The following is a 131,886-nucleotide window of genomic DNA, read 5'->3' on the forward strand; positions in this document are numbered from 1 at the left end:
ACTTTTTTATTATCTGCTTAATATACTCTGGGATTTATCCAGGCATTACATTAAGATATACAGGATTAAAGGCCCTCATTCTCTTTCTGGGCTCCCTGTGTTTAGATTATTTAAATGATCAGTTCCAGACAGTTGAATTAGGTTATGTGCTACAGAAAATTTAGGTTATGGACAAAATAAGTCTCTTTTCTCTTTGGTCTCAAAGAGTAGATGAGGTTCTGAAATATAGACAATGTCTTCCTTACCCCTGTATTCTTAATTTCCTTAATCAGCTTAGTTCTTATCTCTACATACTAAGTACATAACAGTTACCTCTCTGGACTAAATGTGACTGCTAAAAAATAGCTACTTTAAAAAAAAGAGATGTTTTATTCCTTGTATTCCCATCTTACAACAGGCTGAGAAAGCATCATGTATCTTATCATTAATTTTTTTAATATAATTTTATTATGGATTTATAGAGACCAAGAGAGATACTGAAGAAATATTGAAAATCCCCCACCCAAAGCCACTCTTTGAACACCACTATTTCAGGGCACATTCATATGGTTTCCAAACCAGAAACAATGGCTCAACATCAATGAACTTTTCCAGGCTTCAAACTTGAATATCACAGCTACCTAACAGGAGGAATTAGGGAAAAAATGTGCCCATGGATACCTAAGTAACTAGCTATAGGTAATTTAGTGGGTATTCACTGGTTTAGAGAATTCTGCAGGATGCTGGAGATGTGGAGTTAGAATTTAAGGGTGGCATTGTGACTTGAGATTTCAGCTTTATCAAAAGAAAGGTGGTTGTTGGTGCAATGGGGTGTTATAAGTTCTCCCTGCTTTATCTGTAAAATCTTCTTTATGTGGGTCTGGAGCAGGTGAGTTTTATGGCTTAATATGTAGACTTTTACTTATTTTATTTTTTGTTCTAGCTGCTCATTCTACCCTTTGGAAGTATCTTGATAATCATCTATAAAGTCATTTGTGGCTTTCTTAGGGCTTCTTGATGACTGAGAAATCAGTCTAGGCCTGTCTGCATCATTACATTTAGTCTAGTAATCCTGTTCTTTCTCTCCTTTCCTTTTTTGTATGCTGTACGGCAGGGGTCATATTTCATTCTTTTTCCATGTGAGAATACCGTTACCATAGCACCATTTGTTGAAATTTTTGTTTGTTTTGTTTCTTTAGGGGGAAGTTCATTGGCTGGGGATTGAACCCAGGTCTCCCGCAGGGCAGGCAAGAATTCTACCACTGAACTACCCTCGCAGCCCCATCCTGCTATTGCTCGTACATGAAAGCATCAGAAGTAAAGCTCTTGATCCAGTGACAAGGTATCAGGGAGTTAAGAGTTACTATTCAATTGATATTTATATGCCGAGCTACTTGAATTTCATTCCTGAAATACATAAGAAGAAATATCTATAAAATAAACTTAGCAATGACAACTGCTCAAACACTTGTCAGTATAAACTATCAACAGCAAGCATTTCTAACTGATGAAATGGTTTTATAAGAAAGACAAATTTATTTAGAAATCTTCCTTGGTGACACTGCATAAAGCACTGGCAATTAAAATTTGTCTACTGTCTCTTGGCTTCTGAGACTAATGTTTGAAATGGTGCCGTGCCCCATGCCCCTGGCTCAATGACCATTAAAAGAACAGGTTAGAACTGTGATGGATCTTTATATCCATCTGATCTCATCTCATTTTACAGATAAGGAAACAGATTCAGAGTGAAAAAATAATTAGACTCTCCTCCCACAATTAAATCTAATATAGTTTTCTCAATACAGATTTTTTTTTTTACAGTTGGATATTTCTGCAGTAATTGCATCAAGTCTTTGGTGATTTTAGCATCAGCCTTCCATTGTATGGTATGATATTAGCAAAGAGATACCTTTTCTCACATACTTGCTAATACCTGGAATTCATTTGGCAGCAGACAGTTTTGCATTCCAGAATAGGATAAAGCTCAAAGAGCAAATTTCTGAGCTGTTGTCAGTAGCTTCCCTCTCTGTTATACCTCCGTAAAAAGCTTTCAACAGCACTCTATTTCTGACAGGTAGACAAAGCCTGGCTTTTCTAATCCAACCTGCAAACCCCACCTGGAGCAAACAGGTAAAGCACACACCTGGCCAGCAGGTGTTTTGGGTGTGCGGCACAAACACTCTGACCCTCAGCCCTGCCACATGTAATTCACTGTGGCATCTCACACTGACTTCTTCCCTGAAGCCCTTTGTATTCTTCCCGCCCCCCAGAGGCTGTGTTAGCTGGGATCCTCTGTTGAGTAGATGTTAGGACAGGGTTAGATGTGCAAGAGATTCATTGGAAATAATGCCTATGAAGGATGAAGGGCAGGAAGTAGGAGAGGCAAGGGAGCTTTCAGGCTCAGGTATAAGTCTGACAGCTTTGAAAGGGAATCAGCAGGAAGGAAGGGAAGGGGTCTGGGTGGAGTTCTAAGGACATTTCCCCCAGCCCTGAAGGGAGTTCTATAGCAAGGGGCTTATGTTAGAGGAGTCCCAAGACTTGGCCTGTGCACCCACTTGCCTGGAACAGCCTGGGAGAGGGCAGCAGCTAGGGGCTGTCAGTCAACCTTGGTTGTTTCCTTGACTGCCATGCCTCTGAACCTTTTGTCAGTTGTACTTTCTCCTCTTGCCTTGCTGAATTGTTATCTAAGTCTGTATTGTTATTCATGATAATTGTTAATATATATGGAGTAGAAACGTATGCCAGCTACTGTAATGGGTGCTTTATTTGTGTTAACAGATACAAATTGCACAGATCTCAAATGTGAGCATATCACAATAGCTTTATGTTATATTTTATACCTGAATTAATATTCTTGGACCCACATTTCATCAATAACAGACAAGAATTTAATCTTATCCAATTCAGGTTTTCTCCAGTTAATTCAGGAGTTTTTTGCCCCTCTCTTCCCTTCTTAGTTGCATCTAAGTTCAAGGCACGGGGTGAGGCTCTCTGCTCTCTGGTTGTGGTATGTTCACACTTGTACATTGTGTTGAATGCTCATTCCCACTGGCCTCTGAACTTCACCGTCTATCCCCGTCAACAACTGGGAGATATCCAAAGTTCATTCAGTTTCCTACTGAAAGATTCATCCACAGCCCTACTTCCTTATAGTCCACACCTGAGGCTCACTGGCCTCTGACTGCATCTCTACCTGTGTTGATGCTTACCTTTGCCTCTCTGCATCTGCAGGACCTCAGGGGAGCTGACTAAGGTGCCCTTTTTTCATGACTACAGGCTGCCATTTCTGCTCGGCTGCTGCCCCATCTCATCGGTTTTGGGAAAAGGGCATCTCTGGATCATGCTGCTTTCCCTGAAGGCCACCAAGGAAATAAGGCACAGGCTACTTCCTTTTCAGATCCTCAGGCTCCTCCAGGGCTGCCATCCAGTTCTTCATTTTTAGCCAGGTCTCTGGGTCACCTAACAGCATTTTAATGTTTGCTTCCCTTCTGCTTCTTTCTGCCAAGCCAAGGGAATCACCTCTTCTGGGGTAGGAGTGTGGGTCAGCAGTGTTTTCCTAAAATCTTTTATGTCAGGGCTTTGGTTTTTGCTAAGTGCTTTGCATGTATTGTCTCAACTCTTACACCAAGAACTCTATAATATACAAATGGATGCTCAAAGAGATTAACCAACTTGTGCAATGCCATACAACCTGCACGTATGGAGCTGGAATTCCAATGTACTTGGTTAGACTTCGCAGCCTGTGCTCTCACCCTCTATTCAAATTGCCCTGGAATCGACATTCACTTTCTTATTTAGGAGAGGTTTTGTTTCATAAAGTAACTTTTAAAGGTTTTAGGAACAGGAGATCCAGTGGATATTACTCTGTGAAATGAGTTTAAATAGAAGCAGGAGAGATATTATGCAGACATAAAAAAAATCTTTGTACTTGCCTTAGAAGACGGGAAGCACACATTGTTTTTTTCACCTGTCTGAAGCCTTTGATTTGGAAGATCACCAAGTCTTTGATCTGGAAGATCTTCAAGTGGAGGAAATCTGGCTTAGAGCCCTTGTCCTTCACACACCAGGAAGCAGAGGTTGAGGCAGGTGGTCTCTGGACTCCCGAACTTAATGAGTCTATGGATGTTGTATGGCCAAGAGATAACAACCAAATGCCCCCTTTGAAAATTTAATAGGTGCATGCATAAAGAGGCTATTTTGTCTTTGTGTATATATTTATATACCTGTGCATGACTATATAAAGCATAGAATACAAAATGTGGTTTTTGTAATATGTGTTATAATAATTGGGGGCTAAGGGTGAGTTGTGAGAGAGGGAAGTAGAAAAGTTGAAACAAAGCAAAGGAAAAGGGAAAAAAACTGCACTGAAAATTACCTCAATGATTCATGAGATTATGAAATTAGTGCATTTGAAGTTATACAATTTAAATGTAACAGAAAAATATTAAGGAAACTTAAACTTTGAAACAAATAGCAGTAAAAAGAAATATCTGCATCATCATTGGGTATATTCCTTGTAGTTTGGAAGACATTAGAGAAACAGCTATCAAGTAAAAGAGATCTGAGGAAGGAAAAACAAGAACTTACTTCAAATTAGTGGTATTTGATTATAAGGTATCTATTGTGCAGTTATGCATGCTCATATCTCTGTGAATGGACCTACAGTATTGTATCATGGTTTAGATTATGCGGCTAACAGTTCTAGAAGCATGCTAGCATGAATGAGTGAATGAATAAATGAATAATGAATAAATAAATGACAGCCTTCCCCTCCAGATGAAGAGCTCATTGAGGCTGGTGTGCCCATTCTTACTCTTTTTTTTTTCTTCCCCAAAGCCCACTAATTTCGTGTTCTCATTTAACTCTAGGGTTTTTTGGGGGGGGGAGGGGGGTGGTGGGTGGGGAATTGGGCATGGTTGCATGGAAACCACCAGGAAAATAAAGTCTAGAAACTCACCATAGTAAAGTAACAAATTTCTTCTTTCTTGGGGGGATGTTGTCAAAGTTGTTCAGAAGTGGGGCTGATTTGCTCTATGTACCTGGGTAGATCAAGCCTGTCATACTGTGAAGGCTTTTGACTTTGAATCAGATGACTAAGGTTTAAACTCTGCATCTACCATTTATCAGTATTCATTTTTGTGTTGGGTGGGTGCTAACTCAGGAGGGAAGGGCAAGGCAGAGCAAGTTGAAGTGCTGACTTTCTAGGTTGGGAAGATTGTGTGATCCTCAGCCTCCATGCTCAGTGATTATCTCCAGGGCAGACCAGGGAAGACAATTCTGGCTCGAATTGATTGACCCAATGTTGGGAGCCATTTTTCCCTCCACGCCCGAAGGCGTATGCCTGCAGGTCCCAGCCAGGACACTCACTTATCCCCAGAGGCTGGAAGCACACTGTGGCTCATGGTGCAACTTGCAGCATACATGCAGCACACACGACATGCAAAGGCCCTCTGGGTTTGTGTGAAGCATTAAGGGCAAAGCATTGTGCCGAAACTGGGACTGTAGGTGGCAGCAGAACCCCAATTCTGAGAAAAGAAGCCAGTTCACAAAGCCGCCTGTACAACAGCACATGGCATTGTGAGTCTGCAACTTTAGCTTTTAGTGACTTACAGAAAAGACCCAGAAGCTTTAAGCAGGCATAATTTTAGTGGATTCAATATACCATTTGAAGCCAGCCTATGTGTCTTTCAGAGTGAATGAAAATGTCTGAGATCATCATTAGGACAAAATTCAGAGAGTCATATATTCATGTTTCCATATGTAAAATTAAAAAAATCAAAATCAGAATGTCCTTCTTAGACATTGGGTATTATTAAGCTAATTTTGGCATTAACAAGAGCTATTGACAGCCATCACTGAGGTTGTGTTAGAACACATTGCTCCTTTTTGACTGGGTTGCTAAGGAAACAATGTATATCCTCCTAAGGGGAGAAGGAGATTCAACAGTATATGAGAAGGGATTTTCTCATTATCTCTAAGCCTAAAACTCTCCTACAGCTGATTATTAAAGTTACCATTTGGAGAACCAGGCTAGCAATTGTTCATCCAAGCTCGAGAATCTTAGTTTGAAAATTATGTTATATAGATATGAATTCCAAATGTTTTCATTCAAAGGCAATTCATTCAACAATGACTGAGTTTCTACTGAGTGTAAATATGGTGTCCAGCTCTTGGGCAGGTTGGGGTGCAAAAGAAGACGGCATGGCAGCTGTCCTCAAGGACACATAAAAAGAAACACTTGGTGCTCAGGAAAGGTTAGTAAAGGAGGTAAAACTGTCAGAATGAGAGAATTTTAGAAATAGAGCTACCGTCGTATTCAAGTAGTATAGTCCAATTTTCTATCCAGTGTAGAAACCCCTGCTATTCATTTACTCAACAATTGTGTGTTAAATGCCTATCGATGCCATTTGTAAGCATTGGACTGATGAACAAAACACGGCGTCTTTTGATTCTGTCTGAATAAGGATATCTAAGTGGAGTCAGCCTAAAGGAGCTGAAATTTGATTGAGAGTTAAGAACTAAAGTCAATCTTTTCCAAATAAAGAGAGAGAATTTTAAGAAGGCATAGTTAGGGCTGTCAAATCTTAAAGAGGAGTGTAGAAAATTAAGTTTAAGACGATAAAGTGGGATTTGGAAATTAGGAAATCTGGTGATTTCAGGGCTTTGAGTTTAAATTGAGTTATCTAGGCTTATTAATAAGAATGAGAAGGCATGACACTCATGACTATGGATTGCTTTGAAAATAGCAGGTACTTGTTTGTATCTTAAAATGGCAGGAAATATTTGTTTTTGTCAATTTCTTTGGTTTTGAGAGATGAAGCCTACAAAACGTAATATAATGGCCTTGGAGAAATAAAATGAAGAAATATATTGTGTTCATTCCTAAATTGATGCGTAAAATTTATTCCTGTTTGGAAGAATTGTGTGTGAAAATCCAGTACAGCTTTACTGAGGCTTACTCATTTGCAAATGAGCAGAAATTCTTTAGTAAAGTAAGTCAAGGTCAGTGTTTTTGATTTAGACAACAAATCCCTTACTGAAATACTTAAAGGCACTGTAACTTTAAATGATCCATTCTAGAGTATTCCATGCTCAACATGAAGTGTTATACATTGTAAAGAGGTTCCAAGGCAATTGGGTAGATCAAACCATTTGAATGTTTTTTCCTTATAAGAATTTAAAGTTAAAAATTTTTTTTGATGGGTACTTGATAAATGCTTTAATACGATGGTTTTTACTTTAGTACCATTTTTCATTTGACTATGAACCCACCGTTGATAGCCATAAAGTTTAAATTCTTTAATTATGAAGCATAACACACATAGAATAGCGCAAAAACATAAATGTACGAATCATAAATTATCACAAAATATTTGTTGTACATTTAAGAAAATCTTGGCTGGGCAGTCTCGCTGGGTGTCTCAGGGTCTCTTATGTGTTTACAGGCACATGTCCTGTGGGGCTGTAGCCACCAGAAGGCTGGACTGGGTTGACCATCTCGGATGGCACATTCTCCTGGCTGGAGCCCTGCACATGGCTCGGGGAGATCAAATTTCTTACACGGCAGCTCACAGCTACAGCCGTAAACAAGATGAAAGCTGCATTGCCTTTTATGACATAGCAACACTTCCACTGTATTTTATTGCTTAAAACAGTGATAACTGGGCAGTGCCACCGTGGCTCAGTGGCAGAATTCTCACCTGCCATGCTAGAGACCCGGGTTCATTTCCTGGTGCCTGTCCATGTGAAAGAAAAAAACAAAACACAAAACAGTGATAACTCTGTCCCAATTCAAGGAGAGGAGATAGTTCTAACTCCTCAATGAGAAGAAGACTGCCAAGGAATTTTGTGGACTTTGCCCGAAAAATAGCCAGTAATGAACTGGTAGTTCAGTATAGGTGGTAATTATTTTCTTACAACAATTTAAAGATCCCATTTCATTTTCCTCTGACTTATATTGCTTGTATAGAGAAGTCAGCTGCAAAGTATTGTTGCTCCTTGGAAGTTGAATTTAATTTTTCTTTGACTTCTCCTCTCCTTTGTTATCAGGAGCTATATATTATGATGTAACTGTGAGGGTATTGTTTGCTGTTGTTATTTTCTTTTGTGTTGGTTTGAATTTATCGTGGGTGACATTCATAGCATATTTTGAATCTGTGGCTTAATGTCTTCTGTCGTTTTTGAAAATTCTCATTTTTTCTTCTTTAAAGATTGCTCTGCCCCACTCACTCACCTTTTGGGACTTCAATTGTACCTATATCACATCTTTTAAATTGTATTCATAATATCTCTTATGCTCCTTTCTGTAAGTTTCATTCTTGGTCTTTTAGTTTCTTCTGACTTATTTGCTATTAAACCCAATGAGTCCTTAATTAGAGGGATTGTTTTCCAGTTCTAATATTTCTATTTCGATAATTTCTGGTTTTCTGCTAAAATTATCAATTTGTCTTTTATCTCCTTGAACATATTTACTAGTTATTTTAAAGGGTTTAACAACTCCATTGTCTGGACCATCTGTAGGTGTGTTTCTACTTTATATTGCTTCTCTTGGGTTTACTCCATTGTCTGGCTCTTTATATGCCCAGTTATTTTTAATTGAGTGTTGCACATGCAATATAATGGTTATTCGAAGCCCAGGATGAAGTTATCTACCTCTTTCTCTCTCTCACTCTCTTTTAAATAATGGCTTCCAGTAGTTGTCTAGAGACCCTGGGAATCCTGGATCATCATAATCCAGAAAGGCATTCACATGTTTTGAGACTGAGCTTCAGTCTCTACAAAAGCTTGTCTATTTCCAGTTCACTCTTACTCTTATGGAGTAGTCCTTTGGAGTCCCAACTGAAAAACTGGGCAGTTCATCAAAATCCTCATCTTTAGCAGGTCTAGACAACCAATTTTTGTCTCCCTGGCCCTGTGATCTCTCCAGCTGCTCAGCCTCTCAGCCACTGCTTTCAGAATAAGCAGATGCCTTAAAAGGGAACTTAAATGTGATTTCACTTTTCTCAGATGAGTGCCTCATAATTTTTTATAACATGGTTGTTTCTCTGCTACCCTTAAACTGACAATTCTTGCTTGTTCAGATTTTCTTGCTGATATTAACAAGCAGTTTGGTCCGAATTATGCAGTTCACCATTACCTGAAACTTTCTATAATATTTTAAAACTTTCTTAACTATATATAGAACTCTTTTCTCACTTTTGATGCATATTTTAATTTTATTCCTTTTATATTAATTGATTTGTGAGGAGAGAAATCCATTTTAGTAGTAGTTTCAAATTTATCTATAAACTTTATCCTTATTATCTATTTCACTATTAAATTGACATCATTTCCTTTTTTAAAACCTTTTTTTAAAATTGTGAAATACAACATAAATACAAAAAAGCAGTAAATCTCCAAGTACGTTTTAACAAGTGGTTACAGAACAGATTTTAAAGTTTGGTATGGGTTACAGTTCTGTGATTTTTCGTTTTTTCTTCTAGCTACTCCAAGACACTGGAGACCAACAGAAATATCAATATAATGATTCAGCAGTCATACTCGTTTGTTAAATCCTATCTGCTCTGTTACACTTCTCCTTCTCCTTAAATAACATATATACATAAAAGCAATAAATTTCAAAGTGTATTGCAACAATTAGTTGTAGAACAGATTTCAGAGTTTGGTATGGGTTACAATTCCACAAGTTTAGGTTTTTATTTCTAGTTGCTCTAAGGTACTGGAGGCGAAAAGAAATATCAGTATAATGATTCAGCACTCATACTTATTCGTTAAACCCGACCTTCCCTGTAGAACTCCACCATCACCTTTGGTCTTTCTTCCGCTTATTAGGGGTGTTGGGGCTATGCCCATTGTAACTTTTTCATGTTGGATGGGGCTGTCAGTAACATGAGATAGAGGAATGGAACTAGTTGATGTTCTGGAAGGGTTGACCCCTTTGCATTTCAGGACTTATCTGGTCCAGGGACCTACCTGGAGATTGTAGGTTTTGGCAAATTACCCTAGTACATGGAACCTTAGTGGAATCTTGTATAATGCCCTAGGTGTTCTTTAGCATTGGCAGGAATGGTGTTGGTTGTGGTTGGCAAGTTGAATTAACATCATTTCCTTTTAATTTTGTTATAGCATTAGTTTCTTAGGTTCAATTTGTTACTAATTTCCAATTAAAACAAAAGTAGTAAAAACATTTCAATGGGAAATTGCCTTCTGAATTTAACTTTATCCATACCACATTAGTTTTATATAAAGTATTTTCTTTTAATTAATTTTTTACTTGTAAACTCAGTTTTGTTAAAAGGCTGTTTATCAATTTCTAGTTAGCTACTAATTTTTAAATTATAATTATTTTTGTACTCGTTAGTTTTGCATTATGGGCTGTAAAATCTCTTGGCTGTAATACAATTCTTTTAAAATTATATTAAATTTCTCTCTGAGGCCAAATTTTTATAAATGTTCCATAGACATTAAAAACAACGTGTGTAGAGTCTCTAGAAGTTTCTGCTTCAACAATGCTTGAATAGAATCAGTCTTGGCCCCCTCCTCCTGACAGCCCACCCACCTGCGTGCCCCAAGGTTAACCTCCTTCCTCACCCCACTTGTCCAGCAGGGTACAGCCCCTGCCCCTGCCTCTCCTCAGCCCCCTGCCTGATGACCAAGCCCCCTGTCAGGCGCGGTCAGAAATAAAACCAGTACCGTGAAGGGTCCATCAGTCGTGAGATCAAACTGGAGCTCTACACCTCTTACTTCTGTTCATTTTTTTCTACTTTGACCCTGATGATGTGACTTTGAAGAACTCTGCCAAATATTTTCTTCACCAGTCTCATGAGGAGAAGAACCTGCTGTGATCCTTATGAAGATGCAGAATTAAGGAGGGGGCAGAATTCTCCTTCAGGATTTTATGAAACCAGACAGTGATGACTCAGAGAGGAGGCTGAATGCAACCCAGTGTGCCCTGCCCTTGAAAGTGTGAATCATCCACTACTGGAACTACACAAACCGGTCGCTGACAAAGATGACTTCGTGTGACTGCATTAAGACTCATTAAATGACTGAGCAGATGAATTCCATCAAAGAACTGGATGATCGCATAACCAACTTGAGCAAGATCCACCAGCCCTCCCCGAAATCTGGCTTTGCAGATTGTCTCCTTGACAAGCACTTAGGTGGACTTTCCCACAGCCATGGAGGTGGCTTCTGTGGTCACCAAGCCAGTACATGCATGTTGAATTTACCTCTACCTTTCTTGCAAGTGTCAAAACATACTCTAAGTTCTTTGATTTGTACCATGTTTTCCCTAATAACATTAGAAATTGTCTAATAACATGTGGAAATTAGATTGTGAATTTTATCTGTGGAAAATTTTTATCCCCTATAATACTTTTGAATCTCATTTAACCTCTTGTTATTTGGTTTGCATATGCCTGATTTATCTTTGCTTATTCCTTAATTTTCACATCTTCTCTGGGAAAATGTTCAAGTGTTTCTTGGAGAGAGCATATAACTTGACAGATATAACTTGACATTATTTCTTAACCCAATCTTGGGGTCTTTGTCATCTGATACTGGAATTCAGTCCATTTACATTTCTGTAGTATCTGATAAATTGAATGCATACCTTCTTTCTTGTTTTTCCCCTTTTCAGATTTCTTCCAGATTATTTAGGACTTTGATTTCTGGTATTCTTTGTCCTGTTCTCTTTCCCCTAAAGCATTGCAAATTTTACTGTATATATCTCTTCTTTTAACTCATATTTAAAGTTAGAATTCTCCATCAATATACCAAAATTGAATAGTCACTCTGACTCCACTAAAAAAATTTTGATGGTAAAATTCACATAACATAAATTAACCAGTTTCAAGTGTACAATTAAGTGGCATTTACTGTATTCACCACCACCTCTATCTACTTCCAGAACATTTTCATCATACCCAAAGAAAACCTTACATTCCTTAAGCAGTTGCCCATTTCCCTTTTTTCCTAGTGCCTGGCAACCACCAATCTGCTTTCTGTCTGTACGGATTTGCCCATTCTGGATATTTTATTTAAGTGGTATCATACAATGCCAACCTTTTGGATCTAGCTTCTTTTTTTAATGTAATATTTTCAAGGTTTATCCACATGTGGCATATATTGGTACTTCATCATTTTTGTATGGTTTATTCCATCATATGTACATATCACAAAGTGTTTATCCATTCATCTGTTGATTGATATTGGGGTTGTTTTCACCTTTTGGCTATTATGAATAGTGCTGCTATAGAAGTTCATGTATAAGTATTTGTTTGAGTTCAAGTATTTGCTTTCAAAGTTCTTTTGGGTATCCACCTAGGAAGGAACTGCTGGGTCACATGGTATTTCTATGTTTTACTTTAAATGGAACCGTCACACTGTATTCTACAATGACTACAACATTGTATATTCCCATCAGCAATGTATGAAGATTCCGATTTCTTCACATCCTCACCAACATTTATTTTCTGTTTTTTTAAAAAGTGTCATCCTTGTCGGTGTGAAGTGGTATCTCACTGTGGTTTGATTTGTATTTCCCAAATGACTAATAAAGTTGAGCACCTTTTCATTTCCTTATAGGCCATTTGTATATCTTCTGTAGTGAAATGCCTATTTAAAATTTCCCTCTATTTTTAAATTGGGCTGTCTGTCTTTTATTTTTGGATCATACATTCTGCAAACAAGTCCCTTAACAGATATATAATTTGCAACTATTTTCTCCTATTCTGTAGGTTGCCTTCTAACTTTTTTGATAATGCCTTTTGATGCACAAAAGTTTTAACTCTGGGTGAAGTCAAATTTATCTGTTTCTTTGTTGTTGTTTCTCATGCTTTTGGTGTCATATCTAAGAATCCACTGCCAAATCCAAGGTCAAGAGATTTACCCTTAATTTTTCTTCTAAAAGTTTTATAGTTTTAGCTAATAATTTAGGTTATTTATCCATTTTGAATAACTGTTTATAGTATGAGATGGGGTAAACTTCATTCATTCTTTTGCTTGTGGATATACAGTTTTCCCAGCACCGTTTATGGAAAAGGCTGTTCTTTCCCCATTGAATGAACTTGGCACCCTTATAAATAATCAGTTAGCCACAGAAATATGAGTTCATTTCTGGGCCCTCAATTTTATTCCATTCATCTATATGCCTATTGTTTTAGTTTGCTAGCTACCAGGATACAATATATCAGGAACAAAATGGCTTTTAAAAAGGGAATTTAATAAGTTGCTAGTTTACAGCTCTAAGGCCAAGAAAATGTCCCAATTAAAACAAGTCTATAGAAATGCCCAGTCTAAGGTATCCAGGGAACGATACCTTGGTTCAAGAAGGCCGATGAAGTTCAGGGTTTCTCTCTCAAGTGAGAAGGCACATGGCAAACACGGTCAGGGTTTCTCTCACATCTGGCAAGTCTTGTGGCAAACACAGCATCATCTGCTAACTTTCTCTCCTGGCTTCCTGATTCATGAAGCTCCCTGAGAGGCATTTTTCTTCTTCATCTCCAAAGGTCACCGGCTAGTGGACTCTCTGCTTCTCATGGCTATGTCGTTCTCATCTGTTCTCTCTGAAATCTCCTCATTCTCCAAAATGTTTCCTCTTTTATAGGATTCCAGAAAACTAATCAAGACCTACCCTAATGGGTGGAGACATATCTCCACCTAATCCAGCTTGACAACCACTCTTGACTGAATTACATCTCCAGGGAGATGACCTAATTATAGTTTCAAACATACAGTACTGAATAGGGATTAGAAGAAACAGCTGCCTTTACAAAATGGGATTAAGATTAAAACATGGCTTTTCTAGGGTACATACATCCTTTCAAACCAGCACACCTATCCTTATGCCAGTACCACATTGTTTTGATTATAGTTCTTTTATAGTTAGTTTTGAAATTGGGTGTATTGGTCCTGTAACTTCATTTTGCTTTTTTCAAAATTGTTTTGGCTATTTGGGGCCCCTAGTAATTTCATATGATTTTGAAGATCAGCTTTTCCATTTCTGTCAAAAAAGCCATTGGGATTTTTTTTTCCTTTATTTTTTTATTTTTTTATTAACGGAAAGAAAAAAAAAAAAGAAATTAACACAACATTTAGAAATCATACCGTTCTACATATGCACTCAGTAATTCTTAACATCATCACATAGATGCATGATCATCGTTTCTTAGTACATTTGCATCGGTTTAGAGGAACTAGCAACACAACAGAAAAAGATATAAAATGTTAATATAAAGAAAAGAAATAAAAGTAGTAATAATAGTAAAAAACAACAACAACAAACAAACAAACAAACAAGCAAACAAAAACAAAAAAACCCCTATAGCTCAGATGCAGCTTCATTCAGTGTTTTAACATGATTACTTTACAATTAGGTATTATTGTGCTGTCCATTTTTGAGTTTTTGTATCTAGTCCTGTTGCACAGTCTGTATCCCTTCAGCTTCAATTACCCATTGTCTTACCCTGTTTCTAACTCCTGCTGAACTCTGTTACCAATGACATATTTCAAGTTTATTCTCGAATGTCCGTTCACATCAGTGGGACCATACAGTATTTGTCCTTTAGTTTTTGGCAGCCATTGGGATTTTGATAGACATCGCTTTGAATCTGTATAACACTTTGGGTAGTATTGCCATCTTTATAATATTGAGTGTTTCAATCCATTATCATAGGAATCCTTCCAGTTATTTAGGTTTCTTTAATTTCCCTCAGCAATATTTTATCATTTTCAGTGGTATTTTTTGATGCTATTATTTATAAATTTATTGCTAGGTATTTTTTGATGCTATTATAAATGTGATGGACTTGTTAATATCCTTTTCAGATTCTCCATTGCTGGTGTATTGGGGTATTGATCTTATATCCCCAACTTTGCTAATTTCATTTTTTTTAGTTCTAGCATGTCCTTGTGGGTACTATTCTTTGGAATTTTCTATATCTAGAATCACATCATCTGTGGATAGATATAGTTTTGTTTCTTCCTCTCCAGTTTGGGTCCCTTTTATTTCTCTTCCTTGTCTAATTGTCCTGGCTAGAACTTCCAGTACACTGTTGGATAGCAGTGATGAAGACTGGCATCTTTGTCTTGTTACTGATCTTAGGAGGAAAGCTTTCATTCCTTCACCATTGAATATATTAACTGAAGGTTTTTTATAAATGTCCTTTATGGTTTGGAGGAAGTTCCCTTCTATTACCTGTTTGTTAAGTATTTTTGTCATGAAAAGGTGTTGAATTTTGTTTAGTCCTTTTTCTGCAACAATTTTGATTATTATGTTTTTCTTTTTATTCTATTAATATGGTGTATTACAATGGTTGTTTTTGTATGTTGAACAACCCTTGCATTCTTGGGATGAATCTTACATGGTCATTGTGCGGCTTTGAACCTGTTGTGTACCCCAGAAAAGCCAAGTTCTTTTATCCCCACTAATATTTCTGGGTGGGAGCTTTTTGATTGTGTCCATGGAGATGCAACCAACCCAATTGTGCGTGGTAACTTTTGTTTAGAAGTTTTCCATAGAGATATATCTTCCCCATTCAAAGTGGGGTTGCTTACTGGAGCCCTTTAAGAGGGAACCATTTTGGAAAAAGCTTTAGAGTCCACAGAGCCGGGGACCTCTGGAGATGTAAAAGGAAAATGCCCCTGGGGGAGCTTCATGAAACAAAAAGCTGGGAGAAGAAGCTAACAGACTTCACCATGTGTCCTTCCAGCTGAGACAAAGAAACTCTGAATGTCATCAACGTTCTTGAGCCAAGATCTATTTCCCTGGGTGCCTTAGATTGGACATTTCTATAACCTTACTTTAATATTGGACATTTTCACATCCTTAAAACTGTAAATGTGCAACTTAATAAATTCCCATTTTAAAAGCCATTCCATTTCTGGTCTATGATTTTCAGCAGCTTGCAAACTAGAGCATTCATTATATAATCCTTCAGTATGCCGTTGGATTCAGTTTGGTGGTATTTTGGTGAGTGTCTTTTGCATCTATAGTCCTAAGGGATAATGGTCTTTAGTTTTCTTTTTATGTTGTATCTTTTTCAGGCTTTGATATCAAGGTAATTCTGGCCTCCAAGAATGACTTAGGAGGTGTTCCCTCTTATTGAATTCTTCGGAAGAGTTTGCAAAGATTGGTGTTAATTCTTCCTTAAATGTTTAGTTGAATTTACCAGCGAAGCCATCTGGTCCTGGGTCTTTCTTTTTGGGGAGATTCTGATTAATAATTTCATCTCCTTACTCATTAAAAGTTTGTTCAGATTTTCTATTTCTTCTTGAGTCAGTTTAGGTAAGTTGTGTGTTTCTGGCAATTTCCCCATTTCATCTAGAATATCTACTTTGTTGGTATACTGTTTATCAATATTCTTCTATAATCGTTTATATATCTCTAAGATTGGTAGTAATGTCCCCACTTTCATTTCTGAACATGTCCTTTTGGTTTTATCAGTCTAGTTAAAGTTTGATCAGTTTTATTGGTTTCTTCAAAGAAACAAAAATTGACTGTTAATTATATATTTTTTTATTCTCTATTTTATCTTTACTCTTATCTTTATTATCTCTTTCTTCTGCTATCTTTGGTTTGATTTTCTCTTATTTTCTAATTCTTTAAGGTATGCAGTTATATTATTGATTTGAGATTCTACTTCTTATTTAAGGAAGATACTTAAAGCCATAAATTTCCTCTCAGTACTGCATTTACTGCATTTCCTAAGTCTCAACATGCTGTGTTGCATTTTAATTTGTCTCTAAGTATATTTTAATTTCCCTTGGTATTTTTTCTTTGGCGCGTTCATTTTTTAAGAGTGTGTTATTTAATTTCCACATATTCCTGAGCTTTCTATTTTTCTTTTTGTTATTGACTTTTCGCTTCATTTATTGGAAAAGATGCTTTGCATGATTGAAATCTTATTAAAGTTATTGAGATTTTCTTGTGGTCTAATATGTTGTTTATCTTGGAATATATTGCATATGTTCCTGAGAAGAATTTGTGTTCTGCTGTTGTTGGGTGGTGTATCCTATATATGATTGCATGGCAAATTGAATTATGTACTCTGATTTAGAAATATTCTTAATCTTAACCTGTGAATAGGACCTTCTGAAGATGTTACTTTTAGTTAAGATGTGGCCAAGGGAATGAGGGTTGCTCTTATTCCAGATTATGTGGCTATTTCATAAGCAAAAGAAATTCAGTTATAGAGAGAAAGCCATGGGGAAGAGCTGGAAATGGAAGTCAGTGGGAATCCAGAAAAGAAAGGAGAGGGCACCGCTATGTGACAGAAATGCCAAAGAACCCAAGGATCAGAGCTAGCTAGAATGCTAACGACAACAGGAAGAAGCAAGCTGTTTTAGTTTGAACAAGCTGCTGAAACGCAATATACCATAAATGGAGTGGCTTTTAAAAAGAGAATTTATTAAGTTGCAAGTTTATAGTTCTAAGGCCATGAAAATGTCCAAATTAAGGCACCAAAAAGAGGTTACCTTCATTCAAGAAAGGCTGGTGCCATTTAGAATACCTCAGTCACCTGGGAGAGCACATGGCGATATCTGCTAGCTTTCTCTCCTCATTTCATAAGGCTTCCCTGGGGGCATTTTCCTTCTGCATCTCTAAAAGTCTCTGGCTGTGTGGACTCTGTTGGCACTGAAGCTTTTTCCAAAATGCTTCCTTCTTAAAGGACTCCAATAACAACCCTACCTTGAATGAGTAGAGACACATCTCCATGAAAATTGCTGAATCAAAAGGTACCACCACAACTGGGTGATAGTTATGATTCCTGCATACTGTATAGAAAACTCACAAGAATGTTGTGGCATTTGTATAAATGGAACCACTGCCAGTCTGGACTAAAAGGGACAGAAATGGGACAAATTGAAGGAAAAATTACTTTAAAGGCAGAACCACAGAAGCTAAGGTCTTAAGCCAAGAAATCTCTGGCCAGGAGAGCAGACCCACCCATCCACATGGAAAGTGTGAAGAGGGACTTGCTGCTAGTCAATAGTTTTGAGTGGGTTGAGGGTTTTCCTAAAAGATGGCAGAGAGCCCGGGTACTGCGCTGATGCTTGGAGAGAGTGGAACTGAGGAAAAGGTGGTCTCTCCAGTGCCCTCCAAGGATGCAACCCTTATCCCAGTGTTTGGAAAGAACAAGGCCACCATGTAAGCCCTTGGAAAGGATGCAACTGCCACTCTTCCAAGCCTTAAGGATGAATCACTCTCAGATCTTAAAATCTAACCGAGTTTGCCCTGCAGGCTTTTGGAACTGTGTGGGTTCAGTGACCCCTGAACCAATGGCCAAACAATGACCAAATTAAAAAGCCAGAGAAGACACAAACTTTGGAATGTCAAAACAAAGATGTTCAAACAAATCTTCTAAATATATTCAATGGGTTAGCTAAAAACATAAGGGATATCAAAAGACACTAAAAGAGCATAAAGAAGAAATTGAAAGAATAAATAGAAAAATAGCAGATCTTTTGGAAATGAAAGATACTTTAGATCAAAAGAAAAATATACAAGAGACACATAACAGCAGATTTGAAGGGGCAGAAGAAAGAATAAGCAAACTAGAGGACAGAGCAACAGAATTCAACTGCACAAAAGAACAAATGGTGAAAAAATGGGAAAATTTGAATTGGATCTCAGGGAAATGATTGACACCAGGATGTGCTGAAATATAAGAATCAGTGATTTCTTAGAAGAAGAGAAGAGTAAAGGCCTAGAAAGGTTATTTGAGGAGATAATTGAGGAAAACTTCCCAACCCTTATAAAAGACACAAATTTGAAAATCAAAGAAGCCCAACAAACACAAAATAGAATAAATCCAAATAGATGCACTCCAAGAAACAAACAAATAAGACTGTCAATTACTGAAGAGAAAGAAAGTGTCCTGAAAGCAGCAAGCAAAAAGTGAATCACACATACAAGGAAAGCCACATAAGACTACATGCTGATTACTCATTGGGTACTCTGGACATGAGAAGAATGTGGTATGAAATATTTAATAATTCTGAAAGAAAAATTGCCAGCCAAGAATTCTTTATCCAGCAAAGCTGTCTGTGCTGGTTTGAATCTGTTATGGACTCCAGAAAAGCCATGTCCTTTAATTTTCATTCAGTATTGCTGGGTGGGAACTTTTTATTTGTTCCCATGGAGATGTGACCCACCCAATTGTGGGTGATGACTTTTGATTTGATGGGTTGCATGGTGATGTGTCCCCATCCATTCAAGGTGGGGTTGCTACTGGAGCCCTTTGAGAGGAAACCATTTTGGAAAAAGCTTAAGAGCAATCAGAGCCCATGCAGCCAGAGACCTTTGGAGATGAAGAAGAAAAATGTCCCCTGGGACCTTCATGAAACAAGAAGCCCAGAAACAAAGCTAGCAGACATTGCCATGTGCCCTTCTAGCTGAGAGAGAAACCCTGAACTTCATTGGCCTTTCTTGAGTGAAAATAACCTCTTGTTGGTGCCTTAATTTGGACATTTTCATAGGCTTGCCTTAATTTGGACATTTTCATGGCCTTAGAACTGTAAGTGTACAACTTAATAAATTCCCCTTTTTAAAAGCTGTTCTGTTTCTGTCATACCATATTCCAACACCTAGCAAACTAGAACACTTTCAAAATTGAGGGAGAGTTTAAAATTTTCACAGATAAATAAATGCTGAGGGAATTTGTTAACATGAGATCTGCCCTACAAGAAATACTAAACGGAGTTCTGTTGGCTGAGAAAAGAAAGAGAGGAGAGATCTGGAGAAGGGCACAGAATTGATGAGTTTAACAAGAGTAACTTAAAGGAGAAAAAGAGAGGGGGAAAAATAGATCTGACAAAAATCAAAGGATAAGATGGTTGAATCAAGAACTGCCTTTACAGTAATAACTTTGAATGTTAATGGATTAAACTCTCTAAGTAATTGGTAGAATGGATTTAAAAATATGATCCAGCTATATCCTGTTTACAAAAGACTCATCTTAGACCCAAAGATGCAAATAGGTTGAAAGTTAAAGGGTGGAAAAGTGATATTCTAGGCAAGTAGTAACCAAAAGAAAGCTGGGGTAACTATACTAATATCAGACAAGAAAGAATTTGTGATAATTAGGTTCATTGTCAACTTGGCCAGGTGAAGATGTCTAGATCTATTGCTGGGGACATAAGCCAATGGTGTGTGAACCTCATCTGTTGCTGATTACATCTGCAGTCAGCTAAGAGGTGTGCTTGCTGCAATGAATGATGTTTGATTTAATTGGCTGGTGCTTAAATGAGAGAGCTCAATGTAGCACAGCCTAAGCAGCTCAGCATACTTCATCTCAGCATTCGCAGCTCAGTCCAGGCCTTTGGAGATGCAGAAAGGAATCACTCTGCAGAAAGTTGTTGGAACCCAGAGGCCTGGAGAGAATGCCAGCAGAGATTGTCCTGTGCCTTCCCACATAAGAAAGAACCTCAGTTGAAAGTTAGCTGCCTTTCCTCTGAAGAACCATATATTAACTAAATAAATCCCCTTTTATTAAAAGCCAATCTGTCTCTGGTGTGTTGCATTCTGGCAGTTAGCAAACTAGAAGAGACTTTAAATATAAAGATGTCATAAGAAATGAGGAGGAACACTATATATTAATAGAAAGGACAATTCATCAAGAAGAAATAACAACCATAACTATTTATGCACCCAATCAAAGAGCTCCAAAGTACATGCATCAAACACTAGCAAAACTAAAGGAAGCAATAGGCATTTCTATGATAATAATGGGAGACTTCAACATACCACTCTCTTTTTTAGGTAGAACAACTAGACAGAGAATCAGTAAGGAAATAGATAACTTAAACAATATGATAAATGAATTAGACCTAACAGACATATAGGTTGTTGTACCCCAAAACACCAGGATAAACATTCTTCTCAAGTGTTCATGGAACATTCTCCAGGATAGATCATTTTTTCAGGCAAGATCATTTTAAAAGGATTGAAATCATTCGAAGTACTTTATCCGATCATAATAAATTAAAGCTGGAAATCAGCCACCGAAGAACCAAAGCTTACACAAATATATGGAGGTTAGACACACTCTTAAACAATCAGTGAGTCAAAGTAAAAATTGTAAGAGAAGTCAGTAAATTTCTGGAGATGAAAGAAAATGGGATTGTAACACATCAAAACCTATGTGATGCAGTGAAAGTGGTACTGAGAGGGAAATTTGTAACTCTAAATGCCTACATTAAAAAAGAAGAAATGGCTGAAACACAGACCTATCTGAAAAAGCAAAGAAACTAGGGAAAGGGCAGAAATCTAACCCTGAAGCAAATAGAAGAAAAATAAATAACAAATATTAAAGCAGAAATGAATGAATTGGAGAACACAATATCAACAAATAGAGAGAATCAATAAAACCAAAAGTTGGTTCTTTGAGAAGATGAACAAGATTAGCAAATCCTTAGGTAGACTGACAAGGTCAAAAGAGAGAGGATGCAAATAATAAAATCAGAAATTAGAGGGGAGGGTTCATTACTATGGATCCCAAAGAAATAAAGAAAAATCATAAGAGGATATTATGAACAACTGTATGCCAACAAACTAGACAATTTAGATGAAATGTATAGTTTTCTAGAAACACACCAAAACATTCTATACTGACTTGAGAGGAAATAGAGACTTCAACAGACCAATTATAAGTCATCTAAAATATCTGTACAAAGAAAATCCCAGGCCAGATAGTTTCACAGGGGAATTTTACAATTTAACATCATTCTTGGTCAAACTCTTTCAAAATATGGAAGAAAAGGGAACACTACTTAACTCATTCTATGAAGGAAAGACCACTCTAATGCCAAAACCTGCCAAAAATATTACAAAAAAAGGAAAACTATAGACCACTCTTTCTAATGAATATAGATGTAAAAATTCTTAAGACAATACCTGCAAATTGAATCCAATGACACATTAAAAGAATTATACGCCACAGCGAAGTGAGGTTTATACCAGGCAAGCAAGGGTGGTTCAACACAAGAAAATCAATAAAGTTAATATAATACATTAACAAATTGAAAGGGAAAAATCACATGATCATCTTGATTGGTGTAGTAAAGGCATTCAACAAAATTCAACATCCTTTCTTGATAAAAACACTTCAAAAGGTAGGAGTCAAAGGAAACTTTCTCAATATGTTAGAGTGCATATATGAAAAACCCATACCCAGCATCATGCTCAATGGTGAGAAAATGAAAGCCTTTCCCCTGAAATCACAAATGAGACAAGGATGTCCACTGTTATTTCACATTGTGCTAGAGTTCTAGCTAGAGCAATTAGGCAAGAAAAAGAAATAAAAGCCATCCAGATAAGAAAAAAAGTACAACTCTCATTATTTGCAGATGACATGATTGGAAAATTCTGAGAAATCTACAACAAAGCTACTTGAGCTAATAAACAAATTCAGCAAAGTGGCAGGATCCAAGTTTAACATACAAAATTCTATACACTAGTGATCACATAATCAAGGAAGCAATTAAGAAAAAGTTTCATTTGTAATAACAACTAAAAGAATCAAGTATCTAGGAGTGAACTTTACCAAGGATTTAAAGGATGTGTACACAGAAAATGACAAACCATTGCTAAAAGAATTCAAAGAAGACCTAAGGGGTTTAGAGACATTCCTTGTTCATGAATAAGAAGGCTAAATGTTATTAACATGTGAATTTATCCAAATTGATCTATAGATTTAATGCAATACCAAACAAAATTCAAACAACCTACTGTGTAGATGTGGAAAGGTTAGTTATTAAATTTATTTGGAAGGGAAAAGGACCTCAAATAGCCAAAAGCAGCCAAAAGCATCCTAAAAAGAACAAAATGGGAGGGCTTACACTTCCTGACTTTAAAGCTTATTATAAAGCCACCATGGTCAAAACAGCATGGTATTGGCACAAAGATAGACATATTGATCAATGTAATTGAATTGAAAGTTTGGAAATAGACCCTGAGATCTATGGTCATTTGATTGGGTTTATTTTTTTTTTCCATTATTTGTTTTTTTGTATGGGCAGGCACCAGGAATCAAACCTGGGTCTCCAACATGGCAGGTGAGAATTCTGCTTGCTGAGCCACAGTGGCTTTATTCTTTTTTTTTTGTTCTTAGTTCTGTTCTGGAGTAATGAAAATGTTCTGAAATCAATCATGGGGCTGTATGCACAACTGTATGATGATACTGTCAGCCATTGTCTGTATTCTTTGGGTGGTTTGTGTGGTGTGTGAATATATCACAATAAAATTGAAGAAAAAACAGAAAGATGCAAGTGCTGGAAAAGGTGTGGAGAGAGGGAAGATGTTGATAAGGAAGTAGAATGGTGCAGCCTCTGTGGAGGGCAGTGTGGTAATTCCACAGGAGGCTAAATATAGGGCTGCCATATGATCCTATGATCCATCTATTAAATTAACTTAGAATACTAGATTAACTCAGAATAACTGAAAGCAGGGACATTAATAGACATTTGCACACTGGTGTTTTTGGGAGCCACATTCATGAATGCCAATAGATGGAGATGGCCCAAGGATACATCAGCTGATGAGTGAAAGGACAAACTGTTGTATATATATATATATGATGGAATGCTGTATGGTTGCAGAAAGGAATGAAGTCATGAGATGTGCAACAAGGTGAAACTTGAGGACATTATGTTGTGTGAAATAAACCAGAAAAGAAAGGACAAATGTTGCATTGCCTCATTGATATAAACTAACTATAATGAGTAAACTCTGAGAATTTGAGAGCATTGGTTATCAGGAGATAGATTTTGGACAGAGATAGGGCAATCAATGATTAAAGAGTACAGAATGTTCAATAAGAGTCATTGTAAAGGTTCCTCGATTATAAACTCTTACAGCAGTCACATTTGACCCTGAGTTTTAATTGTTATCCCTACATCCTGAGATGCTGTGTTTTTTTGTGTGTATAATCTGGTAATTCCCTAGAACTTTGGGTATCTGTGTGACACCTGAGACTAGAGTTAGGGTTTTGCAGCTCTGAAAGTCAACATTACCCCATACAGTGACTGTTAAGCTGAAAAAGAGATCAGACTTCAGTTAGATCTCATTTTGATAAACAAAGGAAGAGGTGTTTATTTTGTCCAAAATTTAAATTTTCTGTAGCATGCTAATTTAACCTGAATGGTCAGTTTATTTAAACAGCCTAATTGCATGAAACCTAAATTATGGAATTAGATCTGAGTATTCTGTAAAAGTTATAGTAGTACCCTGATACATTACAGAGTATTTGAGGCAGAAACTAAAAAAGTATTCACAAAGTCCTTTATGGCAATGAAGGAAAAATTTGGAACCATTAAACTTCCCCATGTGGGGAATTCCTGACATGCTCTCAAGCATTAGGGACTCCCAATTTAATGAGCCAAGCCCTCTATCTTGAGGCTTACCCATATGAAACTTATTTCTGTAATAGCAAAACTGGGCCCACTTATAATTATGCATAATAGTCACCCACAGAGAACCTCTTTTGCTGCTCAGATGTAGCTTCTCTCTCTAAGCCAAACTCTGCAAATGAACTCACTACCCTCACCCCATGTGGGATATGAGTCCAGGAGGGTAATTCTCCCTGGCAGCGTGGGACATGACTCTCAGCGATGTACCTGGACTTGGCATCATGGGATTAACAATTCATTCTTGACCAAAAGGAGAAAGAGAACTGAAACAAAATGAAGTTTGTGGCTAAGAGATTTCAAATAGAGTCAAGAGGTCATTCTGGAGGTGATTCTTCTGCAAGCTTCAGCAAGATATTGCAAATTGCCATATATGCCAAACCCCAACCAACAGTATTTCTGAAAACCTTAAAGAATACCCTGGACTTTATGTAAGACTCTAAAAAGTTTTATCATTAAGTTTATTTTATCAGAAACAAAGCCTCCTTATAGCATCCATGCCAGATAAGCCTTGAAACCCAGAGGTACCAGGCTTTCCAAGAATATCAACCTATTTCATTCCTTTACTCCATAATGTCAACATCCCTTTCCAGTACAAAGAAGTATAATAGTCTTTGCTCAGCTATGCCTGAAGATTGAGAGAATGATCAAATGAGAGGAATGCAGTTAACTGTGAAGTTAGGATTTAACAAATGATTGTGGCTACTGACTCATTATGTAGGTATTTCTGTTAAGTTTTTGGTGTATTAGAATATTCAGAAGGAAATGCCTAAAATTGTTGACATGTAGCCCAGTAGTCTTGATCTTTAATAATGATTGTATAACTGTATAGTTTTCATCATGTGACCACATGATTATAAAATCCTTGGGACTGACACTCCCTTTAACCAGTATATGGGAAGATGAGTAATAAAATAAAGACATGCATGAAATAAAAATTAATAAAAATTAATAGTGATGTGTTGGGAATATGGGGAGAAATACCTCTACCCTACATAAGCTATGGACAGAAGTTAATAGTACTATTTAATAATCTTCCATGAATTGTAACAAATGTAACTACTGTTAAAAATATAGTATAATTACAAAAAAGTGCTATTGTCGATTGTTACATATTTTCCTCATCAATGCAAATGTTGGGGAAGTCGATGAGAATTCTGTAGTTTGTGCATGATCGTTCTGTAAACCCACAACTTCTCTAATGAAAAAGTTTTAATAAAAAAATGAAGGAGAGTTTAAAACATTCCCAGATAGACAAAACTGAGGGTTTTTTTCACCAATAGACTTGCTCTACATGCCAAAAGGAATTCTTAAGAGTGTTAGGAAAGAACACTAGACTATGGATGGAGGTGGCACAGGGAAATAAAGAACCCCAGTAAAGATAACTATATTGATAATTATAAACTCCAATACACTTTTACAGTATTTTTGTATGTAACTCCACTTTTTTTTATTACTTATGTTCTAAAATGCACATGCATAAAAGATAAGGATGAATAATATAATTTTGGTTATAATTTGTAAAAATTACAACAAAAAGGTGAGAAACCAGAGGGGCGTAAGTAACAGTGTTTGTGTATGCTATTGAAGTTAAGTTGGTATCTTATCAAACATGATTGTTAAAAAGTTAGTATGTTAACTTTAGGCCTCTTGGTAAGTGAAAAAATATCTGAAAATATATACAGAAAGAAATGTCAATGGACTCAAAATGGTACACTACCCCCAAAATCAAATAAATATGAAAGTAGTCATTAATGGAAGGATTGAGAGACAAAAAAGGTGTAAAACTTATGAAGAATAAATATCAAAATGGTAGAAGAAAGCCCTGAATTATTGGTAGTTGCTTTAAATCTAAATGGTATGACTCTCCAGTCACAGGGGAGAGATTGACAGAATGGATAAGAAAGCTTATCCATAAGCTATTGGCTGTTTACAAGAGGCTCATTTTAAATTCAAAGAAACAAGTAGGGTAAAAGTGAAAGGATGAAAAAAATATTCCATGTCAATAGCACCCAAAAGAGAGCTGGGATAGCTATACTAATATCAGATAAAATAGGCTTTAAGTAAAAAACTATTACAAGGGAGAAAGAAGGACCCTGTGCAATTATAAGTATATATGCACCCAAAATATATCAAGCAAACATTGACAGATTTGAAGAGAAAAATAGACAGTTCAACATTAATAGTAGAAAACTTCAACATACCACTTTCAATAAAGGATAAAACATCTAAACAGCAGATCAATAATGAAATAGAAGACTTGAACAATACTATATATTAACTAGATATGACAAACATATATACATATATATATATAGAACTTCACCCAACAACAACAGAATCTGCATTCTTCTTTAGTGCACATGGGTCATTCTCCAGATAAACTATATGCTAAGTTACAAAACAAGTCTCAGTACTTAAATATATTGAAATCTGCAATACATCTTCTCTGACCACAATGGAATAAAGATAGACATCAATAAAACAGGGAGAACTGGAAAATCCAAAATAAGTGGAAATTAAATGACACATTCTTAAACAACAAATAGGTCAAAGAAGAAATCACAAGGGAAATTAAGTAATATCTTGACATGAATGAAAATGAAAATAAAACACACCAAAATTTATGGGATGCAGCAAAGGCATTGCGAGGAAAACTTACAGCTCCAAATGCTCACCTCAGGGAAAAAGAGATATTTGCAATCAGTGGCCTAACCTCAGACCTGGAAGAAACAGAAAAAAGATGAGCAAACGAAACACAAATTGAGTAGAGGGAAAGAAATAGTGTAATAGTTTGAAGCTGTATGTACCCCCATACCATCATGTGCTTAAAGTTAATCCATTCCTGTGGGTGTAGACCTATAGTGGGTGGGACCTTTGATTAGGCTATTTCAGTTGAGGCATGCATCAGGTGGGTCTTAGATCATCTTGCTGGACTCTTGTATAAGAGGATGAAATAAAAGAGAGAAACACATAGCTATATTCTCAGGGTTCTATAGAGAAACATAACCAACAGGAGATATCTGTAGATACGGGATTTATAAAGGTGTTTCACATAACTGCGGGAATGGAAGAGTGCAAAATCTGCAGGGCAGGCTGTGAAGCTGGCAGCTCCTATAAAGGGTCTGGATGAACTCCGCAGGAAAGGCTCACTGGCTGAAGAAGCAGTGAAAAAGTCTCTCTACCTCCTTAACAGTCTTCAGCTGATTGGATTATCTTGGTGGGAGGCATGACCTTGTTGATTGCACATGTAATCAGCCACAGATGCAATCAACTGACTGATGATTGAATACAGCAGCCTTCTGGTTTATCAACCAGCCATGAAATACCTTTGCAGAAACAGTAAGGCCAATGCTTGCCTGACCAGACAATTGGGCATCATCACTTGGCCACGCTGACAGCAGAACCTAATCATCACAGTGTACCCCCTGTCAACTTGGCAGCTATATACACCATCTTGAAACATGCTTAATTTCCAAATAGAACACAGTAACAGACATATGTTTCACCTAACAATACTCAGTTGTCCTGTGTACAGCTGGAAATACTCTACATTAATCCAGAATAGGGTGTGAGAGTAACATTCACTCTTAAACTTCATATCCTATGACTTAAATACTATAACATGAAAAATACAACTTATGTCATATGAGGAAAACAGGGTATTTGCTTATGTACAAATGCAAACATACTCATAACAAAACAGGGAGGAAATATTCATACAGTCACAGTTCTCAGTTCTATAATTGGTCCCATGGTCATAGCTAATATTTATTACAACTTTCTTCTACTACCCATTCTATGTTCCTGCTACCCTCATCATACACTTCAGCTGGCCATGGCTCTTTGCCAGGTGGGATGACCCAGACCGCCTGTGCTGGTTTGAAATGATGTATGTACTCTAGAAAAGTCATGTTTTAATCCTAACCCCATTTTGTAAAGGCAACCATTTCTTCTAATCCCTATTCAGTATTATATGTTTCGAACTGTAATTAGATCATCTCCCTGGAGATGTGATTTAATCAAGAGTGGTTGTTAAACTGGATTAGGTAGAGGTGTGTCTCCACCCATTTGGGTTGGTTTTGATTAGTTGCAGGATTGGTTTTGATTAGTTCCTATAAAAGAGGAAACATTCTGTAGAATGAGAGATTTAGAAAAAGCAGAGAAGACCAACATAGCCATGAGAAGCAGAGTCCACCAGCCAGTGACCTTTGGAGATGAAGAAGGAAAATGCCTCCCGGGGAGCTTCATGAAACCAGAAGCCAGGAGAGAAAGCTAGCAGATGATGCCATGCTCACTGTGTGCCCTTCCAGCTGAGAGAGAAGCCCTGGCTATGTTTTCCATGTACCTTCTCACTTGAGAGAGAAACTTCATTGGCCTTCTTGAACCAAGTTATCTTTCTCTGGATGCCTTTGATTGGACATTTCTATAGACTTGTTTTAATTGGAACATTTTCTTGGCCTTAGAACTATAAACTAGCAACTTATTAAATTCCCTTTTTAAAAAGCCATTCTGTTTCTGGTATATTGCATTCCAGCAGCTAGCAAACTAGAACACCTCCATTCCTGAAGTTTCTGGGCCATTGGTAGTCCTGCCTGGATTGGGTTGTTTGCTGTATTTCATTGAATTTAATCACAGGGCATCTGAGTACTAAGAGACACCCTAGGGAATTTCCTGTATTCCAGGAAAACACTTCTTTACCTCCATTGTGCAGTTGTAGTCCTATTTCGCCTTGATAGTCAGTATCAATCATCCCATATAGAACAGTAATCCCCTTTCATGCCTATTGACTCAATAGCATGAGAAGCCTAAAATGGCCATGTGGCAGTCTTAACTTCCAGTTCAAAATCTTTGTTGTGTCCCCTGGAAGGAGCACTCCTCCTTTTGGAACTAAGATCTGTAGTCCAGCAGAACTTAAGGTTTCAAGGACAGGAAGTAAAATTTTTCCTAGTGGATCACTAAGGGTGGTATTGAGTGATGCCACTCCTATTTCAACCCCTTGATTCCTGGACAAATGAATCCTGGTTATGGGAGAAACGGCACCTTAGAGTGGATGCTGATTCAAAGTGTGCACAGCCTCCTGGAGAAAATTGCCCCAGCTCTGTAAGGTATTGCCACTTGGTTGGCACCATAATTGGGTCTTCAAAAGGCCATTCCACCACTTTATTAACACAGCTACCACTGGGTGACAGAGAACATGGTAAGACCAGAGAATTCCATGAGAATGTGCCCATTCCTGCACTTCATTTACTATGAAGTGGGTTCCTTGATCAGAAGCAATGCTGTGTGGGATACATAGATGGTGGTGAAGACATTCTGCAAGTCATGGATGGTAGTTTTTGCTGAAGCATTGTATGCAGGGCAGGAAAACCCATATCTGGATTATGTGTTTATTCCAGTTAGAACAAATTGCTGCCCCTTCCATGATGGAAGGGATCCAGTATAATCAACTTGCCATCAGATAGCAGGCTGATCACCTCAGTAGTGGTATCATATCAGGGACTGAGTGTGAGCCTCTGCTGCTGGTAGATTCAGAACTCAGCAGTAGCTGTAACCAGTTTGGCCTTGGTGAGTGGAAGTCCATGTTGCTGAGCCCATGCATAAACTCCATCTCTACCACCATGCTCACTTTCTTCAAGAGCCCATCAGGCAATGGCAAGAGTGGCTAAGAAAAGAGGATGAATTGTCCTGTGGATACAGAAGACAAAGAAAGACACACAGAAGCTCAGAAAGAAGGTCACACATGGAGCAGCCAAAAGCTGAAAGTAATGAAACCTGGGAGCAAAGGACCTGCAGACATGGCCATTTCTTTGTCATTTGCCAGAGGAGTCTAGGATCATCAGATTGCCTGTTGATGCCTTGATTTGGACAGTCTTACAACTTTAGACTACAAGTTTGTACATTAATAAATTCCCATTGTTAAAAGCATCAGAAAGCTGTGGGATAACTTCAAGAACCTAATCTACATGTAATAAGTTTCGTTAAAGAAGACAGAGAGTTGACAACAGAAACAAATTGAAGTGGTTGCCCACAGGCACTGTGGGCAGGGAGGGTATGAGGGAAAGATTACAAAGGGATATGAGGGAGTGCTACTTGGGGTAAGATGGCAGATTAGGGAGCTCTAAGACTCAGTTTATGCTCCAGAGAATGTAGTAAACATCCAAGAATTGTCTGAAACAACTGTTCAGGAGCCCCAGAAACCAGAAGGGTACTGTATACCATCAAAGGAAGAACAGAAGGAAGAAACTGATAAACTAAACTCAAATGAAGAACTGTGAGTAGAAATCTCTATGCTGTGGAGGCTAGTTCCCATCCCACACTCTTTCAGCAATCCACTCTGGGCTATAGTCCCTGGTTGGAAATAAAAGTCCTCTTCCCCAACAGTGAAGTGGGGTAGGGGGTCTGGCTGAACACTGATCATGGCTTCTGTGTAGTGAACTCAGATCATTAGGTCCTGACTCTTAGGGCAGCTATAGTTTCAGCCCACCCAGGACAAGAAGCAGCCAGGAGCCTCCATTTCAACCTTGCTCTTGGCAGGGGTGGAAGTGGGGTGGAAGTGGGGGTGATTTAGAGGCACAGTGCCTTCTGGGGGCTGAAGGGAACAGTTTGCTAAAAGGTGGTACTTCCCCAAGGAAAGAACGGGAGGACAATAGCCCAGCACTGTTCGCAGCTTTTGATTAACAAATTCAGATGCCTGAGTCCTGATTCTGAGCTATGGTTTCAACCCACTCCAGACAAAAGTGGTTGTCAGCCTCTGTTTCAAACATGCCCCCAAAAGGGGCAAAGTTGGTTGAGACTAAAAGGTGCAGTAACACTTTAAGACAGCAGGAAACAGTCCACTGAAGAGCGCCATCTGTTGGGCAGGCCAGGAAAGCTATCATAGAAAAGTATGGCATCCTTCTGGATCTCCTCTCTAGGTTACTGTGTCATCTTCAAAAGTCCCTGGCCCTGAGGAATACAGACTCAGGAAACACAAGCTTAGGAAAGTCCTCTCCAGTGTGACCCTCCTCCCAAACTTGCCCTCTACACAAAAGCATCTAGAGCATCAAAAGGAGCATTAAAAAAGAGGCAAATAAAAACAAATAGAAAAGACCAATATTCCCAGAGAAGGAATAGGGGAAAGAAAGCTTCCTCCTGGGGGTGAAATAATTGTACAAATAGTGCGATCTCAAAAAATTGTACTGTATTTCCAAGAATCAAATAGCTAAAAGTTGGAAAAACCTGACAGTTAAACAAACTCTTCTATAAGTCTAGAATGAATTGAACCATGTGTCAAAGAAGAGCCTTAATACAAAGCCAATCTAAAAGAAAACCCAAGGCAAGAGAAGGAAACTGACTTCCAGAGTAAACTCATCAAGATAATCATATACCTAGATATCAGCAAAAAATTACAACCCCTACTAAGAAAAAGAAAGATATGGCTCAGTCACAGGAAAAATTTAAAACTTCAGAGGAGATCCAGAATTTGGGACAGCTAATCAAAGATGTTCAAATAAATCCCCTAAATCAGTTCCAGGAGATGAGGGAAATATGGCTAAAGAGATAAAGGATTTTAAGAAGATGCTATGTGGCACAAAGAAGAGATTGAAAATATAAAAGGAAACATAAAGGAAATGATGTGAATGAAAGACACAATAGAAGAGATTGAAATAAGCTAGAGGCATACAAAAGCAGACTTGAGCAGGCAAAAGAGAGAATTTGTGATCTAGAAGACAGGACAGTTGAAATCTTACAGACACTGGAACAGACAAAGAAATGAATGGGAAAAATTGAGCTGGGTCTCAGGGATTTGAATGACATGCATGTTTATGCATGTCAAGGGTGTTCTAGAAGGAGAAAAGAAAGAAAAAGGGTCAGAAAGAATATGTCGGGAAATAACAGCTGAAAATTTCCCAGCTTTTCTGAAGGACCTCAGTATACATGTTCAAGAAGCACAATGTAACAAACAGAATAAATCCCTAATAGACCTACTCCAAGACACATACTACAAAATAACATCATGTACCAAAGGTATGGATATAATCCTGAAAAACAGCAAGAGAAAAGTAATACATCATATACAAAAGAAACACAATAGGGCAAAGTGCAGATTTTTTTTCATCAGAAACTGTGACACCAAGAAGACAGTGGTATGATATATTTAAGATACTGAAAGAGAAAAACTGCCAGCCAAGAATACTTTATCCAGCAAAGTTCTCCTTCAAAAATGGAAAGTTTATAATATTCACATATAAACAGAAACTGAGAAAGTTTGTCCACATGAGAACTACCCTACAACATATAATAAAAGGAGTTCTGCAGACTGAAAGGAAAAGAAAGGAAATAGAGGTTTGAAGGAGAGTATATAAATGAAGATTATCCATAAGGGTAACTAAAAGGGTAAAAAGAGACAAAAGTAACATATGGCATATAAAGATCAAAGGATAAAGTGGTTGAATTAATTACTACCTATACAGAAATATCATTGAATGTTAATGATTAAACACCCCAATCAAAAGGCACAGATTAGCAGGATGGATAAAAATATATGATCCATCTATATGCTATCTACAAGAGACTCACTTTAAACCCAAGGACACAAATAGGGTGAAAGTGAAAGGTTGCAAAAAGTTATTCCATGCAAACAGTAACCAAAAAAGAGCTGGGGTAGCTATAATAATATTGGACAAAGTAGACTTTACATGCAAAACTGTTATAAGAGACAAAGGAGGACACTATATTAATAAAAGGGACAATCCACCAAGAAGAAATTATATATACACATTTATGCATCTATCCAGGATGTCCCCCCAAAATATGAGGCAAACGCTGACAAAAATGAAGGAAGAAATAGGCTTCATTCCAATAATAGTTAGAGACTTCAATACACCACTCCCATCAGTAGATAGAACATCTAGACAGAGGATCAATAAGGAAACAGAGAACTGTAATAATGTAATAAAGGAACTACACCAAACAGGCATATATAGAACATTGCACTGCAAAACAGCAGGATATACTTTCTTCTCATGTACTCATGGATCATTTTTCAGGATAGATCACATGTTCGGTCACAAAACAAGCCTCAATATTTTAAAAAGATTGAAATTATACAAAGCACTTTCTTGACAATGGTAGAATGAAGATGGAAATCAATAACAGGTGGAGAACCAGAAAATTCACAAATATATGGAGGTTAAGTGACACAATCTTAAACAATTAGTGGGTAGAAGAAGAAACTGTGAGAGAAATCAGTAAATATCTTGAGACAAATTAAAATGAGAACACAGCATATCAAAACTTAGGGAAGTCAGCAAGAGAGGGACATTTATAGACATAAATGTCTATGTTAAAAAAGAAAAAAGAGCTAAAGTCAAAGACCTAAGTGCACACATGGAGGAGCTAAGAAAAGAACAAGTAATTAATCTTTCCAAAGCAAGTTGAAAGAAAGAAATAACAATGATTAGAGTATAAATAAATGAAATTGAGAATAAAAAATAGAGAATCAGCAAATCAAAAGTTGTTGACAAGATGAATAAAATTGGTAACGTTTAAGTAAGACTGACAAAGAAAAAAGAGAGAAGATGCAAATAAATAAAATTAGAATTGAAAGGGGGAGTATGAACAACTGCACTCCATCAAATTAGACAACTTAAATAAAAATGGCAGAATACTGGAAAAATTGAGACTTGATGCCTGATGGAAGGCAGAATTTGAAAGTGATGAGGTTGGATGTTTAGCTGCAGTCTGGCTTCTCCTTGCAGCTTATAGTAACATGCAAAAGCAAAGGGATATGCTCCTGGGTACAAGGAAACCAGAAATGGATGGTTTGGAAAATTCTGAGCTCCCAGAAAGTGAGTCCACAGAGAAGAATGCCCTGTGTGAGGATTTAGCTGAACATAGAACCATTTCCGAACAAGTCAGGATTGGAGAGCCCTATTGTCTGATGGTCGGGACCCCTGTGTACTGCTTGCAGAACCATAAAGTTCCCTCCAATATCTATATGAACAGAACCATTGCCAGCCTGGACTAAAAGGGACAGAAAAGGGATAGATTGAAGGAAAAATGACTTCAAAGGCAGAACTATGGAAATTGAGGTCTGGAGTGAAGACATCTTCATTGGTCAAGAGAGTGGATCCATCCATGTATGTGTAAAGGGTGAGTATGCCCCAGGGCTTGCAGAGGGCATTGTTCAGGAAGAGTGTTACCACCTGTACTTGTTTGAAACTATTATGTATCCCACAAAAGCCACAATCTTTTAATCCAATCCTGTGGGCTGGATCGTTTGATTAGATTATTTCCATGGAGATGTGGCCCCACCCATTCAAGGTGGGTCTTAATTAGTTTACTGAGGTTCTTAAAAGAGCTCACAGAGAAAGAGAGAGAGAGAGAGAGAGAGAGAGAGAGAGAGAGAGAGAGAGAGAGAGAGAGAGAGAGAGAGAGAGAGAGAGAGAGAGAGAGAGAGAGAGCTCTGAGCCAATGCAGAGAGCAGATGCCTAGACATAGAATTTGGAGATGCCAATTCCAAATAGAAATCTGGAACATAGAAAGCTACTGGAATCAGAAGCTGAAAGCAATGCAACCTGGGAGCAAAGGACCAGCCACGTGCCTTCCCAGCTGGCACAGAAATCCTGGACATGATTGGCCATTTTTTTATGAAAGTATCCTCTTATCGATGTCTTAATTGGGACAATTTTATAACCTTAGAACTGTAAATTTGTAACTTAAATCCCCTTTGTAAAAGCCAATGCATTTCTGGTATATTGCATTCTGCAACTTAGCAAACTAAAACGCCACCCCAGGGTTCTCAGATGCCAGAGAGATTGTGGAGAACTTAACCACCCCATTGTTCAGGATAAGTGCTGCCACCCCAGTCTTCAGAGAGGGTGGGACATATTCCCTGAGGATTGGGGAAAGTCTGCCCAGCCCCCCAGCCCCTACTGCTCTAAAGAGGTTTAACCAGTGCTCTGGAGATTGTGAAGAATCTGGCCACAACCCAACTCTCAAGGAGGGTGAAGCTTAGAGTCTGGCCATCACCCAAATGCTTCGAGATGCTGGAGTCTTCATCCTAGTGTTGGAGACAGCATGGCCTCTATGCAAGCCCTTGCTGCTCTATCAAGCCCTGAGAACAAAATGTCATTCTATAGATGACTCTCAGACCTTGAAATCTAATGGAATGTTTTGGAACTATTTGGGATCTGTGACCCCTATTTTTCCAATTTCTCCTTATGGAAATAATGTTTACTCTATGACTGTCCCTCCTTTGCATATTGCAAGCAGATAACTTGTTCTATGTTTCACAGGTCCACAGCCAGAGGGGAATTGTACCCCAGGAGAGACAACACCTATAATGAGACCTTGTGTTTAATAGTGTTACTGAAATGATTTGAGGATTTTGTGATATTGTGATGGAATGAATGTATTTTACATAACAAGTGGCATGTCTTTTAGGAGTCCACAGGGTAGACTGATGATTTGAAGCTTGTATGTATCCCCGTAAAATCATGTTCTTAAATTTAATCCATTCCTGTGGGTTTAGACCTATGATTTAGACCTATTGTGGGTGGGATCTTTTGATTAGATTATTTCAGTTGTGGCATGGCCCAGATGGGTCCTTTTTTGGGGGCGGTGCATGGGTTGGGAATTGAACCCAAGGTTTCTGCATGGCAGGCAAGGTGAGCATTCTACCATTGAAACACTTGTACACCCCCAGATGGGTCTTAATTTTCCTGCTGGAGTTCTTTTTAAGAGAATGAAACACATAGAGAGAAATACATAGAAGACAGAGAAAATGATACAGACGCTCAGAAAGAAAGCCACAGATGGAACAGCCAGGAGCTGAAAGCAATGAAACCCAGTTAAGAAAGACCAGTAGATGCTGCCATGTGCTTGCCATGTGACAGAGGAGTCCAGGATCCCTGGATTATCTGTTGATGCCTTGATTTAGACATTTTCATGGCCTCAGAACAGTAAGCTTGTAAACTAATAAATCCCCATTGTTAAAAACCAGTCCATTTCTGGTATATTGCATTTCAACTATAACAAATGCCAAAGATTACAGTGAATGCAAATGAAAATAGCAGAATTAATGAAAGGAAAAGTTGGTTCTTTGAAACAATCAATAAAATCAACAAACCGTTATCTAGACTGATAAGGAAAAGAGAGAGGACACAAATAACTAAAATCGGAAATGGATGGTGGGGCAACATATTACTACTGACCCCACAGAAAAAAAAGATTTATAAGAAGATATTGTGAACACTTGTACACCAATAAATTACATAACATAAATGAAGTGGACAAACTCTCAGAAAGACACAAACTATCTGTACTGACTCAAGAAGAAATTGAAGATCTCAACATACCAATAACAAGTAAAGAGACTGAATCTGTAACCCAAGACCCAAGTATAGAAAGGATTTATTCCAGGTTTGGAAGTGCTATAGTTTGCTAGGCTGCTGAAATGCAGATACCATGAAATGGGTTGGCTTTTCACAATGGGGATTTATTAACTTACAAGCTTACAGGTTTGAGGCTGAGAAAAATGTCCAAAATAAGGCATCATCATGTGATGCCTTCTCCCCTAAGACCAGCTGCCTGCAATCCTGGACTCCTTGTCAAATGACAAGTCACATGGTAATGTCTGAGGGTCTCTCCCTTCTCTTCTGGGTTTCATTGCTTTCAACTTTTTGCTTCTGGGACTTTCTCTCTCTTTGTCTGAATTTCCTTCTCTTATTAAGAACTCCAGTAAGAGGATTAAACCTACCCTGATTGAGATGGGTCATATCTTAAGATCCTATTTACCAAAGGATCCTGCTTACAACAGGTCCACACCTACAGGAATGCATCAACTTTAAGAACATACTTTTCTGGGGTCCATACAGATGCAAACCATCACAATAAGTGTGATTCAGTATAAGAAAATCAATTAATGTAATACACCACGTTAATAGAATGAAAGGAAAAAAAACACATGATCATCTCAAATGCAGAAAAGGCATTTTGTTGGATTTTGTTAAATACTCAGGGGACTAGGAGTAGAAGGAATCTTTCTCAACATGATAAAGGGCAAATATTTAAAACCCACAGCTAACATCATATTTAATGCTGAAAGACTGAAAGCTTTGCCCCTAAGATCAGGAACACGTTAAGGATATCCAATGTTATCACTGTTATTCAACATTTTACTGGAAGTTTTTGCCAGTAGAAATAAAAGAAAAAGAAAAGAAAAAAAAAGAAAAATAAATGAAATTCATCCACATTTGAAAAGAAGTTAAACTTTCCCTACTTGCAGATGACATGATCGTATACATAGAAAATCCTGAAACATCCACAACAAAGTGACTACAGCTTATAAGAAATTCAGCAAAAGATAGGGTACAAAAATCAATGCTCAAAAATCATCAGTGTTTCTATATATCAGTAGTGAACACTCTGAAGAGGAAATCAAGAAAAGAATTCCATTTATAATAGCAAGTAAAATATCATGGAATAGGGTGGGCCATGGTGGCTCAGCAGGCAGCGTTCTCACATGCCATGCTGGAGACCCAGGTTCGATTCCCAGTGCCTGCCCATGCAAAAAAAAAAAAAAAAAAAAAAAAAAAAAAAGAGAGAGAGAAAAATCATGGAATAAATTTAATGAGGGGTGTAAAGGATTTGTACACAAAAAACTACAAAAAATTTTTGAAAGAAATCAAAGAAGACCTAACTAAATGGAAGAATATTCCATGTTCTTGGATTGGAAGACTATTATTGCTAAGATGTCACTCCTACTTAAAGCAATTTACAGATTCAAAGCAATCTCAATTAAAATTTCAACAGCCTTCTTTTCAGAAATGGGAAAGCTGATCACCAAATTTATATGGATGTTTAAGGGATCCTGAATAACTCAAACATCTTTTAAAAAAGAATGAGGTTGGAAGATTAATGTTTCCTAATTTTGAAGAATTATTACAAAGCTATAGTAATTAAAACAGTATGGTACTGGCACAAAGAGAGACATAAAGAGCAGTAGATTGGACAGAGAATTCAGAAATAAATCCTCACATCTATAGCCAATTGATTTTTGACAAGGGTGCCAAGTCGGATGAATTTGGGAAGGAATAGTCCCTCCAACAAATGGTTCTGAGAAAATTGAATATCCATATGTTAAACATTGAGCCACTACCTCTCACCACATACAAAGAAATGAACTCACAATAGAGCAAAGACTGAAATATAAAATACATCTATAGAGAGCCACGAGAGCCACCAGAATGGACAGAGCCCCAGGTAAGCCATTGAAGAGAAAGCTAACAGATCTCACCATGTGCCTTTCCATCTGAGAGAGAAACCCTGAATGTCATTAGCCTTGAACTAGGCAACTACAAAGAAGAAACAGAAAACAACTGAGTCAAGTTGACATACCAATAGTCCTTCAGAGTACTAATGAAAATCACTGCCCCTGCAGAGACGTAACAAGTAAAGCCCACACCAGCAAGTCTACTTATCTTCACAGATAACACCTTGAGTCTCCTTCAAGAAATTTCTAAAGAGTTTTGGCATTAATTCTGTTTGAAATCTAATGGTGTCTACTTACAAAATAAATTCCATCACACTTAACTGAAGAAACAGACTAATTAATTCAAAAAGTGCTTGCAAGATTGCCTGTGCTTTAGTACTTATCATTCTGATATTTTTGTTTTCCTAGATAGTTTGATAGTTCTGGCAGAAGCATGATGAACTTGGGATGTGTGCAAGCACCTCCAAATTGAAAATAATGGTTGCAACTGTATTTTAACGCTATCTTTAAAATGTTGTTAGTAGAGTATGAAAATGTCAAACTCAAATCTTTGATGAAGTATTACATTTGTGTGACTCTAAAGCACAGTCATCAAGAACACAGGCATTGTTGTGGGATACAAACGATCAAGTTTTGGCTCTACCCTTGCTATCTGGGTGAAATTGACATCTTTTAAATTTGAGAAATACAAGTTTTATTCATATTGCCTCCTCAAGAGGAACAATGGGAGATTTGAGGATTTGATATATACATTAAATATGTATAACTCTGCACAGCACATGAGAAGTTCTCAATGAAAGTTAAACTAGTTTAATATCATGCACACACAAGGATCTTAAAATCAGCTCTGCCCTAAACTAACCTTCTTGGTATCCCATATACAGCAGATATTTCATTCTTTAACATAGCTCAATTCTTAGGATTGGCATAGATCTTTACCTCCCCACATATATAGAAAAATATAAATAGGAGTCTGTAGTAGTTAGATTCAGTTGTCAACTTGGCCAGGTGAAGGCACCTAGTTCTGTTGCTGTGGACAGGAGCCAATGGTACGTGAACCTCATCTGTTGCCAATTACATCTGCAGTCGGCTAGGAGGTGTGTCTGCTGCAATGAGTGACGTTTGACTTAATTGGCTGGTGCTTAAATGAGAGATCGCAACGTAGCACAGCCTAGCAGCTCGGCATTCCTCATCTCAGCACTTGCAGCTCAGCCCAGGCCTTTGGAGATGCAGAAAGAAGTCACCCCGGGGAAAGTTATTGGAATCCAGGGGCCTGGCGAGAAGGCCAGCAGAGACCAAACTGTGCTTTCTCATGTAAGAAAGAACTGCAGTTGAAAGTCTTATTTATTTGGTTTAATAAAAAAGATCCCCTTTTATTAAAAGCCAACCCATCTCTGGTGTGTTGCATTCCGGTAGCTAACAAACTAGAACAAAGTCATTTGGGGATTAGAAAGTTCAGGGACCTTTAATGAAATATGTCTATTATGTGGATATATGAACAAATAGCAATGCTGATGAATATTTCAAAAGGAAATAGTCCAAGGAACTTTCCTTATATATGTATATAAACCATGTGCTGTATGAACATGTTTATTATTTATTTTTAAATAAGATGCCTGATATTCAGTAAATTGATGGAGTCACACACATAGTTCATCAAATAGAATATGTTTCTCTTTAATTAATTTTCATACTTGTGTATTTAATGGTTTCAGCAGGAAAAATAAAATTGTACATTATGTAAAAACTCGAATACAAATATGGACTACCATTTATACTCTAATTATAGAAATATTGTTTTAATTGTAACAAAATTAACATCCTAATGCAAAGTATTAATCAGAGGGAAAACTGGGTATGTGCATGTATGTGTGAGTAGGACATATATGGGAACTCAGAAGATTCTGCATGATTTTCCTGTAAGCCTGAAAATTCTATAATGAAAAAGAGAGAAAGTCAAGGATGATATGGTCCATATTTTCAAACTTCAACCTCTGTGTGAAACCAAATGGAGAGAAGTTTATTTAGTGCAAAATTTATATTTTGGCTAGCACGTTATCTAATTTAACCTGCATAATTTACTTGAACACCATAATTACATGGAATCTGGAATAGGATGTGAGATCTTGTTGGTTTGTACAGGTTATGTGATGTCCCAATATATCCCAGAGTAATTTTGGCAGAGAATAAAAAGCATTTGTAAAGCCCCCTTGGAGTACTAGGGAGAAAGGAGAAAATATTAAACTTGCCATCTGAGGAATTCCTGATATTCTCACAAGCAGGGTGAGGGGGGGAGGCAACCAATTCAATAAGCTTAGCCTTAATCTTGAGGTTCACCCATATGAAGCTTATTTCTGCAAAGGAGAAGCTAAGCCTATTGATGATTATGCCTAAGAGTCATCCTGAGAGAACCTCTTTTGTTGCTCAGATGTGGCCTCACTCTCTAAGCCAACTTTGCAGGTGAACTCACTGTCTTCCCCTACCTACATGGTACATGACTCCCAGGGTGTAAATCTCCCTGGCAGTGTAGGACCTGACTCCCATGGATGAGCCTGGCCCTGGCATCATGGGATTGAGAAAGCCTTCTTGACCAAAAGGGGGGAGAGAAATTAAAGAAAATAAAGTTTCAGTGACTGAGAGATCTCAAATAGAGTTGAGAGGTCATTCTGGAGGTTATTCTTAGGCAATATAAAGATGTCCTTTTTAATTTTTTGTGTTTTGGAGTAGCGAGAGGGAAATACCTGAAACAGTGGAACTGTAATCCGATAGCCTTGATTCTTGCAGATGACTGTATAACTATATAGCTTTTACAGTGTGTTCATGTGATTGTGAAAACCTTGTGACTGACACCTTCTTTATCCAGTATATGGACAGATGAGTAAGAAAATAAAGACAAAAATAAATAAATAAAAGGAGTATGGGGAGTATGGAATGTTTTGGGCAGCCTTTTTTACTTTTCTTTTTTTTTTTTTTTGGAGAAATGAAAATTTTTAATAACCGATTTTGATGATGAATGCACAGATATATAATGATACTGTGAAGCATTGAGTCTACATTTTGAATGACTATATGGTATGGAAATATATAATGTATCTCCATAAAATTGCATTAAAGAAAAGAGAGTGTGTTTTTATATGTTTGGAACAATGTGGTTTTATATTTATAGGATGCTGAATTTTAAAAGAAATATGAGAGGAGAAATTTCCATCATCTAACTTTATACACGAAGCCCAGACAGGCTAAAAAAGTTATTAAATGTCATGCAGCTGCTCAGTGGCAGAGTTCCCACCTGCCACGCCAGAGACCCAGGTTCAATTCCCAGTGACTGCCCATGCCGAAAAAAAAAAAAAAAAGGTCATGCAACTAATGAGCAACAGAACAAGGAATAGAATTGAGATCTCTTCATTTGTAGGCCACTGTCTTCTTTTCCTATTCCTGGGCAATATTTTTGTTGTTATTGTTGTTGTCCTATAAACAATGACTTCTAATGTTCAAATATTATCAGCACAAAACAAAACTTTTAAAAGTCTAATACAATATGATAACTCTATCTTTCTCTCCATCACGATCTTGAATTTGGTAAGATGAAGCAGAGAAAGAAAATTACTGATTAAACAAAGATCTGTCTTTAATTAAGTAAAAGAAATAATAAGGCTACTATGGCCATATCAGACACCAGCCTGTTGCTGAGAAATAAATGGCACAGAAACACTTTAGTTCTGAACCCAGAAATTGAACACAAAATGGGTTGACTTTTACAATGGAATTTGTTAAATTACAATGTACAGTTCTTAGGTCATGAAAATGTCCAACTCAAGTATCAACAGGACTATACCTGGACTCTGAAGACAGGCTGCTGGCATCCAGGACACCTCTGTCACATGGTGGTTTCTGCTGGCCCTTTGCTTTCAGATTGCATTGCCCTCAGCTTCTGGCTTAAATGGCTTCCTTTCTGAGTTTCTGTGGGTCCTCTCTTAGCTTCTCTGGAGCTTTTCTCTGTGAGCTTCCTTAGTTTCATCTCTTTTCATCTCTATGTGTTTTATTCTCTTCCAGTAAGAGGATCAAGACTCACCCTGAATGAGGCAGGTCACATCTCAACTGAAATAACCTAAACAAAAGTCCCATTCACAATAGGTCTGCACCCACAGGAATGGATGAAAAGAACACGGCCTTTTCTGGGGCACATAACTGCTTCAAACCACCACACCAACTATAACATTTTAATGACCCATTAGAAATGGAAAGGAAAGTGTAATATTTTTAAACTGATGCAAGTGATCATTTGCTATTGATGCAAATGATGCAAGTAGGGCAAGGCATAAGAGTCAAGAGGATCCATGGTATGAAGACTCCCCAGGAAATATGGTCAAAATCATTGATGAAGAAGCTGGTTGTCACTTAAGGTGGGAGAAAACAACAGTTTTCAGAATGACTCATGTCACACCAGATTATATCAACCTGTTAACTCTAATGGGCTCAGATGGACCCCAGCAAGGGATGCTCAGAGTAGGTTATTCTCTGACATCTATACTAAAACAGATGGGTTCTTCCTAAGTGACTCAGTTTGCCTCATTGCCAAATAAACAGCTGGGAAAATTGACACAAGCTTGACACAGTGCATAAATGATTCTCTATGGCAGGTTTCTTTTTTCCCTTCAAATTACTTTGTACATTTCACCTTTTCCATGAAACTTTCCAGGCTAATATCTCTTGGCATGTCATCATTCAACATTGTTTCCTCCAGTTGTGTGAGACACACTGTATTAGCTAGGATTCTCTGGAGAAATAGAATCAACAGGAGATATCTATAAATATAAAATCTATAAAAGTGTCTCATGTAACCATGGGGATGTAGAGTCCAAGGTCTGTAGGGCAGGCCATGAGCTGGCAGCTCCAATGAGGGTCCTCAATGAACTCTCAGGAGAGGCTCACCAGCTCAGGAGGGAAGAGTGATCATCTCTTCTGAATCCTCTTTAAAAGCCTTCCAGTTTTTAGATTAAATGCCACTCATTGCAGAAGACACACCCTTAGCTAATTGCAAATGCAACCAGCTGTGGATACAGCCAATGTGATCATGATTTAAGTCCATGAAATGTCCTCATAGCAACAAACAGGCCAGTGCTTGCCTGACCAGACAACTGGACACCACCACCTGGCCAAGTGGACACATGAACCTGACCATGATGCAGACATATATACCCACACCCACACTATTCAGCCTGACAGTACATAAGGTGGATCAACCAACTGATGGGTTTCATTGTGTATGTTTAACATACACACATACAATATTTCACCGAGTTAGAAAATAAAATACAAGTAGCATCAAATAAGTCATTTTAGTCTCTACCACTTGTATAAAGTATTATAGCAGTTTTCCCCAGGCTGTAATTATTAATGACACACTTTTGAATTTCTGCTAACACAATTTGATGGATTAAATTGCATCCACAATGATCCCAGTATTCATTAGGCTACTGTTTAGATATATTGTCCTGACAGTACAATAGTGTTCTTATGAGTAAAACTTCTTGTGGACTCCATCAAACATGCTAAATGTATTTAGTAAAAATTTATGTTTGTCACCAAGTAGGATTTATTCCAGGAATGCTAGGTTAGTTAAACACTGGAAAATAAATTAGTGCAATACACCATATGAATACAATAAAGGAGAAAAGCCACATGATCATCTCAATAGATACAGAAAAATCATTTGACAAAATCTGACACTTTTTCATGATAAAAATACTTAACAAACCAGAAATAGAAGGAACTTCATATGTTAAAGGAAATCTTCGAAAACTCCACAGCTGACATCTTAATGGAAAAAGACTGCAGGAATGTAAATGGCTCAAAATTCAAGTCTCCTTCGAGGAGAGACTGATCAGAGAAGCTTGGATCAAATGGCTGTGCCCTGATCTACCAGAGAGGGTAAAGAAAGGACCATGGGTGTTGGAAAGATGAGATAATTCTCCAAAAGGAGGTTCAGGTATTCTTAGAAAGTGGCCCAAATCTTAAGTGGCCAAAAATACACAAAATTTTGCTGTATCCAGTGAGACTCACATCTTCTCCTTCTAAATAGCATGTTCTTTACATGTCACAATATTTGAATATATCTTTGATAATACAGATTTTTCAAGATCCTAATTATGAACATTAATGATATTAAAGAAGCTGGGGTTAATGTATTTCAAAATAAAGGTTGTTGCTCATCCTTTCCCCCAGACCTTTCCTTTCCTAGCAGATTCCTTTTGTGATGTCTCTGCCCTTTCCCTGCAAACAGTGAGAGTAAAGCCAACAATGTTCTCCTGCTTTCTTGTTTTCAATTGGTGGGTCACTGTCCCATCTAGTTATCACTCCTCAAATGACCATGCTTGTAACACTTTCATCCCCAGATTGCTCTCCTCTCCACCTCCTGATGCTCCCTGGACCAAGTTAGAATCTTGTACATTCTTATTTGGACTTAGCTTTGAAATAGCAGATTGTCCTCTGGTTTGCCCTGCTTAAGACAAGCTGTCTTACAGTCCTCTCCTTCCTTCTTCCTTCCCTAGGCTTCCAACATGCTATGGGGAAAGTTGGGTAAAGCGTTGTCTTTAAACCAGTATTGTTAGGCAAGTCTTGAGGAGGCTTCAAAGTAGTCATTTTGGGAGCTGATGAATTTATTTTAGTGATGTTTCCAAAACACAAAACACATTTTGAATTCTTAAAATTTTCTTCAGGGCAGGTTTGTAAGTCACACAAAGAAGGAAATTTTATTACATTATAATCACACCGTGCATATTGTCAAACTGTTCTTTCTACAGTTTGACAATAGGCAAGGTCCTTCCCTTGTTAGAAATTCTTCAAAGGTTCCTTAAAGCTTTCCTTAGCTTAGCTCAGTAGGTAGTTCATGCTCTGGGACATATATACATGCCCAGCTTCACTTCTTGTCACCACCTATAAGTATCTTTCACTCCAGTGATTCTGCACCAAGAGCAATTTCTTAGACCATGCTTCTGAGGCTTCACATTTTTATTGTCTTTCTGGAATGTTCTTTACATGGCTAAGTTAACTTTCAAAACTTAGCTCAATGTAACTCCCCCTCAGAAGCCCTACCTGATCACATCTATCCCAGGCTGATCCCAGGTGCCTCCTTGCCTCCCTGGCACACACTGTGTTCCTATTTATCACTTATTTATTATACTTTTCTGCAATCATTGGTTTGCTATAAGGCATTAATCTGTTTATTTGAATCTACAGTGCTTGGTGTGTCATAAAATTGTGTAAGTGTCTGTTGCACTGGAAGCAGAGTGAAGCTTAATGCTTTTTTCTTTAAATCAACCAGAGCTAAGCCTATAACTGATGATGGTAATGACACCTTTTAAAAATTAATTACAAATAATCTGAATTCATAAAGCATATTTTAGATTTGATAACAACACATTTTCTTAAGCAGATTGGAAGGCAGAAGCATTAAATTAAAAGTCAGAAATGAGAAAAAAAAGAATTTTTAACAAGAAATTCAACTTGATTCAACAATTGTGTCTATTCTATGCACAAGATACTTGTTACCAAGATATTGGTTCACTTTTAGCAGACATGAATTTGAGAAAACCGTGAAAATATTTTAATTTTTTGTATAAATAAATTCCACTGTGAGTGTCCAGCATGCAAATTATATTACATGATTCTGCTGTCTTGTTTTTATGATTTGAAATCGTTAAGTCTAGCAATAAATGCCAAGTCTTCAGTTAGGATATATATAAAAATAGAACCATGTAATAAGATTTTTCTAGGAAACATCTTGGAGACACAAAAAAATCTACATAATAGAATTCTAGAGACTCAGGAGCTGAAGTTTAGATTTTGGCTGTATTTCTAATTTAAATTTAGGGTGGCATTCATTGTTTTCATGACATGAGTTTGGGTAGCCCCATTAGAACATTGCAAGATTACCTTGTTGGATCATACTAAATGTTGGTTAAGGATTTTTCACAACAGCTTCCGGAACACTTGCATTGTTAGAAAAAGAAGCTGTTTTAGCAAATAGAACAGTTATTCACTCATTGGACAATCACTGCTTATCATACAACAAAAAGGGCTAAATACTCAGAAGCTAAGAGACAATTAAGATAAGTGTATTGCCCTCGGGGGATTCAAATCTCAAGAGTGCTTAGGAACAGAGGTATAAAGTGATAATTACAATTGCTGCTGCATGACATCAGAAGTAGTGATTGGAATAATTCTTTGAAAATTATCTGTTTATTTAAGAAAATCTGTCAATATTTTTGGTAGATATGCTATTGAGGTAATTTTTTTTAATGATTATAAAACTAAGGGCTTTGTATCCAGAAACTATCTTTCTTTTTATTCTGGAAAGATTTTACAGTTTTAATATACACCCTCTACCTTTCTTATTCTGTTTCATAAATTTTGGGTTCTCAAAATGTGGTCCATGGATACCAGAGCTAATTTCATAATAATGCCAAAATGTTATATTCTCTTTTCATTGTATTGACAGTTGCACTGTTGATGAAAAGAAAATGGTGGGTGTGACCTCCTTAGCATGAATCGGGATGGTAGCATCAAACTGTGCTAGCTGTCATTGTATTCTTCCCTGCCACACATGTGGGAGTTTAAAAATTATGCCTGTTTCAGTTAGAAGGAAAAATCTGAGAGGATCATATGGTAGCCCATGACAAACTCTGGGATCTGTCCTGTAACTACTTGTTGAAGAGTGCTTTGAAAACTGTTCCTTTTTCCTTTCTATGCTTTGTATATATGCTAAATCAAACAATAAAAAAGTTAAAAAAAATTATGCCTGTTTCACTGAAGAATGCACTTGATGATGCAAAAAAAAAAAAAAGCATTTATTTTGTTAAATCTTAGCCTTGTGGTGCATAGCTTTTAACATCCTATCTTGACTGCCTGGGAAGTTTGTATCACACCCTTTTGCTGCATACTGAAGTTTGAAGGGTGTCTGGAAAAAAGCACTTGTACAACTATCTGAATGGCAGTTTTAACTAGCTACTCCGATCACAAACACCATTTTGAGTTGAGAGAATGACTGACAGACATCTCTGGTTAGACTTGGGTGTTTGGCAGACATTCTCAAAAATGAATGAAGTGGAACTGTCACTTCAAGGAAAAACACTCACAGCATTTTTTTGCCAGTGATAAAATCTGAGCTTTCAAGGGAAAATCAGAATTTTTAAAAAAACTTGAATCATTCATCATAAACGTGATAGTTTTCCAACAGTTCCAATCCTTTCTGATGATTTCAGTAGTGATATTAATCATGATTTTAAAAATACTATATAATAAAAGGAGCCAAAATTTGGAATGTAAGCACAACCTAATGCCCATATTTTCCAAGTCATCAATGCATGATGTTATAAAGGCAGGAGTAAAGGATTCAAAGTACAAGATAGACCAATGGATTTTAATGTAGGAGAGTTTAAAAAGTTCACTGATACAGTTTCAGATTCCACATCATAACTAACCTTTAAGAAATCACTACTTTTTGATTTTTGAATAGCATTAAAGAATATTTATAAAATTATCAGAAAAGGTTATTAATATACTTCTCCCATGATCAACTACATATCTGTGAAACCAAATTTTCTTCATATACTGCAACCAAAACAGCTGTCTTCTAGTAATCTCATGAGATTTGTAAGAAATATAAAATAATGTCACTTTTCTCATTAGTTTTTTTCTTTTTTTACCTGGGCAGACACTGGGAAATAAACCTGGGTCTCCAGCATGGCAGGTGAGACTTCTGCCACTGAACCACTATCGCACCACCCTCTCATTAGTTTTTTTATTTTTAATTTTATATTTATCATTAGTTTTTAAATTTTGTAAATGTGGTTATTTTTCATAATGTATTTATGTTAACATGTAATCGGTCTATTACTGTTATTTTAACTGAGTAAATAAATAAATATTCTTTAAAATTTTCAGATTTAATTTCCAACATGGTAAATATTGATAGATAAATATTGATAGGTATAGGGAACCTCTGAAACATAAGCAAAACCTCTGGGGTCGTCAATATTTTTAAGAGTGTAAAGGTATTATTTGACCAAAACGTATAAGAATCTGTAGTATAAAAGGTGTTGGAATGTGCCCTGGCAGGCAGGTACTTTCCCTGTGGATTAGCATGATCCTTTTGAGGTTTCCTTTTATGCCTGTCTAAAGCAGTCTTTACTTCAGAGCTGGTGGCCTTTTAGGCATCTGTTGAATACTCCAGGTATCCAATGAATGCTCCAGGCATCCAATGAATACTCCAGATATCCAATGAATGCTTAGATCTCAAGTGTTTCTGATCCCTGTCAAGCTCCAGTAGTTGTTCAGCTTATAACTCTACTGTAGTGTTTCTTGCCTGGTCTCATGGATTCTCTCCCTACACCCGCAACTTAGTATTCAGCCAAGGACTCAATGAACCTCTTTATATATTTTGGAAACTCATTCTCTGTATAGTTGTCCAGGACTCTGCCCTCAAATTCCAGCTTTTTGAACTCCAATCTCTGTCTCCTCAGTTATTGAGACCTCTGCATTCCTTTCCCTTTCCAGCTCTGGCAAATGCCTCCAGTTAGAAAATCAAGGCGATTGTAGGACTCATCTTGTCTGTTCTTTTATTTTCAGGGATCAGAGTCCTGACTTTGTCAGAGTCCTACAAAGAGTTGTTTTATAAAACTTGACCACTTTTCCACTTATTTTGAGAGAGAAGGTTGTTTCATTATTTGAACTCTTTTATGGCAGGAACCCTTAGACCAGAACTTTTGTAATGATGGGTCTTAATTCATCTTCTCAATCTTTGGAATTTCTTCTCTTGACTCTGTTCAAAATGGATTATACTTCAGATTAGGAGCAGTTACTCTTGAAAATGTGAAATGAAACTTGGATTTCTTTATGTATTGATATTCCAAGTTTCAACTGTTTCAGATAAATCTTTTGAAACTAAAGCATCTAACCATTTTTACATGACAAATAAGATTTAAAAGAAGGCATCTTTTTTTATAGTAGGAGAGTGAAATCCTATGATACTTTCTTAGTTTGAGCATTCCCAGAAGCAGACTGTCTTCGTTTGCCAGAGGTGCTATTACAAATACCACAAACTGGTTGGTTAAAATAACAGGGATTTGTTGTCTCACCAGTTTTGGAGGCTAAAAGTCTGAAATCAAGGTATTGGCAGGTCATGTCTTCAAAGTCCATAGTATTCTGGTGATGGCTTGCTGGCAACCAATCTCTGCCTTGATCACATGGCACCATGTCTCTTTCTATCTCCTGTGGTTTCTACTATCCTCCATGCTTAGCTTTCCTTTGTTTATAAGGACTCCAATCTTATTGGATTAAGGCCCACCCAGTGTCAGTATGACCTCATCTTAAACAGGATTTTCGAAGATCCCATGGGGTTCCCAGGAATTAGAACCTGAACATAAGAGGAGAGGGAGGATGATTTAATCCACCATCCACCCATGTGACAAAGACTTTAGGACAGGCAAATTATTTGAAAGATGATCTCAAATGATCTCTGTGAGTGGGAAAGTGGGATAGGGAAGGAAAGAAGGCAACATAGGGTGTGGGTTCCACTGTGGCCAACTGGAGCCTCATCCTGCCAGGGAACTCTGGGACTTGGTGTAGAACATGTATCTCAAGAGTTATTCCACCTCAGGCATGAGGGCCTTCTGGAGTCTCTACTTGATGCTTTTGCATTCATCTGCTCTCTCCACTCTTCCTGGAGGGAGCACAAATGCTGCCTAACCTTGTATGAGATTTTTGGAACTGTTTGCTGTAGAGCTTCCTTGTTTTCCTCTCAGAAATGTTCTTGATCAGGTCCATGTGTGTCAGAGATTGGGATTTAGCCTCAGATTCAAGAGGACCCCTTTGCACATTCTGGAATTCCTTCTCTGCACAGATCCTACTCTTTGGAACGCCGTCCTACACATTCCAGACTATTCAGCCTCCCTGAACTCTGATCTCTGTCTCCTCAACTTAGCGAGACTTCTAGGCTCTGTTTGGGGTTCCTGTCCCTAAGCAATGGCCAGGCTTACCCCATCTGTTTCCCTTCTCTCTATGATCACAATGTTGTTGTCCAATGACTGAAAATGGTTGTTTCCTATATTTTCTTCAGTTTTCTTGTGGTTTATGATGGATGCCTTCATGGATGCAGTCAGAGGTTTTCCCTTGTCTCCTCTAAGTCTTTACCCAGATGATGTCCCTCAGTGATGTCCCTTATGATAATGCTGATTTAAAATTGCAGCTCTTCCCCACACCATCACCAGTACCCATAAGTCTTTTTCCTGTTTTATTTTTCTCCATAAATGATCACTTTTTAAGATACATTATATATTCTGCCTTATTTTGTTTATTGTCTGTCTCATCTTCCTCACATCATTACTAGAAGGTAAGCCTTTGCAGGCAGGGATTTCTCTGTGTTTGTTCACTGATGGTTCCCCAGTGCCTAGAGCAGTGCTTGAAACATATAGGCGTCCCGATACTCTGTTGGCTGATTTAAAAGAAGGTGTGCACTTTTATGTTTGTCAGTTGGGGAACTGCATTTAAGCATTTGGAAAGCATAAGAAATGTAAAGCGATACATGACATGGTCATTGCATTCACACTATTTTGGGTAGAGTTAAGGAGAACAGATTCAGTTCTGTTAAGCCAAGGCTCCACAAGCAGAGTCATATAAAATAGTGAGATGCCTAGTGTGGGAACTACTTGATGAGGAGTTCTCCATGCAGGAGGTAAAGTCCTAAAGTCCCAGCCCAGCTGTTTAGAGATGCAGCAAGGAATTGCCTCAGGAAAAGCTGTTGGAACCCAAAAGCCAGGAGAGAAGGCCAGCAGACATCACCGTGTGCCTTCTTGTGTAAGAGAGAACCTCAGATGAAAGCTAGCTGCCTTTCCTCTGAAGAACTACAAGTTTTTAACTAAATAAATCCCTTTTTACTAAAAGCCCATCCCTCTCTGGTGTGTTGCATTCTGGCAGCTTTGGCAGACTGAAACACATCATGGCAATTTCTTTCTTTTGGTTAGAGGCACAGAAGATCAGAGGATGTGAAGACCACAGTGAGGGGACTGCACTGTTTTAGTTTGCTAAAGCTGCTGAGAAGCACATACCATAAAGTGGGTTGGCCTTTACAATGGGGATTTATTAACTTACAAGCTTACATTAGGCTGTGAAAATGTCCAAATCAAGGCATCAACAGGTGATGTTTATCTGCGAAGACTGGCTACCAGTGGTCTTGGACTCTTTGTCACATGGCAAGGCACATGCATGTCTTTTGGTCTCTCCTTTCTCTCTGGAGTTTCCTTGCTTTCAGCTTCTGGCTTCTCTGTCTGTGGCATTCTTTCTCAGCTTTTGTGCCTCTCATTCTTCTCTGAATTTTATCCTCTTATAAAGGATTCCAGTAAGAGGATTAAGACCCACCTGGGGCATGCCTCCAATGAAATAACCTAATCAAAAGATTCCACCCACAATAGATCGATATCCACAGCAATGGATTAGCTCTGGGGTCCATTCACTTTCAAACCACACACATAAAGACAGGAGAAGAAAAGAATAAGGTCACACAGGTTCACAAGGAGATTTCTAAGAAGAAATGTCAAACACGGGGAGAAACATATGGAGAAAAGGATATATGTGGCTAAAACAGAAAGAGGTCAAAGGATAAAATTTAAAGTAACTTAATGTTTCGTGAGTTACTTATGGTTTCTGTCACTCTTCTCTGTGGCTTCCTCAGCTGTTGTGGGTTACTAAGAGCTGACGTTGATTGTTTATGACACTAAACAGTTGCCATTTATATTTCTATATAATCTCACTAAGCACTTAGCTGAGCTGAGATTTGAATTCAGCTCCATCTGATTCCAGTCACAGTCACACACCACTATCTTTGATGCCTTTTTGTGAGGAGAGCTGTGCCATATCAGAACTCTGAACTTCTCTGCTGTGTCTCTGAACATTAAGCATCTAAAGAAATCTGGTTCCAAAGCAGCAACATTTCAGGAGAAATCAATACGGATACCTTAGGAGATTTTTTGTTAAAAGCACGAAGGATCCTTTAAATTGGGTCATGCAATCAGAGCATACGACGCATTTAAAGGAAACTTCAGAGCATATGGCATTCTGCTGTCTTCAAAGTGTGGTTTGATGGGATCTCAGTGAACATGCAGAGGAGGTATCGTTTAAAAGAAAGCTATTTGAGTAGAGTCTTGCAGATAAAATCCAAGAAGGTAATTTGCAGTTGGCTGTACTGTTTCTATTTTTCTTCCCCTGGTGTTTTATTGCTGCTCTTCATTTTCAAACACTGTAAATGTTACTTGCCAGTTTCACATACTGAATTTTAACTCCATCATCTTCTCTCCAAGAAACTGACACACACATCTCCTGGTGTGCTGAAAAAAAAGGAATGTAGCAGCTTAGCTGAGTAAGGGGGCAGGGAACCTTCTGTGCCGGTGGAAATCTGTCACAGACTCTCTTTTCTATCTATCCTCTCATCCCTAAATGACACAATTTGGATAAGACGATCTCTGAGTGCTTCCAATTCTTTATATCCCATGATCTTATGTTTGACTCCAGTTTAAACCCATCAAATTCCATCTCCCAGTTCAGCCCCAACTTCTTGTTAAAGCATCCCAGACCTATTAGTGATTCAGAACTAAAAAGGGAAAGGCTTATGGTGTTATCCTGTGGTACTCCTTTGTGTTCGTAGCTTGCTGCTCTCCATCCAAAGAGAAGTGACCGCTCTGGAGCTGTCATCACAGACCCGGGTCATGGAAGGTCTAAATAAGCCTAAATGGCCTGGGAAGACAGGAGACAAAGAAGGAATCCTTGCAGGAAAAAAAAAAAAGCCCTTGGAGACCTGTCGTCACCGAGATGCCCTCAGTTTGGAGTTACTGAGCCCTTGCGTTTCAAGGCTAGATCCGAGGACATATAACCATCTAAAGGCCCCACCCAGACCTACCGCACAGGATCAGCGCTCTCAACAAGATTTCCAGGTGAACCGTGGGCACATAAAAGTTTGAGCAGTCTTTTGGGAAGTGTCGCTGGCCACCCCTATCTTGCCGGGTCGTGAGCTAGCCCAGTGTCCGCTGTTCCCCTGCCAGCGGAGGTCGGGGTTGGGAGTCGCCGCCACTCCTGGTCCTTAAGGGGTCACGGAGAGACCGGAGTGCGCCGCGGTTTCTCCCTTAGCAGCCCAGGCTTGGTCTGAGACAGTTCTTCCCCGAGGGAGGGTGGCTCCAATTAATCCCACCCCGCCTCACCCCACCCTAGGCGTTCCCAATGAGAGTCAGGAGTGGGCAAGAAAGCCCGCCCCCGGGCGCACCTGCTCTTCCCTCTGCTCCTCGCAGTTTGTGGTTTTCTTTGGCTAGCCGAGCTCCAGCCCGCGGGCGCCCGCGCTGAGCGCGAGGTCCCTCGCGCCCTGTGGGTGTCCCCCCAGCTATGGGGCGCCGGGCGTTCCTTCTCCTCCTGTCGCCAGTGCTGGCCGCGCTGGGCAGCCTCCGGGGCGGCGGTGCGGGTGAGTGGGGTCCGCGGGGCCGGGGTGCGCTCGGAAGGTTTCGCGTCCGGCTCTGCAGGTTGCTGCGGAGGGCGCTGCAGGGGCGGAAGGCGCTGCAGGGGCGGAAGGCAGAGGAGAGGTTGGGGGCACCCTCGCTGGGTGTGCGCGGCGCCCCTCCAACCCCCCCACCGCCCCCCCCCACTCTGCCGCGCCTCCTTATCTGGGGGTACGGGGGCGAGGTGGCACCTTTGGGAGGGGCCGCCCTTGACTCCCCTGGCGCTGGCGGGGGCTGGGTGAGTGGTGCCGTTGCTCCTCCGCAGACCGCAGGGCTGCTTCCCCCTCTGGGTGGGTGGCAAGGTGGGGGGACTTAACGGACGAATTCAGTGTCTTTTCCTCATCAAATCCTCAGACTGGGGGAGATGGGCGTTCTCCCCTTACCTGGATGCGCGTCCTCACCCTTAGGCTCCCCTTTTCCCGACGTGGAGCCGGCGTGAGATTTGCCTTGTAGCCCCGTCTCTGCTGGACCCCGCCGCAGGCGCTTTAGCAGGCAGCGAAGTTACCCTCTAGGCTCCGAACCTTGCCGAGAGGCGCCTCATTCTGAAACAGCCTGGAGAAAGCGGGGCTGGGGCCTGAGGTGCAATGTGGAAGCAGCTTCGTGCAGCACCTGTTGCTACCGTGCAGGCAGATGTTCAGGCACGGAACCCCTCCTCCAGCAGCGCCTTTTGGGTGCTCATAGTGGAAATTATCAGCGTCTAAGGTGACCCCATTAATTGAGTTGATTCAGGGTCTCAGGGTGGCGGAAGACAGGCAAGGTTCCCAAGGGGGTAAAGGTGGTGACTAGTGACTTAGCCAGGTGAGTTAGCCAAACCACCTGGAGTGCAGGCTTGCTGATCCTGCACCGCCTTCGCCCCTGATTGGTCCCGCCATAGGGAGGGGCCAGTTTTAAGTGGCTTTAATTTATAAGACTCTTTCTTGGTCAAGTTACTTCTGATCAGTTCTGGGGAGGAGCCATTCAGCATCTGAGTTGAGTTCCTCTCCCAGAAGGGATTATAGCCCTCAGAAATTTTGACTAATCTGGTTAGACATTTCTCTTGTGACAAGGAGTCTTACCTCTGTGTGGTTTACTCCCCAGGTTCTGAAATAAGGTTTAAAGACACTTGTCTTTTTCCTGAGAAACGTTTTGAGGCACCTTCTAGCGTGAAGGCAGCTTTACAATGTCTTAGAGCAATACCTGATAATTGTACTTTGTGTATTGACAGACTTGCAGAAGCTACTGTAAGTTTAATATAAAGAAACGCATTAGTACATTTCTTTCTTAGTCACAGCAAACATCTACCTATATTTGAAAAGTGATGTTTGAACCTTCTCTGCAGATGACATGTAGAATCCTTATGTATTTTTAGTCCCCGGACTGAGAACCATCAAGGAAAAGTATTGTTCAAGGTGTGACTCACCAAGCAATGTGAGTCTTTGAAGATTGAACTATAATCCTTACTGGGATCCTTCCTGAAAGATCTGCTGGAAAAGGTCTCAAAAGCATCAACACTTTATGGGCATTTACTTGGCATGTACTATACCAAGCAGCTTTGTGCTCATTTAATCCTTGCATCTTTCTCTTGGCTCACTTATCTATTAGCTTCTTTTTATAGGTGAGAAAACTAAGGCCCACAGAGAGGAAGTAACACTTCTAATAAGCAGTCAAACCAAAACTCCAAGCAGATAGCGTGATGACTCAATCTGTGCTCGCCATACTGACTTTGCTAGTATTGACTGCTCTCAACTTGATAGTTTTGTTCAAGCCAACTGGGATTGCCTGATGCTCTCTGAATAGGTGGCCACGTTGTTAGCTAGTTGTTAATAATCACCACTTCCTGAGTATTTTATTTAGAATACTTTTTATAAGTAAGAGTTTCAAATGAATTATTAAATTATGTTAGGAGCACTGTCTTTGAGGGATAGAAGTAAGACTAAAACATGATCCCCTACCAAAAGGAGGTGTCACCTATGTAATCTTCCATTTCCATTCCCATTTCTATGGCGCAGATTGGAATTGCTGGGTCTTCACTTCATCTTGCGGAGATGTCCACTAGTACAGAGCATGGGGCTTATGTTTTCTAGAAAACCAAGGTGTTTTCTCTCATCAAGGTGTTAGGGCAGTGTGGTAAATTAAATACAGGCAGGCCTTCCTATTGCTTCTTTCTAAGACCACAGTTCACTTCAGTTTTATTTCTGTCCATTAAACATTCGAGGTTAATAAACACAAATTCATGACTTGAATAAAACTGATGGCATAAAGCAATCTCTCACAAATAACTGAAAAACTTATAAATGTGTGTCCAGGCTAGGAGAGATAGTCTAAGAAAGATGTTATGTACAACTAAAAACTCTAATCTCACTTTTTTTTAGGTACAATTTTCAACTTCATTAGATAGTGCGAAATTATTTTCCGAAACAGAATAAAATTATTTTCAATGCAAGTAGAATGTAAGAAGTCTTGTTTTTCCACATTTTCACCAACACTTGGTAGAATTCTGTCTTTGGCAGAATTTTAAATAATTGCCAATTACGTTCCCAGGAATGCTGTAACAAAACGGGATGGCTTCAAATCATGGGAGTTTATTGTCTCTACAGTTCTGCAAGTTAGAAGTCTGAAATCAAGGCAAGACCATGCTTCCTTTTAGGTTTCTCCCCTGGCGTCTAGTGGCCCTAGGCAGGCCTTGGCTTATGGCTGCCTTACTCCAGGCTCCCTCTTCACATGGCCTCTTGCCCTTGTGTGTCTGCTTCCTTTCTTATAAGGACACCAGTCTCATTGGATTAAGGGCCAACCCTACTCCAATATGACCTCACTTTTTAATTAAAAGAATTTTATTCAAGAGGTTGTAGAAATTCATGAAGAAAATACAGAATTGCCATATACCCTCCCCCCACAGTTTTCCCTGTTATTAATATGTTTCATTAGTGTGGCACTTTTATTACAGTTGATGAAACAGATTATTATAACTATTCTATAGTCCGTAATTTACATTAGGGTTCACTGTGTTGTATAGTTCCATGGGTATTTAAAAAAAAAATTTAGGCCATGCTGGAGATCTGGGTTCGATTCCAGGTGCCTACCCGTGCAAAAAAAAAAACAACTCAACAAATGGTTCTGCAATAAGGGGATACTCACATGGAAAAAGGATGAAATGTGACCCCCGCCATACAGCATACAAAAAAAGAATAAAAAATTTAGTGACATATATACAATATAAAATTTAAACTTTTAACCACATCCCCTAATCTCGTTTTAAGAGATATCTGTACCTGTCCAAAAGTAAACTAGAGCCACGCATTTTGAGCCTAAATACTTGTAAGTATTTAGCATAGACGAATCTTGTAAATCTTTGTACTCCGAGTCTTTGAGACAGAACTAAAGCTGGAAGGCATATTAGTGTCTCTCAATGTACAGATATAATGCTGCCTCATTCTAACAGAAAAGTAGGGCAGTAAAGTGCAGTGTTGAAGTGACAAACCCACAATACCAGCAAGCGCTGGTTCCCAAAAGGCATCCCTGCCTATGCCGGGTGGGTTCCTGGATGTTTAGTTGAAGAAAAGTCTTCCCACGTGGCCTTTGACAGTAGCTTATCATGTAAAGTTTGTCTCTTTACACAAGGAAGCCAGGAACTCTCACGGTTCTGCTTCTTGGTCATCCAATGCAGATGAAATAAAGTGCAACATGTCGCAGCAAGCTACATGCGGTGAAAAATGCATTCCCGTGACTTGGCTCTGCGATGGACAGCAGGACTGCCCTGATGGAACTGACGAGCAGTGTGGTAAGCAAGTCTCACTCCGGTGGCATTTTCTCATCCACATGTCTGCCCTTCTTTGCCATCTACTTTTGACCATGTCAATTCTAATGGATTTCACCCACAGAGTTGTTGTTCATAAACATTGGATGTTCTGGGATATTGCAGGCATTCGGTGTAAGGCCAGGGATGTTTCTTTAAATGTTGGTAGCACCATTGTCAAAACAAGTGGGAAGCCAGTTGGATGACAAATCCAGCAAAAGTCCAACTCTTCGCTTTAAATTCAGGCTTATGCATCTGCGTGGTATAACTCAACCTGGACTAATACAGAGATTCCTTTATAAGGATCTCTTGCAGAACCCAGTATACCCAGTTATTTTACACAGCAGACTAGTGAAGCGTCACAGGTTTAGAGATTTTATTAACTAAAAAACAACTTTGCAAATTAAGCACAATTAAAAGTACAATACCAATAAATCCAAGCTAACCATTTGTCACATGCCTTGCTGTAGGAAAGTTCGAGTACCTCTGTTCTAAAGGTGCTCAAAGTCCCAGAAGTCCATACACCCTTGGGGTGGTCACTAACTGCAACTAATTTGTTTTATTTTACACAATTTTTATTTAAAAAGAGAACAATACACTTAGAATGACCAAAAATGGATATCTTAGTTAGCTCAACCATAGATATATTTAAATAAAGTATCTGTATAATTATTGTAAAGCTTATGTTTGTGCAGGCAGTTTCATAAATCAATTTAAAATTAAAGCAACAAGGAAAAAATCTACGTATTTGGATCACAAATTTCTTAAATTCTAACAATTAAAAACCAGCTTAGGTACCAGTTGATCAGCTGTCAAAGCTGTGAATGTTCTCAAAATATCAAATAGGAAGTTTTTACAAACTACTGCAATTAATTTAATATGAGGAGCATTTGATATTAAAATATGTAATATTACAGGTTAGAGTAAAATTTCACACTTGCTGAAATGCCTCGCACTCTACGTCTCTCCCTCCAACCTCCACCCACCCCCACCCAGTTACCCGAGTTTATCTGCTTTGGCAAGTAAGCATACTTACGTGCAAATAGCTGAAGGTCTAATCAGACCAAAAAGGAGCAACTCACAGGATGTCTTACATCTTAATACAGTATTAAACACAAAAGGAATCCCAAGAAGTAAATCTATAAATCTGTACTGTATGGTACAGTAGCCACATGTGACAATTTAAATTTGCTTAAACAAAACTAAATTCAGTGCCTCTGTCACACTAGCTGTGGTTTCAAGTGCTCGATAGCCACATGTGACAAAATAAAACTTGAACTACATAGATATAAAACACTTCCAGAGTCACAAAAAGTTTTATTGGATAATGCTGTTCTAGAAGAAAGATGGCGAGGCTAAGCGTCCCTGGGCTGCTAGATGATTGTCTCTTGGTAAGGGAGAGGTACGGTGTGAGATTGTCAAAAGTAACATGAAAAATTCTTAGCAAGTTTAGGGTTGACTTTGGTGACCAACTGGGAATTAATTTTAATTAAAATTATGTTTAATTTTAATTAAAATTATTTTAATTAAAATTAAATAAAATTTAATTAATTTTAATTAAAATTATTAATTGAAATTAAAAAATTTTAATTTGCTAATTAAAATAAATGAAATCATTAACGCAATTCATGTAATAAAATTAACATGGAGCCCAAACTTATAAAAAACTGCTGGTGTTCTGACAAAACATGTCTTTCTTTCTGCCCCTTGTTCAACACTGCCACCATCTGTAGAGGAAATGTGTGGTGGGCATCCACAGGCCTGGCAGTGTGACGATGGGAAGTGTGTTTCCATTAGCTGGCTTTGTGATGGCGTTGGTGACTGCTCTGATGGCTCTGATGAGGTGAACTGTGGTATGTCCAACTTCTTTTCTTGGGGAGGGAGGTGCATGGTCCAGGAATCGAACCCAGGTCTCTTGCATGGAAGGCAAGCATTCTACACTGAACCACCCGTGCACCCCTGTCCAACTTGTTTTTATCTTCAGTCATATTCTCTCTCTTTATTAGCAACATTTATGAATATCAGCAGTATGAAGCAAAAAAAAGCAAGGCACTAAGTAAGCTTATATCAAATGTGCTAAACCCAGGCGTTAAATTATCTCTGTTGCTACAAATGACTATGTTTTGCTCCCTTCTTCAGTTTTCAGAACTATCTAAAATGAAAAATAAGTCTTAGTCTTCATGACTTTTTAAAGGTGAGGCTTTTTTTGAGGGGGATGAAACGTCAGTGTATAACATTTGGTATGTCTCCAATGGCCAGCAACTCTTTCAATTCTTGGTTTTCTCTAGACCAAGTCCATGAGCAAGTCATAAATACCTAAATAAAGAAACAAGTCCATAGTTCAGCAGTTCTATCTTACTGGAAGCCAACTCCTGCCTTTTAAAATATTGACAGCATGCCCAGACCAAAAAGTCCAGTGTCCAGGAAATTCTCAGTGTCTTGATGCTTGGCAACTCTGTGATGGCCATCAGGACTGCGAAGATGGGTTTGATGAGGCCTCCTGCCCCCAGGTCCATTGCCTGGCTGGCCAGTGGCAGTGCAGGAACAAGGTGTGCATCATGGCTGGCTGGAAGTGCAATGGCATCAACGACTGTGGTGACTCTTCCGATGAGGAAGACTGTGGTGAGTCTTGCTTCCCTCCTTCCGTTTAAAGGGCAGGTGGTTCTACGTGGGCTGCTTTGTTGCATTTTAATTCCTGTGACTGAGAACTGCCATCCTGTATCTAAAAACAGGATGTTTCCTAGCAATAACCAAGACTTAAGACTTAGCTATCCATGGAAACATAAAGCAGTGCTTGAATGTGAGTCTGCAAGGATGCTCTTAAGCATTGCGTAGAATGTTCTCACTATTCAACCATGGCAATGCACAGAACACCTGCATATCAGTCTAGGAAGGAAGCCCCCTAGCAGATGACTCATACCTGTGCAGTGACTATGAAAGGGAGAAAATCCTCATTAAAGGAGGAAAAGCTCCACGTATTTAGTGAGTACTACATTCCTTTCTTTTACGCCTCGTGTACAATGTGGTAGTACCTCAGATTTCTCAATGAACAGCAATCCCATTATATCTTCTTTCCCAGGGTTAAATCTGCCATAATTAAAATTTTCATATTCTAACTTAAAAAAAAAAGTAGATTTCTTAGAGGATGCTTCTTTTACTGCCAGTTTCGACTGACTTTATCTCAATTAGAACTATTTACTACTAGCTCAATTAAGTTTTTAAAAACAATTGTGGTGATATCTATGTCTATATCAAAAATTCCCATTTTTAATCATTTTTCATTGAACCCTTCAGTGATATTTACATTCACAGTTTCATGCTACCATCAGCACCATCCGTTAACATGACTTTTTCATGACCCCAAACAGAAACTCTAGACCTATTAAGCAAAAACCCCTCATTCCTTCCTCCCTCTCATCCCTGGGAACCTCTAAACTATTTCCTATGTCTATGAATTTGCTTAGTCTAGATAGTGCATGCAAGTAGAATCACACGATATTTTCGTTTCTGGCCTATTTCACTCAATCTAATGATTTCAGGGTTCACTCGTGTTGCAGCAGATATCAGAATGGCATTCCTTTTCACAGCTGAATAATATTTCATTATACATTTATACCACATTTTGTTTATCCATTTATCAATCAATGAGCACTTGAGTTGCTTCTACCTTTTGGCTATCATGAGTAAAGCTTCCAAGAACATGTATGCACAGGTATCTGCTCAAGTTTCTGTTTTCAATTGTTCTTTTGTATATATGCCTAGAAGTAGAATTGCTAGATTATATGATAATGCTATGTTTAACTTTATGAGAAACTGTTGCATTCTTTTCCACACCAGCTGTACTATTTTACCCACCAACAAGGAACAAGGATTCCAATTTCTCTGAAACCTCACCAATACTTCTTATTTTCTGTTTTTTAAATAATAATCATTCTAGTGGGTATACAGTGGTATCTCATCATGGTTTGGTCTGGATTTCCCTAATGGCTAATGATGTTGGGTGTCTTTTCTGTGTTTATTGGCTGTTCTTATCTCCATTCTTTGGAGAAATGTCTGTTCAAGTGTTTTGCCTTTTTTTTTTTTTTTACAAGTGGATTGTTTGTCTTTTTGTTGTTGCACTGTAAAAGTTCTTTATATATTATGGATATTAATACTTTTCAGATGTATGATTTTCCACCATTTGCTCCCATTCTGTAGGTTGCTGAAGGTGTCTTTTCACTTTCTTTGATGCTGTCCTTTGTTACACAAGAGTTTTTAGTTTTGATGAAGTCCAGTTAATCTCTTTTTTCTTTTGTTTGCTTGTGATTTTGGTGTTCTAAGAAACTATTTTCAAATCTGAGGTCATGAAAGTTTTCCCCTACATTTTCTTGAAATGGATTTCTGATTTTAGCTCTTGTGCTTAGTTCCTTGATCTATTTTGGGTTAATCTTTGTGTGCTGCCTGAAGTAGGGTTTAAAATACATTTGTTTGCTGGTGCAGATCCAGGTTTTCCCAGAAGTATTTGTTAAGGTAAGTATTCTCTGCCTTTGCCTTGTTGAAAATTAATTGGCCATAGATGTGAAGGTTTATTATGACTCTTATTTTAGTTCATTGATCTCTGTGTCTATATTTTTGCCAGTGCTGTGTTGTTTTGCTAGTTGAAGCTTGGTCGTAAGTTTTAAAATTGGGAAGTAGGAGACCTTCAACTTTGGTCTCTTTCAAGTTGGTTTTGGCCGTTTGGAACTCCTTGGAAATTCATATGACTTGATCATCGGTTTTTCCAAGCCACTGCTGGAATTCCGATAGCATTGAATTTGCAGGTTGCCTTGGGTAATAATGACGTCTCAACAATATCAAGCCTTCCACACCTTGAACGTGGGATGTCTTTCCATTTATTTAGATCTTCTTTAATTTTTTTCAGGAGTGTTTTACAGTGTTCAATGTGTCTTTCACATTCTTGCTTACATTTATTCCTCGATACTTTTCTCCTTTAGAGGCTATTGTAAATGGAAGATGCTGTTGTAAATGGAATTACTTTCTTAATTTCCATTTCAGATTGTCCCATATCAGATTATTCATTGCTGGTATATAGAAACATAACTGTTTTTTGTGTTGATCTTGTAACTGAGCCCTTTGATGATTCATTTATTAGCTAGTTTTCTTGTGATTCTTTACGAGTTTGTGCATAAAGGATCATGCCGTCTATGAATATACAGAGTTTTACTTCTTCCTCTGCAAGTCACATGTTTTTTATTTCCTTTTCTTGCCTGATTTTCCCTGGCTAGAACTCTCAGTACAATGTTAAATAGAAGTGGTGAAAGTGATGTCTTTGTCTGGTACCAGATCTTAAGGGAAAAAAAGCTTTCAGTCTTTCACCATTCAGTATTAATGGTAGCTGTGGATCATTAGATTTCATACTATTTCAATCCAGTGCCCAGCTGTCTTAACCTATTTCTCTTTTCATGGATAGGCTCCAGGATTCAAACCCAGCATGGCAGGAGAGAATTCTGCCACTGAGACACCGTTGCACCACCCTGACTTAACATATTTTTGAAAAATAAAATCTGACATCTTAATTCCTTGAAAAATTTGCTTAAATAGATACAACACTTGCTCCTACCTAGAATCACCATGGGCTATAGAGATATTGTACCTTCCCTACTGAAAAAATTGCCTATTCTTACCCTCATATTAAGTATTAATGAAAAAAGGATGTTGAACTTCCTGCACAGCTTCCTGTCCAGAAGGCATGCTTGGGTGTGATGAAGGGAGATGCATCCTAGAATCTCTGATGTGTAACGGGGACGCAGACTGTGCAGATGGGACTGATGAACCAACGACATGTGGTAAGCAGCCACTTGCTTTGCTGAAGACGGGAGGAGGAACAGGATGATCAAATAGCTTAATGCCTTCCTTACCCTGGGGGTCTACTCTCTGAGAAAATGCTTCAGCTAAAACTTGCACATAAGCAATTATCCTTCAGTGAAGAGTTCCTTACATTTTACAAGTTCCATTCCTTTGCTGTTTTTTGGCTGTGAGCTAAGGTTACCTGCACTGTAAAACTTTTTTTTTTAATAACTTTTATTGCGAAATATGACATATATGCAGAAAAGTGATAAATATCGAAGTACAGTTTAACAAATATTTATAGAACAAATTGCAGAGTATGATATGGGTTAAAGTTCCACAGTTTCAGGTATTTCCTTCTAGCCGTTCTAATACACTAGAGACTAACAAGAAATATCAATTTGATGGTTTAGTAATGACAATGATTTGTGAAGTCCTATCTTCTCTGTTACAATTTCTCCCTCTCATTTGATCCTTCTTCCAATCTTCAGTGGCATTTAGGCAATAATTGTTAAGACTTCTTCATGTTGTAAAGGGGTGTTAACAATATAGAGTGTGATGCAACTGGTTGGTATTCTTGGGGAGACTGGTGCCTCTGGGTTTCAGGGCTTATTTGGCATAGGAATCCATCTGGAGGTTTTAAGTTCCTGAAAAATAAACTTAGTGAGTGAAACTTTCATAGAGCCTCAGATAGAGCCCTGGGGATTCTTTAGAGTTTTCAGGAATACTATTAGTTGGGGTTTGGCATACTGTGGCAATTTGCAATATCTAGCTGAAGCTTGCATAAGAATAATCTCCAGAATGGTCTCTCGACTCTACTTGAAATTTCAGCCACTGACACCTTATTTTGTCATATTTTCCTGCCTTTTGAGCAGGAAGGCAATGTCAATCTCACAATGTGAGGGCCAGGCTCATCCCTGGGAATCATGTCCCATATTGCCTGGGAGACTAATACCCCTGAAAGTTGTCTCCCATGTGTGAAGGAGGGTAATGAGTTTATTTGCAGAGCTGGGCTCGAGAGGGGCCACATCTGAGCAAAAATCGAACTTCTCTAGAAGTGACTCTTAAACATAATTATAAATAGGCTCAGCTTCCTCATTACAGAAATAAGTTTCATAAGAACAAGCCTCAAAATCACAGTCTTGGCTTATTAACTTGGATGTCCCTAATGCTTGAGAGAGTATCAAGAATTTCCCAGATGGAGAAGTTCAACAGCTCCATAGTTTTTCTCTAGCCCCCCAAGGGACTTTGCCAGTACTTTTTTTTTTTTTTTTAGATGACAGGCACCGGGAATCAAACCCAGACCTCTGGCATAACAGGTGAAAACTCTGCCTGCTGAGCCACCGTGGCCCTCTCTGCCCTTATTTTTAAATTATCTATTCATCGTACTCTGGAATGTATCAGAGTATTACATTAAGCTATATGGAATTATAAGATCTCATTCCTAATTCTAGCTTCCATGTGTTTAGGTTGTTTAAATGAACTAGTGAGATAGATTAAATTAGATTGTATGCTACAGAAAATCTAAGTTTTGGATAAAGTAAACATCCCTTCCTTTTGCTGCAGACAGTAGTAAAATTCTAAAACACAGATAATATCATCCTTTAACCTGTATTATGATTTACTCGTATCCCAACCAGATCAGCTTCATTCTTATCTCTAATTGAAGTTGACCTCTTTTTAAGCTTCTTTAATAGTTGCTCTATGAAGCAATGCTGACTTTCAGAGCTACAGAACTCTGACTCTGAGTCTTAGCTGACAGACAGGTACCCAAAGTTTCAAGAAAATACCAGATTTTACACATATAGCACAGCATCTCAGAAATTAGAAATAAGGCTTTAAGTAACTAAATGCGTCTGCTGTAAGAGTTTATAATCTCAGCCCTAATTTTCTTGTAAGTGTTTTCTAAAAGAGACTATGCAATATCTGTCCTTTTGTTTCTAGCTTATTTTGCTCAACATAATGTCCTCAAGTTGCATGCACTTCGTTGCATGTCTCATAACTTCATTCCTTTTTGTAGTCGCAATATTCCATCATATGCATATACCATAGTTTGCCCTTCTGCTTCTCAGCTACCTCCATCCATTGGGTATCAAAAATCAAGCCGTCATAAACATCAGTGTGAAAGTGTCTATTTAAGTCTCTGCTTTCAATTCTTCCTAACTGTATGGCGACCTTATGTTTAGCCTACTGTGGATCTGCTGTATTACCCTCTGGAGGGGCTGCACCATTCTGCTAATCAACATTGAATAGGTATATGTGCTGGTTTGAAAGTATTATGTGCCCCAGAAAAGCCATGTTTAATCCTGACCCAACCTTGTGGAGGCAGCCATTTATTTTAATCCTAATTCAATAGTGTAGGTTGGAAGCTTTTGATTAGATTATCTCCACCAAGATGTGACTCACCCAATTGTGGGTGTGACCTTTGATTAGATGGAGATGTGACTTCACCCATTCCAGGTAGATCTTGATTAGTTTACTGGAATCCTCTAAAAGAGCAAACATATCGGAGATGGCCAGAAATGACAGAAGCCTCAGAGCCGACAAAGAAAGATCTGCTGGAGACTTCAGAGCAGAACTGACACAGATATTTGGAGATGCTTGGAGCCCAGCTGACGTTGCCATGAGATGTTAAGAAAGCCAGAACTGGGAGAGAGCCAAGAAAAGCCATGAAATGAGAGCCAGCCTTGGAGAAGAAAGAGATGAGAGCCAGCCCTGGGGGAACCCTACAGGAACAGAGGCTGAAAGCAACAGAGCTCAGAAATAAGGGACCAGCAGATGCCAACCACGTGACTTCCCTGCTGATAGAGGTGTTGCTGACCCATCGGCCTTTTTTGAGTGAAGCTAACCTCTCATTAGTGTCTTAATTTGCATATTTTATAGGCTTAGAACTGTAAACTTGTAAATCATTAAATTCTCCTTTTAAAAGCCATTGCAGTTCTGGTATATCGCATTCCAGCAGCTTGCAAACTAAGACAGTTTACCTACTAGTCTCTCCATTTTCTCTAGCACTTAAATATTTTAGTCAATTTGTTTGTTTATTTATTTTGAACCTTCAGATTTTGTTATCCAAGATTATCCAAAATAAACAATGTCTCGCGGTATCCTCACTTAAGTGTATAATCATCATCACTCCCAATTTTAGACAATTTTCATTGTTCTGAAGAGAAAAGGAACAGACACATCCACCCCAAAGACAAAACTCAAAACACCCCGTAACTCTTATCCCCCACCCCCAATTTTTTGCCTATGGTGTTATTGTGGTACAAGTGAGGTATTCCAGTTAAATATAGTCCATAGCATGCAATAAGCAGTTTTTCCCGTATACCTCTCCATTATGAACTTTTTGTCATCTCATACCTTTGAAGTAGTTCACACAAGAACCTATTTATATTTGTAGTGCTAATCAGTGAGTCACATGACTTTAAACAACCCCTTTTATTCATGTTCAACTTCAATATGGCACTATTATTTGTAATCCCACTAATGTACTACCAACAGCTCTATCCATTCCCAAACATTTAAGTTCACTTTGTTGACAAGTCTGTACATATTAGGTAACCACTCCCCCTTCTCTAGCTTCTGTCTGTCTCTAGGTCCCCTATAGTCTACATTTTAAGCCCGAGTTTACATTTTCTAGAGGGGTTCATATTAGTGAAGTCATACCGTATCTATCCTTTTGTGTCTGGCTTATTTCATTCAGCCTGTGTCCTCACCATTCATCCATATTGCCACATGCTTCAGGACCTCATTCCTTCTTTCTGCTGCACAATATTCCATTGTTTGCTTGTACCACATTTTGTTAATCCACTCATCTGTTGATGGACACTTGGATTGTTTTCATTTTTTGACAATTGTGAATAATGCTGCTATGAACATTGGTGTACAAATGTCTGTTCATGTCACTGCTTTCAGCTCTTCTGGATATATGCCAAGTAGTGGAATTTTCAGATCATAGGATAACTCAATATTTGGTTTTCTCAGGAACCTCCAAACTATCTTCACAGTGGCAGTACCAACATCCAACCTCACCAGCAGTGGATAAATGTTACAATTTCTTCAAATCCTCTCCAACATTTGTAGTTTCCTGTTTGTTTAATGACAACCATTCTTATAGGTGTGAGATGAGATCTCATTGAAGGCTTGATTTGCTTTTCCCTAATAGCTTATTTGCTTTTTAGACATTTGTATTTCTTCTTAGGAAAAATATCTATTCATATCTTTGAAGCCCATTTTATAATTGTGTTGTTTTTCTTTCATTAAGTTGTAAAATTCTTTATATGTATTAGATATCAACCCTCTATCAGATGTATGGTGTGTTAGTCAGGGTTCTCTAGAGAAACAAAACCAACAGGAGAAATCTGTAAGTATGAGATTTATAAAGGTGTCTCATGCAACCGTGGGAATGGAAGAGTCCAAAATCCGTAAGGCAGGCTGTGAAGCTGGTGGCTCTGATGAAGTCTCTGCATGAACTCCACTGGAGAGACCTGCTGGAAGAGTCGCTTCTTCTTTAAAAGGCTTCGATTGATTAGACTATGTCATCATGGGAGACATGCCTTAGTTGATCACGGATGTAATCAGCCACGGATGCAATCAATCGACTGATGATTCAATCAGCCAGCCACAAAATATCCTTGCAGCCACGGTCAGGCCAGTGCTTGCCTGACCAGACAACTGGGCATAATCGTTTGGCCAACTTGACATGAGAACTTAACCATTACATATGGTTTCCAAACATTTTCTCCATTGAGTTGGCTGCCTCTTCACCTTTTTGACAAGTTCCTTTGAAGCACAGAAGCTTTTGATTTTTGGGGGTTCCCATTTATCCATTTTTTTCTTTTGTTGCTTGTGCTTTGGGTAGCTATGAAGCTACCCTCTATAGGTCTTGAAGATGTTTCCCTATATTTTCTTCTAGGAGTTTATGGTATTGGCTTTTATATTTAGGTCTTTGATCCATTTTGAGTTAATTTTTGTATAGAGAGTGAGGTAGGGGGGTCTTCTTTCATTCCTTTTGCTATGGATATCGAGTTCTCCTAGCCCCATTTATTGAAGAGACGGTTCTGTTCCAGAATATTCTGTTTGGGGGCTTTGTAAAAAATCAGTTGACGATAGATTGGTGTGAGTGGGGGATGTTTATTACTGTAAGTACTGTAAAACTTTGAGGACTGTTCTCATTTTGTAACCTTAGGGTCATAGACTAGCAAAACTCCTCAAACTGTATACTGCTCTTAAAGTTGTAGCATAAAGGATGCAATTGAAGAACATATAATTTGTTCAAAACCAAATGGAGAATTCTTTAAGGATATAACAGACAAAGGAATTAAGAAATAAATTTCCTAGTGAGGAGAGAAACTACTGATCAATCAGCTCTGACTTTTTGTCCTTTGTGACACTCACCATAATAAATACGGTTAATTTGGGGTGTGGGGAGGGCATTCCCCCCAACCAGAAAATTTTTTTCTCTTTCTAATTTCCCCTCAAACATCTGATTTTTCATATGAATGATGAGACCTCTTTAGTATTGTTAAAGGCTCTCAAAGACACTTTTTACTAAGGAAATAAAAACTTGTAATACTGAGAGCACAAACAAAGGGACAGAGTTCAGGTTTCTGATCCCATGTATATACATAAGTAGTGTTGGTAAATTATCCTATCATTTCTTGAGATCAGAATCCTAGTCACCATAAATCCTAGAGAAAATAGATAAAATGTTGCTGGTTCATCTGCAGCTGGAGGATATACCAACATTTGAAATTGTCCGGATTGTCATCCTAGACAGAATCCATGGATTCCATCTTTTCCTCTTCCGCAATCTTCCCTCGCAAACTTCCCTATACCCTGAAAAGAGAACAGGGTCAAACATTATTCTTAAGCAATTGTCTATTTCTCACATAAGTATGGAGGGTATGATATGAAACAGTTTAAGGAATGTTTTTGTAATGACATCTCCACTGAGTTTGATGTGTTGACAGCTACCCTATCTCTGCCAGGTAAGAACTGCTCTCTGGACAATGGAGGCTGCGAAGGGCAGTGCAGTGACACAAGCTGGGGTGTCCAGTGTGCATGCAGAACTGGATGGCAGTTACAGCCTGATGGCCAGAGCTGTGGAGGTCAGAACTCACTTGGCTCATCCACTGGGAGGGGAACTGCAGGTCATCGTTGCCTCATGAGAAAGTGCTAAATTTATCATCCGCCCCTTATAGAGTGTAATGATTTCAGTTATGGAAGAAATACATTTGTCACTTTCTGGCCATGCCTAAGGTATTTGGCATGGGTGGCAGGACAGACTCTGAAATTAGAACCCATCATATGTTAGTCCTTGCTTGTTCTTGCTACACAACCTTCTCCAAGTCACTAGACCCTTCTGAGTCTTTTCTTCCCTTTGTAAAATGGCATGAATGGCACAAGAGTGACTAAGATAAATTTTGAACATTCTATTATATAATAATTTGAATGAGTGATAGCCGTTACCTTGTAGCACTTGCCCATAAAAATAGGTGATAGTATTTTAGGTTACAATGTGACTAGTAAAGTAAAGGATTTATTAGCTTGATGCTTTAGCCTAAAGGATAGCTCAGTCTTGCCACCTCCAGCCATGACTCTTTCTCAATAGTTCCCTCTCTCTTCAAGGGGTTACCTGCAGAGGTGGGAAGGATGCAAGAGGAAAGGGTCTGGTTTATTAGATGGCATAGAAGTTATACTAACCAAGATTTTAATATGAAGAATCCATCAAGAGTTTTTATGAGTGTATTCTGGACAAGACAACAAAATGCATAAATTCCTCATTAGAAGCACGATGCCAATATCAACTCATGGCCCTTGGGAAAGATTTCATGCATAACCTAGGTTGGCCCTGGATTTTGTGCATAACCGAGGTTCCTGCAGCTCCCTTCTTGGGTTTCTGTCTCATTACATGACTTGACTGGTCACGGGACTTGACTTGTAGCTATACCTTGCTCATTCTTCTCCTGGGATGGGAAGGCATTATTCTACTTCAGGATCCTGTGGTTTCAGAGAAAGGATATTTTTCTAGCAATGCCCCTCAAATGACATATTCCTTTCTACTGAACAAAACAAACTCTTCTAATCTTGTGACTCACTCCCTAAGTGCCCCTGCCATAAGGCTTTGAGAAAAAATAGCACTGTATCTAACTTCTATAAATTATACCTGTGAGGCTTAAGCCTTTTCCATCATCTTGGATGAGATGCCCTATGGTATTAGTAGTGAATGACAAGTGCTGAAATTTGTCATTCTGAATTAGACTCTGACTGACTTCATGAGTGACATGTCTCCAGGAATGTTGCTAGGGTAATATAGATTTTATTCTGCACCAGCAAACATCTGGGGTCCCTATATTGATGTTTCTACTAAGCTATGTTCACATGAGTGGGAATTCTATTAAGGCTGGGACTGGCTATATTCCAGCTCTTGGTACAGTGATTTCCATGTAATAGTGTTCAGTAAGCATTTGAAAAGTGGCCCAAAAGAAATCTGGCTCTTCTCTAACTTCCTGCTGTCTGCCTTCAGACATAGATGAGTGCTCCATGGCATACGGTCCTTGTGGACAACTCTGTCATAATGTGCCTGGCTCCTACTTCTGTGACTGTATTCAAGGTTACCAGCTCCATAATCTCACCGATTGTCAAGTTACAGGTGAGGTTCAATATCAAGGCAAAGCCTACCTCTTGCTTTATTTTTACCAATAATTAAAAGTCAAAATGGGATAGACAATTCATTTTAAAGTCCAGTATTAGAGCTATGACTTTATTCTTTCCATAAGGAAGATGAGTATTTGTCACCAATTTGAGGGTCAGTTGCTATCAAGTGTCTTTAAAATGACTTATTCTATGGGCTATAAAACTAGGTGTTCTAGAATTGAACCAATACAATCTTAAGTTGTCTTCTGTTTCTTTAACACTGGGATACTTGATTGCACTTGGCTATTATGTATGAGGTATTGAGAGGAAGTTTGTCTAAGTGGTGAGAAGGTCTGAATCTGAAATGAAATAAGGTGGTAAAGTTCAGAGATTAGTGTAGTGCATTAGAGATCATACGATGGCAAGAGACCTTCTGAGCTGGTCAACTAGAACTCCTCTGAGCACACCTCAGTTCAGACTTCAGGAATACATAAGTTTGGGTGGTATGGGCTTAAGGGAGGGAGAGGTACAACATCTTTAGTTAAAGGGAAGGTGCAAATGAAAGTTTCAAAGTAATGTCACTGCTATACTTCTACTTATGTTGCAGGTGATGCTATTAAAATTCTTATAGCAGCAGATCAAGAGCTTGGTATTCTAGACAGAAGAACAGGCATCTATGAAACTCTAATGCATATGAAATCAAGGCCTAGTTCTGTTGCATATGATCTTGAGAGAAACACGTATTTCTGGGCAGATGAAGTCTTAAACGTGTTTGTGCTTGGGAAGTTGACCTCTGTCCCCCTCTATCCAGGTATTTGTGTCGGCATTAAAAGCCCTAGCTTTTTAAATGTACTTTAAACATAACATAAGAACTGTATGTATATTCATCCAGATGCCTTCTTATGTGACTCATCTGATACAAAGAATAAAATATGTAAATCCAGATTTGAGATAAGACTTCCGTAATTTTGCTGCATGAGAACATGGAAGAGCATAACTTGAGAGAATAAATGGCTATTGAATCAGACAGAGTCTTGGGAACATGGGCCCAGGTTTAAGTTACCCCTAGCTTCATCACTGGGCATGTGACCTTGGATGAGTTCTTAACCCCTTGGATGAGCTTCTGTAAGATAAGGGAAGCAGCACTTCCTTCACTGTGTAAGGGGGGATTGCACTTAATGATGCATGTGAAAACTGTGCATAATATGGGGCACGTAGAAATGCTCTGGAAGCAATTAGGAGTGAGAGTTAATGACAAATTCACTGGAAACTTCTATAATAAATATTCTCTAAAACTGAGGTCACGTTCTTCTGGATTCTTTGGTTATGCTTCCTTAAGGTACTTCTCCTTCTCTTCCGCTCATCATATATTACAAGCACTGTAGCACATCTCTGGCCCTTTCTTCCAGCGTCCTATTTGCTTTATTGTACAGGTTGAAATCAGATGATGTAGAGAAGTTTTGTTTAAGTTTAGGGTGAGATAGACATAGAGCAATGTAGGAAACTAACACTGTGTCCTGTGTGCCTAGAATTTAAAACAGTGAACAGTATCTCTGTGGACTGGTTCACGGGACAGCTGTATTGGACCAGCAGCTATGCCAAGGTCATCTGTGCTGGCTTAAGTGATGGCAGAGGCTATGTCAAAATCTTGGAAAAGGATCTCACACCAGAGCAGTTAATAGTGTTTCCTGCAAAGAAGTGAGTAGCATGTATTTTGCATTATATCCAAAATCATTGGTTATTTTTGATATTTAAATTAAGAGAGCATGTCAGCCTTTTGCAACCTAGGTCTTATTTGCTCCCCAAACTTCTAAAGTTTGAAGTCTCAATTAGATTTTATGGGGCAGACTTTTTATAATATACTTAGCCTAGAAGCCATAAAACTATAGTATTCTTAGCAGTGCAATGATATGAGGGCTGTATGAGAGCTAAAGCAGCCTCCTTCAGAATAAGGTGTGTGTGCATGGGTGCCACTGAGGGGATTCTCTAACACCTTGTGCTCTTGCTTTTCTCAGGTACTTGTACTGGGTAAATCAAGGGGAGAAAGGTATAAGGACTATCGAAACAGCAGGGATGGATGGGTCCGACAGAAAGGTGCTTACAGTTATAACTGGGGAGGAGCCCTTTGGACTGACGTTGGACCATGTAACTGGCAGGCTCTACTGGATCAGTGAATATAAAGAGGTACTGCCGATGGGTCCAGAGGAAAAAATAAACTTTTCTTGGGTGCTTGGGGTTGACTTTGTAGGTAAGTACAAAGCTCCCGTAAGTCCTGCACCAACTTACTGAAGTATCATCTTCTGGCCAGGAAAACTGAGAAAAGCACAGTTTCTCTAGGGTAGAGCCTGATGGTGTCAACATAGGTTAAGAGTCTTAATGTGACTTTCTTAAACACTCTGTAGTCAAACTGAATTAGCACTGAAATTTCCTGGTAGCATAATTCATGTTCTATGTTGTACTTAGGATACCAGACCTTTCAATTTGGCACACCACTTCCTTGAAAGCATATGGTTACTTAAGTACATAAGTGCCTGCTACTCATATTTGTAGGTTTTTGTAACATTACAGTTCATGTTATCTGGTTTGGGGGAACATGAAAGCAAAAGGCTGGTATGACATAAGTCATGTTTTTAGGTCTGTTAACTAACTATGACTTTGGCTAGTCATGGTGACTCTTTGAGCACTGGAGAATTTACCCTCTGAAAGCAGGTAGAAATACATACCTCATAAGGCAGTTTGAGAATGCAGGCAATGGATTTGCTGAAATGCCTGGGTGCAGAAAATAAGTTTTAGCAATTATTTGTACAATACATCTGTGACCTTAATTTGTTCAAGCAGCGGCAGTCCAATCTACTGACATTGGTATAAGTCTCCATTAATCCTAAAATGAGTTCATCTCTATCAGGTGATATCACTTAAAGATATTTAATGTGTCCCAGAAACTGAGGTGACGCTGATGTAGCACCTATTGTAATGATGCCATGCTCTCACTAGAATCTAATCCTTCAGTCAATAGAGATGATAAAAGTGGACGGCAGTGGGAGGTACACCTTTCCTGAGGCCTTCTTGGAAGATGAAGATCCAGTTGGACTAGCTGTGTTTGAGAACAGCTTCTTCTGGGCAAATAAAATGCAGCTCTTTCGTACCTTGCCCCACACCCCAAAGAAGAGAGAGGTGCTGTTAAATGCCTCTGTATCTGCTTTCTCTATCCTCCACAAATTCCAGCAGCCTAGGAGTAAGTAAATGGCTTGCTTTTAAATTCTTATGAATCAGAATGTACACTAAATAGAAACAGCCTAGAATTATTACCTTAGCAAATTGCAACTCGCTGTTTTGAGGTGGGGGAAATGTCCTGGGTATCATCCCAGACTTAACACAGCACCTCCAAGTAAAATGAACTGAATGAAAGCATCAATTGGGAAACTCATTCTAGGCATGTTCCTGGTGCCTGTTCAATGCATTGGCCAGGTTTTTAATGTCCGAAATAGAGAAAATGTATAGGAGATAATAAGCTGCTTCACAGGAGTAGGACAACTTATTTTCTGACAGAAAATTGAACCAAGCCCCAGCATCCTGCCAGTAGGAAGAAGCCAAATATTCATTGGCTAAGAGTTAAGAGTTTGAACTTGTATGTTGAATAGAACTCAGACAATTCTTTTAAACAGGTCAGAGAAACTACCCAAAGTAGAGATCATAGACCACTATTTACAGTTGACTTTTGTGATTTGCAGAAGTTATGTGAAATAAGAAGCTGATTTCCTACTACCCTCTGGTCACAACATTTTGTCAATCAATACATAACCTTGTTTTATGTGCAGTTCTGTTAAAGACTCCTTATTTAATATATAGCATTCATTCATTAGCATTAAGCTCCAACAGCACTGTAGCTCTATTTAAAATGCAGAAAACTGTATTTTCTCTGTAAGACACATCACAGCTTTCTTGCACTACGAACACTAAAGAACACTTCAGCACTACTCTTGGGGCCCATTTAAAACAGCAAAATCACCAAATAAAGACGCGAAAATGTGACAAATGTTGCAATAAAATATGCCACAAAAGGACACTTGTTTACAGTGTGAGAGCTGTAATAAAAGGCAGAACATTGCCTTATTTGATGTGTTTGTCAGCTAGGAACATGCGCGCTGGGTAACTAAAAATGTTCACTGCTCTGCATATGTTCATGAATGACACTGAAAGCACCACAGGTATTAATTTTGGTGTTACAAATAAATTTCTTTGAGTAGGTGAATTTGCAAATATAGGATCAGTGATTGATGAGGATCGAATGTACCTCTGAGTCTTCCCGTAGGTATGTTAGACAATCATTTGCCTTAACTCTTCAAGGAGATGTTGGTTGAAGCTTAATTTGCTCTAACACAATATAGAGAGACAATTGTCATTATCAGAAAGACAGTCAGGAGACCCTAAGTATTCAAAGGTCAGCACACCTAACCTAGATGGTGACAGGTATACTGGGATTCCTCTTAAGGGAAAACTGACAACTTTCCTTGAGTATGGTTTTGTATTAGTGTGGATAAATAAAACTGATACTATATCTAACATGTTTCTATTTTAAAATAGGCATGTACCCAGCCTGTGTTCCAGGGTCTTGCAGCCATTTATGTCTCCTGTCTCCCATCCATCTAAAGGGCTATAAATGTGTTTGTCCAGAGGGAATGTTTCTTTTGCCTTCTGGTATATGTAGTGGTAAGTACATGGGTGCAATTGGCTTGGTCCAAGGGGGCACATTCGATGATAGGCCTGGAAATAAGATAGTCTCCAGGTCTAGATCACTTCTGTACTGACAACCATCTTTAATTAGTTTAAAAAGGAAGAAAATAGTTTATACCATTAACCTTTACACAAATGCAAAAATGTAAGTCAATTAAATTCAGTCGGTTGGTATGAGAAATAAATCCTGTAGTCTTATGGCTGTTGTTTGTAAACAAGGTGTCTGCTTCAGTATTCTTAGAAGGAGTCCATCGTGTTGCCCTGCTTCAAAATATTAAAGGTTACTTAATCCACTGGTCACAGGATACCCAACTTACTTGACTTTCTCTGTGAGGCTTTAAGAAGAATAAAGGATGGGGATGTGTTCATCATCTATCCACCTTCAAAACATGCAGCTCATAATGGGTAGCCACTGAATGAGATCATGGTATAATAAAATATTGTACTAAACTCAAGGCTTCAGCTTAAATTGGATTCTGCACTTTATATATACAATTAACTCTAATAGCTGCTACTTTTCTTTCAATAGACCAATAGAGCTTAAAATTCTTAGTACTGAGACTTGCACGTACCAGTAAGGACTCGATGCCTTGACTGAATCAAGCAGAGTAACACTTTACCCCTAGTCCTCACAATTCGGCCTAAGCCTTTCAGCAGAAATCCCAAAGCCTTAGTGCCTTGGAAAGCTCAGCAACACTTTCATTTGCCTGAATGACTCACTTCTCCAAGGAAGTCATGGGGTTTATGTGGTGTATGTTCTTCAGAGGTGAACTTGAGAAGATCCGTTTCCATGTCTGGGACGCCTCAGCATGAGGGAGGCACACAGCTCGAGAAGGGAGCAGGGTGGATATGGAGTGGGTACAAATAAACTACCAACAATAATCAAAAGGGAACAGAGAGCTTACATGACAAATGGTCAAATAGTAAATCTCTCCTTTTCCTTGGCAGAGTTAAAACTTGTGTTTTCTTCTGGCAAACATCTCTACTTGTTGAAAGTTGGCTTTATGGGAACTGCTATGGAGAAAACCCTGGTTCATAAGTATCCTAGGAACACCTATTTACTGGATATTGACTGGAAAAGGAACCTCATCTACTGGACAGATGCCCAGGCACACTTGCTCTACTCAACCGGTTATTCAGGGAAAAAGCAAGAAATTCAGACAGAACGTACAAGTATGTTTGGGCAACTATCTTGTTCCTTTTTTTCCCTTTATTTTCATGCTCCAAAATTAAACTAGGGCCAAATAATCCTACCTGTTCCTCATCTGCATGCTAAAAGAGTGGTCTTAGGTAATTAAGTGTCTCTGATTTACTTTTGTTCTTAGGAGGGCTGTACAGACTATTAAAAGGCTGCCATGATATAGGAAATCCTAGAGGGAGTGAAAAGACTTGCATTTTATTTTTCTGAACTTAAGTCTGGGTAGGGTAGAAATGGTCATATTGTTCAATTTTTTGCATTGTAGATTTTTCTTACATTTATTTAGACATCATTTGCTATGCAGATTTCAGAGAGAAACAGCACGATATTTTCTTAACATGGTAATATATATCCTTTCTCTCTCCTCCTACATGTCCAAATGCCACAGCTTACTCTCAGGTTCCCTGCACTCAATTTCAATGCAAACATCTATTTCTTAAAGGAGAACAGAGACTTGAGCTCATGGACCAGTAACCATTTCTGGATGTTGGTGCACTGGGTGCTTATTGCAATAAATCCTCTATTTAAATACATGTTCGCAAGACATCCTTCAGAGGCAGTGTCCTCTCCCCAGACTCCAGTGGATAAGTGCATTGCCCGGCACACAGGAGGTTCCAAAACTTGACCTAGAAACTTTCAGGAGACTGAAATGGGCAGTGACCTCGTGATGCTGATGGCTGTCTAGAGAACCCTTGTTTGTGAATGTCTCTATAGGTGGCAGAGCCTGACAAAGGAGAGAAAGGAGCCGGACTGAGCATGGCCAGTCTACTCTTATGCATTTGCTAATATGAAATCACTTATCTTTTTAAAAGACTGAAGGGAAGTAGGCAGAGCTGAGGCACATCCTTCTATGACAGTTCCTCCAAGTGAAAACTTGAGGATAATAAATAACCACTCCCACACCACATTTACGTCCAGTATGTAAGAAGAACACACACTTTGAGTCCTGTATACACTGACTTCTACCCCTGCCCAATTTCATGTCTTGCCTGTGGGTCAGCTTCCCTGGTACTTGATGTTTTCTTATTGCATCCCCAGTGGTGTGTTGGGGGAATGTTTAATAACCGATTCTCTAAGGAAAAAAAATGTGTGTGTACTCACCTACATGAGTTTATAATAGTTTACTTATATAAACAATGCAAAGCATAAAAAATACAAATAATAAAGCACCCAGTGTTCTTTATTGCAGATTCCATATAGCCAATTTATCTTCACATAATGCATTTTTTTAATTCTGAATTCTTGGATCGGTAACCTATCCATAGTTCCAATTTAAGCAAGAGTTAGCAAAATTCCGTGATGAATAAATGTTTGATCACTTACGGATGTGGCAAAGAAGCTGCTGACATCATTGATGAGTAATTAGTCCTGGCGTCAATGTTGTGTAACGCTTTTATTTCCATAAACTAGTAAGACAAAAGTGATGCCACGAAGCCTTGTTAGAATAAGTTTATCAATAATGTAAATGTCAACATCACCCTTGATTAGTAAACAAGCATTAGATATTAGTTTTGCTGAATTGGATGTATGTTTTCAAGCACTAAAAGAAAATTCGTCTGTTTTTTGTTGTATTTAAAAATGTAGTAACTATAGACATGACATTTATGTTTAACCTTCATTATTAACACTTCTATTAATCAGCTTAAACTTAAGCACTTTCTATTAATCACTGTCTTAAGTGTAGACTAGGGGTTATCATTTTTTTTCTCCTGTAAAGGGCCAGATAATAAATATTTTCAGTTTTCTGGGTCCTCTACCACTGGAACGTAAAAGCAGCCCTACATTCCTGGACCATGCATCCAAAAAGAAAAGCAGCCCTACATGATATGTGAATGAATGAGCATGGCTCTGTTCCAATAAAACTTTATTTACATAAACAGCCAACAGGCTGAATTTGGTTCAAGGGTCATTGTTTGCCAATCCCTGGTCTAGGAAGTCCATAGAGCAAATCAAGCCCTGATTTATAATGTCTGCTGAGTTTCGGAGTGTAAATACTCCCACAATGATGGATTTCAAGCTACCAGTGTAGGATTGATGGGAAGAGATGCCCAGTCCATAATGTTTCCACTATATAAACACAATTGTAGTAAATAACCAAGAGCGTAGATACTAGTGAAATGTAACAAAACAAAGAAGTGATGACTTGAGTGTTTATTTACCTTTGTTTTTAATAAAATGTATTTGTTTATATAATTCAGTAATTCAGCTTACAGAATTCCTGAATTGAAAAATTGGCTGTTGTGAGCTTGTGCAAGCCTACTCCAGAACTTCAGTGAAAATTCCAGACACTAGCCTGAGCTTTTCTTGAGTAGTAATTCCAAGTCTCATGACAGCTCTGTAAGAGAAGCAATATCCCATCTTACCTTTGAGGAAACTGATGCACAGAATCAACCGACATGTTATTATGGAACGGGGATTCAAATGAGGCAGTCTGACTTACAAGCATGATACAACTGTTAACCTCTCTTAGACTATATCCTAGAGTACCTAAATAACTAGCTTAGACCCAATTGCACAACTAGTTGTTATGCATGGGAAGGGAGAAGGGGGACTGCTTTGTAGGTTAGCACCTAACTCAGTCAGTCACATCCAGAGAACTGGCGTGCCGTGGCTTTCATATATTTGAGCCCTGCCATAGCTGTGCTTTCTAAGTGTCAGTCCCACTGTCCATCACTGTACCTATGACATTCCATAGCACTGCTGTTGGGGTCCCTTTAGCACAGTCTCTGCTTTCCTATAGTAATTTCAGACATGTAATGAATTGATGGCATCCTTAACCTGGTTGGAAGAAGGAAGGTGAATCTGGAGTTGCAGACCTGCATTCACACCCATGCTTTGCCTCGTAGGTATTTAACCCATAAAATGTGGTTAATGCTTGCCAGACCAGGTGATTGTAAGGATTGGATGAGCTCATAGGCCCAGGTAACAGAACCAAAGCAGAATGAGATGGTTCTCTCTCCTATCCAATAAGGAATGTAGGCATGTTAGACACTGATCTTTGCATCCCCCCACTGTCTCCCTTTCCTCCTTGAGTCAAAGCTCAAGACAGTATGTGAGCCTGTTTGAATGCGCTTTCTGATGGGAACTACTTCTTCTTACAGTCTGTTCAGCAAATGTGGACATATCAACTGGAAACCTGTACTGGCTTCCCTGTGATAGGACTGCCATTCTGCAGACTAGAGTTACTGGCCCAGAAACCTATACCCTGTACAGTACAGGCAGTGTTATACTGCATCTTCTTCTAGATTGGCCCAAGAGGGTGCTCTACTGGGTAGAAAGTGGTAAACACTTGCAAAGCATGACCCTCGATGGCAAAGACAGATGGGAAGTCTGGAGGGGCACCTGGACAGCGGACACTCAGATGGCCTTGGACCTAGGCTCATCTAGCATTCTCTGGACCACCAAAGGGTTAGGTAAGTGCTAAGCATCCAGAGCTGTTAAAAGATGCTTGAGAGGATGAGTGAGTCATGGGAAGAGAATCTTGATTTTAGCATAGTGGTTCCGGTTATTCTTAGAACTGAAATTCTGATTTTTATAGTTAAAGGTCAGACAAATCATTTACCCCAAATTCACTTTTATCCATAAGTCTAGATTTATGATTCAAGAGATCACAAACCTCAGAAATAAAATATTAATAGCTCTGTAGTGTGCAGAATATATTCTCCTTCTACAAGTAGAAGGAACAGAGCCAAACTTCCATTGCAAATCAAGTGCAGGGGCTGCAACTATAACCTGATAACAGGCAGGAGTTATCCATGTATAGCTGCACTTGATAATCTTTCTACCTCAAAAACCATCCTTGGAACCCTGGCAGCTGCATGCTGATATCCAAATGCCTTTAGGAGACGTGAAAGAGAGTGAAGTCACAGCTGATGTTCCCACATGACAGGCGTAAGCTCTTGCTTCTCTGCAGCTTTAAACACTTCTTTGGGCTATCTTTAAATATAAATCCACAACCTGTAAAGCTTGGTAGGAAGAAAATGAACTTATTTCAGTTGTGTGTCATTGACCATCAGTCGATGGTACCCGTGCTCCACTGTGTCACGGGTTCTTTGTTCTGTATCAGCTTGTAAGACCTTGATTCTTCCTTAGGGCTGCATGGACTGAGTCTCCTAAGGAACAGAACATACACTTTGAACAAGACTTGGAGTGCTGGGATTATAGCTGCCTATGAACCCTACCTGGTGACAGTGAACAAAACGGCTCTCATACTATCGAACCGGAAAAGGCTAGAGCCTATCTTTGTGCTGAAAGAGCCATCTTTAGGGAAAGTGATCATTTTGACAGAGAACCAGGTGGCTCCAGGCAAGTCTTTTTCTACCAGGTTATTCTTTGCGAACCGTGTCAGCTGACACTTCTCAGTGTTTTTCTGGGATGAAAGGCTGGGTATCCCTTGCTTTGACAGTTGCCCCAACGCATGATTTGGCACGCTGCCTTTTCCCTAGAATGTCTATGTTCTGGAAATTTAAGAATTTAGTGCGTTTCCCAAGGAATCTAATGACACAGCTCCCTGAGCTTTTCTGTAAAGTGTTCTGTATTCAAAAAGTGTTCTTTAAAGTGTTTGCATACACTGCCGCTTTTGGGAATCGTGTTGCACGTTCGCATATTAAAGACTCTTAGCCTGGAGGTAGAAAAATCCGTTTAATTTGACCTAAGCCAGCTTCTCAAACTGATTTTACCGAGGAACCCCCCCACTTTTTTTTTTTTTTTTAAAACATGCAAGCTTTTTAGCAGAAGAACCTTGGAGAAACTGTCCTAAGGATACGGATACCAGGAAAAGCAATCTTCTCCATCCTACTAAAGTGATCATGGCAATCCAGGTTATTCAGCTCTTTTCTTTTTATATGACCTTTGGCAGAGAGCCAAAAAAAAATCTGACCCTGGATCTTGAGGCAGAAAAGGAGAAATCATATCACAGTCAGGGAGCTTTGGCAGCAGTGTGGTAGGAGTCCCCAGGAGATACAGAAGCAAAAAGGGGCAGAGCTCTCCTTATTCTACATGACCAATTTATGGTGGTCTCCCGTCTCTCCAGCCTGTCTCAATTGTCTTACTTTTTCTTTCTTTTTTTGCATGGGGAGGCTCCAGGAATCAAACCCGGGTCTCCAGCATGGCAGGTGAAAATTCTGCCACTGAGCCACCACTGCCCACCCTCAACTGTCTTACCACCCCCAATTTAGAGGTTGGTTTAATCTGGTCTTAAGGGTTAAGAAGCATCAGGCCTTGAGACAATATTTCTTTGGTGGTAAATTGGGCTGATAGATTTTAAGTAATAAACTCAATTTTGATTATTCTACTAGCAAATCTGTTAGACTGCTGTGATAGTTGTTGACAAGTGCTAATTAGTAAGTTTCAGCAGTGTGACCCATACATTGCGACATTTGAGTGCCCACTTTGTGCTGGACCCTGTCCTAGGCTGTAGAATGCTAGTGCAGAGAACCAGCCAGAAGGAGTCCCTGCCTTCAGAAACTTCTTTTATTTTTCATTTCTCCAGACAGACATATAGCATCAGATATTGATTAAAATTAAGGTGAAAGCTAATAGAACTGAAAGGAAAAAAAAAAGGCCCAAATTCAAAGTTGATAGAGTAGGGACTTATTAATGCACCACAATTAATCAAAGGGTCTAGGCTTTGGAACCTAATGACTAACATATTGGAGCAACTGTTGGTTCTAGACCCTGAGGTTGCAGGAGCAGCCACTGCGATCCCTCCTGTGCCTCCTGCTCCTCCTGCACCACCGCCTCTGCTTTGCACCCGATCCTCTGTTCCTTGCAGGGATGGGAAGGGATGCATTTCTCGGGAGCACCTCTGCAATGGCCGGCGTGACTGTCAGGACGGCTCAGATGAAGAGAACTGTTCCCACTTCTGTAACCGACCAGGTCTGTCACCTTCTCCTCTTCTCAATCTTTTGTGCCAGATACATGGATTCGTCTTGGAGTATGTGGTCCCAATAGCCAGGGTGTTTATTTTATTGTGATCATACTTGCTCTCCCCAGATAAACTAGTATAGGTGAAAGCTATCGTCTGTGGGAATAAGGACTCTGTGAATGTCCCTTTTATCATATTTAAGTCAAATATTTTACCAGGTATAATTTATCTTCATTATTCGAGGAGTCCATATTGCAAATTCACCTACTCCCTAAAATTTATTTGTCACTTTCAAATCAATATTCCCTGTACTTTTGCAGTCACTTGCAGACACACACAGAATGGTGAAAAATGTATCTCCTAAGGTGCACATTTCCCGCTTCAGTAGATCAAGTTTCCACCTTCTTGGTTCAGCTGTTATATGTATACAAAGGTTTTTTTTGCAATATATCTAATGCCATGCTTTCCACGTGCTTGTGCTTCTCTTTGATGATTTCTCTGTTTTAAATGGCCCCAGCCTAGGGCTGAAGTGCTCTCTAATATTCTTAAGTGCAAGAAGACTGTGACATGCCTTGCTTGGAAAACCTGTGAGTTAGATAAGCTTTGTTCAGGCACAAGTTATACTGCTATTGGCTGTGAGTTCAATGTTAATGAATCAACAATAAATATTAAATAAGATGTCTTTAAGAAGAATCACACATAGAACAAGGTTCTGTATTGATCAAGTTGATGAAATGCTGTAATCTGTGACTCACAGAAACCTAACCCTGAATTTCTCCCTGGGCACAAAGGTTTTGTGTTTGCTAACTCAGTGTTCATGGTGAGTTTATAGAACATAACTTCCACAAAGAACAAGAGTCAACTGCATGATTTGACTACAGCTTCTGTTCTGTGCTTCCTCAAATCTGCTGAAGTGTTCCAATACCTGCCCTTATATAGAGCTGAGCCACATGATGACCTACATAGTGTATTTTTAAAAGAAGGGGTAGTGTTCAAATAAGTCAGCAAAATAACTGAACAAACATGAGACTTTATTATTTGAACAACCTAGTTCAGCTTGCTAACTTAATTGACCTGCACACTTAATTAGAACTTGCTTGTGGATCAGCTAAGCTATTAGAACACAAATCAAAGTCAGCTGCAGCCCATTTACCTCTCCAGCGTGATGGTGAGTTAATCTAATCATGAACCTTTTGTATGACTGATTGTATGGTACTGCTTTTGGCCCTTTCCAATTAAGGGGTTTTCCAGTGTCTGGATGGAAACAAGTGCATTGAGGAGAAATACCACTGTGATGGAGTTCAGCAGTGCTTGGATGGGTCTGATGAGTTGGACTGCTGGAAACCCATTGAGGACTGTGCTCTCCGTTGTGACAACAAGACCCGCTGTATCCCTAAGAGTTGGCTGTGTGATGGCATTCCAGACTGTTCTGACAAAAAAGATGAACAAGGGTGTGGTAAGTCCCATTGGACTTTCTTAGAGTATTTTAAATGGGATTGCCTACTAAAGGGTTAGCAAGCTCCTCACCAAGGCAAAGTATTTTTTCCTGTTGAACTGAAATCTACCTTCTTAAAGATTTTCATAGTAGTCCTCGGTCTTCTCATGTGACACGCCATCTCATGTGTAGGTGGCATTAAGTTTTCCTTGTTTTTATGGGATAGTCTTCATTTTTATCCTTTCTAATGCTATGTTTCAAAGGCCTTAATTGCCTTGTGGGATTAGGGCAAAAGGGACCATTTGGGGCATTGAAGAGTGGAGAGGAGGATGCTGGATAAAGTACCATGGAAGTAGAGGTCATCAGGTTGTCAGCAGATATGAATGCGCTTGAGGTTTTAAGAAGAATACCAGGAGAAAAGAGGTAAAGAAAGGAAGTGGGAAGCAACCCAAGCTATACATTGCTTTTTAATATATAGTTAGGGTTTTGCCTAGGGCTTGCCCCTTTTTCTTAAACCACATAAAGCCACATCTGTCCATAGAAATTGAGGCCAAGAGCATGAATTGGAGGATATTTGGGATGTCATGGGCAAAAAGAGAAATTCTTTTTTTAATGAATGAAGTAAATGTCCTGGAGGAAAGTCCTATTACTGTACCTATTTCATAGGGCTCTGTCCTCCCATCCCTATTCTTCTCTCCTATAGGCTTTTCTTGACCTGCTTCTGTCTGGGTGATGAGCTCATTGATAGACCTTTTTCTGGTCAACATTCTACTTAAATCACCGTCTTACCCTACTTACTGCTGGGGCTTAACTTCCAAGGTTATAGCAGAAGACTGGGGAATTTTTGGCCCACTTTATTTGCTATTGAGTCACTTCTGCACGGAGTTAAGGTCTTACCTAAAGCTTTATTTTTCAGTTCATGAAAAATGCAGCCTCTCAGAATTTAGATGTGAGGCTGGTCAATGCATATCTTCTTCTCTGCATTGTGATGGGAAACGAGACTGCCTGGACCACTCAGACGAAGAAGGCTGTCCTGTTGCCAGCCCGCTGTGGTGCCCGTCAGGGGAAGTAAAGTGTCTGCAGAGTGGAGAATGTGTATTGGCAGAGTGGATGTGTGACCATGACTTAGACTGCAAAGATGGATCTGATGAGAAGGTAGTCCTCTCTTCCTTTGGGAAAATAAGAGTGTATTTCTAATTGCACGCTTCCCAGTAGAAAATTTAGGAAAACTGGTCTTGCTACAGTTGGGACTTGGGAGCTGTTTTGTAAACCCAGGTCTCTTCTTCCTCCAAGAACCTCTTCCTGGGCTCTAAACACAGGTGTCACTGACTGAGTCACTGTCTTCCCAGGATTGTGGCCTTGAGAAACTCCAGTGTGGCTCAAGGCAATGGTCCTGTGCCAGTGGAGACCAGTGTGTGCCTGACCTCTGGCTCTGTGATGGACAGAGCGACTGCAGGGATGGCAGCGACGAAGCTGGGTGTAAGTGCAGGTGCTCTCACCAAGGGCGGAAAGCAGATGGTTTCCAAGGGGCGCTTACTTCTGGCTCTTGGAAAACTAGCCCAGCAAGCAAATACTGCAGAGCCTGAGATCCATTCCTTTACCAGAGAAGAGGGGACTTAAATGCACATGAGGGAAGTCTCACTGTGGGAGGGATATGTGGGGAGAGACTAGAAAACCCTAATTAGAAAGTTATTCTTTCTAGGCCTCCCTAAGCAGTGCCAGAGCTATGAGTTTCAGTGCCGCTCCCAGGCCTGCCTCAACATCAGCCTTGTGTGCGATGGGAAGGAGGACTGTGCCGATGGCTCCGATGAAGGTGGAAAGTGTTCACCATCAACTTGCATCCAAGGACAATGCGCCCACTCCTGCTACCAGTCTCCAGATGGACCTGTGAGCTGGTTCGGCTACTGTTCCCTAGCAGCTGATGACCTTAGTTTAGAAGTAATGTGGACTAAAGGGAGCAACTTTATCACTCAGGTTAACCCTGACTACTCCTTAACCCCTGAGCTGGCCGGGAGCCATCCGGTGATGCTCTCTGGGCTTGACCCTTTCCCAGCCCCTGGGAAATCCTGCCTAGCTCCTTCCCTAAGCTGTGTCTCCTGGAACCCTGCCACCCAACCTCCAGGAACTCTGCTGCCCTGTCCTTCTCCTCCCCACCCATGAGCTCTGGATAATAGTTAGAGATAAGTAAGAGGTTTTTGTGGGTTGCCCCAAGAGTCAAGCACCCCCTGCATGTTGCAGCTATAGGGAATTGAGTACCTACTTTGAAATGAGTTTTGCAAAATGCTTTGCTCTGAAATTGAGGACGACCTATGTTCTAGTTTAGCATTATTAGTTGGGTGAACAATGTGAATTTGATTCCAATGAGCAGGTAGAAGAAAATAACTTTCAGATATCTGGTCTTACATATATCTCTGTTGGTAGACTACCAGCTCAGTTAAATCTATGTGTCGCCTCACTATGATTCTCCTGGGGTCCTAGGGTGCTGGGTTGAATTTGGGCCCCTTTGCTAGAGCGGGATTCACAGTAAAGCAGGAATGTGAGATGTAGGACAGAGTTGATAAGGCAAACAGAGTGACTATAATCAAAATAGAGTTGGTCTTAAGAACTGTCTGAGTTACCAAAATAGAATGTATTGCCATATGCTTTTTTATTCCAAGATTGAGCTCGGTCTTTCAGTGTTGTGCTACCTTCAGAAAGTCTTAATGCTTTCCAATTTCCTTTCAGGTGTGTGCCTGTGAGCAAGGCTTTGAGCTGGAGAGCAGTGGCCGCACCTGCGAGGATGTGGATGAGTGCCAGAAGGAAGGCAGTTGGCCCTGCAGTCAGACCTGTGTCAACACCAAGGGCTCCTACAGCTGCACCTGCCATCCTGGGTACTCTCTGGAGCCCGATGGCCACACCTGCAAAGCCACAGGTACACCAGGGTTGGAAATAGAATCTAGGCCCTGCTTCATGAATCTTCCGGGAATACCAGTGCACGTCTCCCTTTCTCAGGTCGTAAATGCTCCTGCCTGCTTGATCTGTTTTGAGAGCAAGCCTAGCATATTCCCAAAGCCACTCTTTTATCCCCTGAACTTCAGACTAAAAATAGAGTCTGATCGTTCCTACTAAAGAGGCATTATTCTAACCCGAAATGATGACTCTGGCTGCTGTACCTATGGGCCAGTTGTACCTGAAGTTAAGGTAGATATTTAAAGTCCTGGCAAGTGCTACCCCCAAATATTCTATTAGAAATGTGGTTTTCAATTTAAGCTTACCATGTCTTTATTCTAAACACTTTTAAACCCTAGTTATTAGCCTAACCATTACGTTGAGGGAAGAACTAACTAGCTATGGTCTAGTTGCCGTCACAGCCCTGGCAGTGAGAAGACAAAGACTACTTTGCCCCCTAGTTCCTTAGTCAGTGCTGGGTTCTCAGTTCAAACTCCTTTTAGATCACGCTGAGAGCAGTTCTTATTTGACAGGTTCTGAACCAGTCCTGCTGGTTGCGATTCAATTTAATCTATTCCTCTATGGATTAAGGAGCTTGAAAGAAGATATTCTGGCCACTACAGACAAGAGCCTGATTATCTTCTCTATTGACTATGACTTGGTGGATCAGAAAATCTTCTGGGCAGATTTCAATGGAGAAAGTATTAAGTGGATAAGTATGGACACAAAGAAGAAAGGGACCATAGTAAAAGGTAGGCCCCTTGTACAGACTTTGACCCAACCCTTAATAACTGCACATAGCATGGAAAACAAAATGCGTGGCCGTTAGTGTTCTAACCAGTGGTTTAATTACACTTTCCGAACTAAAAGAGAGCGAGAAATGTGAGCTTGTTAGAAATGTAAAGGTGCACTGTTGTCTCAAAACACACAGGGGCCTGCCAAACTATCAGCCAGTAGGCATAATTTACAGTAGTCATCTTCTTCTTCCAATAGTATTTTCAAGTATTTTAAAGAAATTGCTCTGATGGTGATGCATAGTAGTCTATGAGCTCAAACCCAGCTAAAGCTACAGCTTAACATAAGAGCACATGTTGAATGGTTTCTCCTCTTCAGGGATAAAGTCAGACTGTATAGCAATCGACTGGATTGGAAGGAATCTCTACTGGACTGATGGGACAGCTGGTCAGATTCTGGCAATCCAGGTGACTGCTGCTTGGAGAGGAAAATCTGAGTACACAGTTGTCCTGGATGATGATGTTAATCAACCACAATCTTTGGCTTTAGATCCTCTGAATGGGTGAGTTGAGGGGTTTATGTCTGCTCAAGTTCTCTAAGTCTGTTCCTTTAGTTCTATTTTGGTTTCTTCAACATAGAATGAGTGAATAGAAAATGCATCTGACTGTACTTTAGATGTTATAGTAATGTGTTCTAGTTTGCTGGCTGCCGGAATGCAATATACCAGAAATGGAATGGCTTTTAAAAGGGGAATTTAATAAGTCCTAGTTTACAGGTCTAAGGCCGAGAAAATGTCCCAATTAAAACAAGTCTGTAGAAATGTCCAATCAAAGGCATCCAGGGAAAGATGTCTTGGTTCAAGAAGGCCGATGAAGCTTAGGGTTTCTCTCTCAAGTGGAAAGGCATGTGGCAAACACAGCATCATCTGCTAGGTTTCTCTCCTGGCTTCCTGTTTCATGAGGCTCCCCAGGAGGTGTTTGACTTCTTTATGTCCAAAGGTCGCTGGCTGATGGACTCTCTGCTTCTCATGGCTATGTCGTTCTCTGTTCTTTCAGAATCTCTTGCATTCTCCAAAATGTTTCCTCTTTTATAGGATTCCAGTAAATTAATCAAGACCCACCCAACCAAGTGGAGACACATCTCCACCTAATCCAGCTTAACAACCACTCTTGATTGAATTACATCTCCAGGGAAATGACCTAACTATAGTTTCAAACATACAGTACCAAATAGGGATCAGAAGAAACGGCTGCCTTTACAAAATGGGATTAAGATTAAAACATGGCTTTTCTAGGGTACATGCATCCTTTCAAACTAGCACGTTATATATCTTTATAGCCTCTGGAAAATGTATTTTATTTCGGTAAAGTGAGATGTAAGTGTGGTTCACTGATGGCCCACCTGTACTTTCTTTTGCAAAAACAAACAAATATACCCCTGAATAAAGCACAAGAGCACTTTTGTGGCTTTAATTTGGCTTTGGGTAGGAAGAATGGAAATAGGAAAGGTTTAATCTACAACAGCATACTTGTAGGGGTGGAGGAATAATTGTGTATTGGGGTTGAGACTGGATTATTCTGCTCAGAGTTGCTTTCTCTCCTCAAAAGCCCTGAAACTTAGAGACAGCATTTCCTATGTTTCAGAGCCAAAACCAACTCCCTCACTGGAATGGTCATACATGTGTCAAACGTAAGAACAAGATATTGCAAAACTCACGGTCCAAAGGTAACCCAGATTGGGCACCTTACCTCTGCTTTCTCACTTTTTCAGTATCCTCAACCAAAAATTCTGTCAACGTGTCCCCAGGAAATTTTCAGTGGTTTGAGTGCATCTAATAGCTTGTGGCCAAGAATGTGTTTTGAGGTCCACATCTGCTGAAAGGAACAGCTTGCTTTTTTAAAAAAAATTTTAATTAATTTTAAAATAAAAAAAAATATGACAACAAAGAAACACAAACATTCTTCACATATGATCATTCTGCTCTACATATATAATCAGTAATTCACAATATCATCACATAGTTGCATATTCATCATCATGATCATTCCTTAGAACATTACAGCTTGCTTTTTAGCCTAGAAAATATTACCAGGTTCCTTGGATATTTTCCATGCTTCGAACTAATGTAGTTCTAGAATTCTTATACAACTGTCATGGTAGACATTTTGTCCCCAAATGATGACTATACATTCACCATGAAATTTCAAAATACTACTTCACAATTACACTTAAGGAACAGACCAAATTTAAGTTTGAGGAAAAAAAGTCATAGGGCTGAAAACCAGTGTTTTAAGAAAGGAACTGAAATTATTTTTCTACGAGATGATATTTTATCTCAAACTGACTTTTATCTACATAGGTTAATGTACTGGTGTGAAATTGGAGGAGAACCTCAAATAGAACAAGCTGGAATGGATGGCAGCAGCAGAAAAATACTCATCAATCAAGATCTTGGCTGGCCAAGTAGCATAGCTCTTGACCATTTGAGTTGGAAGATATTCTGGTCCGATGAAAAATTTCACTGTATTGGCTCTGCCAATTTAGATGGTACTGGTATTAGTGTAAGTGTCCTTTTGATTTTAGGTTGTATGAAATGTCATGTGTCTTGTGTATAAAACCCATTCTGGAAAGCTCACCTCCAACATTTTAGATGTTGCAGCTAACACAAATCAAGAACCCCTTTTCGATTGCTGTGTTTGAAGATGAAGTCTTCTGGTCTGAAAAGAAGACAAGAGCAGTACAGAGTGTAGCGAAGACAACAGGCAAGAACAGGGCTGTACTCATCAAGCGTTCAGGACAGCCTTATGGACTCAAGGTCTATAGTGTACTCATCAGCACTTCCCCCTCATTCTCCCTGAAGAGGCCATATGCATGTGCTGCCCAAAGAACAACTTGGGTGACATTCGTCTATAATGATGAGAAAGCAACACTTACTCATTTCTTCTTTATATAGATTCAATAATGCATAGTGATATCTAGCTCCTTCCTTCCAGATAATGCATGAAGTGCTGCAGCCCAGGTCTCCTAACCCTTGTCTGGATGCTGGGTGTTCTCACTTGTGCCTTCTGAGCCCACTATCCAAGGGAAGCTGTCAGTGCCCAGTGGGACTCCTGCTTGCAGATGATGGCCTCCACTGTATTCCACTTAAGGAGTCTGCTTTCATGTTTCTTGTATCATCTGCAGTTATCATGCAGGTACTGTTCCTCAGGATTTTTAACACTATGATGCTTGATTCTACATTCCTAGTATTCATACCTTGAGAAATTTTAATTTTCCATGTATAATTATAAATAGTAGAGACCTCTTTCCCTTGGATTGTTCTTCAAATACAAATTTGATTTTGCTATTCACTGTGTACTGGAGGCTTGATCTACCATAAGCAAAATAAAATAACTTGAAATGATTAGGTGAAGACCACCTTACTTAAATTCCCTTGCAAAATGCTTAGTCTACCAGTATATGGTGAAGCTAGGAAGCTGAGAGTATGCTTAACTTGGTCCAAGTAGCTAGCTGATAACTCAGAGTAACTCCAAATACAAGCATCTTGGCTGGGTCATAGCCTAGGGGTAAGAACATTTTAAGGGAACTTTTATTAAATTATGGGGGATAAAAAGATACTGATAAACGAGTCACCCCTAAATTCTTCTATCCAGAGGACTTGTCAACTTTGGATTTTTAAAATGACAAAAGAAAGCTTTTGGGTGGAAGATTGACTTCAGTGTCAGTAAGGTCTTAGTAAAGTCTCATTTAAAGATGACAAATTTTCAACACATGGATACAAGGAATTTTACTTGCTTGAAGCTCCAGGAAGGGAGAGAAATAACCGTTAAAAAAAAAATGTGTGAACTTAAGTACCTTAATGTTAATGCAAAATCAAGATGCTGAATTAGACTAGACTCACCCTGTGCCACCCATACAATTTTCTTTCTGCAGATCTATCTGAAAAACATAGACACCTTACAAGGACAAGCAACTGTACCAGAACATAGGATGCTTCCCTTCACCAATGTGAATGAGCTTGCTTCAATGGATTACCTTGTCCAGGAAAAGACTCTCTACCTTTCAGAGCTGAATAATGGTGATATTAGATTACTGAGGCTCAAGGAATCTGGAAAACTCTCTTGGAAGAAAATCATATCTGTGAAGGGGGCAGTGATTGACCTGGCAGTGGACTGGTTGAGTGGAAACATGTATTGGATTGACAGTGAGAATCCCCATATCAATGTAGCTTCCTCAAAAGGCCAGTATCCCATTGTCTTGCTCAGTGAAAATCTTTATCACCCAACTTCTGTTGTGCTCCACCCTCCTACAGCAACCATGTGCTTTGTGGACCTGCGATCCCAGGAGGATGGCAGACCCAGCTCTAGCATAGAATGTGCTTCCATGGATGGCAGCGGGAGGAAGGTGCTGTGGCAGAAATCCCAGGTTCCCATAGGCCTGTCCTTTTCAGATTCAGGGACCCGACTGTACTGGGCTGATCCTGGTAAGCCATTGTGACCTACATCCTAAATGTGAGTCTGAGGGACCTTGAGTCCAGAATGAAGTAGTGGAGTTCCATTTTCTGGTCTTTAGTCATAATGCCAGATAGCTTTTAGATCAAAATTTACATTTTCTGTCACCACCTTCCAAGCAAATACAGAGTTTCCCCATTCTAAGTTGCCTGCAGAATCAAATAATTACCACTTTGTGAAAGAATGAGATTGAGAACTTGCACAAAAATTTGCTCATACATATTTGTTATCACCCTTAGAGTAGAATGAGTGAAGCAAAACTGGCCTTCAGAGAATACATGGTAGACAGTGCCCTGGTGTGGGGATGGAACAAGCCAAGAGCAGCTAAATGATGTAGCTTGGCTGTTTAAGCTAAGCAAAATTAACTGAAACTCTCTTTCCAGAGAGAGAGCTCATAGAAAGTATTGAACACAACGGCTCCAGCTACAGAAAAGACCGCAGAGGAATTCAGGGTCTTAGCCTCTTTACATGTGGTCAAGGCAGGATGTTCTGGACCACAGTTGATGATGGTAGGTCTTAAATCCACCTCTCATTAACTTGTGATCTGAATTCACTCTAAAGCATAGCTGCTGCTACTAGCACTGTTCTTTGGCAATGTCTCTATTTGGGACGATTAAGCAGGTTACCTAATCTGAATGTATGTGTGTAACAGTGATTTTTTTGACTGGGGAGAGCTATTACTTATTTGTTTATTCCTTGTATGAATATGCTTAGTCTCTTTCTACCTGAGATTTCTGTCCTTCATAAGCAATTCTCTGCTTTAGAGGATGCGATGGTATAGTATAGAGAGCAGGGGGGCTAGGAATTGGAATTAGGTGTATATATAACTTTGCCAGTTAGTAGCTGTAACACCGTACCTATAAATGAGGACAGTACCTGTTTTATTGATTAGATATACATGAAAATACTGGGTGAATTACAGAGAATTCTATACTTATAGGGTATTTTAGTATTTTAAAGGAATTGTCCTTAACTATGGTACTCTTGTATATTATCTTTGGCCAGAGTCTATATTTGGTAAAAACTGGAAGATCTGTTTAAAATAAGTGTCTCTAATTCCTAAAAGCCATTCCACTGACCAGTTGGGCTGGCCACATTGGAATTGCTGGGAAAGATTTTAAGAACAGGTTTACAGATCCTATTCCCAGAGATGCTAATGATTATTTAGGTAGTAAGACCTTTAACATTTGCTTTTAAATCCCCTGGTGACTCTCATTGTAAATAAGCAATTTTCAGAAATGTTCTCAAAAAAGTGTTTGAAATCATTACTCATCAATAACGTGGGCTGCTTTTAAGTGTTATGCACCCTAATTGTCTATATTTGGATATCATGACACATATGGATGTGCTGATTGTAGCTTGTGAACACCTGACTTTATTGTGGAGAAAGGTATATAACAGATTTTATATGTCTTGAAATTTCTTCCTAGGCACAAGGTATACAAAAGTATTTGGCTCTTCCGCGAAACTCTTGCTACAAAACTGAAGTTTAGGCAGATGAGTGACAGTGTTCGATGTTCAAAGTTCAATGAGCAATGCTTTTTGCTTGGAAAGTTGTCTTAAGTTAAAGTTTTATTTTTGTCAATGGTTGTCCATTTTTGTTTCAGCCCAAGTCACTAAGATTTGGTATGGCAAAGCAGAGCTTTCAGAAGACCAGTGGTTCCCAATAGACCAGAAGATTGTGGCCTTAAAAGTTTACAGTAAATTTAGTCAACAGGGTAAGTAAACTTGCAATAATTATGCACGTAACATTGAAGTCTACTGAATTTCCCATGAAGAGGATGCTGTATCTTCCTGCAATATTTCCTTGAAATATTTTTGTGCTTCCCATCAAATAATAATATCTTCCTGGAAAATTTTTTAGATCTGCATGACGCTCTTGCATTTATGCATTCACATACAGTCTGATTCTGGTAAATAATTAGTCCTACTAATTTTCTGGAAGATAGTGTAATGGGTAAGTATGTTGGACTGGGGGTTAGTAATCCTGGGTTCCATTTCAGTTCTATTATTGTAGACTGCCTTTTGCAACTGTGGTATAATCTAAATCCCCCTTTTAGCTCTAAAATGGAGCTTGTTTTCATTCTACTCATGGTCATTTTGTGTCTACTTGTGGTGTTAAGTAAGCTTTGAAACCAGACAAATATTTCAACTTAATCGCTCAAGTATTTCATTCCACCTTTCTTATGTACCCAAGTCAGATATCTACCTTAATGTTTGGGGAGGGCAATGATGGGCTTGGTTAGAGTAGTAATAGATAAAATCTTTCTCTAGATGAGACTGAAGTCAATGACATGAGGTCAAGGAGTTAACAACACATGCCATTACCATGCATGATGAGTATATCAGTCTTAAGGGAATACTGCTCCATTGTCTTGTTTCTTATAGCTAAACTTTTATGAACTAGTGTTAGTTATGTTTAAAATCCAGAAGCCTTGGCTTTGTGGAGAGAAACTTTTTTTAATCCTTCAGAAATATAAATGGTCAACCAAGTTGATCTGGTGACTTAGTTCTGAGAGCTGGAAAGAAGGCCCTGTCACCCTAAAGTAGATTTTATCCAAATTACATACATACCTCCTCTCCACAATTCCTGAAATGTCTCAAAAGGTAAAGCCTCACTAAAAGTTAAAGCTTAAAATATCAGCCTTGGAGGATGGATAGTAAGCTAGAGTAAGGAAGTATAGTTATGTATAACTACTATACTTAATTAGATTTTCTGAAAGGTAATAGAGACTAAAGCCTGCATTTAATTGTCTAAAGAGAGCTCGAAATCTTAGGCCTTTCTAGCTCTAATTGTGGGTGCTTGGTGTGAGAGGAGAAGAGAGCTCAAAATGGGGTTTTGAATGAACCAGAATTAACCTCAGTTTTTCTTAAGCCAATCCTGTGTCTGAACTATATGCTTGTAAAGCCATCCTTATCCATAAAGAAGAATCATCAATTACTTGTTACTTAGTTGACTCAAAAGAATTAAATTAAAGAATTATCTACTTTGGGAAAACATCTAGGTCCTCTAACTCTGATAATTTATTTTATTATTATTTTCTTCTTAATGCCCTATGCCTTATCCCCATCCTTCCCCTGACAACTTATATTCTAGATTCTGACTCTATGAACTTTGATAGTTTATTTGCAGAAAGTTTGTAGAAGAACCTTCTGAAACCTAACCTAACTCAACATATTGTGTTTTGATTTGGGGGGGATTGACAATCCACAGGAAGTAACGGCTGCTCAAAAGATAATGGAGGATGTAGCCATATCTGTTTACCGAACCCTGAAGGAAAGACCTGTAAGTGTCCCAGTGGGTACTACTTGGCTGGCACAAATAAATGTATTGAAGCAGAAGGATGCTCCACACTTTCACAGTCCTGTAAGGATGGTCAGAAATGTATTTCCATGGAGCAAGTTTGTGATGGCCATGCTGACTGTCTGGATGGGTCTGATGAAACGGACTGTGAGTAACTTCTACCCAGGGCCCATCATTCATGACCACACATGACCTATTTTTTGTAATATCTAATTCTGCAATCTTCTACAAGCTTCTAACCTCCAAATTATGGCCTTGTGTTGGGAATTGAGTCATGTTCTCCACAAAGGACCTTTTCAATTCCTAAGCCCATTCCTGCATATATGAACATATTTATAAATAGGACCTTTGCTAATATTATTAAGGTGTGGACTCATTTGTGAATAGGATTTTTGAAGATCCTATTTAGATGAGGCCATATTGAATCAGAGGGAGCCTTAATCCATATGGCTGGAGTCCTTTTATAAGGAGAGGAAATCTAGTCAGATCCACATGACTGAGCAGAAGTAAAAGCTAGAAGGAGAAGCATGTGACAGAGGCAGAGATGCAAGTCAAGCAGCCTCATGGATTGTGGCAAGCCATCCCCAGAACACTTTAGACTCTGGGAGAAGGCATGGCCTGTTGAGACCTTGAGTTTGGACTTCTAGCCTCCCATACCTTGAGACTATAAATTCCTGGGTCTAAGCTCATCTATTGGGTGCTAGTTGTCATAGCAGCCCTAACAAACTAAGATGCCTCATTATCACTACAGACTGTTTAGACAGAATATGAAATTTCTAACTAAGGGCAATTGGATAGAGAGGATATGTGAACTCCTTGTGGAAAGCTAATATGTCCTCAGATTTTATTTGTGAGCAAACAATATGATTGTGAAGTCGAAAGTGCTAGACAGAGCATATATTGTCTAAAAGAACAATAAATTTATGTAGATTTGATTAAGTCCATTTAAATTGATCCCACTGTGACCATAGCCTAAGGAAAGGATGTTGGGCAAACTTTTTTTTTTTTTAACCTGTCTTGGTGTCTGCCTTTTGATGTGGGAACAGTCCTTTCCACCTCACAGGACTGCTCAGGTATATATCAGAATGTGTATAAAGCCTTTACCACCATCATGTTAGAATTAAATTCTAACTTAGATGATTGTTATAGACATACTGGGCCAAAACCCCCAACTAACATCATTCCTGTTAACCCTAATGAACATCCAGGGCTCTAACTGAGAGCCTACAAAAGTTTCACGCAAAGTTTACTTTTTGGAAACCTAAAACCTTCAGATAGTTCCTAGGCCACATAGGTCCTGAAACCTGGAGATGCCAGTCTCTCTAAGAACATCAACCAGTTCCATCCCTGGAACCCATATTGTTGACACCCCTTTTCAACATGAGAAAGTTACAATGGGCATAAAAATCCCAGGCCAAATAGTGCCTTCGTAGAAGGGTGCTGTCAGCTGAGTGACTGTGTCATCTAATGCTGCTGCAATCATCTTTGTCAAATTCTACAGCTCCAAGGGGGCCCAAGTCTAGCAAGCTATAGAATTGAAGAGACAGTGGCTGTTGTACTGAAAGTGGTCGTACCTAGGAAAGAAAACGTTTTAATGAGAACTCTTCACCGTAAGAGTCATTTTCTACCTTCTCAACTTTAATTTCCTTACTTTTAAAAACCTAACTGGAAGATGAAAGTCTTTAACCCTAATCACTTTATCTTGCATAGGGAAGATAATGGGCTTTGACTCCCAGAGTTGATTCTAGGATCTAGCAAATGAGGGAAATTTTGTTGATAGTCCTGTGTGGGCAGTGACTTGAGGTGGGTCAATGAATGAGAAATGTGTTACCTTCGCTGTCTGGTTTTAGAACTGAACCAGAAACCTAACATACCCTTTGCATGCTCTCCCATTACTGATGCTCTAGACCAAAGAGCTGGTTCTGCTCCTAAGTAATTATTTCATCCTGACTTTTACATAAAGCTGTGGGTGAGATCAGTGTGGGAGACAAGGTACTCAGTTTACAAAGTGAGGCTGGATACACTCTACCATTAAGAGAGTCCTAGCGTGGAAACCATCCTATGATACCAGTCTAAGGCAGAGACAAGAAGCAGTTTTACTGTTAATGCTGCTCTCTCCCCAATCCCTAGTTTTGTCTTTAGTGTCCAAGCGAAGAGAAAGATTTATGTCCATAGTAGTGGAGAACATGGTGAAACATCTTTTATTAGTTTCCCTGGCTGCTCAAGCAAATACCACGCAATGAGTTGCTATACACAATGCAAATTTATCAGCTCATGGTTTTGAGGCTAGGCAAAAGTTCAAATGAAGGTGTCATCAAGGTGATGCTTTTTTCTCAAAGGCTGGCATTCTGGAACTGGCTGCCAATGACCCTTGGTCCTGGGCTCCACAGTCCCATGGCAATGCACAATGGTGGCCTTTTCTGGCCTCTCCCTTCTCTTCCAGTTCCATAGACCTTCAGCTTCTTGCTTCCTGTGGCATTTTCTCCTGTCTGAATTTTACTCTAAGTGTCTCTATTAATATGATTAGGATCTAACCTGATTGGGCTGGACCACACCTTAACTGAAGTAGCCTTATCAAAAGGTCCTACTTAGAATGGGTTCATACTCGCAAGAATGGATTATCTTTAAGAACACATCTCCAAACCATGACACACCTTAATCACAAACTTAATTTTTGTAGTCTTCTTTGGATAGACATATACCATTGCCTACTTCATGTCTTAAATATGGGCCCTTCTAATTCAAAATCTGGATCACTATTGCAACCTGTAAATCTCACTAAACGTATACTTTGCTTGCACTAAAAACATTAAAATTGCAGATAAATGTATATGCATTAAAAAATATTTCTATCCCAGGTATTTACTACCTGATTCAATAATCTTTGTAGAATAAAACTCTTTGTGGCTTAAAGCATTTACTTTGGCTAAAAACTAGGCATACAATCATTTAAAAATAGGTTGGTATTATAAATAGCCTACAGTTATCCTGAAACCAAAACATTTTAAGTGCCTTAAGATTAAGCCATGAAGTTTTTAATATAAGCTTTTAAGGTTTTGCTGCTGTTGTTGTTTGACTGAAAAGAATGGTAGTGGTTATGATTTTGTAAATGCAAATTTATTTGGTTAAGTCCACCAAAATTCTTGTTCTCTCGAAATGGCTCTTAACTGACAAATATGTATATGTATCTATACCTCATACCTACTTTTTTTTGCAGGCGTCCATCCAGATAAAACCCATTTAATGCAAATATTTAAAAAGCCAGAGCCTGGAAAAAGGCTGAGTCCGAAAGCTAGTCAAGCTCTCCAAATTACCAAGACCACAAAGGCTAGACACCCAAGTGGAGAAGTGATGGAATATTCTGCCAGAAGAACACTGACCACTCTGATTCCTGTTAGAGAGAGCGAGATTCCTGAAACCAAGGAAAGAGGAGAGTCTGATCATCCCAAGAACTCAAAAAGGGTAAAACAGTTACCCTGTAGTAGCGATTTCTGCAATGAGAGGGGAATCTGTACAATGGAAGGAGAGCTGAGGAAGTGCAGCTGTCTGAGGGAATATGGCGGAGAGTACTGTGAAAAGGCAGCACCTGGACTGTCCCCTGGCTATGTGGCTCTCAGTGTCACCATTGCCTTATCAGTTGTTCTGGTAGCTCTGGGAGCATTTGTCTATTTCAGGAGAGAACAGGAATTTAAAAGGTGAGCTCCTTTAATATCTCCATAGGACAGTTTCATTTCAAAGAATATTTATAAAATAAGGTTGGGGGCGGAGGGATCAGTCCACTGTTAGAAATGTATCCTCTGAGGAAGAATTTAGGTGATGAAGCATCCCTCGTCTGTTAGATGACCTGGAAAAAATAATAGGACCATCTCTTTGAGATCTGGGGTGAGATAATGTCACAGGTGGTTTTGACATTTGTGCAAGTAAATACACCTTAACAGCTGTCAGTGCACAATATCAAGAATGAAGTGAGAAGATTCACCTCAAATAATAGTTTGGAGGAAGAAAGTGCTAGAAGATGAAAAAAAAAAAAAAAGAAACTAAGGAAAAATTTAAAGCAAAAACACTCAGTTTCGTCCAAGAGAGAGAAAGTCATTGGATTAAAGAAACAAGAATAACAAAATGATGTTTCCCTCAAATCATCATAGGTTTTTTGCTTTGTTAAAGGGACAATTAATATAGGGGATAATTCCTGTAAACACAATTTACGATAAGGGGACATATTGGCACTTTCTAGCCATACCCCAATTCCAGCTTCCGTGTCAAGGAAGAGTTCATTTTATTTTCTATTTCTTTTTTTTTTTTTTACATTTCTAGAACTAGTACAGCATCATCAAGAAATTTAACGTGCTATAAAGAAAGTAACCAAGAAGAAGAAAATCTAATGAACAGTGAGACTTTTGTTAATGAAGCCTATGATGAACAGGTATGTTAGCCAATCTCTTGCAGAAGTACGATTGTGGGACACAGTTAAAGAATGTTCTTTCTGAAAATCCTAGCTGGGTAAAGGTAAGCAATGTCAATTTAATAGGCTTCTTATTATTGGTGAACATTTGCTATCAGGTATTTCAAACTAATGCTCGGTAAATTTTTCTTTAGACTCTGGTTTGAATAGTTAAAAGTTGAGAGAAGTGAAACATGCATGAAACAGTAGCCAAGGGATTCAGTTTTTGGTGAACTTCCTAATACAGCTCAATCCTATCATGGGGTGGGGTGGGATGTTCTTAGAATTAATTGGTGTTTCCCATAGAATTATGCCATCTCTGATTATTTCCTGTTTGGCTTAAACACCTCTGCAGTTATGCTTTAAGCTAGTGCATATTCTCTAACTTTGTCTCTTTTCCCACAGGAACTGTTAACCTCTTTACAAACCGACTAACCAAATAAAAGAGTTGAAACGCCTCAATAAAAATTGTTTATGCATTTCATTGTGTAGTTTACTGTATTAATTTCTGTGACGTTTTGGTAAACGGTAACTTCTTATTTGCTCCTTTTTTTAAATTGGAGGCGCTCACCTTCATTTTATCTGGTGTGGAATGACTGACTATTCATAGCCAGGATCAGATTTTAGGGTCATCTCCATGTAATTTAGGTTATGCTTTATCCAAGAAGCTTTATAATCCCAAGGTGTCTGGGCCATACTATACAGAAGTTCTGGATGTTATTCCTGGCTCTAATGCTAACTTTGAGCAAATTGACCTCTCTGAACTTGTTTCCCCATTTTACGAAATAAAATAAGCTCTCTTGAATCTTTACTTTTAATAGGATAAAGGTCAAGCTCCTTCAGTGTAGTAAATGTTCAACTGCTAGTTCCTTCCACTCCCTCCTCTCTTACATTTTGCTGCTAAGATAGTATATACTTGCTGAAACTTGTAAAAGCAACGTTTTTATTAGGCTCTCATTTGATTCTGAAAATAACAGAACTGGTAAATGTACTTTTTCTGATGTAGAAGCTCAGAGAAATTATTTGTCTAAGGTTTAGGGTATTGATGAGGATTCTATCCAGTTAGCTCTTGCCTCTGAGGGAAACGTGCAGATGCTATTTGAATCTCAGTGCCACTCTGCTTGTCTTCCTAAATTACTACTTTATTCACACCCATATATAAGGAATCAAGTGCACTGAGTCTTTGATGGGAGGCAGGACAATGCAGCAGGAGCAAATCACTTAATCCTGAACCTATTCCGTTAGAAAAATGGGAATATCAGAAACTTAGCAGGCCTATTGGGCATTGAATGGAAATGCCTGTACATGCTTAGCAGCTACCAGAATCCAATAACACTAGTACAAATTATAATCAAACCAATTTGAGTTGTAAGATTTTTCTTGTGCTTGCATCTTCTCTAGACTATACATATTTAGTTTCTTGCAGAATGAGTTTGTGCAGACTGCCAAGCATGATGAGAAGTCCTCAGTGTATTACTGTGGGCACAGTGCACTAAATAAACTGGGATTTGCAACCAAATCTGAAAATATTGAACAATTTGTAAGTGCTTTTAAGTTAATTTGCCAATGGAGATTTCCTAGGATTTTCTGAGAAATGGCATATAATCAATATTAATTGATTGTGTGGAAGATGAATCAAAATTCCCAAATAAAGTCAACTTGACCTAAAGAGCAAATGCAGGGGGCTCTACTTCTACTGAAGAAGTTGGGCTTGTCTCCAGTTGGGAGACTGAGCATCACTAAATTTCCTCTAGGGCTCAGCTGCATCTGAGAGGGCAAATCATAGGTTTCTCTGGCTACCCTCTACCATAGCCAACCTGTCTGCCAACTTTTGCCCTTGGCAAGACACTGCCTCTTCCTGCGCTCTCAATGTGTAAGCATGATACAGAAGAATCAGGTTTTATAGCATGATAAATGTCATGGTGCATGGGTGACGTAGTACAATATTACTATTCTCTCCGGACAGGTTCCAGCCTGCCTTGGTCTACCGTAGACCCTAATCTTTCCTCCACACCTCTAGGGTGTGTTTATGGCTAGTTCTGCTTCTGCAGGCTCTGTACTGGGACATTACTGTCAGCCTAACCTTGCTAGCCTGCAGGGCCCATTTCCTTTTTGGGTCTCAGAGATACCCCTATTTCCCCTTCCTGGGTGAAAGGGAGCTGGCTGCAGCCAAATCTCCTGGTATATCATATATGCACCCATCCCCCCAGGCTTTTATATCTGTTTTGTTATCTTTGTTTTCCTGTAATTATATGCCTAAGTATCATCCCACCTGAATTTAGTTTAACGTATCCTTTTATACTTTTCCCATTCAAGAATTTACAAAGCATATCTGAGTGTTGTTGTCTCCTTTTTGCCAGAAGGCTTAATTCTGAATTGTAATCAATTTCATAATCTTCTCTATTTAGGGAAATGGTACATTATCAACTATAAGAGCCTTTTACTATTGTAATCATAAATAATTTCTGTACACTTAGTTGATGGAGCAGAAAGTCCGAGGCAAATGTGAAATTTGAATTTCTGTATAGAAACTCAACTTCTGTAATATGGTAATAAGTTTGGGTTCTTTTCTGGAAGAATGAGAAGTTTAGAAAGTTGATTGGTTTGTGCTTTAGGCTCAGAGAGACCTATGTAAACGTTGACCTTTTATATCTATCATTAGCAATTGAGAGTTAACTGGTACACTTGAGGAAACAAATGGGGGAGGGGCCAAGGACAGCGGGCAGGATGTACTAAGTTTCTATATTTAATACTCCTGGGAGGCATATGGAATTTAGAAAAATTGAGAAATAAGATATGATCTGTATTACTATCAGATCAATTACTAATTTTATAGGGCAGTCTGCCTCTCTAGCCACCACTGTTCCAAGTTCCTTTCTCTTTTTTGGACTCCTCTAATTTTTAACCATCATCCTCAGTATTAAATTTAGGCTTTCTGTTAGCATCTAATTCACTAATCCCATTTATACAGGTGAGGAACCCAAAGCCCAGCGAGGGCTATTAGGAGGCATGTCACCTAAGTTCTCCAAATCTGCAGTGACCTCATTTAGCCCCATACTAGATGGCAGCCATGATGGGGGAGGGCACTTCTACAACACAAATGGACAAGGTGCTTAGTACCTGTGAAATGCCCCTACCCTGTCAGTCTCTCCACCTACTTGGCACACTAGCTGACAAGTGCAACTGCTTGCTCACCTCCTTGGCGGAGTCTGTCTGTAACTTGTGGGGGCCAGTTGGACAAGAGTTAGGTAAAGTCACCTTAAGCCATTATCTCAACACACTTCTCCTGAAGAGTCAAGCCCTGTAGTCAACGCTCGTCCCCCAGTTCTCTTTCTCTCCTTTTCTGGATTCAAACAGATTAAACTTGTCTTCCTGTGTTCCATCCTACTTGGTGGAGAATTGCTGGAGGTCATTTTATTGTGTGTAGTGGATGGGCTCTATCTGAGGCTCCACAGAAGCTTTCACTCACTAAATTTATTTTTTTTAAAATGTGGGTAGATGAGGTTGGAAGATTGGGAGAGAAAATCAAGTGGTTTTTTTTCAAGTCATGATTGAGTTCCTTATTTCCTTCCTTTCCCAGGCTGGGAGAAAGACCTCATCTGTAGTGATTTTTGGAATGAAGAAGGCTTGAGTTGTGCTTTATTCTTTGAAAGCAAAAAACTGCCAAAGTTGCTCTTGAGGCTCCTTCCCCTCTGGGAATGGGGTCCTCTGTCCTGGGTTAGATGTGGGTGGAGACACTCTGAGTAGCAGAACGGGGAACGGCAGAAACCTCTGGGGCCACGTATCACTTTCTACATATGGCCAGGTTGTCTATGAAGTGAGGAAACTTTTGGGAAGAGAAATGCTTTTTTTTTTTTTTTGTATGCTATATGGCAGGGTCTCATTGCATTATTTTTCCATGTGAGTATCCCATTATTGCAGCACCATTTGTTGACTGTTTATTTTGCTTGTTTGTTTGTTTTGGGGGATGTGCATGGACCAGAACGCGAACCCCGGTCTCCACCACAGCAAGTGAGAATTCTACCACTGAACTACCCTTGACCCTCTGAGAGACAGCTTTTAAAAGTAACTTTAACTTATTAAATTGTTACCAGGCAGTGAGGAAGTGTTAGTATGTATTCTTGGACTACAAAGATAAATAGAAACTATCCATGCCCTTACCTTCAATTTAGAGGTTAAAGGGGAAGGTACACCAGCAATTAAATCTCATGTAAGGGATACATCTAACTACACCTCCAAATGGAAGGGGGAGGGAGTACTTTAGGGTGTGTGGAAGAAAGTGATGGGGATGAGAGAAGCCTCCAGCCAAATCCTGAATGGACCTTAGCTAACCTAAGAGTGGATAATACTTAAGGAAGCTCCTGAGAGTTTTAAAGAGATGAATGACAGCTGTTCATCTTAGGAAGGTCAAATTGAATATTGGGGGTGGGTGTGGAGGAGAGATGCTGGCTGGAAACTTTTCCAGCACTCTTGGGATGTGATGAGGCTCTGAGGTTCTAAGTTTGTATCCAACTACTGCATCTAAACATGGGCAGAACAGAATGTTCCAGAGTGTACTCCCTCCTAAGGAAGCTCTTAGCTGATAGAGTAGACAGCTAGATTTACCCAGCCTTACTTAACTCAGTTTTACCACCAGTGTCTTCCTGCCCCTATCACCCAGTTCTAGAAGGAAGAAGGAGTAAAGCACACTGGTATTGAGCCTGCTCTATCAAGCTCTTTTTACTAATATTGCCTTAGAGGATATTTGAAACTTGCTTTTCCCCTCTGCCTAGAATACTCCCCTCTGCCTTCTTGCAGTTCTCTGCTCAAGTACAAGCTTCCTTCTGACCACCTTTCCTAAAATACCATCCTTTTTTTCTCTAGCCCTTGTCTCTGCTTTGTTTTTCTTCATTTCACAGGATCACTCTCTCCTATGCCAGAATATGTAAGCTTCACAAAGGCAGGGTTGGAATAGTTCTGTTTTCTAGGGCATCCACAATTGTGCCAGTAACGTGGCACATGCTCAAAACCTACTGAATGAATGATCTATGCAGTGAAGATGGGGGTGGTGGCCAAAGAGCATTTGACAGCACTTCCCATAGCCTCTGCAGTGGATAAACCAGCTTGTTAGGGTGCTGGTAATCCTCATTCCTGCTTCCTTAGGGCAGGCATCTCCATCAGAGCCAGACTGGCGAATGCTCCGAGTAGGAGCTGTGCTAATGGAGTTTCTGCTCTACTTTCCTCCAGGCATAGCTGGAGTAATCTTGAGAAGACTCCACCCATTGAATGTGGACACGTACTGCAGATGCTGAATAGGAGGATTAGAAATGAGCTATGATGGCACATTTTTCAGTTTGTGCTGCTGTGGCAGAGAACCACTCTGTGGCCAAACAATTTCTAACCTGATGTGGGAGTCTCCTTCCACGCCATCTTGAATGTTTCTGTAGCAAATAACAAGTTTTTAATTTTTAAAGAGTGTGTGGGTGGGTGTGTGGGTGTGTCGATAGGGCAAAAATACAGTTTCAACTCTCTGCAAGAAAATCTTAATCATCAGAGAGAAAGAGTTTTGAATGTAAGCCAGTGGAAAATAAGTGGAGAATAACTGGAAAGAAGCAAAGCATACAAATGCCAGTTCTGCCTGTTCTTGCCAAGACTTCCCTAGAAACATTGAGAATTCTGATGCAGGCAAGATCCTGTAGAATCTGCCAGAAACCCCAAATTCTTATGTTGTCTTCTAGGTCCTGAATTCTCTGCCTTTTGAAGTGTCAGCTGAAAAGAGCACCATTGTTTTGTCTCTGCCCTGGCTCTGTATCCTAGGGTAAGCCCCTTCACTTAGCCAGGCAGCAGGCACTCAAGGGTCTGATTATGCATCACCAGCTGGAATTGAAATTTGAAGCAGGCACAGTCTCAACTAAAGCCTTACAACTGCCAGGGTGGGCCCTGAGCTCTCAGCATCGGCATCTTCTGGCAGCTAGTTAGGAAGTCCGAGTTTCAGGCCCCACTTCAGACCTACAGAATTAGAATCTGCATTTGCAGAAGAACTCCCAGTGATATGCCTGCACATTAAAATCTGGTTTTAAAAATACAGATTCAGTGATTCCAGTGCAAAGGGAAATGCAAGGTTAGTGCGGCCCGAATCCACACTATTCCTTCCCTGCTAATAAACAGCATGTGCTGTTTCGTTAATTTCACTGTATAGCTCTCTATTAATGCTTACTGAATTAAATATTCCTATCTCTGAGTTAGCTATCAAAGGCAAGTTTTAAGGTGAAATTCAGTTCAGTTAAAGACACAGCTAAATTAACTATTTGGTACTAAAGTTGGCCCTGCTGGAGATTTAGTCTCATGGAACACTTAGTTGCCTACCAGGGATTTTTAAGTGCTGTGCTACCAGAGGAAAAGGTTTCTATTCTCACCTCAAGTGGAAACTGGTGCTTCTAGTTTTTTCAACAATAGAGTTGGCTTTGCAGAGAAAAATAGCATGAACCTGAAAACAAAGCAATCAGGGATTTAAGTGGAGCCCATTGGCTTCTTTTTTGTAGTCTCATGCTAGGGAGTGCAAAAATCGGAGTGCTAGATTTCATGAGCAGTGCCTGGGAAGCCAAGAAATAATAATGAAGGCTTAAATTACCAAAGTGGTACTGGATACAACAAAGCTTTCGTGGGTTTATTGAAACTGTTGTTTTTGAATTTTATTTATAAATAGAAAACATATAAATATAAACTTCAACCCAACAGGTTCTGAACTCCTTGCATATTTCACTTTGTGCGAAATATTTAATGTAGAGTCCACTATGTAAAAGGTGAGGTATCCAAGGAATACAAAAGAGCATAAAGTTAGTCCCTTCATTTTCCTTCTGGCTTCTAAAGAGAAATTCTGGAGATAAGTTCAACTTTCACACCGAAAGTAGTAAGTTATAAAAAAGATAAATCCTACTTATGATTGAAAAAAGGTAGATATGAATTAATCAGGCTATTTCATTTCATAAAAGTCCTTAAAGCTGCTGGTATTTCCATGGCTCTACTTTTATTTTAGGAGCCTCAATCAAACAGCCGGAAATACACTGGGCTCTTGCAAGTTTGCATGAAAACGAGTTATAGAGCAGAAATCGATAATATAATACTTAAACTGAAGCACAAATCATCGGTATTTCAGAACATTGTTGCTTCAAGGCATTAAATTGCCTCTATTTGCCGATACCAACTTTTTTGGTTGTTATCCCTGGAGAACACCATGCAAACACCACCCTCTCTGAATATCCTTCAGCTAAAAAAAAAATAGCGTTTCACTCTGGAGGCGAAAACTGACCCCTATTAAACCCCACGTTAACAAATTGTCCAAGGAGTGTAGTTCAGCCACAGGAAAGGAAGATCAGTTGCAAGAAGGTGTCCGGGTTTCAGATGAGCGAGACTGTCGACAGCGGCAAGGTGACAGACAAATACAGGACAGTATTTGGGGAGGGGGGTCCTTTGTCACCCTCGGTCCCGGAATGCATGAGTCCTCGGCCTGCGCACAAGGCTGGGGGTGGGCTGGGGTGCTGGGCGGCCTCTACAGGTCCGAGTCGCAGGGCAGCGAGCTGTGGCAGGGCTGGGTGCTGCGCGAGGAGGGGCCCTGCGAGTCGGCCTTCTCTTCCCCGTCGAGCACGTCCACCGGGTTGGTGTAAGCTTTGGGCGGCGGCCGCGGCATGGGGAAGCCGACTTTGGGCTTGCTCGGGTCCCTGAGCTCGGCCGGCCGCGGCCGGTGCTGCCCCCGGCTGTAGTACTTGATCGCGGGCGTGAGCTCGGGCTCCGGCCAGTCGACGTGCACGGTGCTGATGCTGCTGCGGCGCGGGTGGGCCAGGGACGCCTTGCGGCAGCGGCGGCAGCGCTCCTCGCACCAGGGCGCGAAGCTGAGCGCCAGCGAGAAGCCACCCAGCAGCAGCAGGCAGCTGCCCAGGTAGCCCAGCACCAGGCTGTAGCTGACCTCCACCTTGACCGGACTGGGCGGGGCGGGCAGGACGTTGCGGTCCTCCAAAAAGTGGTTGTACCAGGAGACCGGGATGAGGCTAAGGAGCCCCGCGGCGAAAAGCACCACGCCGGAGAGGCCGGCCAGCGCGAAGTGAGGCTCGTCCCGCCAGCAGCGCACGCCGAGCGTGGCCAGCAGCAGCCCCAGGGCCGTGGCGGCCAGGGACGTGACCATGAGTGCCCGCGCCACGAGCACAGGCTCGGCCGCGAAGTAGCCCCACTGGTCCGGCTGGCCGCACTCGCGCTCGCGGCTGCTCTGCTCGCGGCACATGTCCCACAGGCCCTGGTACAGCACCACGTCCACCGGCTGGTCCAGGAAGCCCTTTACCAGCCGCCAGCCGGGCGCCAGCGTGCCCGTGAGGTTGAGCAACAGCCCGCAGGGCGCCAGCACCATGCCCAGAGTCATCACGAGCGGCGTCCGCATCTCCGCCGCCTCCGCCCGCGTCCCGGGCTCTCCAGTCCCCTGCGCGCTCCTGCGCGCTCCTGCGCGTCCGGAGAGTGTCCCGGACCCCGGGCCCCGAAGTCAGCGCCGAGAGGGCCGAGTCCTGCGCCCCGGCACCTGGAAACTCTCGGGCCGCTTTTTTTTTTTGTCTCCCGTGCTGCTCGCAGCGCTCCGGTCTTCACACTGGAGCTCGCCCCAGGCTCCCTCCCCGAGTCCCCGCCGCTCCGCCCTCCCGCCGGCTCTAATCGAAACCTGCTGGCGGGCGGGTCTGACCGAAACCACGGGCTCAAAGTGCGGGCGTCCAGGGGCAGCCGCCGCCGCCGAGCCCGTCCTGGCTGGGCCGGACCGAAGGTGCCAGCAGGAAGCGGCGGGGCCGCCAGGAGTGCCCGGCGAGCTCCCGGCTCTTGCTTCGGGCCTCTGAGCCGCGGGGACACCTATCCCCGCAACCCTGTGGCTCGGCCCCGCCGGGCCCCGACACCTCCCAGACCGAGCAAAGGTCGCCCCGCCCCCGGCTCCTCCGTGCGACTCTGTCCAGCCGGGTGCGCCGGGAAGGAAAGGGGCGGCGCCACCCGGCCCGCAGCACCTGTCTCTGTCGCGGCGCAGCTTCCCTGCTTCTCCCCGGATCTCAGCTCCGAAAGTTCTTCTGCCTTCCCTGTCCTCGGGCCATGGGGATATAACCTGTCCTCCCTCCGCTCCCCGAGAGACTTCCAGCAGGTGTCCGATGTCCCTGAATGTTTTGCTCTGTTTTAATTGCAGTCACTCTGAGCAAGAGGGCAGGTGTGTGCCAGGGTCCACCTGATAAAGAAGTGTGTCCTAAAATGTTGCTTTTGTTTAATAAGCTTTGCTTAATCAAGGTTCCATTGTTTAATTTTCTTTTATACTCCGAATTCTGTGTATGTGTGTGTGTGTGTGGGGGGAGCAGCGTGGATTTATTTTCTTTTTCAGACTTGTGAAAGGCACGTGGACAAAAAATGGGGGAAATTACTAAGTGTTCTAGTTTGCTAGCTGCTGGAATGCAACATACCAGAGACCGATTGGCTTTTAATAAAAGGGGATTTATTTGGTTAGTTCTGCAGAGGAAAGGCAGCTAACTTTCCACTGAGGTTCTTTCTTACTTTTGAAGGCTCAGGGTAATCTCTGCTGGCCTTCTCTCCAGGCCTCTGGGTTCCAACAACTTTTCCTGGGGTGATTCCTTTCTACATCTCCAGAGGCCTGAACTGAGCTGCGAGTGCTGCAATGAGGTATACTGAGCTGCTTGGGCTGTGCTATGTTGTGCTCTCTCATTTAAGCACCAGCCAGTTAAATCAAATATTGTTCATTACAGCAGGCACCCCTCTTAGCTGATTGCAGATGTAAGGAGCAACAGATGAGGTTCACATACTGTTTGCTCATGTCCACAGCAGCAGAACTAGGTACCGTCACCTGGCCAAGTTGACAACTGAATCTAACTACCACACCAAGTGTCCTGTCTCCCACACTTTTCAGTTTGTCATTGTCTTTGAGCTATTTTACAACTGTCAATTGTAGAAAACCTGAGTATTGAAAATGATTTTGCTTATAGAAATACAAATTAATTTGTCCCACTGGAATGTGATTATTGCTCAATGGGTACTGACCAGATTTGCATTAATCTGTAAATTCATTTTTAGCCTGCCTCCTTGCCTGTATTTTCTCTTAAATTCTCTCTCGAACTGGTTGCTGCATCTTGTTGGTTTTCTCATTAAACAATGAATAAAATAAAATATTTGACACATGTTCATTTTACATTTGTGTGAGATTAATGGTTTTATGGCTTTCTAAAAACTATCCTTTTATAATGCTTCTCTGTATTTTCCATATTTCTTGCAATGGAAGCGTATGATCCTTATGACTGGTTAAAATTAAAACTACCTTTAAAAATCAAAGTGAGTTCACCTTCGTTTGAAATAATTTAGAATATTCTAGAGGACAACACCAGGAATGACAATTAGTATCTTTGAAACAGTTCTTAGTAGGACTCGATCTCTTTTTTTTTTTTAAAGTGCTTTTCAAATGTCTTCTGATCTTTATTTGGGTGCAAAGAATGGAAATGGGTATAGCAATGTTTTCCTTGGGTTTTGCCCCAGACACAGTCTCAGAAATAATGTATAAAAGAGAGAAATGTTTAATGGATACGTTGTATTGTTGGAAGGTAGCTTCAAGACATATCAGCACAGGTGCTTTGATATAAATGCGTGTGTTAGTTTCCATCTACTCTGTAGCAGGAGTTGGGGTCACCCAGCTCAGGAACGGCCACTGCAAGAGTTGACGAAGCCGACATTTCAGACTTTAATTAAAAAAAAAAAAAAAAAAAACACACACTCCAGAGAGAGTAATGAGAGACCTCAATCATATTTCTCTCTCAACAGTACCAGACACTTTGATAACAGCATAATACCTGTTATTAAAGCTCTTCCAAGAGTTAAGTCACTGTTGTCCAAGATTTGGGGATTGGCTAGAAACATCAGTAGGTATCCCTGCCCCTCCACGCACAGGGTGTTAGAATCTGGGCAGCTTGGTGACTATATCTGTAAGAATGCTGCACCAGACTTGACATAATTTGTCCTGTGTTTTGAGGTTGGTTCAGAGGTCTCCTGCTCCCCTGACCCTAACCAGAAGGTCAGCTTGCCCTACTGGTAGAATATCGCCTCCAGCAAACCTCCACTGACAGGTCTTGCAGGAGCACGTAACAGAACAGAAATCAGGGAATCTCAGACTTCATCAAATTGACAGAACAGGTTGAACGTGTTTGCACCTGCTTGCAAAGAAATGTATGGTGATGTGTTGAAATTTGCTCTACGACTTCGAACCCAAAAGTATTGGAAGGTGCCGAGATGCATATACTTTTTAAGACTGAGGTATAGTTGACAGATGATAAACTGCATAAACTAAGTTTGAGATATTCTGACATATGTAAACCTCTGTGAAACCACAACAATAAAAATAATGAACATATCCATCATCCCCTAAAGTGTTCCCAGGCCCTTTGGCATTCCCCTACCCCACCCCTCCCTGCACCCCTATCCCCAGGCAACCACTGATCTACTTTCTGTCCATATAGCTAAGTTTGCAGGTTTTAGAATTTTGTATAGATGGAGTTATAAGACAGAGATACCATATGTAAGAACATAAGCATGTCACCTATATCTCAGCGATTCCCCAGTATGAGCCTAAGGATCATCTAGGGTGGTTCTCAAAATACTGGTTCCTGGGCCACATACCAGACCCACTGACTGCAAGTCCCCAGGGTTGTGCAATGGAAATCTCAATTTACAAGCCCCTAGGGGATTCTTAGGCTAAGGGCAGTTTAGGGCACAGACTCAGGTGGTCAAAAAACCTGACATCCCCATCAGCTCTGAGAGGTCATTTCTTTTGCTATAAATGAACTTTACACTCTGTTTCTACCTTGGAATCTAAATTGTTGCTGTTTAGATCAGCAGAGAGACTTCACAGAGACTTCATTTCCAAAACAGTTTCCTTCTTGCTTGGACCCCTCTGTGGAGTGAAGCCCAAGTATAGCTATTATTATTATTATTGTTATCATTATTATTTTGTTTCTGGGAAGGCAGGGAAGTGGAGAGACAATTTTTTTTTAATTTAAAAATTATTTATTTTCAAATAGATTTTTTGTGTGTGATATAATTCACATACCATACGTGATGGTTAAATTCTGGTATCAACTTGACCAAGGGATGATGCCCAGTTGTCTGGTTAGGAAACTACTGTCCTGACCATTGCTGCAAGGATATTTCATAGCTGGTTGATAAACCAGAAGGCTGGTGGATTAAGTCAGTTGATTGCATCTGTGGCTGATTACATCTGCCGTCAGCTAAGGTGTGTCTCCCACCAATGAGATAATCCAGTCAGTTGAAGACTTCTAAGGAAGAAGAAGGACTCTTTCACTGCTTCTTCAGCCTTTCCTGTGGACTTCGTCTAGACCCTTCATTGGAGCCGCCAGCTTCACAGTCTGCCCTGCAGATTTTGGACTCTTCCATTCCCATGGTTGCATGAGACCCCATTATAAATCTCATATTTACAAATTCTGACTCCTAACTGGCCTACCCCAAGCTTTCACTCTCCCTTTCCATTATCACAATGCCCTCAGAGCTAGTGTTGCAAAATTTAAGTCAAATTACATCCCTGCAATGGCAAAGACTATGCATAATCACAGAACAGAAGAAAAATCTAATGAGCATATTAAAGAATGATAAAATAAATTACGCTTTAATTCACAAAAGTGCAAAATAAAACAAAGAGAAACCATTTTTCCCCTTAAATAGAAAAAAATTAAGGTTGGGGGGAACTCTACCCATATATATAAATGGGTATATATATATATATATATTTTATTTTTTGGTGGGGGGTAGGGTGCATGGTCCTGGAATTGAACCCACGTCTCCTGCATGGAGGGCAAGCATTCTACCACTGGAACCACCTGTGCATCCACAGCTTGTTTTTAAAAGCAGTCAATATATGCCTTGCCTTTGATTTCTCAGCTAATCTCCTGGGCATTTGATCCAAGAAAATAATCAGAGTAAGTGGATAGATTTTGCTCTAATGATATTTACTGTATACCCTTTATAATAAAGTTACAAAATAAGCCTTGTTGTATGAAATCAATTAAGTTTTAAAAGACTATCTGTGTGAGTGGGCCACGGTGGCTTAGCAGGCAGGGTGATTGCTGGCTATGCCAGAGGACCCGGGTTCGATTCCTGGTGCCTGCCCATGTTAAAAAAAAAAAAAAAAAGAAGACTATCTATGAATAGGAAAAAATACTACATCTGCTGTGGCTATCTTAGACTGATGAGATTTCCAAGTGATTTTTATATTTTCTTTGAGCCTACACACATTTTCCAATTTCCTTTCTTTTGATTTTTTAAAATATCTGATAAGTATTATTTTAAAAATTTCATGGCCAGTTAAGTTTCTCCATTTCTCTGACTTTGAAGTCAAGTCCTACATTTTCATGACCCACGTTTTCCTTCTGAAATTGTGAACAGAGTATTTTGTGTCCATAAGTAGACCTAGTCTAACATGAAAAGCAGAGTAGTGACACTCTTTTTTGATGTAACAGGTTTTTCATAGAAATGTATGCATAATCAACGATATGCGCATATTCCAGGAAGAAGTGGGATGATATTTTTCTCTATTTCCAAATGGTGTTCATGTTTACGCATAATTTAGAAGCAATAAAGAGCGATGGCAAAATTTAACGCACAAATCAGACGTGATTCTCAAAATTCAGATTTCACATTGACTTTGTGACTTCAAGAATGCATTTAGCATCGGTAATGTATTTGGCATTGTAGATCGGCAATCTATAGTCACACATCTCAACTTCTCATTTTTACATTATTTCTTCTTTTGGAAAGTCATTTTTAATATTATCATTTTCATCATTCCGGTGAGAGCAGTACACTTAGAAACACTAAGAATATTTTGTCCTTTTCTTCCTGGAACTCTGAATATCTTTTTTTATGTGGTTGCTAAGCAGATGAGACAATTCTGTGAATAATCTAATGTAGTGTTTACGAGTGTTATGCTCTGTGAATTCTGAATACATGTGAGAAATGCATTAACACAGGCAAAAATCGAATATGCCAACTCATAAACTTCAATTAAGAAGTTTTAATTGAAGGGAAAATTTTAGCCTAAAGATATCAAACAGAGTTTTAGTGATTTTACAGAAAACTATTGCCCCATTCCATAGGGTTTAGTTATTTTGGACAATGTAAAAGTTAATAAATTTCACAGGCAGTTGTTTTGGCTGATGGATCTTATGAAATTGGGGTTGGGGGAAAGGAGTAAGAAAAAAGTGTGTCTCTCCTTTCTTTCAGGGTGAAATAACACCCCTTTCCTGGAAAATAACACCTTGTCAGGCTGGGGCATATTCATTCTCTGCTATTACTGCTAAGAGTAGAAAACAGCATAAAACTGTGCTGGGGAGCTTTGACTTGTCTTGCTGCTGTTTTCTGTTATGGGTCGCACCAACAGACAGAAATGGGGTGAATTTCACTGAAACAACCGCAGCATGAAAAACAGGGGAGTTATACAGCACTCATCTTTAACTACTCATTCCAAAAACACAGCCTATGAAAACACACAGAAATGCAGGTTGCTCATTTTGCGGTTGGCGTGAGATTTGTTTGAAATCAAGTAGCTATAAATCGAATGACGTGAAATAGATCAATTTCCAAGTCCCAATCCTTGAGAAAGACCATTTTCTCAAGAGTTCAACATTCCTCACTGCCTGTATCTTCTAGAAGCAGTTCGAAACAGAACCTGTTAAACTTGCAAAACTTGTCAGTTGTTTGTGAAGCTGAGTGGCATGAACTTAGGTGTTTTATTAGTTTCTCAGTTCACCTGGTTAGGTAACAAAACATGATGTTAGCACATGGATTGATATTCTTTTGTTCCTGGCCCAGTCAGATACCAGAAAGTCCTGGACAAAAGCCAAATGTTCTGAAACAGAGAAAGGGGCAAACATACCAAGGGACGCCCAAATGAAGGTTAGACTTGGAAGGACCCTTACAGAACATGTTCTCTAACCCGCTGGTTTTCCCAAATGTAAATACCAGGGGGATGTGACTTTTAGGCTGCTGGTTTAAAGGTAACCAACCACAGGCTTTGGCATGGAACAGACCCACACATAGAGCCTGGCTCTGCCCCTCGCTGTTTGCTTTGGGGGAAGTTGAACTCTAGAACCGTAATTTATTTTTCTTCAAGTGTCCAGTGGAGTCATTAGTTTCTACTCAGTAGGATTGTTATAAGGATGAATGAGATTTAAGTAGTAAAACAAAATTTATGTAATAAAATGTAATCTATAAACTTTGATAAAATACATAGCATATGGTAGGCACTTAATAAATATCATTTTTATTACTACTAACAAAACCGGGTTAATCTACATTTGCATGAGAGAGAGTTAAAACTTTATTATACATTTTATGTTTCTAAAATTTGTAATAAAATAGGACCTACCAGTCTCAAAAGCATAATGGAGGTTGTTTTCATTGGCTAAAGCTGCTGAAATGCAGATACCATGAAATGGGTTGGCATCTACCATTGGGATTTACTAGTTTACAAGTTTACAGCTCCAAGGCCATGAAAAGTCCAAATCAAGGCACCAACCTAACGATACCTGGACTCCTCCAGATTGCAGGGCATATGGCAGCATCTGCTGACCTCTCTCTTCGCTTCCAGGTTTCACTGGTTCCAGCCTCTGGCTTCAGTGGCTTCCTTTCTGTCTCTGTGGCTTCTTCTCTCAACTTCTGGGTCTTTCTCTCTGAGCTCCTGTTGCTTTCTCTGAATTTCATCCTCTTATAAAGGACTCCAGTAAGAAGATTAAGACCCACCCTGAATGAGGTGGGTGACATCTTAAGTGAAGACCCTACTCGCCAACAGAACCTACTTACAATGGGTGCGCACCCATAGAAATGGATTAAATTTAACAACATGATTTTTGGAGGTTCAGAACAGATTCAAATCATCTCAGAGAGTACTGTGTTCATATTGATGATGAGGTTGGAGATTTGAAATAAAAGGCAATCTTTAGGTGTAACTTGTCTTCTGTAGCTATGGGATATGAGATCACAAGCCAGCGTGCCAGGAAGCATTAAACCAAGTGTGCCAGTCTATAAACCAATACAGAGCATGGAATAATCTAAATCCTTGGTTCTTGCCCCATTTGTGTTTAGACCTGAGTTATTCATTCTGTAAGTCAAATTCAAGTGTTGAAAACTTAGACACCTTTTAATACTGAGTTAGTTTTGCAGAAGGGATTATCTGAAAGTCGTAGGACTTAGTTGTGGCAGATTTTCATACAGAAATCTAACAGCTGATTAAAAATATTTTTCTTAGTTATTGCAAATGTCGTTGAGCATGTCTGAAAGTGGAATTATTTATATATAACAGGACAATTCAAATGTAAACTTTTCAATTTGGAATAATAAAAAGAAGCTGTGGAGAGGATATGAAGTGCTGAAGGTTAAATGAGGAAGATAGAAAACCAACAGAAAGCAAATGCATTGAGATTGGAATTTTTCATTAAAAAAGAACTAAAAGGATTGCTGGTTGATGGTCTATTCTTTTATGCGACCCTAGTCAAATGTTATTTGCGTTTTTTATTTAAATATATTTTAAGCCCCTTGGACGATTCATTTTGTTAGAGTGCAATTTACAATCCTAGTCTTGATAACTTGGCTGCTAATTCAGCTCTAAATAACAGATTTAATTAACCAGAAGTCATGCACTCCCTGTTTTGCCTGGGGGCTACCAGCTGATTCCTTGATGCAATCTGGCTGGATTTAGAGAATTCGTCAGCTGAGAGTCCCACAGGAAGGGCAATGACCCAGGACTCAGAAGTCCTGGCTCTGCCACTCCTTAGTCATGTTACCTGAGAAAAGTTACTTATTGTACGGGCAATAAAACCTGCTGGATGGCAGGTGAGAGTACTTACCTGTAAATGGCTAGGAGAAGAGGATGTTTCTTAGGACAAACCTAGAAGGTAGGTGAAATTTGAACTGAAGATAAGGCAGGTGAAAATGAGGGGGAGGAGATTTGTAAGAAACGACATACTAGTGACTTCTTTGGCCAGTTTAATATTTATTTGTATGAGACTTAAAGAATTTGGCAATGCGTTTTACATTTATACATGAATGTCTTAAAGTGTCTTAAAGACAAAGTATCAAATCAGTTGATCTTTGCTGCATAAATTATATCAAAATCTGGGGGCTTACTTAGACCATAGACTAGAGTTAACAGTAAAAATTATAAAAATGTGCTTTCGTCAGTTGTAACAAATGTACCACACCAATGCAATGTGTTAATAACAGGGTGGCATTTGGAAATCCTGAATTTTTTCTTTTGTTTGCTATATGGCAGGGTCACATTTCACTATTTTTCCATGTGAGTATCCCCTTATTGCAGTACCATTTGTTGAATTTTTGTTTGTTTTTTTGGGATGTGCACAGACCAGAAATTGAACCTGGGTCTCCTGCATGGCAGGAGAGAATTCTACCACTGAATTACCCTTGCACCCCCAGAAATCCTGTATTTTATGCATGATTGTTCTGTCAACCCACAACCTCTCTAATTAAAAAAAAAAAGGAAAATAAATAGTGGCTTACTACAATAATGATTTGCTCTGTCCTGCGGTTCAATGGCATGGCTGGGTGACAATGATGCTGATTTTGCCTGGGTTTGGCCATGTGACTGTGGTCAATAGACAATTGGGCTCAGGTGAGTTAGCTGTGATGCCAAAGATGGCTTGGCCTCTCCTTCCCTGTGGTCTCCCATCCTCTAGGCAGCTGGCCCAGGCTCCTTCATGTGGTGGTTAGAGGGTTCCAGGAGCAACAGAAGGCAGCCCTAATGCACAGCCCTTTTCAAGTCTCTCTTTGTGTCATATTTGCTAAATCACCTAACTAAATCCAGAAACAGTGGAAGGGGATTATCTGCGCATGAATAGAGAGGGGTGAGAACAAACTGGGGCCCATGACTGAGGTCAATCTACCACGAGTATGTTCAACTATTGGAAAAGGAATGTCAGAATTGCCTGGAAATATATTTAACTAATGATCAGAATTCATCTAGATCACTGCTGTCCAATAGAGATAAGAACACTAGCTAGCAACATAGGTCATTTAACATTTTTTTGTAGCCACGTTAAAAAAAAGTCAAAAGAAATAAGTGAGATTAATTTTAAGAATATTGTTTTATCTAACCCGATGTATTCAAAGATGTATCTGTTCAATGTGTAATCAATACAAAATTATTAATGAAAGCTATTGCATTCTTTTTTTGTACTAAGCATTTGCAATTGAATATGCATTTTACCCATATGGTGTGCCTTAATTCGGACTAGCTACATTTCAAGTGTTCGTAGCTATGTGGGGCTGGTGGCCACTGTATAGGGCAGCCCCGCTGTAGACAGGTACTTGTTAATTGGGTGAGAGTGAGAAGTAGGACTGGAAAACTGAGATTCATTGGCAGTCAATATGCAGAGATTCATTCCCCTCCCAAGCCCTGAGTACAGACTTGGCAGCAGATGAGGTGAGGGGCTGTGCAGGTGGTAGGACATTTGTACAAAGGCTGAATTCACTCAGGTGAAGTAGAAGGCTACGGAGTGTTCACAGTGATCTTGAACATTATGCCATTTCGTTGGACCATTGCAATAAGTCAAACGTATCCTCTGTCAGAGCCTCCCTCTCCTCATTGAACTTCCAACCAGCCTTTCTGATTCAATAACCGCACTCTTAAAAAAGGAAGGGAGAGCTGAGCTATTTGAGGAAAGCCTGCAGCAAGACTGTATGCACCTACGTACAGAGAAACTCCACTGCAAACAAGGATATTTCAAGGCATGAAAGAGAACTAAACAAATTAACATCAACTTTCTAATTCATAATCTCAGAATGATCTGAAAAAAAAAGAGTAAAAAAAGAACAACCACACTGATACAAAAAGGAACAAAGAGGGGACAAAAAAGATTCTTGAAGATGAAATAGGATTTCCAGAAAAAAAAAAAAAGAATAAATACAAGGTTTGGAAGATAAAATCAAGGATTACTCTAAAATAGTAAGTTGATTTTATAAAGTTAGCATTCAGAGGTGCTGAGTGATAAAGAATATCCATTTAAACTAAAGCCAACATTACACATGGTGAAATAGCAGAAGCCCATTAAGTGCAGAAAGAGATAAAGGAGCTTTCTATTATCACTATTCTTTAACACTAGAAAGAATAGTGGCCTTTAACCTGGAAAGGCCAACCAATGAAATTAGATAAGAACCTATAATTAAGGGTAAAAATATTGGAAGGAAGAGGCAAAAACAAAGAAAAGACCCCATTCATAATGGGGGCAACAACAAAAATCAGCTTAGCAGTTCTATGCAATTGTGGTAGATTTAAAATGAGCACAGGTTTTTTGTCCATCAAGAGATGGAATCTATGTTTCCTCCACATTGACTGACCTTGGCCATTCTACTTGCTTTGACCAAAAGAACATCAGCACCTATGGCACGAGAGGCTTGAAAAGTTCTTGTGGATTGGGCTCTCCCTCCTGGAACACTGCGCTGAGACCACCAGGAAGGAAGCTGGTCTGGCACTGCAGGATGAGAGGCATTGGAAGAGAGCCAAGGTATGATGCTAACAGCAAATCCCCAGGCCCCCAATGCATGAGAAAAGCCATCCTGGACTATTCATGCAAGCCAGCTAAGTGCGGTCACATGAGTGAGCCCAGAGGAGACCAACAGAAGAGCTTCCCATCAAACTATAGAGAAAAAAGTAAATAGTAAATCAATTCTTGGGGCAGTTTGTAAGGCAGAGATAATTAATGGATACAGAAAACTGCCCCAGAATCTTAAAAGTTGTAATTCTTTCAGAAACCATCTAATTCATGTACTGGAAGCAGGGCCTGAAGATATTAAGTTTGTGATAAGAAGGGCAGGTTTGAAACCTAGTCTTCATTTATGCATTAATCTGTTCATCCTTTTCAAAAGAATATTTTTATTGACAAATCTTCACACACATACATTCCATGCCTGGTGTACCATCAGTGACTCACAATATCATCACACAGTTGTGTATTCATCACCATGATCAATTTCTAGAACATTTGCATCACTCCAAGAAAAGAAATAAAAAGAAAAAAGATAAAACGCATACATCCCACACTCCTTACACCTCCCTCTCATTGACCACTAGTATTTCCATCTACCCAATTTATTTTGCCCCTTATTCCCCCTTTTATTTATTTATTATCCATATTCGTTTTCACTCATCTATCCATATCCTGCATTAGACACAAGGTTTTCACAATCACACACAGTTGCATGATGAAAGTTATATCTTTATATAATCGTCTTCAAGAATCAAGGCTACTGGAACACAGTTCAACAGTCTCAGGCAGCTGCCTCCAGCCACTCCAATACACCATAAGCTAAAAAAGGGATATCTTTATAATGCATGCAAATAATATGTTCATTCTTTCACCAAGAAGTCAGTGAGTGCTCTCTGAACTTGGGCAGAGATGCAACTGAAAGAGGAAACTGGCTTAGTTTAGAGACTTACAGGTAAACAATCATGATCCAGGAAGATATGCACCACAATAAATGTATGTGCAGAGAGCAGCTTCCAAGGGCACAGGGCCAGGTTGTGGAGGGGGAGGGGTCACAGCAGAGTTCACAGATGTGACACTTGACTGGACCATAAAAAGTAAGATTTTTTGAGTCACAGAAGGTGGGAAAAGACATTCCAGGCAGAAACAGGGAGCAAAGGTCCAGAACTGCTGAAGTGCAAGCCAATTGGGGGAAATGGAGAGGGATCTTGAGTGCTCACTTACCTAGTGATAGAAGGACTTGATTTAATCTGGCTTTTGTCTTATGTGGACCTAGTTCTGCATATCCATTTAGGATCACCTTCCCTCAAAGCAGGCTAATTTCAGCAAACTTTTCACTATCTTTTTATGCAAGAAGTGTCACACAAGGTAATATCATGCAAGAAGGTTCAGATTTAAACTTTGCCTCCTTTCTGCTATTGTCACTTTAATATGATCTAAATTTCACTACTGATTTTTTGGACATTTTTTATTGATATATATTATATATTCACATACGATGTAATCATCCAAAGTGTACAATCGATGGTTCACAATATCATCATATAGCTGTTTTTATCATCACAATTGACTTTTATTTTATTTCTTTGTGAAAAATAACATATATAGTAAAAAGCAATAAATTTCAAAGCACATCCCAACAATTAGTTGTAGAACACATTTTAGAGTTTGGTATGGGTTACAATTCCACAGTTTTAGGTGTTTACTTCTAGCTGCTCTAAGATACTGGAGACTAGAAGAAATATCAATATAATGCTTCAGCAATCCTACTCATTTGCTAAAGCCCATCCTCTCTGTATAACTCCACCATCACCTTTGATCTTTCTCCCACTCTTTGGGGGCATTTGGGCTCCACCCTTTCTAGCTTTTTTCATGTCCTGATGATTAATTTTATCCTAAAAGACATATGAACACCATTTCCCAACATGACTTTTGGAAATAATCTGCACTTGTAAAATGAACTGATGTCTTTCCTTCCTAGAAGAAGATGGAACAGGAGAATCCTGTTAGTTGACAACCGATCAACTTTACCACATCCCCTTCTGTAATTGAAACAAATACTTTAATTTCCTTGTGGTATATATGAGTATCATTGATTGGAATTTGGTCCAGAGTCAAGTGTTCCTCATTGTCGATATATGTAACTTCTTATATATTCTGGGAGTATGAACATTCCAATCCACAGTCTATTTAGTCTTTTTATCTCTGTGGAAAAATAGAAAAAAAGTGTATTAAACATTGCTTTTTATTTTTACTATGCCACATCCTCATTTAGATGTTGCATTGTTGATATTAAGAAAATCGGGTTCTTTGCTAAACATCTCACTAGTTACTTCTCTCTAGCGAATATGGAAATGAAAGGCTTTTTTCTTTAAAGGTGGCTCAATTGCACCATTCCAGTGCTTAAAGTGAAATTGACTATAATGTCACAGCAAATCACCTAAAAATAAAAAAGGACCTGAAATCATGTTGTCTCCTTCTGTTGTCAAAGTATGCACACAACATCACACAGGCTTCACTCTTCTCATTTCACTGACTTTCTGTTATTTTAAAAAACATGTCTTCCTGTTGCTTTGGTTTCCTTGAGTAGCAAATTTTCTTTTCCACCCGTACTCTCCACCTCAGGCACACACATTTACTCTGTTAGATGTTACAGCTGCAGGAGAATTCATAGCTGGTTATAATACTATGCGGTGAGACTCTTTCCTAGAAATAGAGGGAGCAGGGGGTTCCTTGAGGAAAGCTACTGAAAGGATGTGAGGTGAGCTGGTCCTGGAAATGTGAACCTTCACCAGGCAGACCAAGGAGGAAAAAGGATCCTGGTAGAGGACGTTCTAGTTTGCTAGATGTCGGAATGCAATATACCAGAAACAGAGTGGCTTTTAAAAAGGGGAATTAAATAAATTGCTAGTTTACAGTTCTAAGGCCAAGAAAATGTCCCAATTAAAGCAAGTCTATAGAAATGTCCAATTTAAAGCATCCAGAGAAAGATACCTTGGTTCAAGAAGGCCGATGAAGTTCAGGGTTTCTCTCTCAAGTGGAAAGGCACATGGCGAACACAGTCAGGGTTCCTCTCTCATCTGGAAGGGCATGTGGAAAACATGGCATCATCTGCTAGCTTTCTCTCCTAGCTTCCTGTTTCATGAAGCTCCCTGGGAGGTATTTTCCTTCTTCATTTCCAAAGGTCACTGGCTGGTGGACTCTGCTTCTCGTGGCTATGTCATTCTGTTCTGCTGTCTCTGAATCTCTCATTCCCTGAAATGTTTCCTCTTTTATAGGACTCCAGTAAACCAATCAAGACCCACCCAAATGGGTGGAGACATGTCGTCACCTAATCCAGCTTAACAAACACTCTTGACTAAATCACATCATTCAGGGAGATGATCTGATTACAGTTTCAAACATACAGTATTGAATAGGGATTATTCTACCTTTACGAAATGGGATTTTGATTAAAACATGGCTTTTCTAGGGTCCATCCATCCTTTCAAACCAGCACAAGGACCAAAGACCTGGATGAGTGCTTCTTGAGGAATCACTCAAGTGTGCACTTGTAAAAAGGTATAAAGGTGTGTGAGTGTGTGTCCCTTGCCTCATCATCACCTTCATTATGAGACTGCTAAGGTTCTGGAAGAACCAGAAGCCATGCTGAGGCATTGGGTCTTCATTTTCCAGTCAAGAGAACTCTCAGTGGTTGTAAAGACCTGGGGCTTGAGGATGAGGAAATGGAAGACTTTGACTTTGGGTAGTTTAGGAAATGTAAGGAGAAAGATTCCACAGATGACTTTGAGACTTGACTTGGATCCAGTTAAGGTCTGATGCCTTTTGATTAGCCGTTTCCTTAGGTCACAATTCAGAATTTTGAATTTCAGAATTCTTTTTCACCTGTTTAGTACAGGCTAATTTGCAACCTGCTAGAGTTTTAGTGTTGTTTTCTATATACAACAATAAAAATTTCACATTGCTCTTTCCTTTCTTTTTGGGGGGATGGGGATGGAGGTACTGTTTCTAAATTTAAAGTAAAATTTAATAGACTGTCAGGTCAATGTGCTTGAAAATAAAAAGAACCACCTACCATAACAATGCATTATTCTTGACGAATATAGGGCTGTCGTTCCCTTCATCTTGCGTGCTCTGCTTTAATCTTTATTGCATCTCAGAATTTATCCACATGTGTTTTCTCTTTCAGTACAGTCTTCCAGGCCTCCCACGTAGAAGGCCAGAGTCGATATGTTTCCTTGCTGTCTGTACTTAGTTGCCTGCCCTTCTCAGCAGGGCTGAGAAAATGGATATGCCCTCTCTTCCAATGTCTTCTAGGAATATTTGGAAAACTCAGGTTAACATTTCATCCCCATAGCCAGAGCTGTGAAACAAAGGGATAGGTGAAAATATTGGGGGAATTTCATTAGTCATAAAGGCCAGAAAGTAAAATAAAATAAAAATATTTTATATATAAAAATAACAGTGTAAACATTTTGGCTTTTCATTGTATCAATTACCTGCAGTTATATTTGTAGGCTTAAATGAATACTTGTGGAATGAGCTGTAATCTCACATGGTGGAGAGATTTCTCAATTCTACAGTCAGCCCCTCCTTATCATTTGCCAGTACCACTGTTGTAACAAAATAATCAGGCCAAGTTTTGATTTCCAAACTGATGTCTGTATTGCACTGAAAAGTCATGATGACTCACAGATGGTTGGCCCTGCATCAGCAACGAAATTGCTCATCTGAAAAGATAAAGAGCCCTATACTAGAGAGAAAGAGGACCCTCAGGGAGTATTTCATCTAGAAAAATAAGACCTCTATAAAATGGGTTCTAATAACCATTGTACTAGAAATGGTTCAAAGCTTGTCCATGATATTTTCCTTTATTAAATTTTCTAAACTGCTGGACCCTAAAACCAACCCGATCACTGTTTCTTTCTGTGTTAAGATTCTGTTGGATAAATGAACCATTTGAACTGGAACCCCTGTGGGAACTGTTTGCATGTGTTGCAAAAGCCAGTACCCCCATGTCTGATAGATTAGCCTAGAGCGGAGGTGGGACTAGAATTTATTATTCAGCATTTTTATTCCTATGATGCTGTGCAAAAGGCAACTTTATTATTTGCAGAGTGGAATTTCGAATTATACGTACGTTTAAAGATTATGTTGAATTTTAGCAGCTACTCTATTATAAAATCAGCATTATATGTCATTCATAAAGAAATAATAATTGCTCCCATTCCCTGGGTGTTTACTGTATCCCAGGCATTGTGCAGAGTACTTCACTTGCATCATCTTATTTTACCTTTTTGTAACAGGATGTTAAATGCAACTTTCCCTGTGTTCGCCAGGTTTTTGGCAGCGCTTCAAAGCTTGAGAACAATAGGTACAGATTATCTAGGCAGAACCTGCTGCCGAGATAGTGAAACCAGTTCTGCCGCCCGCTGTTAACCATCATCCACCCTCAAGGTACCTAGACAAAGTGGAAGCAATCACTAAGAAGAGTGGGGCAGAGAACCCCCTTTTAGAGAGAGCGCTATGCTTTGGCTTTCTCTCCCCCTTCCCCCAGCCCATCTCCCAAGGCCCTGGATACAATCTGGAGTCTGGACAGAGAGCAGAAACCAACTCGATTCTTTCCTAACATTGCTACATCAGACTTATACTATAGAATTTTTCTTCCCTGCCCTTGGATGAATTTCTGATAGAGGCCGTAGCTTTTCTCATTACTTCCGGATGTTAGGTCCAATTCAGTCTGATATGAAAATGCCATGCTCACATTTAACTGACAGCTTTTCCCCTCCTGAGGTTTGGCCTGCCTCGGGTTGAAAAGCCTGCAGCGCTAAAGCGTCGTTGACTTCCTTTATATTTCTGCATCTTGCTTTTCTACTCCTTCTCCCCTATTCACTGTGCTTCTTTGGGATACAGTGTTGGAAATGGAGAAGAACTGAGGGGCTGAAAAGATGGTATCTGACTGGGATAGCTGTAATCTATCCACAGAAGTGTGGCAGATGGTGAAATACTGACTGTAAATCCTGGCACCCTTTTGTAGAAGTCTTGGAGACCCCCGCTGGGCATGACACACTGCAATTCCGTGGCTTGGCCACTTCTGACTTCTGGTGGTCCGCCCACTCGAGCTTCTTGTAGAGTAGGTTGGGATCACTGCCTCTTCTCCCCTTTCCTGTCCCCATAGGTGGTAGGTGGTCCTCTCAGATGGATGCCCTTTCTCTGTCTCAGCACAGATTAAGGCTCGCTCTCCTGCGTGGGGTGCACCTCTGGTGCTGCTGGAACCCAATTAATCCCCAAGTTCCCTCCTTTCCTTCCTCTGGCTTCAGGGAAGGTCAATCACAGCCTCTGGCTTTTAGGCCTTTTTAAAAACAGGCATGACGGTACATGGGTGGTTCAGTGGTAGAATGCTTGCCTTCCATGCAGGACACTTGGGTTAGATTCTTGGACCATGCACCCATCCCCCCAAAAAACAAAGAAACAAACAGGCATGAGCTAGAAACAACTGCATGTGTTCCCTCCATGCTTCGGATTTTCCAGATATTACACTCTCTCTCAGTTGGTTTGAAGTAGGTGAGCTGTGGAGGGGAGAGCCCCCTTTTCTCTACCCTCCCTGGTGGGAGTTACACAGCACCCTAGCAACCCTCTCCAAGCATACCCAACTACCAGCCTCTCTAGTGAACCTTTAGTCTTTTCTTCTGTCATTTGAGGAGAGTCACAAAATAATAAGATAACGGTGGCAAACAGATTTGGGAGAACTCTTTGCAAGTCTTGAAGCCTTGACCAGTACCCCAGGTGAGATTGTGATGGTACTTGACCTATTTCTCTCAACTTTGGCTCCTTGACGTAATTTGTTCTTAAAGTTAAAATTAACCTGCGATTTAGGAGTTATCTCCTTTTTACAGATGATGAAATTGATACTCAGAAAAGTTATGTAAATTACCTAAGACTGTACCACAAAGAAATGGCAAAATGGAATTTTGCTTAATTCTCTTCCCATTATTTCCCAGACTCCAATGAGTACTTACAAAGCATGGGGTGGGGGTGTGTGTAAAGAAACATGATGAATTCATTGTTCAGCATTTTCATTGCTATAATGGGAAATCATGCTCTAAAAGATGTGTTGTATAGTTCAGAGCTTAGCTGAAGTTTTATTTCTTATAAAGGTCAAGGCTGTATGGATCTGAAGTGAGTCCTTTTCTTGGTTCCAGAGTTTGGAACAAGTAGTCAGGATGCTCCTCAAGCCAAAAGTCAATTTTTTCCCTCAGAAGTGATAAATTGGACCAGTTAAGAAAGAAGAAAAGAAGTATTATTAATATTGCACTAGAAAAAGAAATGCAAGAATATTATGAAGCTTGGGAAATTTTTCTTTTTTGCTATTATTTACTACTTGCATTGCCCTTATGTAATATTGGCATTTGGAGTTTATTTTTGTGTTAAAACTCAGTTACATTTCCACCCCAGTGGAAGCAGAAGCCCAGAACAGTGTACTTTCGTGAAGATGGCTTTTCCCACTGGGAGAGGGAGTCTCTTCTGTGTGTTATCTCAGCACTCTCAAATCCCTCCATTGTATGTGAGAAGTTTCATCCATTGTTAGCCCTGAATTATTTTATAGTCATCCCTCTCTAGAATTTTTACCTTTTAAATGTTGACTATCTGGCTTGTGCCAACAGAAAAGAATTTCAAGATAGAGCAGAAACAGAGAAAGGAGCGGAGAGTGAGGCAGTTGGCTGGAACGTGAAAACACCATGGCAATGCATCAGTAAGATGGCGCTGATCATCCCACTCTCTATACACTACTTCTTACAGAACATGCAAAATGAGCATTGGTCCCAAGCACTTTGCGAATGGAAATTGTGTAGTATCACTCTTGGCTATTGCACCCTATCTCAGTTGAGTATATTTGAGATACACACTGGCAAGTTGTACTGTGCAAATAGAGCTGTGCTACAGGTCCAAGACAAGTTGAAGGAGCCTGGACTTGGCAGTCAGAGCCAGCCGAAGTTCTAACAGCAACAATTCAGTGCACTATTCCAGGAATGTGTGATTAAGTTTATTATCTAAACATAAAACCATTTAATACGTCTCTTAAAAAGTTTTTTTTTCCCTAAAAAACTTATTCTGGGAGTGTGAGGGTTGTCCAGCAGCGGAATTCTCGCCTACCATGTGGGAGACCCAGGTTCCATTCCTGGCCCATGCACTTCCCAAACAAACAAAGAAACCAACAAAAACAAACAAACAAAATTCAACAAATGGTGCTGTAATAACGCGATACTCCCATGGAAAAAGAATGAAATGTGACCCCACCATACAGTATACAAAAAAAAAAAAAAAAAAAAAACACCAAAAAATGAACTCTAGGGCAATTCCAAATAAAATGTTGTTACCTTCAGCAAGTATAAAGAATCATTTGTTTTGCATATATATTCAAGAATAGGGCATCCTTGGTCCATACAAGGAAGTCATGAGTTGGGCTGTCTGCAGCCTTGCAGAGCTTCCCAATCTCGTCTCGTGAGTGCTCCAGTGGCACCCCCTTTACACACTGCAAGACTGCCGGGAACTTGGTACTTTTCTATCCATGTCTTCTGCCAGTCTGCATCTAACACAGTGCCTGGCCTATAAGGGATGCTTAATAAATATATATTTTAATTAATTAATTTTTATTGTGATAATATATATACACCGTAAAATTCACCAATTTAATCATTCTTTAGTGTATGAGCCATGGCGTTGATTGCATTTACAATGGTGGGCTACCATCAACCATTCATTGCTAAAATTATTTCACCCCTCAAAACAATTAAATTTTTAAAAGCCTACAGGGCCACACAATGCAGTGAACCCTAATATTAAACATAGACTGTAGTTAATAGCACAATTATAATAATATTCTTTTATCAGTTTAACACATGTACCACACTAATACAAGATGTTTAGTCATAAAGGGAAATATATGGGAACTCTGTCTTTTTTGCATGATTTTTCTGTAAACCTAAAACTCTAATAAAAAAGGGGGGGGGGGGACCAATCGCAAGACACTACAAAATCAACAAACAACAACCAGAATTGCTACATATTCTTTATTTCAGTAAAATAAACGATTGAGTTTAATCCTTTTTAGAGAAACGGTCATCGTTGAAGACGAAAGTGGACTTTTCCTGAACTGTGAAAGATTTGATAAATCTTGAAATCCTAAGTATTGCTGATGGAACTAATTTTATGAGCTAAAACAGCAGTAACAACAAAACCTTTGGATGGCTTAAAAACTTGGGTCATTTCATATAGGATTTCCAGGCTGCCAGCTTGGAAAGCAAAATTCAGGCTGGACCAAGTCCAACAATGACCAGTGATTAAAGTATGATAAAAAAACTTCCTGTTTTTAATTAGGGACTCCAAGTCAACAAAGAACACAAAAATAAAAGTAAAGATGTCTTCAACTGCTGATAAATCGTTTATTTTCCTGTCTGATTCTGTTGAACAGGAAAACAAAAGCACCTTAACCTTTGCTTTCTTATGTTCAGTAATTTTAACAGAAAGCATCAGGATTTAATAGATCAGGTCTTGTGTAATATTAGGCTTGCTGTTAATTTTTTAATATGTGGGAAAAAGTCTTTATGTTCAATTTTCTCACACATAAAATGAAGACAATAAATCTGTTATCATAGTGCAAGAGTGAGGATCAACATATTTATAAAACACAACCTGTAGTGCCATCTTAAAAATTCATCCTTTATTCCCACCTTCTTTTTCTGGTACTGCCTCAGGACTCAGCTTACTAATGAAGTAAGTTTTCCCTAAAGTGGACCTCGCCTCTGTTCTCACCCACTCTTCTCACCCTACCTAAGCCAGACCACTGTCTAGCTTTCCCAAGAACTGGATCCCATCAAGTTCACCAATGATCTCCATTTGTTAAATCTCATGGTCAATTTTCTGCCCTTCGAGCAATATGTGTCCCATTCAAATAACTCTGTCCTTCTTGAAAAACATTTACCTCCAGGCTTCTGGGACTTTCACTTGCCTGGATTGCCTCCAACAGTATATATAGTTTTCTTTTGTTCACTTCTCCTATGCAGACTTGTAAATGTGGGAAGGCGCCAGGACTTGGCTCTAGCACTCCTCTTCTCTGTCTCTCCTCTCTGCCTAGGTGATTGCATCGTCCCCCACATATGCTGAGGACTCTTGGCTTCTAACCTTAGCTCCAGAACTACATGGAGACTTGCCCACTGAGATGTCTAAAAGGGACCTCAGACTTAACATGACCCAAAGCAAACTCTGACCACCGGACTTGTCCCAGTTTTCTTTCCACTCCACCTCTTCAATTGGTCTTCCTTTTCTTACTTAAGTGGGCCTGTCCTCTATTTAGCTCAGGCAAAAACTGGAAGTCAACCTCAACTCCTTTCTTTTCCCCATTCAATCCATCAACTGAGGTTCTTTCTTACGTGGAAAGGCTCAGGGTGGTCTCTGCTGGCCTTCTCTCCAGGCCTCTGGGTTCCAACAACTTTCCCCGGGGTGATTTCTTTCTGCATCTCCAAAGGCCTGGGCTGAGCTGCGAGTGCTGAGATGAGGTATGCTGAGCTGCTTGGGCTGTGCTACGTTGTGCTCTCTCATTTAAGCACCAGCCAATTAAGTCATAGTCATTCATTGCAGCAGGCACGCCTCCTAGCCGACTGCAGATGTAATCAGCAACAGATGAGGTTCACATGCCATTGGTTCCTGTCCACGGCAACAGAACTAGGTGCCTTCACCTGGCCAAGTTGACAACTAAATCTAACTACCACATCCAATATGTCCTGAGATCTGGCTTGTTCTCCTACTGTGTCTTTCCTATTTTCCTCCTCATCCTTTGAGGCCAGGCCAGGCCAGGTCTTCTTTCTGTCTCTTGAACATGTCATACTTCTTTTTCCCTTAGAGCTTTTGCTCTTGCTTTTCCCTCTAGCAGTAATGCTCACCTCAGATTGCCATAACCTATTGCCCCATTTACATCATAGATGGTTCTTTCTCAGAGACTTTCCTGGAAAAACGGGTTTCCCATCCCATCCCAACACTTTTCCATTGTCCCATTTTATTCTCTTCATGGAAACTAACTCCATCTGACATGATATTTATCTCTTTATGTGCCCACAGTATGTCTCATATCCACAGAATTCTCACTCTGAGGACAGAGACATTCTTTTCTTCACAGATACATTCCCAGTTACTAGAATTCCCAGTTACTGGATACTAATATTTGAAATACACGCAGTCCTCAATTTAACGATATAAAAGTTTACAAGACATTTACCTAAAGTTTTAATGGCATTCCCTGTAGAAGTTGTGCTATAAATCAGGTAAGTTTCCAATCTACCTGAAAAATCCATTTAACCTGTAGAGTAATTGAATAACAGCACTAGCAGGACTTGTAGCAAGAACACTATTGTTTCCAGGGGTGGAGGTTTAGGTTCTAGACCTGCTACCCTGAACGTATTTCCCTCTACTAGTGGGTGGAGGGACGATCTTCCTTCTCTCTTTCCCCTTACCAGCATCCTCCCTCCTCACTTTGTTTCCGCATTCTCAGAGAGTCAATGCTTGGAAACCTACCTTTGTGGTTTCAGAAGTGGAAACTCCAGCATGGGTGAGAGATGATAAAAGCAGAAGGGTAGAGAAATGAGAAGACGGGCTCATGGGATGAAAGTGAATCCTGATGTGGCTTCCGAGGTGTGCACTCTCTCAGGGAAGTGACTCCCCTCTCTGAATTCCAGTTTCTAGACCTACGATACAGGAATTATGCCACT

General features: G+C 39.7%; 3 protein-coding genes and 1 long non-coding RNA gene across 4 annotated transcripts; 2 read left to right on the forward strand and 2 right to left on the reverse strand.

Moving 5' to 3' along the window:
- The first annotated feature begins 1,184 nt into the window (after positions 1–1,184).
- LOC143669621 (low-density lipoprotein receptor-related protein 1-like) lies at positions 1,185–73,121 on the forward strand. The gene is made up of 9 exons (XM_077144203.1): positions 1,185–1,321; positions 57,827–57,940; positions 59,689–59,808; positions 60,350–60,577; positions 63,667–63,780; positions 69,772–69,891; positions 71,310–71,435; positions 72,027–72,230; positions 72,949–73,121. The coding sequence occupies exons 2-9, from the start codon at positions 57,844–57,846 to the stop codon at positions 73,119–73,121; spliced, it is 1,182 nt and encodes a 393-aa protein (XP_077000318.1). The 5' UTR covers positions 1,185–1,321; positions 57,827–57,843.
- Positions 72,859–92,357, forward strand: LOC143669622 (uncharacterized). The gene is made up of 17 exons (XM_077144204.1): positions 72,859–73,117; positions 73,435–73,603; positions 74,429–74,654; positions 76,004–76,129; positions 77,102–77,326; positions 80,453–80,764; positions 81,444–81,656; positions 83,025–83,228; positions 84,458–84,673; positions 85,569–85,807; positions 86,002–86,131; positions 86,355–86,539; positions 87,377–87,563; positions 88,114–88,332; positions 88,694–88,877; positions 90,675–91,509; positions 92,249–92,357. Exons 2-16 carry the CDS (start codon positions 73,493–73,495, stop codon positions 90,928–90,930), a joined length of 3,033 nt encoding a protein of 1,010 aa, XP_077000319.1. The 5' UTR covers positions 72,859–73,117; positions 73,435–73,492; the 3' UTR covers positions 90,931–91,509; positions 92,249–92,357.
- Positions 92,358–107,558: 15,201 nt separating this feature from the next.
- Positions 107,559–109,028, reverse strand: CLDN23 (claudin 23). Its single transcript, XM_077144680.1, has one exon. It carries the CDS (start codon positions 108,976–108,978, stop codon positions 108,100–108,102), a length of 879 nt encoding a protein of 292 aa, XP_077000795.1. The 5' UTR covers positions 108,979–109,028; the 3' UTR covers positions 107,559–108,099.
- Positions 109,029–122,199: 13,171 nt separating this feature from the next.
- LOC143669711 (uncharacterized) lies at positions 122,200–125,577 on the reverse strand. Its single transcript, XR_013169006.1, has 3 exons — positions 125,418–125,577; positions 124,200–124,487; positions 122,200–122,329 (listed from the first exon to the last, which is right to left on the reverse strand). It is a non-coding gene; the product is annotated as an uncharacterized LOC143669711 (long non-coding RNA).
- Positions 125,578–131,886: the final 6,309 nt, after the last annotated feature.

The sequence above is a fragment of the Tamandua tetradactyla genome, chromosome 26, assembly GCF_023851605.1.
Source record: "Tamandua tetradactyla isolate mTamTet1 chromosome 26, mTamTet1.pri, whole genome shotgun sequence".
NCBI classification, from domain to species: Eukaryota; Metazoa; Chordata; class Mammalia; order Pilosa; family Myrmecophagidae; genus Tamandua; species Tamandua tetradactyla.

What these genes read in the sequence shown, in the direction of transcription:
- LOC143669621 (XM_077144203.1), top strand. Translation starts at nt 57,844, where the DNA reads ATGTCGCAGCAAGCTACATGCGGTGAAAAATGCATTCCCGTGACTTGG. An exon ending in TTCCGATGAGGAAGACTGTG is followed by an intron (nt 60,578 to 63,666) that starts GTGAGTCTTGCT and finishes CTTCCTGCACAG; the next exon opens with CTTCCTGTCCAGAAGGCATG. An exon ending in TGATGAACCAACGACATGTG is followed by an intron (nt 63,781 to 69,771) that starts GTAAGCAGCCAC and finishes TATCTCTGCCAG; the next exon opens with GTAAGAACTGCTCTCTGGAC.
- LOC143669622 (XM_077144204.1), top strand. Translation starts at nt 73,493, where the DNA reads ATGGATGGGTCCGACAGAAAGGTGCTTACAGTTATAACTGGGGAGGAG. An exon ending in GCCTTCTGGTATATGTAGTG is followed by an intron (nt 76,130 to 77,101) that starts GTAAGTACATGG and finishes TTTCCTTGGCAG; the next exon opens with AGTTAAAACTTGTGTTTTCT. An exon ending in CCACTTCTGTAACCGACCAG is followed by an intron (nt 83,229 to 84,457) that starts GTCTGTCACCTT and finishes TTTCCAATTAAG; the next exon opens with GGGTTTTCCAGTGTCTGGAT.
- CLDN23 (XM_077144680.1), bottom strand. Translation starts at nt 108,978, where the DNA reads ATGCGGACGCCGCTCGTGATGACTCTGGGCATGGTGCTGGCGCCCTGC.